This window comes from Sinohyriopsis cumingii, chromosome 5 (assembly GCF_028554795.1).
Source record: "Sinohyriopsis cumingii isolate HCF-2022 chromosome 5, ASM2855479v2, whole genome shotgun sequence".
In the NCBI taxonomy this organism is placed as follows: domain Eukaryota; kingdom Metazoa; phylum Mollusca; class Bivalvia; order Unionida; family Unionidae; genus Sinohyriopsis; species Sinohyriopsis cumingii.
Genome location: NC_142965.1, coordinates 127,419,592 through 127,552,178, shown reverse-complemented (window position 1 = coordinate 127,552,178; position 132,587 = coordinate 127,419,592). Strand labels below are relative to the sequence as shown.

The 132,587-nt window shown below is 38.4% G+C and overlaps 2 protein-coding genes across 6 annotated transcripts; both read left to right on the top strand.

Annotated features, from left to right (window-relative positions):
• Positions 1–25,889: 25,889 nt before the first annotated feature.
• LOC149800162 (uncharacterized) lies at positions 25,890–35,516 on the top strand. Of its 3 annotated transcripts, none has more exons than XM_089959763.1 (6): positions 25,890–26,308; positions 28,173–28,305; positions 29,451–29,602; positions 31,595–31,739; positions 33,442–33,569; positions 35,408–35,516. In XM_089959763.1, exons 1-6 carry the CDS (start codon positions 26,263–26,265, stop codon positions 35,491–35,493), a joined length of 690 nt encoding a protein of 229 aa, XP_089815889.1. In that variant the 5' UTR covers positions 25,890–26,262; the 3' UTR covers positions 35,494–35,516. The 3 variants fall into 3 exon arrangements, with proteins under 3 accessions (XP_089815889.1, XP_089815891.1, XP_089815890.1); XM_089959764.1 differs by lacking the exon at positions 31,595–31,739 and adding an exon at positions 30,054–30,177 and having other exon boundaries at positions 25,939–26,308; XM_089959765.1 differs by lacking the exons at positions 33,442–33,569; positions 35,408–35,516 and adding an exon at positions 30,054–30,177 and having other exon boundaries at positions 25,937–26,308; positions 31,595–31,737.
• Positions 35,517–44,330: 8,814 nt separating this feature from the next.
• LOC149800161 (uncharacterized) lies at positions 44,331–128,410 on the top strand. 3 transcript variants are annotated; one of them, XM_089959760.1, is made up of 19 exons: positions 44,331–44,490; positions 50,162–50,285; positions 55,671–55,807; positions 56,200–56,317; positions 56,523–56,665; positions 58,305–58,428; positions 59,484–59,629; positions 62,657–62,774; positions 63,814–63,956; positions 65,917–66,043; positions 79,668–79,813; positions 81,274–81,391; positions 81,736–81,878; positions 83,719–83,835; positions 88,508–88,622; positions 89,932–90,077; positions 120,189–120,306; positions 123,742–123,863; positions 127,415–128,410. In XM_089959760.1, exons 1-19 carry the CDS (start codon positions 44,451–44,453, stop codon positions 127,606–127,608), a joined length of 2,439 nt encoding a protein of 812 aa, XP_089815886.1. In that variant the 5' UTR covers positions 44,331–44,450; the 3' UTR covers positions 127,609–128,410. The 3 variants fall into 3 exon arrangements, with proteins under 3 accessions (XP_089815886.1, XP_089815885.1, XP_089815888.1); XM_089959759.1 differs by having other exon boundaries at positions 83,716–83,835; XM_089959762.1 differs by lacking the exon at positions 44,331–44,490 and adding an exon at positions 48,536–48,654 and having other exon boundaries at positions 83,716–83,835.
• Positions 128,411–132,587: the final 4,177 nt, after the last annotated feature.

Genomic DNA, 132,587 nt, shown 5'->3' with positions numbered 1-132,587 from the left:
CTGATTGTTGCGTGATTAAGTAGATGACCCCGTTGGCAGTTAGTGATTTCAAAATTATTCAACTTTGTATATGCCATCTTGTTTTTTCGCACTGAGATAGTTTTATATTCTGTGTATCAAATCTTTCAATCTGTGAATTTCAGTATCAACAATGTAAGGATGCAAATTTCTGTCGATCTATGAAGAACACATTCATTTGAGCAGAGAACAATTAATTCGATTTATGAGGACAGATGCTTGTTGAATCGCTCTATTCCAATGATTTATAATGTATGTATCGGAAGAGAACGTGATTCTTAATTAAGCCTTCGTTTTCTTAGCCGTTAGATGACTAGAAAGGGGACGGTTAACTTTGATTTTATATCGGAATTATCAGATTTGAAATTTTCCAGATCTGTTGTTTGGAATTATATAAGTCACGCTAAACGCAATGTTGGCGCCTAGTAATCAAAGACTTTAAGTATATTTAATCCTATATGGTTCTGCTAAATACGGGAATAAATTTCCCCGATCGAAAATCTACTCAGTCTGCAATTTTGCACGCAAGAGTGAAAATAAAAGGGACTCAGAGACTGAATTTGGAAGAACTTCTCTCGTACAACATTGGTCAAAGGGACCGGATGTCTGGAAAGTCGTTGGACACAATTTTGGCCGTAGAAGCGAACAAAGCTTGAAAGCACAAGGCATTTGCGTCAATTCCATGTAATTATTTGATAACAGTATAATGATTTGCTTGAATATAATTGTTTATATTTGCATAAATTTGTTTGCTAAAATTCGAAGATCAATTCTCTTAAAATGAGTGTAACTGTGTTTGAGTTAATCTATCTGTATCCGTACAATAATCTTCTTTATATAAGTTTGACGAATTTTTTAAATTTTTTGTCTTGTTTGTTATAAGAATCATTGAATTTCATGCATTACTTTAGTTGATATGAGTTACGGGAATCCGTTTGAATTCTCCGATCTTAGATGATCACACGTATGATAAAGATTTGAATATGGGTATTCGCTGAAAATAACGTAGTTAAGAATATAATGAATTTCATTCATTCATTTATGTAATTGAGACGAAAACGGAACCGTTATGTCTCGTGTAATGTTAATGGGAATCAGTAATGAAATAGCCATCAGGACGTACATTGATCTTATGAAACTAGGTTTGTTTATGGTCTGCCATCATTAGATTGACCAGATAACCTTTGGTCTGTTCGAATTCCGGTCGAACGATTTTTGACATAACGAGAGTGGAGTAATGATCTGTTCCCAGTAGGACAACTGACAGAATATTTAGGTTGCTCTCTGTCTATTTTGAAAGAGGAAATAGCTCCACGAACGTATCCACACTGAAGTATCCACGAACGTTTCCATTGAAGTATCCACGGGTGTATCCACGTACCTACTTATCCAAGTATCTACGTACTTACGTATCCACCTACCCACACAAAGTTTGATGGCCGAAAAAAGGCGAGACGGTAGGGAGGTTGAAAAAGGTAATAAGCGAAAGGATCAGGAGGAACCAACATAGTGAAGTTGGACTGGACCGGAATAAGCAGGTTATGAATTTATACTAGGCAATGACTTCGATCGTTCACTCGATTATATGATGATCTAATTATATAATTTAAAACAATCGGCTATTTGTATAAATATAGTTGTGTTTGAAATTCGACGAAACATTTATTTCAAAAAGAAGTTTATCTTCTTAATGTAATGTATTATCCCAGTTGTTTATGCAGTTGATTTGTTTTTCCATGTACGTGGCTCGTGTCATTCTGTTCTATATATATCTGCTCAGATCTCTAATTATTCCGTCTATAACTTCAAACTTTATTTTAATATTTATTCGATCCGGGCAACAACAATACCGAGGGCGATCACCCTCTAGATGACGACAGCCAAATTAAGCGGACACCTTGTAAGAAGGTACAAAAGTAGTGAAGGGGGGCACCCTACGGACAATGGGAATTAGCATTACAGGGACCCCTGGGTCACTCTACGGACAAGGGAAATTTAACATGGAGAAAAATCGTGGGTCACTCTACGGACAAGGGGAATTAACATGGAGAAAATCGTGGGTCACTCTACGGATAAGGGAAATTTAACATGGCAATAAATCGTGGGTCACTCTACGGACAAGGGGAATTTAACATGGGATTTTTTTCTTTAAAAAAATAAAAAAGGGGTAGGCAATTCAAAGACTATCTCTTTTCGAGAAATATGGCTGGCCCTGAAAAGGGCCTTTGGGTTTTCTTCTTCTTCTTCTAATTTCTCCTTTTCCTCCACCAACTTCTTATTTTATCTCCAACACTCTTTCTCTTCTTTTTTTTCTCCTTCTCTTCTTTCTTCTCTTCCTCCTCTTCTTTCTTCCTCTTCTCATTTTCCTCTTCTTTTTCAATTTTTTCATTCCATTCTCTCATCCTTATCCTTTCCTCTTCATCCTCCTTTTCCTCCTTTATTTCTTTCAACAGATCACTAATGATTACCTTCATTTTTCGTAAATTGTTTATCTCCATCTTCACTCTATGGGGACTATATGAGTAGTGATCCTCGTTTAGGTTAACCAACATTTGCTCAAACATTCCTAAATTGTCCATCACGTTTTGCAATTTTTCCATTTTGTTAAGGTGGTTTGATGCCATCTTCTTTTTATTCTTTGCAGAATGGTTTGAACAACTAATACTGTGGGTTCTTATACGAAAAGCGCGAACGTGAAGGAAAACATCCCCTAAAAACATAAAATGGATCTTACCTAGATCATGACCCAACAACGCGCGGACGTGAAGGAAAACATCCCCCTACTTTCTCATTTCATATAATATAACCCTAACTATACTCTCCACATTTGCTAAGAAACCCATAATCTACTATTCACACAAACTTACCTGAGCTCTTACTAACACACAAACACATACACTTCTACTATTAATAAAGAGTTAGTGTTTATTTTCACACTACTCTACCTACACACATTGGCAAATTAATAGTTATTTCTTTTCTAGAGTATTGGGTAGCCCTGAAAAGGGCTGTTTTTTTTAAAACTCCAGATGCACCTATCTAATGGTTGCACCTTCCTGGCCTTGCGCCGCACACGCATCTTCTTCCCCAGTCTTCTTTCACCTTTCTTCTGGGGAGCGCAGAGGGAGGATGGTTCGCTTCAGCACCCCAATCCTCTGTTTCAGGAATATTAAATGACATCCTCTCTTCTCTTTTCTTTTCCTCTTCTTCCCTCTGTCTTCTCTCCTCTTCTTCCTTCTTTATTCTTGCTTCTTCTACTATAGCCTCCGCTGATAGTTCGTTTACTATCCGCCTGGCATATTCCAGGTGCATCTGGAGTTCTAACAGTTTCACTATTCTGCTAGTCATTCTTCTGGCTGTGTTGATCAATCAACAAGGGTAGCTGGACTGCCCAACGAGTTTCAATTTATAGTGAAAGCGCGGACGTGAAGGAAAACATCCCCCTAAAAACATAAAATTTATCTTACCTAGATCATGACCTAAAAATCAACAACGCGCGGACCTAAAAGAAACACTCACTCACTTTTTTATGCTACCCATCACTATTTTAAAATTTTTTATAAATCACTTTAATAGACTATCCACATAAGCAAAGCAATCCAATCTAACCCCTAATATACACCTCAAACACCAAAAAAGACATAATTTTAATCTACTATCCTCACCAACTTACGTTAGCTCTTACTAACACACAAACACATGCCCTCACATTTTTTATAAAAGAGTTAGTGTTTATTTTCACACTACTCTACCTACACACATTGGCAAATCGATCGTTATTTCTTTTCTAGAGTATTGGGTAGCCCTGAAAAGGGCTGTTTTTTGTTTTGCTATGGCATTCTTTTTTCAGTTTCTAAGAATGCGATGTCCTCTGAGGATAGACTTTCTGGCGATTGGTCTGCTTCTTCGGAAAGAGAAGAAGAATTCTTTGGTGTCGATACGACAATCCACAAAGCCTCTGTCAGCTTCAGGTTGCTGCTGCTGTTGCTGTTGTTGCTGCTGCTGTTGCTGCTGTTGCTGCTGTTGCTGCTGTCTCTGAAGTCTGTACTTCTCTGTCCATTCTTCTTTCTCCCTGTTCATTTCTTCTCTGAAGAGCTCTTCTATCAGGTCTTCAGTAATTTTTAACATTCTCACATTCTCTATTTCTTCTGGCTTCGGTATCAGACTGTGTCTGACCCTATGCAAATTCACGTAGGCTTCGTTGAGCTTAGCTAGTTTGGAGCACATCTTCTTAGGAGGATGAGTCGACAATGGATGGCTAGACTGGGAACAACCCGGTTCTTAAAGTGAAAGCGCGGACGTGAAGGAAAACATCCCCCACACGGTTTTCGAGCCGCAACGTTCATGAGAGGGATAGTAAGAAATGAAAGAGCATCAATCCAACATTCTTCTAGCTAAACAAACCACAAAGGCATTTTTTTCAAAACACAACATTTTTTATTCAAAAATCACTTAACACTAACTAACAACAACATTTTTAACAATAAACCAACACTATAACATCAAACAATTTTTTTCAAATCACAAACAATTTTTTTTCTTTAAATGCAATCTACTTTAAACAAGGCTGACAACGTTGTGAATGAAATTGTGATTTCCACTGTTGGAAATCATTAGGCCATTGATGGACACTACGTTTCCTAGCTTGAGACAAAAGATAAGCATAATGGTCACAAAACCATCGATCTACTTTCACATCGTTTCTAGCAGAAGAACGAGGATCAAAATGAGTCACTAAATGTTCTAAGGAATAGCCCAGGCTGCGATGATGCAGAAAATACACACAGTACTGTCCACACACCAAGGAATCTGTGCCTTGTAATTTCACGTTATTGAATCGGGTGGTTTGAGCATTTCTTCTCATAAAGTCGATGATATCGTCTTCCAAAGGGGGCAATCCGTACGAATCGAAATATTCCACACATCCTTCTTGAGGAAAGTAGACGGCTACCCAGTGGGTTCCTGGGAGATGACTGTCGTCCGTGTTGATCACGTAAGCTTGATGGTCTTTAGGTTTGCGATGAGGGAGTTCATCTTTAGCACAGACGACGGGATTCCAAGAAGCTGTATAAGAACTGTGGTTCAAAAGGTAATAAAGTTCCCAGGTATCCATTGTTTTGTGTTTGTTTTCTTCACAGGTAATAATAAGTCGTCAATTCGATCCTGACTTTTTGCTTGAAAATGTCTGACGAATAAACGGTTATTCGTTCTGTTTCCTCACTCTGTTTCAGGAGAGCTTCGATGCGATGGATCTCTTGTGTGGTTAATGGTGGACAAGAATGTTCACGCAAGTCTTTATACCACTGGTGCAACACGACTTCGTCCGAGATGAGACTCCAAGCTTCGTCCAGATACTCGTCCAATTTTTCTTCTTGACTTAACATCAGGCATTTATCGTGTTGAATTTGACTGGGATGATCGTTTTGACATCCATAGCAATTTTTCTTGATCAATTCCGTCATTTTGTCGACCAAGTGTTTGGCAAAACAGGAGACTAAATGGGCTTCTTGTTCTGGCCATCTCGACTTCATTATGATATCTTCTTCGTCTTTGTCTTGAGATTCTTCTTTTTCCACGGTCTCCTTACATTCCATCTCCAAAGTTTCTCCACTAGGTAAAGAGGGATAACAGTCTTCCATGGCTTTCTAATAATCTAGAATGACTTCTCTCAAACTGTTGATTTCTATGGTATTATCGAATTCTGCATACAGGATGACGTTCACTGTCGTTGTTAGTTTATCTGCAAACTGAAGTTCCACACGAATCTGGCCAGATTTTATAGGGTGGAAATGTCCCTCGTCGCTGCCTTGGTCTGGAGTGAAATCGAAAGCCCACAAAGCATAGCCTTTGTCATAATCGTCGTACTCAATGCCGTGACTGGTGTTGGTTCCTAACTGGCCGGTGGCTTCGTACAGGGACAAGTACGATCTCAAGTAATTTTTGTTGGCAAAGTCAGTTTCGAAAGGTCGGGTACACAAGGTCTTGCCATCGCGACTGACTTCGACTTTCTTCACTAAAAAGTGTTGAAAGTTGAAAGGATTTTCTTTGAAGGCTCCGTTGAAGGCTGAATTCGTGACCATACCAAGGATCAAACGTTTGGGTAACTGTCCTTGGAACAGATGATCTTCGGTTATGGATTGCAGTCCACTGGGAATGGTGAACGTTTTCACTTCCACACGTCGTATGGGATACTTGGCAGTCGTTCTGCTCAACGTTTGACTGATCTCGTTTGCCACTTTGGGTAACACTTCTACGCGTCGTACGTACAGTTTGGCCTCTAAAATTTTGCTTTTAGGAATGCCACTCTTATCAGGATCAGCCAACAAATGGAAAGCGGTACTGTTGCGATTCAGTCTCAAGCGAACATTTACCCCGTTCAGCAAATATTTCTCTTGCAACCACATGTCCAAATGCAAACGATCCATCAGTTCTAAACTCCTCTTGCCTAAGATTTTCTCTTCTCTTGACTGAAAGCCGGAATTGCTTCCATCTAATGCTTCGAACTTGTTCGTTTCGTCAGGTTCCCACAGCACACAGGCATTGAGATGAGTATCCTTGGCATCTATTCCGTACGTCAAGAGATTTTCCAGGTAGGCGCGGTAAGGGTATGTATCCATGCTGCTGCTGACTAGTTTGTTATTCAAGTACAAGTCCACTGAGCTGAACAAGGAATGCATGAAATTGTTGACGGGAGCTATATTCTCAGTGTCTTCTACTCCATCACCATTCTTATCTAGAACTTGGACTTTCAAGTACAAGTAACTGCTATTCAAATCGATGTAATCTTCGGGCTGTCCTTTGATTTCAAACTCGATGGGAGCGGAATCGATTAGTGAGGAGACGGGATTAAATTCCACCCACTGGGATTCTTGCATGGTCATCATGGTGGGGGGCATGGCAAACAGATCCAGTTCCGTCTTGGAACAGGCGCAAGACTCTCGGTGCATCATTTTTTGTTGTTGCTGTGTCTCAATAATCGAAAACGTCTAAGTCTCGAACGGTTCTTCTTTTCTTGGCCTTTCTCGCTTGAAGTCTGGTGAAAGGGTGTTTTCTTCGTCGTCTCTTTCTGCCTTGTCCTTGCTGAATGCTTGACTCGGTAGCGTGCAGGGCATTTATAGGTGTGTCTCGTCGGCCTAAAATGTCTTTGCCCGTTTGCAGCAAGACATTTTTGCCAGCCCTCATGAAGGCTTCTTTAGGGTTTTGTTTGTCGATGATGACATTTTGGAGAAATTCTTTGCCTTGTGTCAGTGCCGCATCTTTCAAGGCGTGCAATCCGCGTGTCACCATCGGTTTCAACACTGGGGCCACCGAACGAAAGGCCGATTTTAACATGTCTCCTAAACCGTGTCCTCGCTGTCGAGCCACCCCTCGGTACACTGGATACATGACTTACGAGTCGTGAGAGAACCGTTTTCGAAAATGGAGTTTCACCGTGACTTTTCCTTTGGTGAATGGAATATCTTGTCCCAAATCTCCTTTTATAGTAATGTTGACCGTGTCCAAATACGACTTGCTGACGGGTAAATAGTGAGGATGGACAAATTCGCGGTGGACGTGATAAGTGTTTCCACCTTCCTCGTCAGCGTTCGTGGCAGAATCCACTTTGAAAGGAATGACACGCAGTAACGGTACGGAGGTGTGTCCCACCACGTTGTATTCCACCACATCGGAGTACACAAAGATCAAATTCAGTCCTTGGTTCAGTTCTACCGGGAAACGAAAATACTGGCCAAAAGTCACGTTGTCGTAAATGACTGGTAATTCGGGTGATGTTTTTTGTTCTCCTATCTTCCTCAGCTCCATGTCACCGCCCAACATGTCAAACAATTCGGGACAAAATATAATGGAGACGATTTTACTTCGCTCAAATTTCATCAAGAAGCGACGAGCTACTTTGTGGTACTCCAGGGTGACACTTTTGTTCTTGACATTGACATTGGTACTCTTAAAAGCTTCCCCAAACACACCATTAAACTTGGAGGCTATGGCGCTGACCAAATGATGACCACTGAAATAATAGCCTGGGTGAATCACAAAGTTGTAGGTCCACGTTTTAGTTTTCTCATCATAGGTTTTATTGGTATATGTGCTACTAGTCTTATCCAACTCATCTTGCAATGGTTTGTCATGAACTTCCACCTTAAAAGTATTTTGATTGTTAAGGACATTGAGGACTTGGGTCGGGTGAATCATTTCTACTAAAGCCACTTCCCAATGGGCTTCGTGATCTAAGGGGATGGCTTGAGGTAATTTGGCCGTGTAACAGCACAACGTGTTGTTGGGAAACACCTCCATGGAACTGTCACTGGGTAAAGTTAAGTAAAATTGGTTTTGGTGACTCATAATTCTAGAGTTCTGTGGCTGTCCGAGGGGTTAGTGGATGTCAGAGGCGTGTCTCCGCCCAAAATGGGGTTCTGGTTGTGGATGTTGGAGTGGTGACTGGCACTGGCACTGGACACAACGTTCCCGTTCGAGGAGAATTTCAGGGAGGGATTGGGAAGCAGGTAACCGATGCAACTGCTCAATAAAATGGTCCACAATTGTTTGTCTCCTTGTTGCAAACTCAAATTGGCGATGGCTGCCCCGATGACACAATACACCACGAAGATTTGGCAGAAAAAGACGATTTGCGTTTTAGGCACACGTTCTCCACACCACACCCACAAGGGTTGTTTTTGTAAATCTTGCACAGAAGAACTAGGGGAAGAAGGACTGGTCGACGTAGCTGCGTCTGCTGCTGTGTGAAAGGGCATGATGGTCACTTCTTCTTTTTATAGTCGATGACTTGCGAAGCGTCGATCCAAGAATCGAAACTGGGTGGATATCCTTTCCAACGTACTTTGACTTCTTTGACACGTCGTTTGCCCACTTTACGGGTTCTGCGTTCGAGAATGCTTTCGATGTCGTACACGTCGTCTTCTTTTTTGGTGACACGTTGTAACTCGGGCAAATAAAACGTTCCTTTGAGTACTTCTCCGTTCATGTCTTCCAATTTATAGACGGCAGGATGACGGCCATGTACTCGTCCAGTGACGCGAAACAATTCGGTCGTCCAGTTAGGTAAGTAACCTTTGTCGAAAGTGCGTTTGGTTTTGCCAATGCGCACCCAATCTCCTACGGTCAACTCTCCACTTTTCTTGGGGACAGCCCTCGTCGGGGACGTACCGAACAGGCGCTCAAACACCAGCACTTCGTTGTCGGGAGTCACGTCTTGCGGGGCACGTCCGATGCTTCGATGGTAAGATTGGTTGTACGCTTGCACCAGGTGCGGTAAGATGTCGATGTACTTCAGAGTGTGGTGATGCGTAAAATATTTCCACATGCGTTCTTTCAAAGTGCGTTGAAAACGTTCCACGATGCTGGCTTTGGTTTCGGGATTCTCGGTGGTAAAAAAATGAATGTCACGTTTCTTTAATTCTTTTTGGAAAGCTTGATTCAGAAATTCGGTGCCTTTGTCCGTTTGCCATCGAAGAGGGCGACGACCACTTTGTTTCAACACCCGTTGCAGGGCTCGCACTAACTCGCTGCTGGATTTGGAAGTCAAGGGCACGACCCAGGCAAATTTGGAAAAGACATCGATGACACAAAACAAATATTTGTAACCACGATTGTAGCTGGCCAAATGAGAGACATCGGCTAAATCGGCTTGCCATTGATGATCGATGCCTTCCACTCGGGTGCGACTTCTGGCAAACTTGCGTCGAATGGGTTTGTGTAAAGTGTAGGTAGCTTGTTCTTGTAACCATCGTTGCACTTGAGGTAAACGGAGACTTTTCAGTCGCGTTTTGGCAGCACGATACAATTTTTGAACTCCTGCGTAACCTGCAGGATGGGAGGGATCGTAGTAAATGCTGGCTAAGACTTTTTCCATTTTTTTGTGTTGGTTGGTGTTTTAATAAGTCACCCACTCTTCGGTGATGCTACTTTGGGTGGGTCGAAAGGGTGGTTTGGAAACGGATTTACGTGTCCGATGGGCTACGGGAGTAGAAGTCGAAGGTAGTGGTGGTGGAGGTGGCAATGGAATGGCTTTGGTTTTCTTTTCTTTTTTCGCTTCTGGTTTCTCTTCTTTCTTTTTCACTTCTGTCGAAGGAGGTGTGGACATCATCTTTTTAACCCAAGCTTTCATTTCTTCTCGTTGGGGTGTGGGGGACGGGGTCAATAAGGATGCTGCAATCTTACTCGAAATGGGAGCTGCTGACGGTGTTTGAAACACTTCGCGCATCTCTTCTTCCTCAGGTCTTTGTGGGGTAGCATCTCTGGTGACCCTTGGGGATGGTAGTGGTGGTAATGATGATGATGGTGCTGGACTTTTCATCAAGGTCTTAAAATCTTTTAGAGTGGGTAAAGCTGTTTCGTCTAAAGCTTTCTGGTGAAAGAGTTGCAGTCGTTGCAAGAGTTGACCGTACTTTTGCGATTTTTCTGTTTCGGACAAATCTTGGCGATCCATCAAGGACTGCAATTCGTGTTGTAACTGGGACATCTCGCTCAAATTGGGATTGGGAGGTAAATGCGGGGTGCGTTGTTCTTGCCACCGATGGTATTCCATCCATCGTTTGTAAGGCACTAAAGCTAGTTTTCGTCCTTCCATGGGGTTGTCAGGGGTCGATTCTGAGATCTTGGGACTTCCGAAGACCTTTTTATCTTGCTCCCATCAGGCCTCCCAACATGGTTCCCAAGACTCCTTTTAGTATGGGGCCTAACAAGAGAGGTAAAATGCCTCCACGTTGGACCAACATCTTCTTTTTTTGACGAATGGGAATTTTCTTTTGAACCATTTTCCGAAGAACGTGACGATGTTTGCCTAAGCATTGTTTCTGGTGTTTGGACAAAGGGATCGTGCCTTTCAAAACGTTCAAACAACATTCGCACACGGTATCGATGACCTCTTTGGAGGCTGTTTGAATGAGTTTTTTTCGTAGGGGTGGAGAAGCTTTGGACAGGACAGATAACATGTCCCCATGTTTGGCTAAACGTGGTGGCAGTCCTTTCCTTTTTTTTCCTTGGGGTTTTCTGGAGGGTGACATTTTTTTGCTTGTGGGTTCCGGGACATTCACCGAACAGACACTAACGTCGATGACTTAACGCACACCCTTTTATCTTTTTTTGGGACTATCGCTTTGTCATAAAGGTAACAATGTTTTTCCGAAAATCGCCAAGGAATCCTCCCCTTTGTTGGCGCCTCTTTTTCTTGGAACGACTGTGTCTTTTTTTAGGGTAACGTCGATGCTTGGCTAAGCGCTTTGTCGGATGACGCGTCTGCCTTTGTCTCTTTCTTTTGTGGCTTTTTGAAGGTGACATCTTTTACAAGTTCACTGATACCCCGACTTGGTCACAGGTCTTTTTATACTGGAACGCGTCGCCACTGATTGTCTTTACGTTTTATCAGTTTGAGGACAGGCATGACACGTCGTGCAGGGGTACGTAACGGACTAAATCGAGCCAGTTCTTGTTTGGACAAATCCAGTAAACTTTGTAACATGCCCGATCTTTCTTGGACTTTGATTTTGGGAGAAGGTACTTTGTGAGCAGCAGCCACTGCCGCTAAATTGGAAGGTCCTGCCACTGGGGAAGTTCTTTTGGGGGTCATCAACGGAGAAGTTCTTGGTGTAATCAACGTCTCCAAGTACTCTTCAGTTCCTGGTGACATCAACGGAGAAGTGGACAAACGTGAGGCTGCCGGAGACGCTGTGGCAGGTCGTGGCTTGCGAGTGTAAGGCTGCGTCCTGGCCGTAGTGCCTCTCTTGCGACTAGTTTTCTTCTTCTGTGGACTTTTCTTTTTCTGGGGACTTTTTCTCTGTTTCTTTTTCTGGGGGCTTCTTTTCTTTTTTCGGGGTGGTGTCTGGTAAGAGGAGGGTCCCGCCACTGGAGAAGTTCTTCTCTTTGGGGACCTGGTCTTTTTCTTCTTGGGGCTTCGTTGAACTTTTGTCTTAGGGATAACTTTGGGGGCATTAGGATCCCATCTTAAGAGTGAGCGAATGATGACCCCTCCTAGAGTACCGCTCCCTCCAGGTTTCAAAATGATTTGTTTTTTGGTTTGAGTGTCGATGCGGGGATCGGCCAGTTGGACCAAAGCGACTTTGTTTCGATCGAAAAAGCGTTGGGTTTGATGAGGAATCTGAATGATTCCTTGGAGTAATTGACGTGCCGTCACCGTGAACCATCGTAAGACTTCTTTGAGGCTAGCTTCTAAGACACGGGCTCGTGTTTGTGGATCTTTTTCTCGGCTGATGCCATACAAGGCACGAATCAATTTGACGGGAAGATGCGACTGAAGGGACGTCATGTTCACACTGTGTGAGACAGACGAAAAAGGGTCTGAGGTTTTTATAGATTTTTTTCATGGGAGGAGTGAAATGAAGTCGAGGACGGAGACGTGTACAGGACAGGCCCTCCGTCTTGGCACCAGTGGTGAAACAAGTGGGTACGAAATCGCAAATCCTCGGGGGTCGTAGGTTTCAAATCGACGAGTAAATAGGCGTGTGGCGTTTGAGTGGCATCGTCGTACGCCTGAGTCAGCCAAGGCGTTCCTAACTGTTTGGCTAAGACTTGCACTTGCGATTTATCTCGAGGGCTTTTAAACAAGACCACGTAATGCGCATTGAGACTGATGGTGCGATGGGCTTTACTTTGTTGAAACAAATTTTGGGTGATGTAAACGACACTGGCATTACGGTGATGCCCTTTGCGCGTGAACCACAGTTTAATTTCTTCTTCGTCTTCTCCTAACATGTCGTCGAAAATGACCAAATGGGTTAGACGGGAGTCAGAGACGATGCCATCGTCTTCTTTAGGAATGCCTTCCACAAACACGATGGAATCGCCTTGACTTTCTCGCAAGAGGCTGTACGCCGATTGCCACTCTTTGTAACACCACACGATCCGTTGAGGGGGTCGATCGATCAAATGATGTTTATGTTCGATCAAACGTTTGACGAATTCGGTTTTGCCTGAACCGCTAGGTCCAGCAATGAGCATGTTAAAGGGATGGCGAAGATACAAAGCCTCCCAACTGGCACGATCTAAGTGTTCGTCGATGACTTTGACAGTGGAGGAAGAGGGAGCAGAGACAGCAGAGGTAGCCATGGTATGAGAAATGTCACTTGTGACACGAAAAACAAACAAGACAAGAGTTTATATACTTTTTCAGAACACGTTTATTGAATGTTTTTTTTCAAACATGAATACGAAAGACAAAAATAAATACAACCCAAATAGTGATGTACAGGAATATAAAACACAGCAAAGCGATCAAAGTGAAATATAAACAAGTGTCTGTACAACATGTTTTGGTTAACCAAGATGTCCTAGGGACAGTGTGTAATGTTCTTACAGTTTCTACATGAGGTATTGTCACACAAGTGTCCTCCCGGAATGACCTTTCAGGCATGTCCATGACAGTTCTGTCCTGAAGCGAGTGGTTGTTCTCGGTGACGGGTTCTTCTGGCACCGTCACTAACACGGGTTGAAAAGTAACTTTTTTCCTTGAACAACTCTTGTGCATACTGAGCCACTTCTTGGGTCCAAACCTCAAAACCCCCCTTTTTCCAATCACGAACATCTGTCCAATGAGGGTGTAAGTCACAAGCTACACACACATCGTCATACACGTCTTGGGTCGCTAAAAGTTGACGAATCTTTTTTTCCTGTTGAGGTCGAGAAGTATCCAGATGAAAACGCAAGGCTTTGAACAAAAGGAGTTTTTCGTGACCATTTAAGGCCATGGAGGTGGTAAGTACTGATCGTAAAGAGTCCACAAAGAATCGGCTGGTAAACGAAATCCCAAAAAACAAGTCACTAAGACACACACCACTTGTCGTCCAAAATTGAATGGATATAGTTCTTGTAATAATTGATGGTAATGATCCACGGTTTGAATATGGTCATTGAGTTCCTTCCACGGAATCTGTTGGATGACATGTGACATAAACCGTGGCATGACAGCCTCTTTTTATATTCTCTTTTTTTCGGATGCAATACACGTACTTTCTAGCCAGAGATCTTCGTTCTCCAGTAGGGAATCTAAATCTTGCATACTGTAACCGAAACGTCAGAGTTCGTTTAGGTGTTTCCTCTTCCGCTAAGCAGATTCCATGTAACAAATGTTGGTAATCCTTTAACTCGTCTTCCTCAATGCGTTGCACTAGGTGAATCTCGAAGTAACCATAATCATGAACATGTCGATCATTAGCGACCTCAAAGTTTTGAACAATGTCTGACCATTGAAAGAATTTCTGACGAATCAGTTCTCTTATACCATTCAAGTACCAGTGGTTAAAGATCTGGTGACGTATCGGATGCAATTGTTCTTTACGTTTCACTTGTATTTTGACCAGCTCTCGGTAAATGCGTTCTCTCAACTCCACAGGCAAAGCACGAATGTTCTCTTGTAAAGTATCCATGAATAGGTCATACTAAATCCTCTTTGGTCTGACACAAGAAATGTACTCTTTGCACAAACATGGTTTCACTTCAGTGTCGAATTTAAATCGTTGAGTCACTAATCTACACATTACAATTCGTTCAGAAGTTTCCTCTTTCACCAAGTTGACATTGTGTGAAAGATGTTGGTAATTCGTTAACTCTTCCTCTGGAATTCGATGCAGTACGTTTACAATGTAGTAGATAGAATCGTCCATACCAAACCATTCCTTTTTATAACCAGGAGGTCGTTGATCAATGTCTGTCCAATGGAACACTTTCAATTGAATCAGTCCTTGTATAGCCTGAAGGTACCAGTGGTTCAAACACCGGTGACGTATCGGATGCAATTGTTCTTTACGTTTCACTTGTATTTTGACCAGTTCTCGATAAATGCGTTCTCTCAACTCCACAGGCAAAGCACGAATGTTCTCTTGTAAAGTATCCATGAACAGATGATTATGGTAAAAAGTTTCTTCAATGTCTCGGTCCCACTAAGGGTAAGTAATGACAATTCGGTGACCATCGAGCATGTTCAACGTAGGCCGAATCTTGCGGTTCCCAGTGGTGAAGTGACACACCGCAACTGAAGCACTTGACTTTATCTCCTTCGCCCAAGTAGAAAAATCCGGCTCTGGCTAATTCTTCGGGGGTCGGTCCTCCCAGATACTTTGGCCATTTTCCTTTGAACGATTGAAGACGATTTTCAAAGTCGCAGTATTCCGACAAACGCACAGGAAACGAATATTCGTCTTTCACAGGTTCGTTTCGATAAGGGTTGGGTGACATGAACAGGAGTTTGCTCAGGGCTGGATGACATCCGTAGGGGGGTAGACGTGAAGGTGAACATTCCCCTTTAAACCCGGTAAAATGTCTAAGAGGACGAGCGGCATCGCTTTCGCATCCCTCAGGTTTGACACGCACAGCATCACTTTCCATGACAGGGGCAGTGAAAACAAAGTTCCCATGATGCTTTACGGCATCACTCAGGTCACAACGTGCAGCATCGGTCCCATCGCAAGGCTCACAATCGCACTCGTCTGCAAACTCCGTTACGCAATTACAATGGTAACCACATGGACAATCGCAGTTTCCTTCCGGACATTTTCCGTCGCAATGCATGGGTCTTATCCATCCAGTATTAGTCACACTAGAGGAAGATACAACTTTTTTACAATCCCCAAACTGGAACGATGTCTTTTTCAAAGTATTCATCTTGTTCGCTCGGTCTTGGTAGTCACAATGAACTATCGATCTTGACCATAGCCCTTTTTTATACTAGTCTCAATGCAGTCTCCAACTTGTACATCTTTCCTTTTTTACGTTTTTTATGTCCTGTTCTGGAAGGTACCGTCTCTAAGGTACCGTCAACATTGTACCGTAGTGTGATGGATGGAAAGGCCATAGAAAGGTAAGGGCAATTCGGAGACCATCGAGTATGCTCCAGAATAGCTGAATCTTTATAGATACATAGATCCATTCGTAACTTCAGTCCGCAAGCGAAACACTGTACCTCGTATCCCAATCCTGACTCAGGTCCCAAGTAGACAAATCCTGTTCTAGCTAAAACATGCGAAGAAGGTAATCCTTCCCTATCCGTAGGCCATTTCTGAAACGTGTCCAATCGACGGGCACAATCACAATAGTCAGGTAAGAAGACTGGAAAATGGTAGGGTTTGAACTTGGAGTTCTCATCGGGTTTCTCACTCGATTCTTGCTGTGGCGAAGTCATCTTTCTGGTGGGTGGCTATCCTCTTACAACCAATGTTTTATACCAACGTGTCCATACGGTAAGGTGAAATGATTGGGAAGTCGAACTCGCTTCTGGTATACAATTTGATAGACTTTTTCCAAGGGTCGACTGACGATGTGGTGAGTGGGTAAACGTACAATCTTGTTAGGTTGATAGGTGGTCACTTTAAAGTTTCCATCCTCTCCCGATTGCAAGGCTTCTTTCATTACCCCAAAGTTGACCACTCGACTGGTACGATAATTCAGAGTCAGTCCTTTCACTTTGCACGTCGTGTGCACTTCTCCTTGTTTGTCCCGGTATTGGTAGCCGTAATTTTTGGGACCGCCACTGACAAAACTTAGAATCTTGTCGTCGGGATGCTCGTCTGTCCAGGCTCCTAAACGGTCTCCTTCGATGCTAGGGTGATGTTGAATCGGGTGATGGATGTAGATGCAACTGTCCGTGTCAAAGTACAGGACGCGTTCTTCTAACAGTTCTAAAGCTTCGTACAATTTTAAGCGAGCATGGGCTGTCACGTAAGCCGCAATGATGACATTTCCAAAAGGGTCGTCTTGTACAAAGTCCAGATCTTCTTCGTAATTGACCAAGATCAAATTCTCTCGAACGACGTCCACGTGTTTCATGTATTTGGTTTTGTCGTGAATCATCTGGAAGTAGCGGGAAGGTTCTGTCAAATATTCCGTCTTGGGTAAACACGGTCGTTGTGCCATTTTACCCCACAAGCAATTTAACATCACTTTGGCAAACGATCGCCTGCCTTCGTTTTTCTCGATGTGGTCTAAAGTGATACCTTCTTGTTCGTAATATTTCTCTTTGAATTTTATTTGGTCTTCGGGAGTGTGACACCAGGAAGGATAGCCGCTAGCTTCTTGCTTCAGTTTCAAAAAGGCATCCACGTAGTCAGCGAAAATGCCTTTCTGCGTGGGGTCACCCTTGCGATACTGTTGTGTCTTGGGAAAGTGGCAAATTTCGTACACTTCTAACAGTTGGTATCCCATGTCCAGAGCTTTGAACAATTCCACGCTGACCCAGGTTCCCGTCAAGGCCCGTTCTTCCTGGCTGTGCTGACAAGGCTGGTCTTGGTTGCACGTTTCGGCACAAGTACGGCACAAGGGAAACATCAGTTTGCCTTGACAATGGTGAGGTAAGACGGGATGGTATAGGTTCGTGGGAGGCAAAACTTTGCACTTGATCAAGCCTTCGTATTGTCGAATGTTTTTCAGGTCGATGTGTTCCGTCAGCAATTGCGGGTGCCCTACGGGAAAGCGACAATATTTGCACACGTAGGGATACAGCGAACACACGTCCAAGTATTTGATTTCTTCTCCTTTCTCTTCGTCGGCTTGGTACAGCAAACAGGTGGCATTGGTCCTTCCTCCGTACAAACTATCCCTCGGATTCAGCGGGTCCACGAACTGGTAACTTTCCACGGCACGTTTAAACTTGGGATCGGTTTTCATACGGTGATCGTACTCGTGTTCCCACATTTCCACCACTTGGTATCCTTGCTGTTCTAACTTTAGGCGTCGCTGACAAGTGTCCTGGTACAAGTCTTCCATGGTTCGTTGCAAAAACTGATTTTTAGTGCCACGGTCAGGGTAACAGACGGGACATCCGTGAAATAAGCAACCGTTAAACTCGTACACGATCTTGGGGTTTTCTAAGTCCCAGCCATCGACCGAATACGTTCCGATGGTCTTTTCACCCCCTCCGTTGCGGGCATGCTGAATCCACTTGTCTTCCTTGTCGCACAAGTAATGTAACCAACGTAGGGCTTTGACCGAGTATTGACGTTTGACAAAGTGGGTCGTTTGAGGACTGATGACAGCCACGGTCTTTTCAGGCATGAATCGTTGTCGATACACTAAGGAACACGCTTTGGCAATGGTGCAAGCTTCTTTCAAAGGATCGACCCCTCCGTGTTCCATGAACAGTTCTCGAAATTTTCCACAGCAACGTCGTAAAATGTCCACGTCGGAACGACAATACTTTAACATTTCTTCCTGAAAGTCGAAGGGGTCCGAGGCGTGAGCCTGGTACCAAGCGTAGAAAGCTTCTCGTTGTTCGGTACGCATGTTGTCGGGGTCGTAATAGTGAGCCTCAGGTAAATGGGGTAGAACGGCATGTTGATTGGCTTCCGTATTGAAAAAGTGTGGAAAGTACCCTTTAGCCATTTCTGTCATTCCAAACGTTTTAGGCATTCGACTCAAAGGCATGGCCAAATAGCTCATCGAATCTTTAAACTGTACTTGTCCCACTTGCATGAAAATGATTTTGGCTCCGTTCAAAGTCACTTTAGGACGCTCGGTGCCTTGTTCCGTATAGTACCTCAAAAGAAACTGTCCATCGTATCCGGAGAAATTGTGAGCCATCACCGTGGCATGACGATGACAATCTCCGTAACGTTCGATGTCCTCTTGGCTCCACGTCTTGTCGACGGGGTCTAAGACCCATTGGGCAAAATCGGCTAACGTGTTTGGTCCCCGAAAGATTTTTTCACGCCCTCCAGGAATCTTGCTGCAGTGAGGGCAATGACTGAAGATAGGTTCTTGAATGCACTTCTCGCACGCTCGATGAGCCACGCAGAAATTAGGAATGTGAATGCCAGTCTCTTGCATGCATTCGAAATCGAAAAAGATGAAATTGCCTTTCTTCTTGTGACCGTCCTCTTTCTCTGGTGGGGGTTGGTATTTTTGCACGTAACATTGGTGTTCCAAGTCCACGATGTGGTGACAAATGTGACATTTTTTCTTTCCTGAACATACGTGTGCCTTGGTATTATTGGTACGTATGACTTGTTCACACGTAGAGCACAATCTCAGCAGTTGACAAGCACATTTCTGCTGTGAACCTTGCGTCTTCAAATGTTGTTGGTAACATTTAGGGCTGACAAACGTGCGCAGACAAGTGGAACAAGGCACTGGTTCTTCGCTCAGACAGGGTGGAGAGGCCAAACATCCTGAGCATTTCCATCCACAATGTTTGTGTTGCTCTCGATTATTATAACCATGGTCACATTTCTCACAATAATAAACATATCTCAGGAATCCAGTGATACTGGTAATGGTATCGAAATGGTCATCGTGATGATAAAGGTGAATGTATTTTCCGTCCTTAAAGTCTTGGCCTCGAAACAACAGAGGTCCGCGCACTTCTTGAGGGTGCACTTTCAAGGTGTAGCGTGGAGCTAGGGCATCTTGCAATTTTTGCATCTCAGGAATGCCACAGGGTGTGTCTTTGGGCAGTCCGGCTTGTTGTAACAGGAGTTCTGCTTCGTTTCGTTGTTTGGCTCGGTCGGAACGTTGAATAGTGTCCCAGGTTCTTTTCCATTCTACCGTGTCGTTCTTGTTGGCATAGGTTCGTCCCACCACGATGGCACGGGCTAAACACATCTGGTCATGAGGGTTGTTAATTCGGACGAGACTCGTTTTGGTGTTGCGAAGGTCGTCCACCAATAACATCTTTTTGCGTCCTGTCCCTTGAGGAGGAGAGACGTGGGTCATGTCCAGTGTGGCTTTACCATCGGTGATGTCAAACTGATCGTTAGATTGTTGTACGTGTTGAATCTTGTCCATGACTTTGGAAGCAGTCAATTCTGCAGGGGTGCTAAACTCGATCCAAACAGGGGATTTCAAACCGTCGTGTTGTATGGAAAGTCTCAAGCGATCGTCTTCTTTGGGTTGACATTGCTGCTTGAGTGAAGTGAGCAAAGAATCCCACACCTCGGTGATGAACCCTTCTGCTTTCTCTAACGGCACTTCAGCCTTGAAATCTTTAAACTTCACCGTGTATTTGTAAGCCGTGGTTCTAAATTTTCTAGAGGAGCGCTTTTCCGTCTCTCGAATGGAATAGTACTTTTCAGGGTTGACTAAGGGTGGTGAACTTGGTTTAGAGGGTTCTGATTCTGGTTCACTCATGTCCTCTTCAAAATCACTGGCATGAATTTGTGCCAAGATTTCAGCCCTGGTACGAGGCGATAGATCACGTTTCTGCCTCTTACTTTCTTCTTCTTTCTTCTCGAATGAATGGGATCGTTTCATCTTGAAAGCAAAAAGTCAAATGACTCAAGTTCAAACACCATAAACTACTTTATAGTCATAGCAAACCAGCGTATATAAAAGGGTGTGTGTCTTGTCCTTTCACTATTCATTTCACTCTCAAACCAAGCACAACGATGGAAGAGACTGACCAGATGGAACGTTTCGTCAGAGCTTTGCGAGGGGTCATTAGAAAATTCTCTTCAGACCAGCCTACGGACTACTCTCCTTCCTTTAGAGATAAAAGTCAAGATACTTGCTATATCTGTCAGAAGAAAGGGCATTGGTCTTCAGAGTGTCCAGACCGTCAAAAAAGAAAAAAAACAGGGGATAAAAAAGACAAAAGTCAAGATACCTGTTATTATTGTAAAGAAAAAGGACATTGGTCTCCAGATTGCCCAAAAAAGAAACAAGAGGAGTCAGAAGAAAAGAGGAATTCTTCAGAGGAAGAGAGGGATTCTTCTGAGGAAGAAAGAAGACAGGTGAAGAAACAGGAGAAAAAAAGAAGAAGGGAAGAAAGCGAGGAGGAAGAAGAAGAGGAAAAGAGTGTGACGGTGAAGAAATTCAAAAAACAGAGAGACTAAACAAGGAGAAAAGAAGAAATTAATGAACTTTTCATTAAAGTGTTGTGTTATAAATTGTGAATTGGATTGTAAAAAATGGAGAAAAGAATAAATGAATGATATAAGGTAAGTGTCTTTGAGTTGTGATTTTAAAATAAGAAGCTACACTCACGCACTCATACACAGACACGTACTAAAAGGGTAACATGGGTGAGTTTTTTTAGTTATTGGCAAATTGAAATTGTATTTCTTTTCGAGAAATGTGGGTGGCCCTGAAAAGGGCCTTTTTTATTCATGGTGTAGGGGTGAGTTTAAGCAATCAATTTTAACTGCCTTAAGCCTTTGCCACGGCCAAGGCCTACTTCTGGACTGCGTAATGTTGATGATGATGATAATGATTGGGTTGAAATCACTAAGGGTGGTACGGTAGGCTTAGTCACAGGGTTGACGTGTTTAGCTCGGGAAGGTCGTATTCTCTTCGGTCGTGATAAAGAAGTCTGATACATTTGTTTCAGACTTCTTAACTCCGCTAAAATGTCCAACAGTACCGTGACCGTTTGATTTTCACCCTCTTGTTTCTTTGCTGCTACTTCTTCTTGCTGTTGTTGCTGTTGTTTTTTTCTTACCTCTTCTTCTTGTTGCTGTTGCTGTAGGAGAAAAGTCTGTTCCGCTTCCTTTTGTCGTTGTATAAATTTCTCCAATTCTTCTTTCTGTCTCTGTCTAAAATTCTCCACTTGCGGTAATGAAGAAAGTAACGAAGGTTCCGGAACAAATTCTTGCGAGGAGAGAAAATCCACAAAATCCCAATTCACCTCTTCTGAAAGTAAGTCCGGGTTCCCTTGGGCAGTCTCCCCTGCTGGTGCACCCCACTGGATCGTTTTCTGAGTTTCCGTCATGTTGAATCACTGTCGCATAGATTGACTGCACACAAGCGCTAGCGAATCTATATTGACTACGTGACGTCACAGACTGCTCTCTTCGGATTGGATGCGGCTGGCTGAATTTTGTAACGCGTGTTCGGATTGGTAAATGAACTCAATCCGTTTCAATCCTTCCTCCGCCTATAAATAAGCGCCGTTGACTGCATTGATTCACCTGTTCTCGTCGCTTCAAGATGTGGACTACAGTTGAGTCATCCACCCTTGTGTCTTCCATGATGTTTCGGACAGACTTGCTCATGTATGTCCGATCGAAGTGGACCGTTGTCCACAGGACCAACACCAGCCTGTGGATACGTAGGATCTACGTTGAAAGACAAGGATGCCTAAAAAGAGTGCTGATGTACGGACCAACAGTGAGACGTAGCCTAAGAACAAGAAGAAGACCAATGCGGTGCCATTTATGTTAATGAATACATTAACATAAAACCCAAAGGCCCTTTTCAGGGCCAGCCATATTTCTCGAAAAGAGATAGTCTTTGAATTGCCTACCCCTTTTTTATTTTTTTAAAGAAAAAAATCCCATGTTAAATTCCCCTTGTCCGTAGAGTGACCCACGATTTATTGCCATGTTAAATTTCCCTTGTCCGTAGAGTGACCCACGATTTTCTCCATGTTAATTCCCCTTGTCCGTAGAGTGACCCACGATTTTTCTCCATGTTAAATTTCCCTTGTCCGTAGAGTGACCCAGGGGTCCCTGTAATGCTAATTCCCATTGTCCGTAGGGTGCCCCCCTTCACTACTTACAAATTCATAATACCACACCACGAGTATCAGCGCGACAACCAAATATTACTTAATTATAATATCCTGAGTCAAAACTGATTTGCTTCGATTTTGCATTTCAATAATTTATTGTATGCAAAAGGGAATGTTTGCCTAAGCGGATGAGTGTTTTGCCTCAGTTGTCATTGCGATGCTTTATTTTATGAAAAAGGGAATGTTTGACGACATCGTAGCGATATGACTGAAATTTGTTTAAAGCTACGTTAAAAATCAAAATCACACACGCACACACATGTTTGTCGAAGCAGAGGAATGGATTTACAAAGGTTTTCCAGCCATGATTTCATGTCATCAAGTTCTGGTTGATGGTTATTTGTTTCTTCTTTTACGCACTTTCAACACCCGATATCATGCCAAATAAACTGGGGTGACATAATTTCACACGGACGCCCAAGTGACCTTTAAAGCAGACGTCTCAAATCATGCGGCCAGCAATAACGCCCAAAAGTTTAAAACAACTATTAAATCAAATTTGTTTTCTATCAGCCAGCCAGTTTTGATACAAATTCGATTGTTATATCGTTTATTTCTTCTTTGCAACATTTCAACTGGCTTTTATATGAGACGCTTTCACTGAATGAAAAGGTTTCGGTGATGCGGCCCTTCGGCTAGTGTAATAGTTTTTGTGTGGCCATGGTGGTGATTTAAGCTTGATGGCCCTTCGCTAAAGCATGCAACCTGACTGGCGCCTGGTCGTATATTGAACCCGCTACCATTTTAGTACGAGTCCGAAGTTCTTCCAGGTGAAATGCTGCACTTCCCATGACTGGATGATGTCAAGTTTTTGTATGAATGAATAACTTCGAGTGAATAGAAAACTAAAAGATTTTAACGTCTCAGCGGATGGGTCCTGAGCATCCAAATCTCCCTCATGGATGCACGGATGTTTTACCGTTTATATACTGCGTTTTATTTGTTAAATCTTACCAATATTATACTGGATGTCGCTAATTTGCTTTCATATATATGAATCTCAGTGACAAATATGTTTTAAGACGATTTACAACCAGTATCACAGTACGAGACGGTGTTTGAATCGCGCATAGATAAAACAATGGTACTTAGCCGGAGATGCAACGGGTGGGGTGGAGTGGCGGAACGTATTACCTACATTTGTAAAACGTAATAGCTGACCACTACATGTTTTCAACCTGACTCACCACCACCACAACCATCAGCAAAAAAGAAAATAAATTCTTTTGTCGCCATTGATTTGGAGTATAAACATGGCATACATGGGTGTCATTTTAAAAATGGGTGTCATGAGGCGGGTATATGATAATATGATACAATGATGCTTTTTAATTAATTACAATGATGGTATTTAATTAATTACAATAATGCTATTTAATTAATTACAATGATGCTATTTAATTAATTTGAATTCTTTAAAATAATTTCGGGATAATACTAATACTAGTCAATGTATTACGCTGTGTTTCATCGTTGCAGAAGAAGTTTCTGATTTGTAAACCATTTTTCTCTCCTAAGATAAAATTTTATATACTCTAGTTTCATGGCAGGAAAAAGTAATGACATTTTGAGTGAAATCTACAAGAAACAATTTCTTTAAAGGACTAATTTCATCATATAATATCGACAAATGAAACAATATCTCCGTAGCTAGACTTATCTGTTCAACCGTTTTAGATTCGAATCTCCCGTCACGTGACAGGTCTAACTAATTTATTAGCCGTACCACATTTATTCATTGATACAGCTCAAACTCACTTTTAATCATGATCACGCCGATGGGGCGAACTTATCATGTATTTAGGTCGCTCTCTGCTGCATGTATATTGACCTCTTCTTGACGTTAAGAAAAAAGACTAATGTGTCACATATATCATAATGGCAAATAGTATTCCTACAGATTTCAGCGATTTTATGTGATAATGTCATGACAGGTTACTGGATCATTTTGCATGTGATAGTTCGATGACAAGATACTGGATTTATTTTATCCCTACTGCGCGGGGCTCATCTGTAATCCTCTCTCTCTCTCTCTCTCTCTCTCCAACGTATTCCCAAGACTCAGAGATTGTTAACGTGTTTCAAGGATGACTAGAACCTAGTCTTTGAACTTAATTTAAACCAATCAATAAAACCTACAGCACAGATGTGTCATCTGAAAACAATCATATTGTCATTAACATTCGTCACAAATTCATTTCGTGTTATTATTGAAATGTTCTGGTTTATTCGACACTGGAAACGTTGTATGGAGAATGATCTTAATGGTCCATTTAAGAGTGTTTGGCATTTTCTCTAGCAGTGTTTTTTATGAATAAAATAATAGTTTGAATAAATATCCAAGTAACGATAATTTAAATAACCCAATAAATAATAAAAACTAAATTCTAAAAGTAAATGCATGCTTACTTTTTTCCTGTGAAGTATATAAATTGATGAACGTATCAAGTAGAGACTCGAAAGGTTATTCTCTGCTGAACAGGGTAACCTTTGTATCAAATGTGTGTGTGTGTGTGTGTGTGTGTTTGTGTGTGATTTTGATATTTAACGTAGCTTTAACAATTTTATCGCTACGATGTCTGCAATGTGGCATTTTATAGTAATGTCAAGCACTGGGGCATCATGTTGCAGACATGTAGCATTATGTCCCACCCAGTCACATTATCCTGACACCAGGCCGACCAGTCTTAACACTAACCTCTTAATACTGAGCGCCAAGCGAGGTAGTTGTTAGTACCATTTTTATAAGCCTTTTGTATAACTTGGCTGGGAATCGAACCCACAACCTCCCGCATCCGAGGCGGACGCTCTGACCACTAGGCCACCGGAACGGTCCTTTGTATCAAATAATGATTATATATATATATATATATATATATATAGAGAGAGAGAGAGAGAGAGAGAGAGAGAGAGAGTTATAAATATACACCAAACCGAACGGAAAGTGCTTGAAGGCAAAATCAATATATAATACTATCATGCAGGTTAGAGAACTTTTAGTTCGTACTCTAAGGAGATTCGAACCCAGGTCCGCGGGTAAACGGAACCATCGCCTTGCCTGCACACACGAGCTCATATTCCCTCACGACTAAGCGCACATCATCAAAATATGATGCTATTCAATCGGTGTTATATGTACTCGTGTGTAGCAGACACACTCGCATAACGATCTAGTAATATCGGTTTATAACCATGAGATATATATGGTGATTTCCAAATTACGTTAACCATATATTTGCTGGAATAGAATGTTTCATGATAACAATGATAATTTTACAAATCAGAAATGAAAGTCAATATTCTTCAATAAAAGTAATCCTGTTGAATGTTTTGACCATAACTTACTTATCCAAACTTTCTTTGTGTTCTGTGTTTAGCATAACGTCCTCTTGTGTTTATACATTTTTAGTACATATGTGCTTGCGCGTCTGCCTCATACACTCGAGGTTCGAGTTCCAAATATAAGCTGGTACGGCATCAGAAGGTTATCAGATACACAAATCCTGTATAAATGGGTCTGTGTATGCATGTATGTAGATCCAACATGTATGTAGATCCAGCACGATGACCCTGAACTTAACGTACTTTGTATACTGCTAGAAAGTCTACATGCGTGTATTATCTTTTCCCTCTGTTATAACAATGGAAACGAGTGCTGATTCAAGTGATTAAGTGTACAGTTCTCGACATATCATTTATAAACAAACATACCATTGAAATAGAAGCAAGAGGAAATTTGCATGCTGTGGAAAATCTGCTCTACTAGATTTAATTAGATGGCGATGATAAACTGCTACGGTTTTGGGATATTACTCGCAGTAGGTAAGTTCACATCAATCCATAATGTCGTTGGCATAAGTGGCCGTTATAACGACTCTTTATGCTGGTCTTTTTATCGTCGTTCACATCGTTATCTACGTCGTTATTTTTTTTTTGCCTGTGCAAGCATAGAGTGAAGCACATATATTTTGTTTTCCGGCATTTATTTTGATATTATGTACTGATAATTTGAATTGAGTGATTTATTGATTATTTGGTTAATTTTATGTGCTGATGATTTGAATTGAGTGATCTATTGATTATTTGGTTGATTTTTATGTGCTGATGATTTGAATTGAGTGATTTGTTGATTATTTGGTTGATTTTTATGTGCTGATGATTTGAATTGAGTGATTTATTGATTATTTGGTTGATTTTTACGGCACATCAGCACATGTAAAACAACTTATACAGAGGTAGTTGTAACATTAAAGGCTTGCTTAAAGACTTAAACATCCTATACATTTTGTAATGAGAGAACCCACGTAAATTTTTGTATACAGATAATCCAAGATCTCGATCGTGGATCTGTTACAGCACTTTGACCAATTTTGATTAATCCGGCAATTTATCATTTCAGTTTCTTTCTGACATGAAAACCAACTGCTTTATTTTACCCAGCTATTCAATCTGTCCAATTCCCCATCCCTACATTTGCTAGAAGATGAGCGTTTTGTTATTCATTTGTTCCAGATTAGAAGACGGCTGGCATGTCTTGGGAGGCTCACTTGACTCAATATTGCATCGAATGTTACAACCTCGATATACTGTTCAGTGAGCAGTGAATGTTTACGGAGGTGGGGGCGCGTTATTACATGTCCTTGATGCACAGAAAGTCGGTCCCTCCTACGTTAAATGTCATTACATAGTCTTCCTTACCCTATCCTAATTTCAGGCGTGGTCATAACTGTACTTTGCAGAAGAAATCGCAGCCGTTATTCGCTTGTTGGATCAATACGTCCACATCTTTGCTCAGTATACTACCACGTTCCCACCGATCTCTTACTAACGTTTGCACAATCAATACCGTATAAACGCTAATGAAATACCGTATAAACGCCAATGATATACATGCCATTGTCTTAACAATGAAAATATGTCCACGGTACCGATGACCGGGGCAAAAACAAGAAATGTTAGAAAAGCCGAAATATAGAGATATGCATTATTCTCTTTCATTTTCACGTTGTTTCTTGTTGCCATGACATTCCTTTTTGAAACTTATATACACTGTACTGTTATGTTTCTTCAAATTTGAACCATCAATGAGCTTTAAATCGATAGCATGATTTGCGCAATACAGCATAATTACAGTTAAATAATCATGGTTGTCTATTTGAATTATCACATGTTTATGGAATGCCAAACTAAATAAACGATTGTAAACATTTTGTATTAGAATTGTGCCATTGGAACACACATAAACGAATATCTGCGAATATCTAGAATGTACAAATATCCAAATTGTTTCTACTGAAAGTCATAATCAGCGTTTGTATTTAACGATCGAATATTTTGTAATGCCAAACCATCCGCTAAATAAATGTGTTTTATGCGTGTGTATGTGTCTTGTATTTGTGTGTCTGCGTGCGTGTGTATGTGTTTGAGTGTGTATGTGCTCGTGTGTGTGTGTGCGAGAGAGATATATATCTTATCATCGTTTACATAACTACTCATACAAGAACAGTATTGGATTTGTATTTATTTTGCATGAAATGCGAAATACCATTTTAACAATTCAGGAAGGAGGTAAAGCTATGAACCACCCGATCGACCTGTAAAAAAGAAAATGTTCATATTTATCACGTAGACAACACGAATATTTATATGGAAGTATTGTCCTCTCAAGTAAAAAATATTGTTTCAGTATGGTACCCGACAACTTCGATTGTTGCAGTGGCAGTATGCGAAAAGAGAACTCTCGATGGTTGCTTGCAGACAATTTCATTACTTATTGAGGACGACGATAATTTGATTTACAGGATCAGTGTTATGTGCAGGTAACATAGATTTGCCATGAGTGGTTACAAAAGATGCGGGGAACTGAAGACGATTGGTGTCAGTACAAACCAAGCATTCATATTAAATGTAATTTAACGATTTCATCTCTCTAGCCTTCTAAGCCAACAAAAGATTCTTGCAAATTTGTGAAAGCATTTGCCGTAGAGAAATTATAATTTCGGAAAAGCTGCATTTTAGCAAGCAGTCTCAGTTTAAGCGGTTTCTGAATTCCTGAACTGATATTTACAAGCATAATGAATTTCATTCATTTCTTTGCATTTAAAGTTGAATGGTTGTAGATCTAAGTCTAAAGCCTGATTTATTAGCTTTGAAAATATAATTGGGTTTTACTTTAAAATGTTTTGAGAGGCCTCAACTTCATACTAATAATAAACTTACGGAAACAAAAGCTAACTTGTATGAGGTGCTTTCATTTTAATGCTTTGCATTAGGTCATGTTACATAGATTTCCTGATTATTCGCAATACATTTATTTTGGTGGCCTACTATTTGATTAGGGGTCCCGAGTGGCCGAGTGGTCTAAAGCGCTCACCGTTTCGGATCACTGCCATCTCACCTCTGTCTGCGTGGGTTCGAGTCTCGGGTTCGGCCAACGTGGGGATGTGAGAAAGCTTGCCAGTAGCTTCTCGTAGGTCGGGTCGGTGGTTCATTCCGGGATTTTCCCCGGTTCTTCCTCCACCATTAATACTGGCCGCCATGTATAGCCTATCTTATGCTGAAAAATGACGTTAAACCCCACAACAACAACAACAATTTGATTATAAATTTTCTCAGAGTAAATGGAAAGTTTAATAAACTGCCTGAAAGCAAATCAAACAAAATAAATCCAGGTAAGTTGACATTTCATGAATTTGCCCATGGAGCACTAGAATGGTACCAACCACCCATATGACAAAACCGATACCAGGTCACGTGACGGGATAGGCATCATTAATTTCTATTATAAGATTGATGCCAAGAATTCCTATGACACCGTTATCACACGCGCAAAATGCAACACTCTTTATATATGTTTGAGACTCATATAGCTTTCTCATATATGTATTTTGAAAACACTTTACACCTTTTAGATGCCACAATAAACAGCATAAATAGCACATCTTCTTTCCTGTCTTCTTTCTAGCGACAGCGGACTGCAAGCAACTAGATGTGCCATACGTGAGCTGGTAAACTGTCCAGACTATCTGACTAAACCAACCGGTCATGACATGCAGCTTCACTTTTTAGAAGAGATTACGGTCCAAGACCAAACTGATGCATGCTCCGTATGGAATGGTAACATTTTCGCTCCTCCTCCGTTCTTCTTGTTTGCCTTAGACCAAACTGATACATATACCGCATGGAATAGGACACCATAATAATCCTCCTTCTCCTGCTCGTTCCCATCTTTCTTGGTATTTCTCCTTCTACTCTTCTACTTTTCCTTATACCAAATTGATAAATGTTCCGCTGGTCATGGTAAAAGTATTGCACCACATAGTCCTGGAGCCCATTGACCTGTCTCTCTCTCTCTCTATATATATATATATATGGTGGGGGTGTTATTGTTCTTCTTCTTTGTACTATAACTTTGATTCAGTTATTCGGTTACTGCTATATGCCTAAAGTTCGTAGTGTGATATCCTTTCATTCATACCTTGCCTGCCTGAATAGATGTCTGGCACTATCATGTTATACTTATAGTCATAGGACCTGAGTTTAGCGGAACCCTTGTTTCTCCACCCAGGCATACCTGATAATATTAAAGGTACCTTGAAGCAAGTGTACAACTCCAAAACGACGGAAATATGTGTAATGACGACGTCGTCTCAAATTACTCAGGAACCTGATGGATCATTTAACGCTTGTGGGTAAGAGTTCTGTTACGTACATATGATTTCCGTTGATGCAAATTAAATGATAACTGTTAACCTGCCTATTTATAAAGAAACATTTTTAGGAAAATAGCTCTAAGATGTCAAAATGATAATGATTTAATCGAGAACATTTCTATTCGGTACAATATATATATATATATATATATATATATATATATATATATATATATATATATATATATATATATATATATATATATATATATATATATATATATACTTTTCCCACAATAAGTCATATTTTACATGGTGTGAGAACCCGTTAGATACATTTATCCATAATCAAACGAAATGTTATTTATCGTCTTAAATAATACACTGATACATTGTATCAGGTAACTGATTTAGATGTTTATTTTGATTGTTTATGGGGGTAACAGATATTAAGAATCCCTCTGTCTCTGTCTGTCTGTCTGTCTGTCTGTCTGTCTGTCTGTCTGTCTGTCTCTCTCTCTCTCTCTCTCTCTCTCTCTATATATATATATATATATATATATATATATATATATATATATATATATATATATATATATATATATATATATATATATATTTGTGTGCCAAGTTAAGTTTTCTGCTTATAAATCACGGACATTTTAATGCACATAATCTAATTTACTATTAGTTGCACAATATTAATAATATGTAAACTCAGTATATCAAACCTGATACAAATTTTTTTGTCAATATAATACGTTTGTCTACATCCGGTGCTATTTCTGTGTTCTTTGTTTTGTTTTTTTCATAAAGAAGAAACTAACTATATTGGTTCTGAAAAGTATACGGCTTTATTGGGACACCATAAGAATAAACCTTAATGTGTAAATCTTCTACAGCAACTGGTATTTATTTATTCAGCAGTGTCGATTATTCTTCTACTAGTGATCACGTTTTCAAAGAAAACAGTTAAAATCCTGCATTTGGCATTAACTGATTGTGGTAAAGAAATCGAATCTTGCTGTGAAAGAAATGTTTTCTCGTTGATTGTCAGGACTTCCTCCATATATCACTTCTGAGTTCGTGTACGTGTTATGTTAAATCTGAAATCGTTTGAAATAGCAGAATGATAAAATTGACCATCATTTGTTCCACTCTGAAAGGCTAATATTATTGTTTATTCCATATACCGTAAAATGTATATCTTGAATGCCATTGTTTTGTATATTACCTTCACCTGATCGTAACGTGCGCAATTCATCTTCCATGATACCTGTTTAATCCTAATTTTCTAGCGAATATGGTTACCCAGAACGTTTGCAAATCAAGAAATTGCTGTAGTTATTCAAGTTGAAATGACCATCGCTTCACTAGTTTGCGGTAATATCTTTAGCCTGTATTTTATTTAAGCTTAATACCAATGCGTTTTTAGCATTTCTTTCTTCCTTCATAGCAAACGATACGAACGGGCTCAGTAGCTCAGATAGTAGAATGTCGGACTCTAATCCAAAGGTAGCGGGTTGGATATCTGACTACCCAGCTCCAGTCGCCTGCCTCACTTTGTCCTTTGGAAAGGCACTTAGCTCCAATTGCCACGGGTGATTTGACCGATTTAAGCGTGGAAGCTTGATCATTTTCAGATGATAGTCTTAAGATACGAAAAATCTGCATTTGATCTCAATTCTTTGATAACTGCGCTATTAAAATATAAAAAAAGACAATTTAAACTGTGCTGGAAGATTAGAATAGTAACACATGTGCATATTGCAAATGTTGAGTTGCATCAAATTTTTTTGTCTCCTTTGGTTACACATTTCGTAATGTTGTATATTTTATATTTTTCGTTGACTTGTTTCTCAGAATGTAAATGTAGTGGTGTTCCCAACGAACACCACAAATCTGGTTCTACCCTGGGAAGTGTTTATTTATTGGGCTAATATAGTATCTGGTCGTAAGCCAAAAGTGTTTATTTAATGGGCAAAATATGGTATCTGGTAGTAAACCATAAGCGATAAGGTAGTGAATTGTGAACAGGCTAAAAGAGACCGTAATAACGACCTTTAGAAAGAACTGCATCATTATCAATATGTGATGGCAGAGAAATTGCGAATATCAAGACCTCATACAAAAATAAGATCAAGACAGCAGTAATTGCAGATTTTAATAATTGTTTGGTTTCACTCAGTAGTCATATGTATGTACATTTGTGTGCCCCTTATTATTTGAAAGATATTTTAAATAGCTGGATTGGAGTTTTGAAGTTACTGTTTCTTTTCTTTAGTTTAATTTTTACTTTATTCTTTATTTATCTTCAAGCTATAATTAGTCACAGTTTAATTGTAAGTCATCATGCCGAAGATAATTTATTTTCATGTTCCTTTGAGTAGTAAAATAATAATTTTGAAGTCCAGTTAATTAAATAAATGAGATGAATTCCAAGTCCTCTGTACGCAGAAGTTAACAGTAAACTGACGGAGCGTTAGCCCTTTTATTCTCTAAAGAACTATTTTATCCACGCCTTTCACATATATAAACTCGTTATTTTTCAACAACTCAAAGTATTCGTACTTTTTAATGTTTCTATGTAATGTGCATCCTTGGTCTTCGATGGAGAGATGTGCTTCGGCAGATCGTTTATTTTCGCGGCATAATATTTTAAGCAGAGTCCCTACTGTTAAACGAGCCAGGATATCCGTTCCATTTACGAATACTGTTCATTCTATCAGGCTTTAAGATCTATTCAACATTGTATGCCATTTTGTTTCTCACATGTAAATAAAACGTTGAACTGCTGGGTGGTTGCTTGTTTTGGGTTGATTTGATACTGCTGGTTTTCGCGCTATTTACGGTAATTTATTTGGCTATAATTATTTCGGGTAAATTGGAACCAAGTGCTTTTCCCAACTACACACTTAAAACTCTGATCATGGTTGGCTTGGGCGGGTAATGAACCCACGACCACTCGATTATGAATCGAACGCTCTTCTAACTGAATTACCGCACTTCCCATGACTGGTTGATCTCAAGAGTATAGATGAATTGTTTTCAACGCGGATATACTTCCAACTGATAGTAAAATCAAAGAATCTGGCAGTGCAACAGATGGGCCTCGAGCAGTCAAATCTCCCTCCTGGATACCTCGACGTTTTTCTCTATTATCAGCCAAATATCCCTCCTGGATACCTCGACATATTTCTGTATTATCAGCCAAATCTCCCTCCTAGATACCTCGAGGTATTTCTGTAGTATTGCATGTGCTACATCTTAACAACATTTCACTGAATTTCTCTACCCTTTTAGATACATCAATCTAAGAGACAAATGTGTTATGCAGACGATTCACGAACAATACCCCCAGTACGAGAAGGAATCCATAGCGGTCATGAATGCGTCACTGGTATTTAGCTCGTGTGTGGAACACAAACATGGTCTGTTAATACGAGGACGAAATTATTTTTCTACCTTTTAACCAATGTATCCATATATACATATACATACATACATACATACATATATATATATATATATATATATATATATATATATATATATATATATATATATATATATATATATATATATATATATATATATATATATAGGTTGCTACATTTGTATGGGAAAATATGAACGAGTTTTTTGGATGGAATACTGCACGAACTTGTGAGTGCAGTATATCCTTCATACAAAACGAGTTCATATTTTCCCATACAAATGCAGTAACCTTTTTATTATATGCTCATTTTTTTATTCTACCTCAGGTTTAATTATATAAAATAAATACACTACAAGAAACAACGTAAATGAATGAATGCCTTATTCCAAACTAAATACACAAGCGCAGATTTGTCATTACACAATGACATCATTATTAATGTGCACATAACTCCGCCCAAATAAATGAGAACTTAGTCGCGCGCTCGACATAACTTTCGAAAGAAAATGGCGTGTTTAGTTAAAATTGAAAATTGCAGTCATATTGTGAATGAATGTGCATTGCAACAACTTTTCCATTTGATCTGGAATGAATATATTTTGGTATTTTGTTTCGATTCGACGAAAGTTTGTGATTTTGGACTGGATTCTTCTTTGCAAATTATACATGAAATACATCGGATTGAAGTGGCGCGGGAGAAGCGTGTCTACGTCTGCAAATGTGTCTGTTTCTGTCATTGAATGTTTGAAATCATAATGTGGGAAAATATGAAATCTTTCAATTGCAATTATCAAAATGACGCTATGGAATTTAATGCTTATTTCATTTTGAGTGCAATAAGGAGGATGCAATTGCACTTATCATCGAAATTACAGAACAATTTCGAAATGTGTAATCCAGATTGAAAACCGATGACATGGCTCATGTAATTCGGATTTGCAGAATTAAGAAAATACATTTTGAGGAAATTCAGGATGTAAAACTGTAAGTATATTTTATTTTGCCATTCTTATCACCAGCTAAAGAAAACAGTATATGCCTTGTCACTTGTATGTTATTTGTAAGGACCTAATCTTCCGTCATTTATATAATGTAGCTAGCCTAAATCCGAAACATTGTATCAACGCGGAATGTGCCAAAACAGCTAAGTTTGTTTGCAGTCCACGAAACATGTTTTAGTTCATTCAGAAACAAATTTAAACAATCACAACGTAAAGAGCCTCTTAGGCGAGTGTACATGATTTGTTTACAAATCAAAAGTGCTGGCGTCTGAGTCCATTGTTTGTTTACAAAAGAAAGTAGTTCCTTTATTCACGTGAATGCTATATGTGTATTGTCGCGCGCGTTCAGTATCGGGGAATATTGAACAATTCTGACAATGTAAAGTTAACGGGGAAAAAAATGAGCATATAATAATATAATATACTGCACATGTGGACTATCTACTAAACAGCATGATTTTTTGCGTACTCTGTTTTACATGAGTTCAATTATAGAAATAAAAAGTGACCGTCACAAATGCGGTAGGTAATGAAATGGAATGGTATTTTATTTAATAAATTAATTTATTATTATGATTTATTAATGAGTTCCTTGTAATATAATAAGCAAGATATGGCTTTTCCAGAGTTTCATCTCTTACAGCAGAATGTTCACATCCTTTCTTTGGTATGAAATGATTTTATATAGTGAGAAGAAAGTAGGGTGAATGTACTTTGCTAGGAGTCGCTGGAAAATTAAAAGGATGCTGTATTATTAGAATGAATTGCGTGATAAAGGAAATATTGTTTAAAAGGTGTGTTTCTAATCTTTTTTCCAATGTCTTTGCAGATAATAATGGATCAAGCGGAATGATATTGGTTATAGCACGTCACTACCACCTACTTGCAGTATTGTTATGTATATTGTTTAAATAAAAGCTGTACGAAAACAAGAACAACTTTCCTTTCTTATATCCACCAAAAAAAACCAAATCTATATTTTTAAAACAGTTTTGATTTTTCAAGATGGGAAATTAAATTAAAGATAACGATTTTTGGTTTAATTTTATAAGTTAATAAAAATGGAGCTATAGGAAAGTGCTTCATTCATTATAATTCTTTCAAATCGATGGTAATAAGTGGAGGTTCATAGTGAAGAAAAACAATTAAAAAGTACTGCCGAACACGTCATTTACTCTACAATGAATTAAGTGGAAAAACATTTAATGATTTACGAATTATTCGTATTCGTATCATTGAGGTGATTTTGATGAACAGCTTAAGAAACTTTCAACCACAAGAAAATAATACTGGTCAGTTAGAGCCGAGTAGAAACTTACAAGAAGAAGGTTGCATGGAGTTTTTAAGCGAGCCGATATTTACATGTCTGGATACTCCAATAACCGTGGATGAACTTAGATCAGCCTCTCCATTCCCCCACCCCCATTTAAACAACAACAAAATACTAAAATACCAGACCTTGTTACACTTATGAATCAATACATGATAGAGTCATTTCAACTTTTATGAAGCTGCATTTTAAGACGATATTTAACTACTGTAGCTATTCTTCAAGTCATTCAGTTGCATTCTTGAAGTCATTCAATTGCATTCTTCAAGTCATTCAATTGCATTATTCAAGTCATTCAGTTGCATTCAAGTCATTCAGTTGCATTCTTCAAGTCATTCAATTGCATTCTTCAAGTCATTCAATTGCATTCTTCGAGTCATTCAATTGCATTCTTCAAGTCATTCAGTTGCATTCTTGAAGTCATTTAATTGCATTCTTGAAGTCATTCAGTTGCATTCTTGAAGTCATTCAATTGCATTCTTGAAGTCATTCAATTGCATTCTTCGAGTCATTCAATTGCATTCTTCAAGTCATTCAATTGCATTCTTCAAGTCATTCAATTGCATTCTTCAAGTCATTCAGTTGCATTCTTGAAGTCATTCAATTGCATTCTTCAAGTCATTCAATTGCATTATTCAAGTCATTCAGTTGCATTCAAGTCATTCAATTGCATTCTTCAAGTCATTCAATTGCATTCTTCAAGTCATTCAATTGTATTCTTCAAGTCATTAAATTGCATTCTTCGAGTCATTCAATTGCAAATGGTTAATATATGTTAAAGTCTACAAACTCGATTTTATTTGGAGAGTTGCGCCGTTATCCATTTCATTCAAATTGATATGTGCCCATCATTATATACTGGTTCAAACTGCTAAAGAAACAATGGTATTCTTCGGAAAATATACCGTTAATTGGTTACCATTTATTGGTTACCGTTTATTGGTTAACGATTGCGAAAGAATGATTAATATAAAAACCGGGTTTCTAACTTAAGAAAGATACAACTCGTCTCAGACTTTGAAGAGGTATTATATTATGCTAATTCATTCTGATATTACCCTAATTCAGTATGATATTACTCTAATTATGTCTGGTATTACCCTAATTCAATCTGGTATTACCCTAATTCAGTCTGGTATTACCCTAATTCCGTCTGGTATTACCCTAATTCGGTCTGGCATTTCCCTAATTCAGTCTGGTATTACCCTGATTCAGTCTTGTATTACCCTAATTCAGTCTTGCATTACCCTAATTCGGTCTGTCATTTCCCTAATTCAAGCTGGTATTACCCTAATTCAGTCTTGTATTACCCTAATTCGGTCTGTCATTTCCCTAATTCAAGCTGGTATTACCCTAATTCAGTCTGGTATTACCCTAATTCAGTCTGGTATTACGCTAATTCAGTCTGATATTACCCTAATTCCGTCTGGCATTTCCCTAATTCAGTCTGATATTACCCTAATTCAGTCTTGTATTGCCCTAATTCAGTCTGGTATTACTAATTAGGTCTGGCATTACCCTAATTCGGTCTGGCATTTCCCTAATTCAGTCTGGTATTACCCTAATTCGGTCTGGCATTACCCTAATTCAGTCTATTATTATGTCTGGTATTACCCTAATTCAATCTGGCATTACCCTAATTCAGTCTGGTATTACCCTAATTCAGTCTTGTATTGCCCTAATTCAGTCTGGTATTACTAATTATGTCTGGCATTACCCTAATTCGGTCTGACATTTCCCTAATTCAGTCTGGTATTACCCTAATTCGGTCTGGCATTACCCTAATTCAGTCTATTATTATGTCTGGTATTACCCTAATTCAATCTGGTATTACCCTAATTCAGTCTGGTATTACCCTAATTCAGTCTGGTATTTCCCTAATTCAGTCTGGTATTACCCTAATTCAGTCTTGTATTACCCTAATTCAGTCTTGTATTACCCTAATTCAGTCTTGTATTACCCTAATTCGGTCTGGCATTTCCCTAATTCAAGCTGGTATTACCCTAATTCAGTCCTGTATTACCCTAATTCGGTCTGTCATTTCCCTAATTCAAGCTGGTATTACCCTAATTCAGTCTTGTATTACCCTAATTCGGTCTGCCATTTCCCTAATTCAAGCTGGTATTACCCTAATTCAGTCTGGTATTACCCTAACTCAGTCTGGTATTACGCTAATTCAGTCTGATATTACCCTAATTCAGTCTCGTATTACCCTAATTCAGTCTGGTATTACTAATTAGGTCTGGCATTACCCTAATTCGGTCTGGCGTTTCCCTAATTCAGTCTTGTATTACCCTAATTCGGTCTGGCATTACCCTAATTCAGTCTAGTATTACTCTAATTCAGTCTGTTATTACCCTAATTCAGTCTGGTATTACCATAATTCAGTCTGATATAACCTTAATTCAGTCTGGTATTACCCGAAATCGGTCTCGGATTACCCTAATTCGTTCTGGCATTGCCCTAATTCATTCTGGTATTAGCCTAATTTGGTTTGGCATTACCCTTATGCAGTCTTGCATTACCTTATTTCAGTCTGGCATCGGTCTGACATTACCCTAATTTATTCTGGTATTAATACCCTAATTCAGTCTGGTATTACTCTAATTCAGTCTGATATTACCGTAATTTAGTCTGGTAATATCCTAAGTCTGGTATTACATTAATGCCCTTTTTGATCGTATTACATTAATGCCCTTTTTGATCGCATTTTAACCAAAGACAACAAAAATATATTTTGTTCTTAATGGAGTTCAGCAGTTGCTTCGAACACTTCGAACACTTCAAATATGTATAAAGATATAAAAGATATTTTCGAAACCGCTTCCTATCTTAGAATAATTGGTAATGCCAGCTACATAAGGGCTTTACGAAGGTTTCATCAAACCCATTAAGAATCAGAACTGTTAAGACATGAAGGAAACAAATGGAATGAATGAATTTTGTGTAAATAATGATATAAAAAATGAATATCATTTTGTCTTAATCTGTCCTCTTTACCTCTCACAGAGAAAATCTTTTAATTGCCATTACCATTGGCAGAAAGCACGTATGTACAAATTACTACAAATACTTAAAAATGAAGATTTAGAAACTGTAAAATAACTAGGTAGATATTTGGATAATGCATTCCATCTTAGATCATTAGCTCTCTCTCTCTCTCTCTCTCTCTCCGCTGATTTATGTGCTCACATGTTTCTTTAGCCGTTATTTATTCATTCATTTATGCAACAACGTATTGTATATGAACTTATGTATTGTATTGTCTATGTGCTTCTTTGCATAAGTCAAATCAAAGATGTTCTGGTTTATATATTACATGCATTAACACTAAACTAACAGCAACAACTACATCTACTGCTCCTCTTCCTCCTTCTCCTCCTCTTCCTCCTCCTCCTCCTCCTTCTACTACATTTTAATTCAGCAACTCCTGTGACAATGTTGTGCAAGAGTTGAGCTACATATAGGGACATTTACTTATATTTGTATTCCCCCTATGGTGATTAACATAATGGGACTTGTGAAGTTTGTAGAGACACATGTACTTCCGGGTGGGTTCAACTTCCACTACTACGATAAGAATTAGTCAGTTCTTCTTAAATCATCTCGGAATTGTTTCAGCATGACTATATATCTGTGTTTTCTGACCAAAATTGGAAACTAAATCAGTCCTAGACCTTAAAAAGCTGATGACACTGTCACTTAAAGAGTTAATGAACACATTATTTCAGTATAGAATTATATGCAAGTATCTGCACTGGATAGACTCATTTGCATGTTTTGGCGGACATTGTGAAGTAGTTAATATTTCTAACAATATCTGTTGAAAGTAGCATCTGGAATGTTTCAGGGCACAGTATTTAAAGCAATGGTTTCTCATTGCACATCCGTGATATCACGATTGTGTGTGTGTGTGTGTGTGTGTGTGTGTGTGTGTGTGTGTGTGTGTGATTTGGATTTTTAACGTAACTTTAATAATTTTTCACGATCAACAGGAGACGAAGATGGTACTAAATGACAATACTAATCTAAGACGCGAAAATGGAACAAGATAGTCTAACAAAATGACAAGAAAGAAATGCCGTAAAACCAGCATGTCATATTCATAAAAATATAGTTCTTTAGAAACTGTCATTCGAATACGATATTTACAAATCATAGTTACATGAGATCTGAAATTGAAACATAAAATACATGACATATGAAACAAAGCAAAATCGTTCTTGTACCGTTTGATATGACCACTTACACGAAGAAATTAAAAGATATCCAAATGTTTGCAGCCAGGTTTGCTACATCCATTTATGACTATATCCAAAGACGTATAACCTCGATATTGAAAAAGCCGTCTTGCAAACTAATAGGCCCCATACACAGCAAAAATTGATAGCTATTTGGCTACAAAAGGTTTAATAAATAAGTATAAAATACCCTGATACACTTTGGTCAAGCCATAAAGGTAGCAAAAACACACATCCACACTTTGATCAAACCAAACGGAACCAGTTAAACTCGGCATATGTATGTGTATATATATATATATATATATATATATATATATATATATATATATATATATATATATATATATATATATATTACCACAAATATTAGCCACAACTACTGATATCTCAGAAAACTAAACTGTCGCCATTTCAAAATTACTACGAACACATTCTTTATCTAAAATAAGTCAACGTTTTGTGAAGGTAGACGTAGCGCGGTGTAAAATCAACGTTGTGATGTTGCACCTAACTAATAATCAAGCTCATCATCGCCTATGTTAATTAACAACAGATTTTCTTGAATTTTGTTAAGGATTTGTATTCTATGTGAAAATGAGAAGTAAAACATCGGCAGTAACATATGACTCGAGAAATTCATGAATTAATTGTAGTAAAGAATTAGTGTCTAAAATGAAATAAATACAAGGACCGTGTATTAATACAGTGGCGGAACGAATTGAGGCTCTCGACGTTATCGATCACTGCCATCTCGACTCTATGTGAAAAAGCTTGCTAGTAGCTTCCCGTTTGTCGGTTGCTCTTCCCAGAGTATTCCTCCACCAAATATACTGGTACACTTATTCATATGTTTGCAAGCAGGACTGGGAATTTTAGAACCAAATCTTTCCAAATGTCGATTTCTAACTTGACAGGGCACTGTTTACTATGAAAAATTCTCGATTTTATATCGACACTGGAAAATATAGATACTTTTGAATAAGTGTTTAAAAAGAATTTAAGAATTCAAAACTCAGCGGAAATTAAATGATCTGAAATATCATCAGCTTCGTTCAAACTAAGCACTGGAAATCAAATGTGGAAACTCGCGTGAAAGCGGTGTTCTGGACAAGCGGGAATACGACTATTTGATTTCGAATAATTCAAGACCAAGATACTTTAATCTACTTCCGAAAATTCATAAAACTTGTGGAACACTTGACTAACTAAATGGAAATTCCGCAATATAGGCATTTGAACGTATTGCCGAATGGATACATTTTTTTTTAAAATCTTTTTGCTGCAGAAATTTTTTCATATGTTAAAGAAAAAAGTACAGTTGTGGAACAGACGTTCGCTACATCGTATGCAACACTTCAAAGCTGAATGGGAGATGGTGATATTTGCAACTACCCAACAGACAATGTTTTTCAATGCAAGGTTTACATTTCATTTTGATCCCCTCGAAAGAAGAACTGATTGAGTTTCAAAACATGATGAATAACCACCATCATCACTAATATTAAATATCGTTTTAATGAAGCAAAATTAAATCTAAAATAAATATAGATTGTGTTACTAAGCTGACATGGTGCAAAAATTTTGTAAGCTAATCCGTCTGTAGCACATTGTAGCACAATATCAAAGCTTAAATGGTTCAACATTTTGTTAACTAATCCGACTGAAGCACAATGTAACACAATATCAAACTGCTTTCTTTCGTGGTAATTGTGTCAAAAGTATTAGGATTAATGTATTGGCTAGGATCACTGGTGTTTGGTGACTTGTAATAATTAATCTGATCTTTATGGGGAATGAACTGAGTCTTACTTATGATTCGCTTGTTTAGAGTTGCGAACCAGAGAATAGTATCAAGTAATCCAATGCCATATAGGTAAAGTGACAAAAGGAGAAAAACCAGGGAAGATATTTTTTGGAAGTTGTAGTCCATTTGAAACAGGTGTAAATGAAATAATATTTTCAGAATAATTATTAATAATTATTAATAAAGGCAGACTATACAGATTATACAGAATTATTCCGACTTCGTTAGGAGTGGTACAGATTTTGGCGAGTGAAGTAGTAATCCTGAATGGCTAAGTTCAACAATGTGTTCTGAGACGGAATTCAGGGGTTTTAAAATAGTTTCCCTTGTTGAGCTTATCAGTCCAAGTTTTTCAACGAAACGGAAAGTTTGGCTCCGGGGAATAGCAAGTATTTCTCGTTGTTAAATTGTCTAAAGGACAAGAGGTTCTGGAACTTTTACAGACCCGTACCTAGAGAAGGACAGGGAATTCTCTGATGATAAACAATCGAGAGCTGAGATAAAGCACAAGGTTACTCTCAACTGCATATTAAGTGTTCATTGATGTCGGTTTGTAATTTTTGTTGAATTTATTCATTTTAAATTCATACTTCAGTTCTTCTTGAGTTAAGAAATAATAAGTGCATGTTAATGATTCATGTTTGTTAGAGTGTCATATAATACAGATTTCGTTATATGAACGAGTTCAGGCTTATAGGCTCGGTATGTAATAGGAATCATGTATTATACTATTTCATGTATTTCTTCTGACCTAAAATTGGGTGAATATGTGAAATATGTCTTAAATTATTTGTATCATTTATGCTAAGTATTGATTTTTCTATGTTGGAAAATCTGTGTCAATGAATCACTGATTAGGAACGTTGCATAGTTATGACAAGGAGTGAAGTTCGTTAATTGATTAAGTTGTGAATTCTCTTCAACCGAGTATTGGGTTAACTTGTGGCATAGTTCAGCTTGTAAACTTATAACCACATACTAATGTGATGGTTTATTTAAAGAGGTTTAATTATGCCATGTAATTCAGTTAAGAATTTATTAACCATTAACCAGATATCTGTTTATGAAAATATGTTGGTTTCTTTTAATTTTTTTTTATTTTTATTAAGTGCGAATAAAATCTGCTGGTTCTTATGAATTCGATAGACAATATCTGACGAAAAAAGAGTGGGAATATTCCTTGATCCCAGGAGAAGGAAAACTCTGACGTCTCTCGTTTGGGTGTTATCTTTTGTATAAAAGAAATAGCTCTACACACACCAGACTAGACAGTAAGAGCGCAGCCCCAAACAATAATTTGATAACCCGTTGCGGATAGAGAGAGAAGGAAAAGAAACACGGAAACACCGACTGATCGCCAACATTGATTTGGGAAATACCAGGAGCACTAGGTGATGCTGTCCTGCCGACAGTCTGAGTTCGACCTATCACTCTATCTTATTATTAAATTTGTTGCATCAGTAATAGAATGGCTAAATGAATTTCACATAATTTTGTAACTCTGTTTCTGTTACTGATAAAACCGTTTTTTTAAAGTCTTTACCACCAAGCACTCTGTGGCTTTGAGTAATCAAATGATGGGCCGTTTTTATTTTTTCTTAGTCTGCCTATGGCCGTGTTTGAACTATTATTATTATCTGATTTATAGTACAAACGATCCGTTTTTTTTTTATTTACAGTAGCCAGGTACGCACCAATATAAGGGTATAATTAAGCATCAAGTAACATGTGGCGGGGGTATTTCAAACCATGGATTGAATCTTGACATGACCCTTTTTGTCTTTCCTACTGTGTCTAGAGTTTTCAAACTTTCAAGACACTTTTTCAGCGACAAAGAAGTTGGCTTCTCTATGTCATTTTTGTTGTCACATTGCACACCAGCTTCATCTTAAAACATTCTGTCCAAACTACTTTTGTCAACCTCAATGGTTTCTGGGAGGCAGACACTGTGAAATATCCGTAAACTCCTCGTCGCTACGTAAGTTGCAGAACATCTCCATTAACCAGTGCGCCGACATCGGTGAATCATTCCAATGTATATACATTTCATAGCTTTTAAAATGTCTGTTCACATTTTATTTTTTACAAACAATAGTTTTAATATGTATAATTATGAACCAATCCTTTTTATAAATAGAAAATTATTGAATATTTCAAGATGTAAAAATATTACCATGCTGGGTTTGCTAAATGGAAATGGAAACACAGATGGATCTAATGCCAAATCAGACACATAAGATTAAACCTAATAAATGTTGTTATCGGAGTTAGAAGCAAAGTCCATCACAACTGACCGATATGTACATGTTTATGAAATGATTACTCTTCGAGGAGAATGTATGAGATTAAGTCTGCGGTGATAGAATATTAACACTCACTGCATACACGGTTATCAGTAACCGATAATAACATGAATACTGCGAAGGTAATAAATGTATAGAGTGTTATACATCTACCACCAATACCGAATTTAGGAGCTGGGTGATTTGTAGAGATGACGACCAAGCTCTTTAGTTCTTTATTTGTCTGTTTAGGTAAGAATCAGTGCCTTTCCTAATTGCTAAAAATATATTTGTCCTTATATACATATTCATGAAATTTTTGTTGGCATTGTTTGCGCATGTCATGTAATTAATGTATTATTTTTTATATTGGCTGTATAGGTGAACAGTGTCTAAACTAAAAACTTTATTTACGACTTCAACCTATGCTTCATAAAGGACAAACTATTCGGTGTACATGCGTCTTATTATTCATGATGTTTTATAACTCTTAAGTGCTTTAAAAATAATGATTTTTTTTTACCAGGTATAATTTTGGTTGTTCAAAAATGTCATCGAAATATTAAAGACCCCGTTCACTGCATACAAAATTTTTGTTTATAATTGTGAAATCAGCCTGTCAGCAGCTCTTAACAGATAACCGGCTAGTAAAAGACGATTGATTCATATTGGCCTGTTACACATGCTGAGAGAGAGAGAGAGAGAGAGAGAGAGAGAGAGAACGGGGTGGGGTGGGGTGGTGTAGTATACACTGTCTATTGAAGTTGTACAAACATAACGGGGGTATTATACACTGTCTATTGAAGTTGTTCAAACATAGCTGGGGGTAGTATGCACTGTCTATTGAAGTTGTACAAGCACAACTGGGGTTAGTATGCAATGTATACTGAAGTTGTACAAAGATAGTTGTGGGTAGTATACACTGTCTATTGAAGTTGTACAAACAGCTGGCGGGTAATATACACTGTCTATTGCAGTTGTACAAGCATAGCTGGGGGGATTATACATTGTCTATTGAAATTGTTCAAACATAGCTGGGGGGTAGTATACACTGTCTATTGAAGTTGTACAAGCATAGCTGGGGGTAATATACAATGTTTATTGAAATTGTACATGCATAGTTGGGGGGGGGGGTAGTATACACTGTCTATTGAAGCTGTAAAACCATAGCTGGGGGTAGTACACACTGTCTATTGAAGTTGTACAAACATAGCTGGGGATAGTATACACTGTATATTGAAGTTTTACAAGCATATATAGTGGGTATTATACACTGTCATTTGAAGTTGTACAAGCATAGCTGTGGGGTAGTATACACTCTCTATTGAAGTTGTACAAACAAAGCTGGGGGTAGTATACAGTGTCTATTGAAGCTGCACAAACATAGCTGGGGGGGGGGTAGTGTACACTGTCTATTCTAGTATGAGGTATGAATAAACATATACAATATATTTCTGTAACTATCTAGAATGACTGTAAAAAATGATATGTCAAGAAATTTATCGTAATGTTATTAAAATGATTGAATAGAAGGTACATGCAGGGGCGGATTAAGGCTCACTGATGCCCTAAGCACTGACAAATCTTCGTGTCCCCCTCCTTTCCACGTACACCTGTGAAGATAACCCTAGGGTGCACCATGATCAAGAAACAGAACATTATGATCAATTTGCACTATTTTTATCATTTATTTTACAAATCTTCATTCGTTTTTTTCTTTTCACCCTTTTTTAAACTTTGTGGTGCCCCCTTTGGCCCTGGTGCCCTAAGCACGTGCTTAGTCTGCTTAATGGGTAATACGCCCTTGGGTACGTGGATTGTTTTTTCTAAAATATACTCGGGATAACCCGTTGGTATGAATTGTCAATATGCAGGTCGGAATGGAATAACCCGTTAGTTCCATGGAATCATCATTCAGTGGTCGAAATTACTTCATTTCATCTGATTCGGTAAAATCTTCTTTCTTGTGGGCGCTGTGGTTAGCCAAATGGTATATGGCGCTCGCCTTTATAGATTTTCGACATCTCATATGTGTCTGCGTGGGTTGAATTTTGGCAAGGCGAACGTGGGAAGACGAGAAAGCTTGCCAATAGCTTCCTGTGGGTAGGTGGTTCTTTCTGGCATTTCTCCCGGTTCCTACTCCACCAGATACGCTGACCACCATCTGCAACCCATCATCTGGTGAAAACTGGCATTAAATCCAAACAACAACTTACTTACTGTATCTGTACCTTGATATATGCCGTAATTTCAAAGCTGGTGTTTTGCAACAGTTGACTTTAGACCCATTCACGAGAGCAAAACACTCGGAAGTACTTATGTGTCTCAAAGCAGTCTTAATGTTATGAGAAGGTTTTTCACATAATTTGTTATGAAACTACTTTGGACCCCAGTTCTTGTTAAAACAATGTTTTGATTCATATGTGCCTGTCACATATGCTTAGAGAGAGAGAGAGAGAGAGACAGAGACAGACAGACAGACAGAGAGAGACCCTTTTCGGAGGTATCACACATAGCAGTTTAGGTATTGTCTACATTATTGGAGACATAGATATATGTACGGGATTACTGTGAGAAAGTTCAACTCTCGTCAAGTCTTCGAAACAGAACTTTATTGAAATTATTGATATAAGAAATCACATTCTATATTTATATAGAAATACATCTACATAAAAGTTAAATTTTAGATATATAAATGACATAAAGAAATGATCATATTCTTCGAAGTTTACCATTTTCATATAAATCTGGAAATGTATATCTACTAAATATCACATAAGTCAACGGCTGCTTAAAATTCAATAGTTGGGACAGACATTAAACTCATTTGAAGCAATTGTAAGTATTAAATGCTTGACTTAAAACACCTAAATATTATGTTATATGGCTGAAAAATTTTATTATTTCTAAATTAAGTATTACTACTCATAAAAATGTAGCGAAATAGTTTTTACAATAAATCGAAAGCACAATTAGAGATAAATATAATAATTTCCAACAAATGAACACACACACACACAAACACACGCACAGATACACACATACACACACACACACACACATATATATATATATATATATATATATATATATATATATATATATATATATATGTGTGTGTGTGTGTGTGTGTATATATATACATATACACACACAAACACACACACACACACACACACACATATATATATATATATATATATATATATATATATATATATATATATATATATATATATATATATATATATATATATATATATATATATATAATTTCTGTCGACATCTATGAAGAACGCATTAACTTGGGGCCAGAGAACAATTAATTAGATTTATCGGGACAGGCCTTGTTAAATCGCTATAATGCAATGATTGCTGATGTCTGTGTCGGGAGAGGAAGTGATTCTTAATTAAGCCTTCGTTTATTTAACCGTGAGACAGACTAGAGGATGGGAGGTAACTTCGATATTATATCGAAACTGTCAGAAATTGAAATTCTGCAGACCAGTTATTAGGAAAAGTAAAAGTAAAGTTGACCGCAATTTAGGGGTCTAGTTATAAAAGGCGGTAAATATATTTCATCCTAATTGGTTACGCTAAATAAGGGAGATGGGTGTTTCCACAACTAAATTTCCTAACTGTAAATAGTCCCCCCCCCCCGAAAAATCTAGTCAGTCTGCAATTTTCTTGAAAGAGAGAAAATATAAAGTACTCTGAGAGTAAATTTGGAGGAAATTCTCGTGTAAAACATTTATCAAAGGGGTCGGATATCTGGGAAGTTAACGGACAAAATTATGACGGTATAAGCGAACAAAGCTTGAAGCACTAGATGAAATAGCTCCACTGACGTATTAACTGACGTATCCACGTACCTACTGATACAAGTATTTACGTATCTACATGCCTACGTACCCACCTACCCACACATAAATTTGAGGGCCAGAAAGAGGCGAGACAGAAGGGATGTTGAAGGAGAAAGACAAAAGAGCGGAAGGACCGAGAAGAACAACCACCACAGTGACCTTGGAGTGAACCGGAATGCACAAGTTATGAAGTTGTACAAGGCAATGACTTCGATTGTTCACTCAATTATGTGATGAACCAATTCTATCATTTAAACAGATCAACTATTTATATACGTATATTTGTGTTTTAAATTCGGTGAAATGTTTATTTCAGAAAGAAGTGTATCTTCCTAATGTAATGTCTTATTACAGTTGTTTATGTAATTAATACATGTACATGGCTCGAGTCATTCTGTTCTATATATCTGGTCAGATCTCTGTTTATTCTACCTATAAGTCTACTCCATCCGGGCAATAACACCGAGGGCGATCATCTCCTAGATAACGAGAACCGAATAAAGCGGACTCCTTGTAAGATGGTACAATCCGCCAATAAACCCACCCCCACAAGGTGGGAATACACACACACACACACACACACACACACACACACACACACACACACACACATATATATATAAAGAAAAGTATATAAAAGAAAAGAATGCAAAATGTTTCGAACTAGAATGAAAACGTTACCAAATAACATCCAACCTAACGTATTGAAACATTCAAATCGTTGCATTTCTACCGTTCAGAAAATCTTACAAATACAGATCGTCGAAACATAGTGGCCATCCATTCTGTACGTAAGCAATATGCTTGCAAAGCTTGACCCCATCCGCACTCTCTGTACGCATGCGTACATTTTTCACCCCACCCCCCTCTCCAACCTGCGTATGTACGCTTGATGCTCCCTTCCTCCGGATTATATAGAACGGCCTATATTTAATCCACGTAGAAACGATCAAGGATTAATAATACTAACGTGTTTAATAAGACAGATAGTCCACCGACGTTGAATGTCTGACTGCATCGAAGGTGTTGTTGGAGTTGTGTGGTTTAACGGCATTTTTCAGCACACGATAGGCAATACATGGCGGCCAGTATTAATGGTGGAGGAAGAACCCGGGAAAACCCCAGAAAGAACCACCGACCAACGAGAAGCTACTTGCAAGCTTTCTCGCATACAAACACTGGCCGAATCCGAGACTCGAACCCACACAGAAAGAGGTGAGATGGCAATGACCTGTAACGGAGAGCGCTTTAGACCACTCGGTCACTCGGGGCTTTAGACTACTCGGTCACTCGGGGCTTTAGACCACTTAACCACTCGGGGCCCCTGCATCAAAGGAATGAGCTGCATAACTTTAAAACGTTTGTCTAGGGTCCGCTAAAATTCCAAAGCCGACTGAACCCAGTCGAACAGTTTACGTAGCAGACAAATTATTATCGAGGTCCCCCCCCCCTCCGCCGTTTCCTATACGTAAGTGCATTATCAATATACACCCCCCCCACACACACACACACACATGTGCAAACGTATGCTTTTGGGTTAACTCCCCCCTCCACGCGTACGTACAAAATGGACAACCCTTATCTGTAAGAAAGGTAAATCATCATCTGGAAGTAATATAAAGCTGCAACGCTAAGTACAAAAACGTTTATCTCTTTGGGGCTACGCTCATCTTATAATCGCATGACTCTGTACTTTTTTAGTTTCTGTCTGATTTCAGAGTTCACAACCTTTCTGATACCAATTCTCAGGGTTTTAGAAAGGAATGTGCTGAATAAGTAATCCCTGTATAAATGTTACTAAATACTTAATTTGCTGACTTAAAATATGGGACGAAATGTATCATACGCTTATCCAGTACAATGGATTTAGCAATTTGTACATAACAACACAACTTTTTTAAACAATAAATATGTAAATTACATGAATAAAATATTTGCTTCGGAAAATTCAACCATGATATAAATATTCCCCATTTACACTAATATAAATCTTTCATTTTAATTAATTAATGTATTATTTATGATTTCGTCAAGAAAAAAAAAATGCGTTTTCGTTACAGTGATGGTGTGGAGTGTCTCTGCAACATGCAATGGAACCGAAAATCTCAGTACGTGTTTGACGAACCTTTCTACGGTCTTGGATCACAACCTCAACAGTCTGTATCGACTAAAGCAGATGTGTATGTAAGTTTGTTTAACCGTTTCTTTCCATTAAGTTTGCTTTTAAGCGTTCTCTGCAATTTAATTCAATTGGATTCTTAATTCTCATTAGCTTGTGGAGTACATGTAACACATGTGCTTCTTCAAAGTAATAAAATAAATAAAAATTATGTTCACTTTCTGAGAGTCGTCATCAAACGAGAATATTAGGGAGTGGATATAAAACAGTATCAGAGATAAGATATCGTTTTAAACATTTTTCAAGTAAACAACTTGAATATGAAAGGTCTTCTCCTTGTCACGAAAAACACATAGCACACACAAGTCGCATATTTACAAGAAAATCCTAGATATTTGCTGAAAATATGAAAGTGAGACTTCAACTTGTATAAACTGTGCATGAAATTAAGTCATCAACTGGTATAAACTGTGCATGAAAATAAGTCATCAACTGGTCTAAACTGTGCATGAAAGCAAGTTTTCAATTGATATAAACTGTGCATGAAAGTAAGTCATCAACTGGTATAAACTGTGCATGAAAGTAAGTCACGAACTGATATGAACTGTGCATGAAAGTAAGTTTTCAACTGGTATAAACTGTGCATGAAAGTTAGTATTCAAGTGACCATCAACTGGTATAAGCTGTGCATGAATATAAGTCATCAACTGCTATAAACTGTGCATGAAAGTAAGTCATCAACTGGTATAAACTGTGCATGAAAGTAAGTCATCGACTGATATGAACTGGGCATGAAAGTAAGTTTTCAACTGGTATAAACTGTGCATGAAAGTAAGTCATCAACTGGTATAAACTGTGCATGAAAGTAAGTCATCAACTGGTATAAACTGTGCAGGAATGTAAGTTTTCAACTGGTACAAACTGTGCATGAAAGTAAGTCTTCAACTGGCATAAACTGTGCATGAAAGTAAGTCTTCAACTGGTATAAACTGTGCATGAAAGTAAGTCATCAACTGATATGAACTGGGCATGAAAGAAAGTTTTCAACTGGTATAAACTGTGCATGAAAGTAAGTCATCAACTGGTATAAACTGTGCATGAAAGCAAGTTTTCAATTGATATAAACTGTGCATGAAAGTAAGTCATCAACTGGTATAAACTGTGCATGAAAGTAAGTCACGAACTGATATGAACTGTGCATGAAAGTAAGTTTTCAACTGGTATAAACTGTGCATGAAAGTTAGTATTCAAGTGACCATCAACTGGTATAAGCTGTGCATGAATATAAGTCATCAACTGCTATAAACTGTGCATGAAAGTAAGTCATCAACTGGTATAAACTGTGCATGAAAGTAAGTCATCAACTGATATGAACTGGGCATGAAAGTAAGTTTTCAACTGGTATAAACTGTGCATGAAAGTAAGTCATCAACTGGTATAAACTGTGCATGAAAGTAAGTCATCAACTGGTATAAACTGTGCAGGAATGTAAGTTTTCAACTGGTACAAACTGTGCATGAAAGTAAGTCTTCAACTGGCATAAACTGTGCATGAAAGTAAGTCTTCAACTGGTATAAACTGTGCATGAAAGTAAGTCATCAACTGATATGAACTGGGCATGAAAGAAAGTTTTCAACTGGTATAAACTGTGCATGAAAGTAAGTCATCAACTGGTATAAACTGTGCATGAAAGCAAGTTTTCAATTGATATAAACTGTGCATGAAAGTAAGTCATCAACTGGTATAAACTGTGCATGAAAGTAAGTCACGAACTGATATGAACTGTGCATGAAAGTAAGTTTTCAACTGGTATAAACTGTGCATGAAAGTTAGTATTCAAGTGACCATCAACTGGTATAAGCTGTGCATGAATATAAGTCATCAACTGCTATAAACTGTGCATGAAAGTAAGTCATCAACTGGTATAAACTGTGCATGAAAGTAAGTCATCAACTGATATGAACTGGGCATGAAAGTAAGTTTTCAACTGGTATAAACTGTGCATGAAAGTAAGTCATCAACTCGTATAAACTGTGCATGAAAGTAAGTCATCAACTGGTATAAACTGTGCAGGAATGTAAGTTTTCAACTGGTACAAACTGTGCATGAAAGTAAGTCTTCAACTGGCATAAACTGTGCATGAAAGTAAGTCTTCAACTGGTATAAACTGTGCATGAAAGTAAGTCATCAACTGATATGAACTGGGCATGAAAGTAAGTTTTCAACTGGTATAAACTGTGCATGAAAGTAAGTCATCAACTGGTATAAACTGTGCATGAAAGTAAGTCATCAACTGATATGAACTGGGCATGAAAGTAAGTTTTCAACTGGTATAAACTGTGCATGAAAGTAATTCATCAACTGGTATAAACTGTGCATGAAAGTAAGTCATCAACTGGTATAAACTGTGCAAGAATGTAAGTTTTCAACTGGTACAAACTGTGCATGAAAGTAAGTCTTCAACTGGTATAAACTGTGCATGAATTTAAGTTTTCAACTAGTATAAACTGTGCATGAATGTACGTCTTCAACTGGTATAAACTGTGCATGAAAGTAAGCCGTCAACTGCCATGAACTGTGCATGAAAGTAAGTTTTCAACTGGTATAAACTGTGCGTAAATGTAAGTCTTCAACTGGAATAAACTGTGCATGAAAAAGAAAATTAAAGACCTTTAATTGCAATTCATTATTTATAAAATAAGATGAAGGGTTGAAGGTAGAGTGTCAGCTAGCTGTCATTTTCTTAATTTGTCCGGAAGAAAATGTCTTAAAGGAACTTTTCGTTTGCGCCATGAATGAATAGACCGTGTGAATGGAGATAAATGCCACAGTGTTATTTCGAAACGACTTAATTGTTTCAATGATATGGTCGATTAATTTCAAACATTCTCGTTGATAGTCTGTACTCCGGATGTAGCCATGCTGGGCATACTTTTGACATCACTTAGTAGCACCCTGCCTATCAGCATTATATTTGTCCACCGATTGGCCACTGCCAAAAGGTTCATTTTCAGGCTGATACAAGACACACAAAACGAGTTAAACTACAGAGTAAATAATGAAGATGAATTGAAATTATGGATATACATCAATGAACCACTTTATAAGGCTCGCGTTTGTGCAAACTAATCCCAGAATCCACGACTTTCAATACGACATTAAAACCAAACATTATTCGTCGCCTAAACTCAAAATGTTATGAGGATTCTTCATGATACAACTGAAACGTTCATTTTCCGTAACAATTCAAAGTATATCTATATTCATTCCAATATATATAATTACTATCAAATTATCGAGTCACTTTCAACTGATTGTAATCTTATAGCAGAACCGGAATGGACCAAACATTGTCATACAGTATGGACAATTACTGGTTTCACCGATAAATAGCTTAAGAATATCTCATCCAATGTGTGAGAAGAAATCGTCGATTGTTGAAAATCAATGAGAGAAAAAAAAAAACTTACAAAAGCAAAATAATTATTGTTGTAAATGATAAACTCGAGGTAAAGACTATTGTTTCTACACGGTTTACTTTCAGTTAAATCCATTCGTTACAAGCAGTTTGTTTTACTGAAAGGCCACCCTTAAGACAGCATTTGATCCGTCCAAAGTCAAAATATATTCCTCAAAACAAAGCGTACAATCATATTCGTATTTGAACGGGAATCTCGAGTTGATATACCATTCTGATGTTATGTATTGATCACACAACCATCATCGCTTGCGAAGGGTCCGATACGAGAACCCTATCTACACCTTGGCGTATCGAGCAGATATATATATGCATGGGTCTGTTACTTTCACTGGATTTTAAGTCAACTGCCTTCACTATTTCCAGTCGATGAACAATGCACTGCTGTTACACGCTAATGGTTAGTTGGCATTACATACTAAGGGTGGGAACTAATGAAATCCAATAGATGTCGCTAGGACAAAGCATTAAAATCTGTTCGGTTTATATTATGGGAACCTTGGTTAGCGAAGATATCATCCAATAAGTATGTTTGCTTCGTGTGATGCAGTGCTGTCCAACCCGATGTTCGCGGGCTAATTTTAAATGGCCCGCCAGAGTTCGAGCAGCTATATAGTCGTTGCTTTTCAGTTTTCTGCTGCGGCCCTCGGCTTCAAGAAAAACATTTTTCAATATCCCATGGTTTCAAAAAGGTTGGATAGCACTGGTTTGATGTATGCTTCAATCTTTAGACATTTTGGATTTTTCGATGTTGAGGCGTACGAGTCGCGTTATGTTACAGTGCAACAACAGTCGTTAACAACCAGGACTCAGCATGTAATAAAGTTGTATTCTTTTATCCTTGATAATAGTATCTACTGTTAATGAACCCCGTAAGACGCACACATTCCCGCGCGCGCGCAAACGGCAGCTATTTGTTTCACGTATCAGTTATGCGAACTGCAATGTCATAGTTACCAAGATAACCTTGACATTTTAGCGTATGTGGCATCCTTTTCCTTGACACCATTTGATAATTAACACATTCCCTCTCGTCACCGAAACCCGAACACGTGCCGTACCTTTGAACCGGCAACCAGCAATATCGCTGTCAAAAGTGTGAGCACCACGTGATGTACAGGCACACTCGACCTTTTATCGGATAATCATGTCAGTGTATTATTGTACATATTTACCACTTATTTACAAGTGGTGTGTGAGTGTGTGTGTGTGTGATTTGGATTTTTAACGTAGTTTTAAGAATTTTTCAGTCATATTGCTACGATGTCTTAAGCGTGACAGTTTATGATCTGGATTAAGTCACAGCATATATGGTACTCTGCCTAGTTATATGGCTTGGCTGCAGTGGATTCGCTTGTCAACCCCACCCAATCCCAACCCTCCTCCCTCTCCGCTCAGGTGGCCTAGTGGTTAGAGCGTCCGTCTCGGATGTGGGAGGTCGTGGGTTCGATCCCCGGCTGAGTCCTACCAAAGACTTATAAATAAATGGTACTAACAGCTGCCTCGCTTGGCGGTCAACATTAAGAGTTTATTGTTAGGACTGGTCGGCCTGGTGTCAGGAAAATGTAACTGAGTAGGACATCATGCTACATGTCTGCGGCATGATGCCCCAGTGCTAGACATCACTATAAACCGCCACACTGCAGACATCGTAGCGATATGACTGAAAAATAGTTAAATGCTACGCTACAAAAAAATTCCTCTCTCTCTCTCTCTCTCTCTCTCTCGATCGATCGATCGATTGATCGATAGTAGATGTCGAAAGTTCCTAAAATTAGTAAGATGCATGGATCTTTCATTGGCATGCTTACTAAAATGACAGTAAAACATGTTTAAAATAAGCGTGCCAACGCCATAATAAATTCGAACAATTTTTTTCCTCATATTATTGTTCATGAATTGAATACATGCAATATATTGTTTCTAAGTCACACGTTGGTTTATATCAAACTTTTACGTTTTGAAATCACAGGCAAGAAAACAGGAGAAACACAGTGTGCGTCATCGAAGGATTGCAGAATTGTCCTAAGCACCTTAACGAAACAGATCAAGTATTTCTACGAGAGATTACTGTGGACGATGTGAACAGAGCATGTGCTATTTGGGACGGTAATAGCAATAGAGAACGGTAGTTTAAATAAATATTATATTATGTCTATAAAAAAAAAATCTTTGTAAGTTATGAGTGTAAACAAGGACATTCTCGGTTTGTTTATTGTGCATGCATGCATGTACGTATGTATGTTGCCTATATTTCGATTTAAAGTAAGGTCTGGTATTTTGCGCCCAACCCCCACCTCCACAGCCAAATTTTGTATCATTGGATAATATTTGTGTCAGTTAGCACTCCAGTTTTGTAACTTTCGAACTACTTAGGAATCCGGCGCCAATCAAAACAGAGGTCGCTGGATATATATATATATATATATATATATATATATATATATATATATATATATATATATATATATATATATATATATATATGACGTTTGGTTCAGGAATTGATGCGGACGTCAGGTCGTCAATAGAGAGGGTGTACGTCTCTAAGATGGCAAGTGTCTGTGTCCAGATGGGGCCTAAACATCTCGAGTTAGACGGAAGGCGTAATGTTTGTAGGTACGTTTGATCATTTTCTTTCTACTTGATTATACATATATATCTTTAGATTACGAATTTATCCTTCATTGGTCTTTATGGATCAAAAGAAAAAAATTTAAATAGCGGCGATCTGTCAAAATCTAACAAATATTCCACATATCATTCATATATGATCTGTCAGCTTCAAATGGTTTAACAATATATATCTATATATATTAACTAGCTACCTGAATCAAAGGAACCGTTGCGCTCTTGAAAATCTCCAAAGGGATTCTCCTCAGTATGTTGAGACCTATAAATCCATGGAAGCGGCCGCCATGCTGTTTACCCAATGTGTAGACCACACCCAGTACAGCATTTCAGAAGGTAACTGATTTCTGATTTTGCCAGAGATAAAACATTGCAGGTCATAACTAACGTGTTTTGATGCCGTGGAAGCCAAATTAGTTGGAGATAACCAACAGTTATTGTTAGACGACCACCCTCTTCCTCATTTGTCCGGACAGCGTGTTAAACCCTGAATCGCAAAGATGCGAAGTGGGTTGGGGTTACTTTTTCTTACTTTATCATTATATTCCTTATAGAGCTAAAACATAAATGAACACTGCAACAGTAGGAGAAGGAATGAAAGAAAAGAGAAAGAAAAATAACTTACTCGCCTTTGAAATTATTATATTTAGTTTTAACACGGAGCAGAGATGGCGCTAAATGTGTTCGACACGAATGTTTAGTTCGCCATGCCTGTTATAGAAGATTTATACCATCTGGAGTTAATTACTAACTTGTGTTTCAGCCTATTTGAACATTATTCTTATTCTTATTATTATTATTATTATTAGTAGTAGTAGTAGTAGTAGTAGTATCAGAACATAATCGATTCAACATAACAAATTTCTATTTTCGGTTTACATATGATATTGTCTCCATTTTGACCGCTTCGAAAATATAACAAGAGAAGTTTCTCAACTAGATAAATAACTATGAATTTACGTTAGATCTAAAAATGAATAAAGAGAGTGTTAGCACCATTGAGTTGCCTCTTCCTATCTATCTGCTTATCTATAAATATTTTAGCTTCTGTCCATGTTTGAAAGTTCTAAACAGAATCTTTAAATATAATTTGAGTTCAGTGCCAGTCTTGTTTATAAAAAGACTATGATTTCCCTTTGGATTGCTTCATATTATTACCACATAGGTCAAGTGAGATTGTACATAAACATGATTTGATAAAGAAATAATTCATTCCTGTTACAGACCAGTCTGTGTGAATCCATTTGTGATCAGGTTTAGAGCTGTGCTATTGATATCAGATATGATTGGAGTTTTGACTGGAATTACTAAAGTGCTCATTGACGTTTTGATTAATGCATTACTCTGGATTATTGTCAACTCATTCACACACATTCTGGTTTGCTTATTTGTGTTATATCAGGACATTCAAGATTGTTGGAATTCATTCTGAACATTCTCTATTTTGGACTTATGGTTATGACATTTAAGGTTATTTGGAATATAATTCATGATCTTGTATGTGTATTTTTAATCGCACTCTCTCTCTCTCTCTCTCTCTCTCTCTCTCTCTCTCTCTCTCATATATATATATATATATATATATATATATATATATATATATATATATATATATATATATATATATTCTTATGTTTATTATTTTTAAAGGATACAAATGATGAGGCGATTATAGGAATTGCCTGTCGGCTGATCGGAATTATCCTACATTGGTCGGAATTATCCCCAATTGATATGATTGGATAAAATCTTGTTTTCTGAAGCTGTTCTTGTCTTGGACCGACACTTGCACCCTATTCTTAAAGCTGGTATTATAACGGTTTACTTTCGGCCGCTGACTAACTCTCGAATATGTTTGCCGGACGGTGTGTGTCCAAAAGCAGTCGGAATATGACCCATTTATATAAATCTATTAATTGTACTTAATTTTTGTATTATGTATAGTTTTGTCAAGTAATATGCGTTCTCGTTACAGTGAAGATTGGAAGTGTTAATGCAGCATGCACTGTAACAGAAAATCTCAATACTTGTTTGACAAGCATATCATCCCTCTTGGAACACAACCGCAACAGTGTGCATCGTCTAAAGAGGCTGTGTAGGTACGTTTGTTAAATTGTTTCTGACTTTTTATTACGAATTCATCTTTAATTTTTGTTTGCAATTTATTTCAGTTAGATTCTTAATTCTCACTACCACGCCTTTGCCTGTGGAATACCTTTAACAAAAGTGCTTGTTGAAGGTAATAAAATAAAAAAAAACAAATAAGTGCTGTCTCGGAGAGTCTACGAATCTACATCAACAGAGCTGGATATACAGCACTATTAAAGACACAGTTGCTTCCACACCTACCATCTTACCATGCAAAACAAATTGGTATAAAACATTATGGCATTGTTTTTAGCCAAGCTGACAGGACGTGACAATTAAAATGTGATCCTTGGATCATCAGTGGAATATCAGAATAAGACATTTTAAGCGTTACAAACAAGCGGATGGATAGACCGTGGTAATAAAATATTAAGATGTCTTGTTAATATCACATTCAGTCATCGTGGAACAAAACAAAGCTTAATGGAGATAATAGGCCTGAAAAGCGGTGTATGCTCAGTGCGAACCCTATGCGACAAAGCAGTTACAAAATTTTGTTTGTTTTTTGTGCGTTTAACGCTGTTTTTCATGGCACATCTTGGCCAGCATACCTATTAGAGGAAGAACCTCGGATAATTCCTGGAAGAACTACCGCCTTCGGGAAGTTAATGCCAAGCTTTCTAATTAGACTGAGATGAGACTCGAACACATGATGACATAAGTGAGATGTCAGAGATTTGCAGAGGCAGGCACCTCTGACCACTTCTCCACCAGGTGCCCCAGTTACAGAATAACTTACATCTTTGCCTTATTGGTCAAAAAATTATATATATATATATATATATATATATATATATATATATATATATATATATATATATATATATATATATATATATATATATATATATGTGTGTGTGTGTGTGTGTGTGTGTGTGTGTGTGTAACAAAATAAGCACCTGCAAATTATTTCCTAATAAGATTGTTTATAAACTTAATGCATGGAATATTTTTTTTAAAAATGACACGTTGGCTTGTATCTAACCTTTACGTTTTTAAATCACAGGCATGCAAATCAGAGACACATAGTGTGCGCCATTGAAGGATTGCAGAAATGCCCCAATCACCTAAATGAAAGTGGTGAAGGGTTTCTCACATTTCTACGAGAGATCACCGTGAAAGACCTGAAAAAAGCATGCGCTATTTGGGATGGTAATACTATTTTACGACTTTAAGTCTCAAAATATGTAAGAAAAAAGTTAAAGTTACATTTTAAGTAAAATCAACAAGTGATTTTATTTATATAAAACACAAAGTGAAAAATCAAGTGATGTGAATATATTTTGTTCTCACCTTTGGCGCGTAATTTTAGATTAAATATGAGCTACAAATAGGTACTGACAATGTTTAAAATGTATGGTAATAATGAACCGGTTTATAAATTTGGACTAATTTCCCATTGATTGGTTAAGTAGATGTGGTTCTTTTGCGAGTTGGTCACGTAGGAAGTATTGCGACTAAAGAGTTGTTGTACAGTCATAGTGTGTTTATGACGAGAGAGGTTTGATCAAATAATTTACTCTTATTTCATATGCTCTTGTTTTAATATCAGTCTGCAGAAGTGATTAATGTTGTGTTTAGAGATAATTGGAGAGGAAATCATTCAGTTTGGATTGTTTATTGGAATTGCAATGTGTTCTTCAGTCTGGACTAAAATATTATTCTTGGGAGTAATGTGAATTTATTCAAAGGAGTTCTGGACAATGCCACTGGGATACATTAAGAATGTTGGCACGTCAGCACATTCTATGACCTGGAATTAATTTGGAGCATTCGATACCTTTGGACTTCTGAAGAACGTTGTAGGAGTATTTTGAATTTAATTCATAATACTGTAGTAAAGTTTAATTTCATAACTTAGAAAATGAAATTGTTATGTTTTACAAAATTTGTTTCCTTTGCATCTTTCTGTTACTTACTTTAAAACCATAGATTAGTAACACAAGAGAAACATACAGGTTTGTGAAATAAATCTCAGATATTCCTAATTGTCATATCGACAATCCCAAAAATATAACACGTTCCGACTGAATTCCTATGGTCTTGGATGTCCTGATATAACCGAATAATCAAATCTAGAATGTCTTTCAATGAGTTCATAAATATCCAAAAGTCAATGAGACTTCTATTCATTCTAATGAATATTGTATGTAAATAATTCCACTCCGATTATATCTAATGTTGAAAACACCGCTGTAAAACTGCTATCTCTGATCATGGATTCGTGCAGTCTGATATACCAGAAATGAATTATTTATCAAATCCCTATTTATGTACATTTTTATTTGAATATATCCTAATATAATGTGCAGATTTCCAACGGAAACATCTGTTCTAACTGTAAATAAGACTGACCCTGACCTCTTGCTACGTAAACGCTTTGCTTATAACATATGATAATGGGCAAAAGTTACTTACGCAAACATTCTGTTTACAATTCACAATCAGGAACAAAAGTTAAGCACCATTATAAATCAAATATACATAATAACTAATAGAAAATGTATTTTAACGGCATATTCTTATAACGCAAGACGTTTACAATATATGCGTATAGGTATAAAGGTGAATACACTTATTATGAAATGAATATAAGCATAATGAAATTTTCTGAGTTTGGTTATTGGGGGAAAAAAGGGGGGAAAATGCCACTATGTGGATAGAGAAAAAAATGTAATCGCTGTCGCTATGGTAAACAAGAGGAATTTGGCATATTTGGTTTGATGTTATGTGTAATAATGTGTAATATGATTGTGCAAAGCGGTGTGTCGCCGAGAAGAAAGTCAGAAAAGAAGTGAAAGCAGTTAATCGGTTTGATAAAAATGAACTTATAAACATTCTTAATTAAGTTCCTTCTATCGCCATGCCTCACCCCATGTATCTGCTTCTTATATATAGCATATCCTTCATTATACAGCTACATATGATACGGGAATTTAGGGAACGTGTCTGTTACAGTGTGGTTCAGTCTAAAAATTAAATACTGGCAGTCTTGAAACTTGGGTACCAGCTTAATATGAGAGATGACTGCTTCAGGGAGGTTTTATATTTTATGGAAATTGAACAGTATTTTTTTTAAATAATTGGTGTTTAATAGCATATCAGCAGATGCAACTTCATTCCTGACAAGGCAATTTGAATATAGTGCCCAGAAACATACTAGGGAGAAGCTTCGTCTGGTCTGGTCGGGACCTAAACCCAGGCCTACCTTATAGCAAATCATGTAAGCCAATCTATGAGCCACCGCGACTCCGACATTTAAATGATAAATATAATATCAAAACCAGACTGTGTGACATAATGAACAAATTCTAATTTTGCAGGAGTTCATTCAGGTAACACAAACAAACTGAAGAATTCTATTATTCCTTAAAATTGATAAGGAAAAGTATGAGACAGACATTCAATATGTCATATTACCATATCACAAACAATATGATTGGTACTTTAAAAAAAAAAAAACTTGCCAGTAGCTTCTCGTGGGTCGGTTGTTCCCCCCGGAATATTCCCGAGTTCTTCCTCTGCCATTTATACTGGCCGCCATGTATAGCCTTTCCTGTCCTGACAAATGGCGGTCAACCTTACAACAACAACAATCATATTTATCGCAATGTCATGAAGAAGGTGGAGACGGATTTTCGTTCTCTTTTTCACTAACAGTCTTGACAGGATGGATTTTATTTTACGTGCCAAAATGTAAATATTGATTGTTCTATGTATGTATGTATGTATGTATGTATGTATGTATGTATGTATGTATGTATGTATGTATGTATGCATGGACGGATGGATGGACGGATGGACGCACGCACGCACGTGTACGTACGTACTTACGTATGTATGTATGTATGTATGTATGTATGTATGTATGTATGTATGTATGCATGTATGTATGTATGTATGTAATGTATGTATAACACTTTCCTTATGTTTCAATTTGAAGCAAGATGTTTTTCTGCAAGCAAAGCTCACATATGCAACAAAATTTCCAACATTTTAGTGAATATAATATATGTGTGGTTTCCTCTTGCACTTTTTCCGGTTTCAATCGAATTTAAAATCAGGCGCCTGCCAAAACCTTGTTCATCGGATATATATATATGTATATATATATATATATATATATATATATATATATATATATATATATATATATGACGATTTGCCCTTTTGCTTCAGGAATTGATGCGGACGTCAGGTCGTCAATAGAGAGGGTGTACGTCTCTAAGATGACAAATGTATGTGTCCAGATGGGACCTAAACATCTCGACGTAGACGGGAAACGTAATGTTTGTAGGCATGTTTGAGTGTTCCTCTACTTTCATCGTATATTGTTTAGATTAAAAATGTAACCTTCACTGATCCTTTTTGGGCCAAATGAAAAGAATAAGTAGTAAAATCTAAAAAGTATTTCACATATCATTCATACTTGATGTGGGCAGCTTCGATTGGTTTTGTTGTATAACGCGCCAACTGCATTGACAAGTGTTCTCTGCCCGATTAATCTATCTTTCTGGTGACGAATTCCAATTTTTTAATAGGCATTTGTCTCGGACCCTACACCCCAACATAAATATCTAAATATCACAAATGGGTTGGGAATGGTCAGATGACAATCACATTACTAAACCGTAAGAGATATCACTAGTCTAGCATAATTCCAGTAAAGTTAATAACCACCTTGCTTTCGAAGTCGACATTTTTACTCCTTGAATTTCACTATATTTACTAAGTACACTCAAATGAGACATTTAAACATGGATTCAGTTAATATACCTTTATATAAATAATGCTTTGCTCATCAAAACAACTAAATTTCATTTGCATAATTGGATCAATTACTGCTGACATGCTAAAGTGACGCCGGAAGGCAGGATAAAACCACTTAATGGTTAATAAATACGTTGCCTCTGATCGCGGATGACAGGTGGATGCCCATTACATGGCATTTATATGGAAAAGTTGCCGAGGGAAAATTCGAATGGCTGTTGCGACCAGGGACTGTTGGACTGTTAACTGTTGAACTCAGGTGACCTTTAGGGGTGGTTTGACTGTACATAGTTTGCGCACTGCAACCCGTGATTGCCACAAAGACTTAAAAGTCTCCCTTTTGTAGCTGTCATTTTCAAAACGAGAGGTGTAAAATGTATAATAATATTAAACATAATACTTATAAATAAGAATAATTAAATATTAACTGTTTCAAGTTTCTATGTTATTGCTGGGTCTATTTTTTGTTAATAAAATAGTTAAAGTATGTTCTATTATTCATTATCATGAACACCTAGTTTTAATTTAATTTCGTTCAGGGTATGTTTTCCATTAATATTTACCAGCTTCCTGAATCAAAGGAACCGCTGTGTTCTTGAAAATCTCCAAAAGGACTATCCTGAGTATGTTGAGACCTATACATCCATGGAGACGGCCGCCATGCTGTTCACCCACTGTGTAGACCACAGCAAGCACCGTATTTCAGAAGGTACTCGCCCTCCCGATTATCAAAACGCAAGAGATAAGATTTGCAATTTGTCAATAATGCATTATTGATGCTGAGGAACCAAAATATTTGAAGACAACCAGCAGTTATTGATTGACGAATACCGACCTCTTTATTTTTCCGGACCGTAAATTCATCCCGGGATCGCATTTATATCGCATTTATACGAAGTGGGTTGGTGGTATTCATCTCAATGTTATACTTTCTTACAGAGCTAAACACTGAAATGAAAACTACAGCATTATAAAATGGAACAAAATATGAGGGAAAGGATAGAAACATATACGCCTTTGTAAGTTATTACATCTTTTTACTTCGGTCAAGGCTATAGGTGTGTCCCACATAAATATATAGCCGTACATAATTCAGAGGATTAATGCGATTCCTAATTGATGACTTCCTTGTACTTTAGACTAATTGATCAGTACTTTATTATTATTATTATTATTATTACAAATCTGTATATCTATATTCCTTATCTGCCCTACAGTTGAATGGACATTACTTGCTCTTTATGCATAACTAAAATTGTCAATGGAACTCACTCGATTTGCGATGACGTGACCATCTGCCTATAGTCTAACCATTAAACATCATTCATCTTCAATTAATCCATTTAAGTCAAGGACCTTCAAATTTAAATTTTTCTAACTTCAGCGATCATAATTCTAAAGTGTGCTTTTTCATCAATTCGAATTACTGTGCCAGTGAAATGGAATATTTTGTTGAGAATACATAAAAGAAAGCTGATACCTATTTATACAACAATAGCCTGGTAATTACACTGTGTCCAATTCAGTCGTCTTAAAGCGATCCTTTTAACATCGTATGACATCACAAAGTGATATTTACAGGTCTTTTTTTCCGAATATACAAGGCGTACATTTTGAAAGGTCATTCTAAGTACGTGATAAAAGACGACCAAGCAAAGTCCATCATAAATGACCGAGAGGTACACGTGTGTGAAATGTGTACGCGTCGATGTGAATGTTTCCGTTGATAGTTCAATATTACTGTATACACGATTAAATGCCCATTACAACACGAATAGGGAGAAGAAGATGAACACAGTGTATCACTTTTGCGAACTTAGGGAGCTGCACAAATTGTTGAGATGACGACCATGCGCTTTATTCCTTTATTTTACTGTTTATGTAAGTAACAGTGCATCTTCTAATTGCTAAAATAAGTTTGTTACTCTATACATGTTCATGCCATTTGTTGTAAGCTTTGTTTGCATGAACATGATACAATGTTCTTGATATTCGTGGTATAGGTGAATAATGCTATACACGACTTCTACCGCATGTAATTTAAATGATATAATGTTCTTGACATTCGTGATATAGGTGTATAATGCTATACACGACTTCTACCGCATGTAATTTAAATGATATAATGTTCTTGACATTCGTGATGTATGTGTATAATGCTATACACGACTTCTACCGCATGTAATTTAAATGATATAATGTTCTTGACATTCGTCGTATAGGTATATAATGTTATATACGACTTCTACCGCATGTCATTTAAATTTGTGGAAAAGGTGTATATTATTATATACGACTTCTACCTATGCTTGCTGCAAGTGAAAATATTCCGTGTACACGAGTCTTATCTCTCATTCCTTATTAAAACTCTACTATGCTTTAAAAATATGTTTTTTAAAAAATCATATTAATCAAATAAACGTCTGATAAGAAATGGCGCCATGTCCCATTCATCCACGTACAAAAATGGCACCAAAGTATACTTGCGAAATCAGTGTTAATTGCTCTTACAGGATACCAGAACAGTCAAGAAGGGGTAACTTCAAATAACACACACACACACACACACACTTTAAAACAGGCAAGAATTGAATACAATAAGTCTATTACTTTTTAATAATTCATGCATTATTTATATTTTTCCACAAGTAAATGCATTTTTGTTACAGTGATTGTACCGCTGAGCGTCTCTGCAGCACGCACTGTAACCGAGAATCTCGATCATTGTTTGACGAACATTTCGTCCATCTTGAAGAACAACCTCAACAGTGTGTATAGAATAAAGCAGATGTGTAGGTAAGTACTACCTCAACAGTTTTTATTGGATAAAGCATATGTGTAGGTAGGTATAATCTCAACAGTGTGTATCGGATAAAGCAGATTTGTAGGTAGGTACAAACACAATAGTGTATATCGGATAAAACAGATATATAGGTAGGTACGAACTCAACAGTGTGTATCAGACAAAGCAGATATGTTGGCAGGTAAAAATTCAACAGTGTATATCGGATAAAACAGATATGTAGGTCGGTAAAAACTCAACAGTGTATATCGGGCAAAACATATGTAGGTAGGTACAAACTTAACAGTGTATATCGGACAAAACAGATCTGTAGATAGGTGCAAACTCAACAGTGTGTATCGGACAAAACAGATCTGTTGGCAGGTAAAAATTCAACAGTGTATATCGGTCAAAACAGATATGTAGGTAGGTACAAACTTAACAGTGTGTATCGGACAAAACAGATCTGTAGGTAGGTACAAACTCAACAGTGTGTATTGAACAAAATATATATGTAGGTAGGTACAAACTCAACAGTGTGTAGTCAACAGTGCGTTTCGGATAAAACAGATCTGTATGTAGGTACAAACTCAAGAGTGTGTATCGGACAAATCAGATATGTAGGTAGGTACAAACCCAACAGTGTATATCGGACAAAACATACGTGTAGATAATTACAAACTCAACAGTGTGTATCCGATAAAACAGATATGTAGGTAGGTACAAGCTCAACAGTGTATCTCGTATAAAACAGATATGTAGGTAGGTACAAACTCAACAGTGTGTATCGGATAAAATAGATATGTAGGTAGGTACAAACTCAACAGTGTGTATCGGACAAAACAGATATGTAAGTCGGTACAAACTCAACAGCGTATATCGGACAAAACATATATGTAGGTAGGTACACACTTAGCAGTGTGTATAGGACAAAACAGATCTGTAGATAGGTACAAATTCAACAGAGTGTATCGGACAAAATATATATGAAGGTAGGTACAAACTCAAGTGTGTACTCAACTGTGTGTATCGGATAAAATAGATATGTAGGTAGGTACAAAACCAACAGTGTATATCGGATACAACAGATATGTGGGTAGGTACAAACTCAGCAGTGTGTATCGGATAAAGCAGATGTGTAGGTAGGTACAAACTCAACAGTGTGTATTGGACAAAACAGATCTGTAGGTAGGTACAAACCCAACAGCATATAACGGATAAAACATACATTCAGGTAGTCAAACTCAACAGTGTGTATCGGACAAAACAGATCTGTAGGTAGGTACAAACTGAACAGTTTGTATCGGATAAAGCAGATCAGTTACATTTAACTAGGATACAATTTGCTTTGGTATGAAAGATATACACCTTAATTTTAAACATTCTCCTCGACTGTCTGTGTTGTTGTTGTTGTTGTTGTAGGGTTTAACGCCATTTTTTTAGCACACGATAGACTATATATGGCGGCCAGTATTAATGGTGGAGAAAGAACCCGGGAAAATCCCGGAAAGAACCATCGATCCACGAGAAGCTACTGGCAAGCTTTCTCACATACCAACATTGGCCGAATCCGAGACTCGAACCCACGCAGGCAGAGGTGAGATGGCAGTGATCCGTAACGGAGAGCGCTTTAGACCACTCGACCACTCGAGGCCCCGACTGTCTGTGATATGGACGTCACCATGCCGGGCATATTTGTGATATCACTTAGTTGCACCCTGTCTATGACCGCTGACCATGGTGATTCGCTACCGCCACGAGGTTCATTTTGAAGCCGATACAGGCCACACAAAACAAGCTAAACTACAGAATAAATAATGAAGATGAGATTCATCGATGAACCACTTTATAAGACTCTCACGTTTGTACAAACTAATCTCAAAATCCACCGCTTTTGACCGTGACATTATGCATATATATTTATAGGTTACTGCATTTGTATGGGAAAATATGAACGAGTTTTTCGGATGTAAATACTGCACGACCTTGGGAGTCCTTTGTTTGTTTACAATAGACAGTATTTCTTTTATGCACGTGAATGCAATATGATGGTGTGCAATATCGTATACTACTGAACGATTCTGATAATGTAAAGTTAACGGAGAAAAAAATGAGCGTAAAATAATATTCGTTACAAAACTCAAACTGTTATCGTTATTCTGTAAAATACTGCTAGTAAGTGTATTTTTCTTACCAAATCAAATTGTATCCAAATTAAATTCCAACCATCTAACAACTATCAAAACATCGAGTCACTTTCAACTGACTGTCATCTTGTCGTATAACCGATATAGACCAAACAACGTTACGAGTACGGACAACTACTGCTTCAAATGCAGAGCGTATAAGGAGACGTCCATTAATTATGTCAACTATGTTTAGTCAATTTTTACCCACCCCCCTTGTCAACAACTGTCAAACTTTCAGTGACCCCCCTAATAAAATTTACCCCCCACCCCCACTAACAATATTTTATACTGCTGGCTTTTATGCTAAAAATAGAATTATGGAAATTAAAAGGTCTACAAATAAATTTTAATACATTTCTTTTTACTTGTTTAACAGATTTCAAATTGACTATAACACTTTGAATTCATGAAAAAATCGAGACTTTATATTCTAGCTTTCGTATATAGGCTACAGCAATTTTACAGCACATGCAAATGGTGTGTGTGTGTGTATGTGTGTGCTATTCCTGAAATGAACAAGAGTATGTTATCAAAGTGTACAATATTTGTAAGACATTAAGGTTACTGAATCTGGTTGAAGAAGTTGTATGCTTGTGTAGGCTACATAATTTATTTTATGTATTATGTTAAAGATGACTGTATAATAGTCAAGCTCTCAAGTTTCCTAGGCTCAGCTATCCATCCTTGGAGGGATAGCTCATGGACTTCAATATATATAGCATCTATACATATAACATTGATGCTATTTAATAGAAGTCCATGGATAGCTATACTATTTAGATGTCTATGGCTCAGTGCAGTCTTTGAATTTAGTAACAGCTTCTCTTAAAAATCTGTCTACAGTCTACAATTTACATTGAATAAAAACAAATATGATGATGCAAGACTTTGACTTCCTTGGCAAGAGCTCAACCGGTTTAGGATTAAACTGGTGGGCTTATGAAGTGCGAGTGAGTGTGTGCCATACCAACGCACCGACTAATTTCCTATTTTTTGATTTATTAAATTTATTGTAAAAAAATAACCTTGTTTACGCCAGTTTATCTTGAACTCCCCCATGCCTACAATTGTCAAACTTCTTTAAATCCCCTCCCCCCTATTTTGTTGACATAATTAATGGAAGACCCCTAAATGCGTATGTCCGAAAACAATCGTCTATTGTTGAAATAGAGAAATTACCCTTTACAAAATGCAAGCTAATTATTTTTGTAAGGGAAAAACTTAGAATAAAGACTGATGGTTCTACATAATTCACAGTTAATAAAAGACTTTTGTTACACGCAGATCGGTTTCCTGAAACGTCACCCTACTCCAGCGATTAAGCCGTCAGAAGTGAAAATCTAAGCCTTAAAAGTAGTCAACAATCAATATCAAACCAACGGTGGTTCGTATTGGAAGGGATTTGGAAGATGACAAACCATTCTGCTAGTTTGCATTTGATCACGCATCGAGGTTGCTTGAATGTGTTGTTTTATACATTAAAGCACCAACATATTTGTCTATGCCGATATAACTATATCGATCATCCAGTCACGTGACGTTTTAATGCTCATGCAGTGACTGATAACCAACCTTCCATATGTAATGATGATTATTGTTTCCACTTTGATAAATTTATGAACTTTGGTTAATTCCGTCGAACAGTTTTTAATTCTGCACACGCATACACGCAGAGACACACGCGCGCGTTATTTTAGCATGCATCCGATTCTGTACGTGAGGAGAATCGTGAGTTACAAACATATGTAATACTGTTACGGAGATGACATTGACCTTTCGCATATGCGGCATGCTTATTTTTATAGGGATCTGTTGATGTGGTTGGGTCTTGATAATGTTTTCATAATTAATATATCGCCTTATGTCACCGCTGACTGCGTGCTATCGCAGGAAAACAAGCGAGCATCGCGTGATTTGCAGGACGCTTCCTGTGTATTTAATAATGGGCCCATCATAGATCATTGTTCATATACAAAGTCAAAAAGACTTTCCTTGAATTATTCTAAGCTAGTGTTAATGAAATTTACTATATACCATTCTTAAGATCCTATGTCCTAAAAAATGTAAAAGAAAGAAGTGAAACTAGCAAGTTTAGTAAAATCAATAAATAATTACTTCTCTAAGTTACAAAATAAAAATTTAACAGAAACGTACACACTGTTTCTCTTACTCACGCACTCTCTCTCTCACTCACACATGCACACACACAAACAAACACACGTATGAAATATAAAAAATAATGATACACTCCAGTATTTTGGCACTGAAAATTCTAAATACGATATAACAGTCAGTTTACATGCACACCAGTCGCAGCACTACGTCCAAAATCACGGCCGGACAAGCGCAACGATTATATAAATGCAATCAATAGACAAGGAAAATTAGAGTTGGTTTGATGTGAAAATATAATTAATGGTTAAAGACATTGCGAAAAGAAATGAAATCTTTATTTGGTCTGCCTTTTATAAAGTTGTTTAAATTTTGTTTTACATGGACTAATATTCAACATCTTCGTTGGCATTAAAGTATCATAAGAATAATCACCTTAATATATTTAAAGGAAGGTCTATCCGTCTACATGTTTTTGAGTCCTAAAAATGTCCGGTATTGTAAGCCCCATTCAGAATACAAAGCTCATCGCATGAGAGTCACATTCAGTTATCTTGGCTGGAGGGCTAAAACTGAGGATGGCAGGAGTTGATATGTCATAGAAGCCGTGTAGACTGTGGTCGGACCAAAAACAACCACATATTTATGTTGTTTTTGTTATGGCGAGTAAATGTGGTGGAGGAAGAATCCAGTATAACCCCGGGTAGAATCTCCAGACCTGCGGTAAGAAACTGGCAAGCTTTCTCGCATAATGACGCTGGCCGATCCGAGACAAAACCCCACGTGGACAAATATGAAATGTTAGTAATCAGAAAAGGCAAGCGCATTTGACCACTCGAATACCCCTGGATCTAATTACAGAATGACTTCCGTCCTTGTTTTGCTTTGTCAGTCAGAAACGACATACACGCAAATAAGGAGCCCTATGAAGAAAAAATATGATTTTTGTTCGTACATATATTTTTAGGTAAAAGCGAGATAGTATTGTACAATTTTGGCCAAACAACATTTTAATTTTGGAAGGGATGTAAACTTAGAAGGGTGGATGTGTTCATTTTCTGTGATGAATATATTGTTTCCAGAATATACAACCTTTCGTGCACATATTTATCAAGAAAAAAAAGAAAAAAATTGTTTTTTTTTTTCTTCAAGAAACAGCAGGGAGGGTGAACAGACCGCTGGCAGGCAGGTTCAGTTTCTGAAATCAACCCCACCCTGTTGCTGCTGTCTGTGGTACAAAACAAAGGTAGTGGTCAGGTGACAGGTATCTCCACTAAACATTTGGACTAGGGGAGGCAAATCCTCCAACCTTAGCCGAATATCCGACTTTATTTTAAATTTGATCCTTTTGGTCTCTTGCCGCGTTGTATGACGGGTATCTCAACCAAAAATTTGATATGATACCGTGATCTGGGGTCATGTAAATTTATCTTGATAAATCCATGAGGAATCGCTTGCGCATGTGGGAAGACTTTTTAAACTTGATCATATCGATGACTCCTGATCACCAAGTCTGGTGGATGTTCCTTAGTGTGTGGGTATCAACACCATTAAAACAACCAAAAGATTGTAGTTATCTTTGATCACTTTAGGTATTTGCGCAAATCGCTGAGTAACATACATAATATCGGTGTCTTTGTGTCTTTGTGCCTGGCTTGGGAAATTGCTCGGATTTGATTATATAGCTAGCATCACATCATTGTACACTACGTGATTGTTGATTTTCCGGTTGAGACTGGCTACCAACAGCGCATCGTTGATGTCGGTGATAAAATCAATAATAACATCTTTAAGCATGTCTTAGCATCATTGATCATCTGCAGATGGCACCACTATATACAAGTTATCACACTTGAGCCATCTCATTGTTAGGTTTGGTAGCAATTGAATTTTAACAGACCCAGATGAAGGTATGATAATTGATCTGATAGAATTTGAAAGCGCTGCATCATGGTTGACTTGATGGTGCTATCGTGACGCAGAGATTTCAATCACATTCATATTGTAGAACTATAAAAAGTCTTTGGATTTATATTGTGTTCGATGCAGGGAACACACTGATACTAGTGGATTAAAAACAATAACAACAAGGAATAAAAAGCGTGCAATTCCAGGCAAGTGTGTGAAATGTGGTACGAAAAAATACAAATTTGTCTCATCATTGCTAGCGATGGGAACAAAACGTTGCTGCGGAAAATGACTAGGGCACCATGGGCTAATTATCCTGGCGAGAAGCATCTTCCTCGTTATAAGTATTGTGGTCCTGGAACCCGACTTGTTATCCGACTTGACGAGAAAGATCAAACAAAACCAGGAGAGTATCCAATAAATGCGATTGATCAAGCGTGCCATGTTCATGACGTCGGATACAGAACAAATTCAGATTTGCAACAAAGACATATTGCAAACGTGAAGTTGATTCACACTCTAAAGGCTAAAAAATCTGAGAGAATCGCTTGCTAATTTTCTTTAAAGATCTGCTATGAAATTGAAACTTTTCCTAGGGGCTGGAAATTAATCATAGATTACTATTATATGGACTCAATTAATTATAGTCCAAGAGGATATTGGAGGGGCAGAGGCAAGGACCAAAGCCGTATTTGAAATGCAACAAGTGGGTCGGGGGGGGGGGGAACGTTGTGCGTAACGTTTGGAGGTAGAAAGTACAGAGCTTTGAAACGGTATTATGATAAAAATATGATGGCGTTGAATCTCCGATCAGAGATGCTGGAGACTATATCGCTATATTTTCGGGATCTACTAATGCTATCATCAATGCTCCTGAGTAGTCTGCGGATAGCATGTCACATATATTTATATTAATAACATTATAATTTAGACAAGGGTTATATACAACACAAATCGAGAAGGAAACAGCGTCGATTAATTTGAAACGCACCCCATCGTTAAGAATTATGATTCCTCGAATGCTGATATCATTAGACACTGTCGACTAAATGGACCGATCGGTTCTGTTAGTAATGCCAGTTAACTCGGATTTGTGTATGCATGTTTTAATGACCTGATCGAAGATGGTTTTGTAACTGATCACGTTGATTCAGATCCAAGGAATAATTCTCTGAATAATCTTCAGGCTATTACACAGAGTCTGAAATCTGCAGAGAGATATACTGGAAAAATCAATAAGCGCAAAAGACTATTTAGATCTGTAAATCTACAAACAGAAATAATACTTCCATCAATGACAGCAGCTGCCAAATATTTCGGTATTATCCCAGCTTCAGTACAGCATGCCACAGAAAGCATAACCAACTCAGCATTTTCAAAGAAATAAAAACAAAAAATAGTTCAATATCTCACTCTGAGTGTTATGCATTCTACTGCTGATATGTTCTAAACATTCCATAGGTGATGCCAGTTCAAAGGAATCAAAATAAACAACGCTGCATGGGTCGGCCATATATGCAACGCAGTGAGTGCCTTTTCAACCAGTGGTGGAAGGAACAGAACTTCCATCAAGATTAATTATACCGATGTTTTGGATATTTGGGTGTGCTGGTAATCAATCACGCACAAAAGCACCACTGCAGTTATTAATATTTAATTTCGTAGCATCGTGAAGTAAATCAAAATTGGACATTGGAAGCTCGAAACGTTTTGCGTTTAGCGAAGTCTCCCTGGCAGTCTCAGACCTCGTCCGTACCACGCTGTAGTTCCGGGAAATCTTAGACCCCTTCTCGTAGTTTTCTTTAATGCCATCCCAGCGGCAGTTCCAACTGCACCAAGTTCAGCTGCTTTTTCAACCGATGGGACTACGGCGGATATCAACGCTGGTATAGCTGCAAAACGTGGAAATATACAACCCGTCTTTGCTGTGTCTTTAATAGTATCCACAGGAAGATTAAGTTTAACACGGGTCTTTGATAGTTTGGCGTTATTGAAGTGCCTGAGTTGATGTTCTGTCGTTGATAGTTTATTGGACCCTGCAACGACGAGGATGTCAACGTTATTGTTATTTCATAAATTTTTCACCGACATCCTGAAGCAGAATTGTTTTTTTCTGACATTATATCAGCGATTGCTTTATAACCACCAGCGGGAAGTCGTGCTACACGAGCATGGAAGTGTATGTCAAAGACTGATTGTCTGAACAAATCCAAGTGTTGCATTAACAAATAATAGGTCAGATATAATGTTGTGAAATCCCGCTGAGATATCTGCAAATCTGATCACGCCCCATGAATGTCATCAACCGATGATAAGCACGTGCAACATGATTAAAATAAAAATTTAGCAACACTTCTTTAGATGGTTCATAGTGTCCGTTTATTCTCAGAGAAACTTCACTAACCCCAATCGTGTCAAACACCAATGGATTTTGTTCCTGTAAATTTGCCCAGGCGGTTTCCTGAAACGCTATGAATAAATGTCTTGTTTCAGAAACAACTTGTTGTGATGATATCTGCCATGTTAATAACTCAACAAGATTACTTTGAATACTGTCTTTGGCCATCGGCAACCATGACAACGTTGAATTACCATCTGAAAGAAAGCAGCCGTTGTTCTTCATTTAGCGATGTAGACATTGTTGGCATACACAGCGTAAGTTTTGTTAGTATTACTATACCTGCATAAACCCAAGTAGCACTCCATACTGCATCAATGACGGCTGTTTTTCTCACAATTACCACGGTGTGTTTAGCGCCAAATATATATTTTCTAACATGTCTGGAGAAGTCAAAGATATGTGATAGTGGAATTGCACATGAAAATTCTTCATCACCGTTTAACATAGATCGACGTGATGCAAATCCTAGGCTGAAATTTTCATTAGACGATACAACTTCAATTCCTGCTGAATTCAGTCTCACTGTGTTGCTGTCGGTCTGATCAGTGGTATCCTTCGCAAACATCATTGACAGACCAGTGACCTCGAGTAATAATCGCGGTATCTTGCAAGGCCAGGTATCGTCGTAGCAACATCAACAGTTTGATTCAATATGATTTCCGTCAATCATGTATGTGGCACTGTTAAATAACGGCATGAGGCCATTATTAACAAAACCAACTCGATTACCGATTCCTAATGCTGCATTATCTGTTTTTTAATGTCTAATTTCGATCTCAATGAACGCCTCAGAGGGCGAGAAATATCTACTTGTATCCTGAACTTGCAGCTCGATTCTTCCTCATGTGTCAGGTACACGTGCATTATGTTAATAATACTGATAATCCCGCACGGATTCATCTTTGAAGACTGTTTCGTCTATATCAAATGCGGGATCAGATACTCGCTTGATCATCTTATTATATTTGTTATCGTCTAACACGAAGACCACTTCCCGCTATTAGTTATATGTTTTCTTTTTCTGATCCTACCAGTGGCAGAGGTACACCAGACAAAACTACTACTCGTTGATTTGCTGCTTGGTTTATTATTTTAATGACACTTGTTGGCATGATTTCATTGCTGGGCAATTTTAATGGATGTGGTTTTCATCGTATTAATCGTGCCAACCTATCCTTGATTGCTGAAAATGCTTTACTAGCGACATCTCCAGCAGTACCAATAACTTTATCACGTATAACGTCAGTAGCTTTCATTCACAGTTGCTTTGAAATCGGTATCGCTTTTGGGGCTGTCCTTCTGACTAGACCCTGAACAATATCGTCAAGCCAATCTCCGTAGATACTTTTATATGTTGGTAATCGTGAATTCATTATCCGAACCATTACAGGTCTACGTTGAGCATTATGTATGTTCATATTATTTTCCTGTCACTGATCTAATTGCATCAGTTGCTGTGATAATGGTCGACAATTACATCAATGAATGACCGATATACATTAATGTCCATCATACTGCCTGTGAATAACCGCTAACGAATAGCTGCCTCATTGATGAATTATAGGGATGTATTGCCGGCTAAGATTATGTAGTCAGTCAACATCTGCGATGATATTATTGGGGCATGGGGCATTGTCACCACTTCCTCGAGCGACAAGACCACTTCCAGTTGTTTCTTCTTCCTCAGTTAAGGTGGTCTTGATTGCGATTTCTCTGGCGATAACATATCTCCAGGTAATAGCGATCTTTTAACTATTTCGACATGTCCCACAAAATTTGTAAATTCATTCTTATATTTATCTAGATATATTACGAGACTGTCGAAATAAAAAGGAACAGAATTTTGTTTTCTGAAGCACTGGCGGTGTATGGATCTAGCAATGTATCACGTTCTGAATATCAGGCTGCTGCAACCGCTGTAGTTCTCTCTCGAAATAGTTTACGACCTTCTTCGTTAAATCGGACAGGTGGTGTTTGGTTTTGGTCACGGTTTTGATGCAACAGTATCATTCGCATCGCCGATCTCCTCACGAACTTTGTTGATAACTTCAAAAGTACTTGTTGTATTTCTTCATGTAATTGTGGTTGAGCAGCAGCTATTTGAGTTGAAAGTTCTCATAGAATCTTTATTTTATTTTATTGTACTTTCTGCTATTTTCCCAGTTGCTTTAGCGGTTTGCTATAACATGGGAAGAAGACCTTTTGTAGTCTATGTTACTGGTTTTAATAATTCTGCTTAATCTTCTGCAAATTCCACTCTAGCTTCATGGTGCTGTTGTAGTTGCTGCTTGACAGAATCATGGACGGGGAGATATTTATTAATTGTCTTTATTTGCTCTCGAGCTAATTTAGCTGTACGAGATTATATGGTTAGCGCAGAATCGCTCTTCATTATTGATGTAATGATGATTTAATTATCCCACTTACACACAACGTGGCAAGGGACTGAATCCAAAATTCGGCCATTCGGCTAAGGTTCAAGGAATCACCTCCCCTTGTCTAGATTCTTGATTGAGATACATGTTACCTGGACAATACTTTTGTTTTTTTTACCACAGAAACAGCAGCAGGGAAGGCCCGACAAACAACGATGTCTCGGGGCGGTGAACGAGGACGCATATAAATTTGACACACAACGTCAAGAAAAAAATAACGAAAAACACGCTAACCCGGTTAGAGGCACCGGTTTAGTGTTATTAACGTTGGTGTCATTTTAGTTGCATTTCAGAAACCGGGCCTTCTTGATAGTGGTTTGTTCACTCTACCTGCTACTCAAAGATAAGGGTCGTCTGTTGCTTTCATCTGTATGAAATAGTTTAGAAAATTTAAATTTAACCAAATCGTAGGTATAGATTCTCTTATCAACAAATATATTGGCCATCTGATTCAGCAATTTTGTCGTTTTCTTCTTGACGTCTTCAATAATCGCAAAGAGATTTAGGCGTTCGATTGCTTTATAGTAATGATTCATTATTTCGACATAACAGCGTTACATTCACAGATTATTTTCCCTTGATATCTTTCTAATATGCAATTTTATCGCATACATTATTACCTACAGTGTTCCATGTCTAAATTTTACAAATCGATAAAACTCGTTTCCTCTGTTTACATCTATATTTTGCAATTTCACGTGTAGATGTTTTTTATATAGAATATGGATCAACGGGTTTGCTTATAAACGTAAAATATGGGATTTATGCTACTAGCATGGCTCGAAAGCTACTTAACAAATCGATGACAGGGAGTTTGCTAAAGAAAATAAGTATCAACACAATGTTAAATAACTGCTGGGGTTCCCCAAGGTTCCTTGTTATACCCTTTACTATTTCTTACTTAACAACAAAGCAGGCTATTTCCACTAGACTGCGAATGTTGTGCTGATGATACTTCTTTTGGAACCTTCTATACAGATCTTTTGCAATATTAATGATTAAAAACAATGATCGGGAGAAAACGACCGCATGGGCAAGCTACTGGCAAATTATTTGTAGTACTTTGATAACTGATATTTAATTAATTTCGAACACAAAACTGATTTTATGTTTCTAATATTGTCAGTTGATAATATGATCTCGCTCTCTATCGAAGATCACCGTTCCGGTGTCTGGTGGCCTAGTGGTTAGAGCATCCTCCTTGGAAACGGAAGGTCGTAGGTTCGATCCCCGGACGAGTCATACTATAGACTTACAATATTGGTACTAACAGCTGCCTCGCTTGTCGCTCAGCATTAAGGTGTTAGTGTTAGCACTGGTCGGCCTGGTGTCAGTATAATTTGTTTGGGTGGGACATCATGTTACACGTCTGCGGTATGATGCCCCAGTGCTAGACATCGCTGTAAACTGTCACATTGCAGACATCGTAGCAATATGACCGAACAATTATTAAAGCTACGTTAGCAATCCAAATCATATACTCAGACACCTATCGAAAATCACAGAACTAACATAATCTTCTGATGCAAATGAACTAATTATTATTATGGTTATCCAGAACTCTTCTAAACATTTATTTATGTTGCGCCTGATCAAACTATCATTTCACATAATGACTGTCGATGCGTCCAATTTTCGAATATGCTTCTGAACTTGAGGATAATTGCTCGATATACCCGTTTATTTCGTTTGAGAGTCGCATAATGCAAAAATTGGTTGGAAATCTCATGCGCAAGGAAGGAAAAATGAGAGATTATGCATAAAGTGATAAATTAAAAATAATCAAGTACCCAATACTCAAGCGACTTTCTACCAAAGAGATATGTGTTAGGTAATTAAAGTCTGTGCGACACTCAACGTATCACATCAATTCTAGCAGGCTTCAGATTCTTCAAACGTTCTGTTTCCCAAACACGGTCTTTCGTTGGTTCTTTCATCCCTTACGATACTGAAAATTGTTCGCCTACACAGATACATTTAGCCCCCCCCCCCCCCTTCAAATCCTACTTATTCGGACTGAATTTAGTTAACTTTCCGGTGTTTTCACGTGTTATGATGATAAAGCTTTCGACAAATAATTTTCCTTTTGTCCCTTATTTAATATTTAAAGATTCTAGTTCTTTCGCTCAACACTCTTCTTGTATAACTCTAGATTTATTAGTGATATGTGATACTGAACAAAATAAAAGAAAGAAACTTACAAATGTTCAAAACTATCACCATGCTAGAAGTCTAAAGTACTTAAAATTATATTCCAAGTTCTAAATCTGCAATATCAAAGAAATAAACAATTACAGTGGATGTAATCAACGCAATGTCTTCCTTCTCTAACTCTTTATATATATATATATATATATATATATATATATATATATATATATATATATATATATATATATATATGATGTTCTTCAACTTTTGTAAGATGACTGACATGCTTGGTTCATGTTTAATAACATGAAAATAAAATATGTGTTCAAAATAAAATTTATGTAGTACAAACATAATAGATATTTACATAATAATTATTCGTACTATTGCTAATGAGGTCACAATTTGGTTTACATCTAATTTTGAACTTTTTAAATAACAGTCCCGAAAACCAGAGACATACACGTTGCGCCATTGAAGGATTGCAGAAATATCCTACGCACCTAAATGACACAGCTGAAGGTTTTCTCAAATTTCTACGGGAGATCACTGTGGACGACCTGAACACAGCATGCACAATTTGGGACGGTAATACTTACAGAGAAACATAGCCTAACCAACTGTTCTTATATTGCAATGAGTTTACAAAAATATATCCTTATGGATATAGAAATGAATGTTAATACTAATCTCATAATCGATTTATACTAAGATATTCTCAGATTATGTATTGTCGTAAACAGCAAATTGACATGGGGTGAATCAAGAAAATAATTATTACAATATAGCGAAGGTAACCAAATGAACGCTGGCACATCTGTTGAGATGTTAGGCGTAATCTCTTGATACACAGCGGTATCAAAACGGGAAAGAAAAAAATAGCAAACAAAAAAGAAAGAAAGAAGTCAAAGCAGTAGACTGTTAAGAATATGATATCGTAGTTTTAAAGTAGGTCACATCACATCTATGCAACCATCCCCATGTGTCATCTTTGTTCCAGTCATCTAAGGTACGCGGTTTTCGAAGAGACCTTACGGTGTTCGAGTGGTTAAATCTAAATGAAGGAAAAGTAGCAGTCTGGAATAATATGCACTAAGATGATACGAAAGGTGGTTGTTTTAGTCAGGTGATTTTTAAATAAAATGAACATTTAACTTAATTGTTTATTAAGTTATTAGTTTCTAGCAATACATCATCATATATAATTGCATTCATGTCAAGGCAAATGAAATAAAGTATTTTGCAAAAAGTCACACTAAGAGGCCAGCTCTGTATGGTCTGGATAGGTATCGAACCAAGACCTAACCTGTGACTAGTCCTATAATCTAATCACTAAGTATCAGCGGTTTCCTAAAATATCAACCACAAAATGTGAAGCAAAACGATACGATAAATGAAAAATTAAATAACCCTCCTTCTTTGCAGAAACTTATTCAGGTCACAAAAGGCTGTATAACTAAGTAACTTCTTTCAAACTAAGCAAAAACGTACGAAAGATGTGTTGAATATTTCAGAGTATTATATGACAAACCATTATTCCCAGACGGATAAAAGGAAGGTGGACTTTTCTTTGCCCTTTGGTTTCTTTTTCAGGGGAGGTAGGTCTTACATAAATGAAAAACAAGCTAGAGTGTCATTTTCGATCACTTTTACATAACACCTTATATTTTCCAATGTTATCTAATTAATTAGTTCTTTAAATTATTTTTTGTTACGTTTGTGATTGCTAGACTTCCGATAAATTCATTTTCCACATTATATGCAGCAAAAGTTCATTTAATTGATGAAATAAATAAAACATATTTGAATTGTTTCTTTCTTTAAAAAAAGTATATTTTAGTGTATGCCTGTAATTTTGTGTGTTTATGTGTCCTTAATACTTTCCCAACGTTTTAACCTAGAGCAAATTCTGTTATTTTCTTCTCACACTAACTTCCACTGCCTATTTTCCAGCTTGTGTGTCACTGTATAATATTAATGTTCTTGCCTTGCACTTTACATTGTTTTTGTCTTTCAAATGAATAATGGCCATATCATATCCGCTTCAGGCACTGACGCGGAGGCAAAGTCGGTCATTGAGAAGGTGTACGTCTCTAAGATGACAATGGTCTGTATACAGACGGGACCTAAATACTTCGACTTAGACGGGAAACGTAATGTTTGTAGGTATGTTAAATGTTTCTTTCTAACTGAGTATACATGTATATATTTGCTTCAGCGGTCTTATTGGATTCAAACCTTGGATGATTCCGATCTTGAAAAGCCGGTAATCTCCTTTCCTATCGTCCATCTTTTAGAAAGTCAGTGAAAAATGAAAACAATCAAATTAAATTTGATACTTATATACAAGAATAATTAAACATTGCTTATTTTTCATGTCTCTGTGAAAGTTTCTGCGTCTTGTTTTAATTTTTAAAAATAATAAAATATTGTCTATTTTGCATTTTTCATGAAACCCTATTTTTTAATTTAATTTCATTCAGAATATGTTTTTCATTATTTTTCACTAGCTATCTGAATCAAAACAACCGTTGTGCTCTTGAAAATCTCCAAAGGACGTATCCTCAACATGTTGTGACCTATAAGTCCATAGAGAGGGCCGCCATGTTGTTCACTCATTGTGTAGATCACAGCAACTACAGTATTTCAGAAGGTACCCCGGTTGCGGTATTTAAAACATATTATCTAAAACCATTGTTGGTTCTACTCGGAGAAAACCAGCCTGTGCTGGACATTCAACCCAGGATATATGAAAATTACCCCCATTGATCCAGAGCTGGTTGGTGTGATTGTTTATAAAATAAATATTTGTAATTTCGTGTCTTAAAGAGTTAAATACGGAAATGAAAAATGTAGTAGAATACATTTAAATTAGGGAAAGGAAGCAAATAAAAGATATTAGAGATTGCCGTACTAGCCCTTTTAAATGATTAATTTCTTTCTTTTTTACACATTCGAAACGAACACATATCCCTGGGTACTTAAGAAGTTTTGTTGTTTCCTGAAACGATCAAATCATAATGTTTTATTGAATTATGTCACAAATGAAAAGGTGGACCAGGGTAGTCTTGTGGGATTTTAAATTTTACTTTTCTTCAGGGCGAAAGGTAAATCCCTCATTAGAATAGTTTTGAGGTATCTCAAATCAGCATAAAGTTATTAGATAAGATACGGCGCTGGATGTATCTATGTATCATTTGTATAGTACTTCAGAACCACAACATAATGAATATGACATTCGTTGGAGTAATTTCCCTTTACTATGCAAGATCCCATATCGAGTTTATGATGTATCTGAGGGCAACTGATCAGTAATTATTATTATTATTATTAGTAGTAGTAGTAGTAGTAGTAGCAGTATATGAGTATTAGCTATTTTATTTTGCTTTAATAATCGTAAAGTTTATAATTTATGATGGAAAATAAATAAAGATTGAACAATTGATATAGAGAATTGAGCAATGAACGTTTTTTGAGTTCTTTCCTCATTAACAATAATCTTTACTTTGATAATGTAACTATGGAGAGTAACAAAACTGCAAACAGTCAAACAATACCTAGCCATATTTTAATTTTTTGTTGCATACAATATTCTAAAAATATAAAATATTATCTCATAAGCATTTATGGCGGACAGTTGTTGTTGTTGTTGTTGGGTTTAACGCCATTTTTCAGCACACGATAGACTATGCATGGCGGCCAGTATTAATGGTGGAGGAAGAACCCTGGAAAACCCCGGGAAGAACCACCAACCCACGAGAAGATACTGGCAAGCTTTCTCACATGCCCACATTGGTCGAATCCTTGATTTGAACCCATATGGCAGACATATATTACTTTTACATACAATCTTCTATGACGGAATATGAACATTTTGGAGGGGGGCTGTGTGTTAGTAAAAGGCTTTGAACTTCAACTCAGATAGCATCCATCACGTATCAGGTTAGTTTGAAAATATACAAAGTGATTAAACGAATCTTTTCGCTGTCATTATGCATTTTTGGACATCCTTACAAATCTTCTAGTTGGTCTTAGTCAATTGCCTGATCTTACTCATTAATAACGAAGTTATGTCTTTATTACAGGACGTATTTCCTATTCTACCTGTCACATAATATGATAATAAGTACAGTCTTAAAGATTATATGTTTAGGCGTCTGATTCAATACACGTAAACGTATAGATAAATGACAGGTAGTTAATAAAGGTATAGTCATTTAAAAATGTACTACCTATTTAAAGTTTTGTGTCCCTAATTTGTGCTAAGCTCTCACCTCGACATATTCCTACTTCTAAGTACGATTTAAAAGAGTATAGTGAAGGGTTTTTCCTAAATTCCAAAAGAGGTTGTTCCAACGTTTCAAAGGGAGCTATTCCGAAGCTTCAAAAGGGCTGTTTTACAAATTTTCAAAGAAAGGAGACTACTACTACCATTGCGCTACATTGATACTGCGAAATTTTCTCGATGTGTGAATATAAGTTTTTGATAGCAGATGGAATCCTTGACGAAGCAGACATGCAGAGAGAGGACAATGATAACGAGATGAGAAAGGAAGAGGAAGGGTTAAAGGAGAAGATGCCAGAAACATCTGATATGGACCACTCTAAATGTAAGTACAAAATAATTTTAAACTGGTCTCCAATACATGCAGTTCAACCCACCTTAATCTAAATCCTGTACATTCAGGATTCCATCATCGGTTTCAAACCGTCTAAACCATCCGTACACAGTCAGAATCCCATCATCAATTTCAAACTGTCTAAACCATCCCTATGCAGTTAGGTTCCCATCATCGATTTCAAACTATCTACACCATCCGTATACAGTCAGAATCCCACCATCGATTTCAAACTGTCTATACGATCCATATGCAGTCAGAATCCCATCATTGATGTCAAAACTGTCTAAAGCATCCATATGAAGACAGAATCCCATTATAGATTTCAAACTGTCTAAACCATCCCTATGCAGTCAGAATTCCATCACTTATGTCAAAACTGTCTAAACCATCCATATGCAGCCAGGATCACATCATAGATTTCAAACTGTCTAAACCATCCCTATGCAGTCAGGATCCCATCATTGCTTTCAAACTGTCTAAACCATCCCTATGCAGTCAGGATCCCATCATTGCTTTCAAACTGTCTAAACCATCCATATGCAGTCAGGATCCCATCATTGCTTTCAAACTGTCTAAACCATCCATATGCAGTCAGGATCCCTTTATTGATTTCAAACTTTTCTAAACCATCAATATGCAGTCAGGATCCCTTTATTGATTTCAAACTGTCTAAACCATTCCGATGCAGCCAGGATAACTTTATAGATTTCAAACTGTCTAAACCATCAATATGCAGTCAGGATCCCTTTATTGATTTCAAACTGTCTAAACCATCCATATGCAGACAGAATCCCATTATAGATTTCAAACTGTCTAAACCATCCGTACGCAGTAAGGATCCCATCATTGCTTTCAAACTGTCTAAACCATCCATATGCAGACAGGATCCCTTTATTCATTTCAAGTTGTCTAAACCATTCATATGCAGCCAGGATCCCATTATAGATTTCATACTGTCTAAACCATCCCTATGCAATCAGGATCCCATCATTGCTTTCAAACTGTCTAAACCATCCATATTCAGCCAGGATAACTTTATAGATTTCATACTGTCTAAACCATTCCGATGCAGTCAGGATCCTATCATCGATTTCAAACCGTCTAAACCAACCATGTACAGTCATGATCCCATCAACGATATCAAACTGTCTAAGCCATCTCTATGCAGTCAGGATGCCAAAACGGATTTCAAACTGCCTACATCATCCAGATGCAGTGAGAATCCCATCAATGATGTCAAACTCTCTAAACCGTCCTTATGCAGTCACAATCACATAACCGTTTTCAAACTATCTAATCCATCCCTATTCAGTCATGATCCCATCATCGATTTCAAGGCGTCTAGACCATCTCTATACAGTCAGGATCCTATAACCAATTTCAAACTGTCTAAACCATTCCTATATAGCCAGGATACAATCATCGATTTCAAACTGTCTGAACTAAACATATGCAGTCAGGATCCCATCATCGATTTAAAACTGTATGAACTGTCCCTATGCATTCAGGATCCTATGCAGTCAGGATCCCATTGTCAGTTTCAATTTCGCTAAGCCATCCCTATGCAGTCATGATCCCATCATGGATTTGAAACTGTCTAGACCATCTCTATACAGTCAGGATCCTATGACCGATTACGAACTGTCTAAACCATTTATATATAGTCAGGATCCAATCATCGATTTCAAACTCTCTAAACCATCCCTATGCAGTAAAGATCCGATCATGGATTTGAAACTGTCTAAACCATCTCTATACAGTCAGGATCCTATAACCGATTACAAACTGTCTAAATCATTTATATATAATCAGGATCCAATCATTGAGTTCATAATGTCTAAACTATCCGTATGCAGTCAATATCCCTTCATTGATTTCAAACTGTCTCAACCATCCATATGCAGTCAGGATCCCATCATCGATTTCAAACTGTCTAAACTAACCCATTGCAGTCAGGATCCCATCATCGATTTCAAACATTCTAAACCATCCTTATGCAGTCATGATTCCATCATCTCTAAACTAACCCTTTGCAGTCATCGATTTCAAACTGTCTAAACTAACCCTTTGTAGTCAGGATCCCATCATTGATTTCAAACTGTCTAAACCATACAAATACAGTCAGGATCCCATCATCGATTTCAAACTCTCTAAACCATCCTTATGCAGTCATGATTCCATCATCTCTAAACTAACCCTATGCAGTCAGGATCCCTTGACCGATTTCAAACTCTCTAAGCTATCCCTATGCAGTCTGGATCCCGTCAAACTGTCTAAACCATACCTATGCAGTGATAATCTCATCATCGATTTCAAACTGTCTAGAACATCCCTATGCAGTCAGGATCCCGTCATCGGTTTCAAACTGTCTAAACCATACATATGCAGTCATAATCTCCTCATCGGTTTCAAACTGTCTTAACTATCCTTATGCAGTCTGGATCCCGTCATCGGTTTCAAACTCTCTTAACTATCCCTATTCAGTCTGGATCCCGTCATCGGTTTCAAACTCTCGTAACTATCCCTATTCAGTCTGGATCGCGTCATCGGTTTCAAACAGTCTAAACTAACCCTATGCAGTCAGTATCCCGTCATCAATATTTCAAACAGTCTAGAACATCCATAAGCAGTCAGGATCCCATTATCGATTTCAAACTGTCTATACCATTCATATGCAGTCAGGTCCCCATCATTGATTTCAAATTCTCTAAACCATCTCTATGCAGTAAAGATCACATCATTAATTTCAGCTGTCTATACCTTCCTTATGCAGTCAGGATCCAATCACTGATTTCAAACTTTCGAAACCATCCATATGCAGCCAGGTTCCTATCATCGATTTCAAACTTTCGAAACCATCCATATGCAGTCAGGATCATTTATAGATTTCAAACTGTCAAAACCATCCCTATGCAGTCAGGTTCCTATCATCGATTTCAAACTGTCAAAACCATCCCTTTACAGTCAGGATCACATCATCGATTTTAAACTGTCTCAAGCATCCCTATACAGTCAGGATCATATAATTGATTTAAATCTTTCTAAACCATCCCTATGCAGTCAGAAACCCATAACGGATTTCAAACTGCCTAAATCATCCCGATGCAGTCCGAATCCCATCACTGATGTCAAACTCTCTAAACCGTCCTTATACAGTCAGGATCCCACCATCGACTTTAAACTGTCTAAACCATCCCTATACAGTCATGCTCTCATCATCGATTTCAAACTGTCTAAACCATCCCAATGCAGTCGTGATCCCATCATCATTTCAAAGTGTCTAGACCATATCTGTACAGTCAGATCCTATAACCGATTTCAAACTGTCTAAACCATTCATATATAGTCAGGATCCAATCATCGATTTCAAACTGTCTGAATTATTCCTATGCAGTCAGGATTCTGTTATCGATATTTCAAACTGTCTAGAACATGCCTATGCAGTCCGGATCCCATAATTGATTTCAAACTGTCTAAACCATCCCCATGCGGTCAGGATCCCATTACCGATATCAAACCGTCTAATCTGTCCCTATACTGCATATTTCTGCCCGTCCGATCCGTACCCTGTACAGTCTGGACTTATAACTACAGTTTTAGGCCCTATCCATTCTTATCAGTGGATATTACACGCCGAATATTCTACTCACTTTGCAATTTTGCCTAGAGGTGCTCCCATATTTTTATATGCTCCAATATATATTTGATATTATTTTATTATTCCATGGACTGCATTTATGCGCGCTTCTACATTGTTATGTTCCTTTACCTAAAATGGATTAGCGTTTCCAGAAGAAAACGTTACTGTTTCCAACAGTATGCACAGATAGTATCGTAGCCGCAGAACTTAGTTTCACCTCTAATAAACCAGTCTCAGTTGTTGGTGTCTTCAAAAATGCAATAAGGATTGGTCACTAAGTCGACGGTATTTATTTATTCATTTATTGTTTGTTTGTTTGCTTGCTTGTTTGTTTGTTTATTTGTTTGTTTATGTGTTTGTCTGCTATTCAACTATTTCATGTTGTGCCTTGAATTAACTGCAATACTATCCAAACCATCTTTTACCCCTCCGCTACCCTGGCTGGATATTTTATATCCCTTGAAAATTACTTGTGTTATGTGCACACACATGTAACAATGTATCCGATCAATATTTAAGTGACCAAGGCCATACCAATAAAAGGCGGAAAACTTAACCGAAAGTCAGTCTTACTATAGCGAATAATGATGCTGCTTATCAGTACCTGATTGATCTAAAAACACTGACCTGCCTCACTGATTAAAAGGTAAAGCTTGACACTTGACTAAGTACCAAGAGTATCTACAATTGTACCTGACTTTAAGGTAACAAGTGCCTGAAACCCCCTCCCTCTTGTACCATGGGATCAACCCGTATTTATTAGCTTTTCATACACGTTTGACAAAGTTAGTTCAGAAAGTTATTCATCTGCGGAACCAATCAATAGTCATATGCAACGAATGGTACGTACCTGTTCTGACCAAGCTTGTAGGTTTCAGGACTTCGTCATTAGGCGTTTGATACATAATTAACTAATACATCATAAACAAAAGTTCAACGTTTCTTAATATACAGATCTGTTTAAGTGTCGACAACTATTATATTTATATTTCACCACAAAAGTACACCTCTTTATTTCAGTGAATGGTTCGGCGTGGTGTGCAACTAGTGAAAATCTCGATAATAGCTTGGTCAGCATCTCATCTGTCATACAATACAACTACAATATGGTGACACGCATCAGGGATATGTGTAGGTAGGTTAGCATCTCATCTGTTATACAATACAACTACAATATGGTGACCCACATCAGGGATATGTGTAGGTAGATCAGCATCTCGTCTGTCATACAGTACAACTACAATATGGTGACACACATCAGGGATATGTGTAGGTAGGTTAGCATCTCATCTGTCATACAATACAACTACAATATGGTGACCCACATCAGGGATATGTGTAGGTAGGTTAGCATCTCATCTGTTATACAATACAACTACAATATGGTGACACGCATCAGGGATATGTGTAGGTAGATCAGCATCTCGTCTGTCATACAGTACAACTACAATATGGTGACACACATCAGGGATATGTGTAGGTAGGTTAGCATCTCATCTGTCATACAATACAACTACAATATGGTGACCCACATCAGGGATATGTGTAGGTAGGTTAGCATCTCATCTGTTATACAATACAACTACAATATGGTGACACGCATCAGGGATATGTGTAGGTAGATCAGCATCTCGTCTGTCATACAGTACAACTACAATATGGTGACACGCGTCAGGGATATGTGTAGGTAGATCAGCATCTCATCTGTCAGACAATACAACTACAATATGGTGACCCACATCAGGGATATGTGTAGGTAGGTTAGCATCTCATCTGTTATACAATACAACTACAATATGGTGACCCACATCAGGGATATGTGTAGGTAGATCAGCATCTCGTCTGTCATACAGTACAACTACAATATGGTGACACGCGTCAGGGATATGTGTAGGTAGATCAGCATCTCATCTGTCATACAATACAACTACAATATGGTGACACGCATCAGGGATATGTGTAGGTAGGTTAGCATCTCATCTGTTATACAATACAACTACAATATGGTGACCCACATCAGGGATATGTGTAGGTAGATCAGCATCTCGTCTGTCATACAATACAACTACAATATGGTGACACGCGTCAGGGATATGTGTAGGTAGATTCATCTGTTTTGTTTGTGTCACAGTTGCTTTCATAGCCTGTCTAGAGAGAGAGGGGGGGGTATTAAAGAGTCATACTATTACCTAACTACAGAAGAGACGAAACAACACATTGTGTAAAAATTTCGAGGAAAGCTTCAATTTCTATGTTATCATTTTCTCGTGCGTCCAAGTCTAGAGTTGTAGGCTCCAACTTCAAATTATTTCACAATCTAGCGACTAACAAAAACAAATATATAGCCAACATCAGAAGTTGTAGGCTCCAACTTTAAATTATTTCACAATCTAGCGACTAACAAAAACAAATATATAGCCAACATCAGATTGTTTAAATCACAGACAGGAGAACCAGAGACACGCAGTTTGTGCCATTGAAGGGCTGCAGAAATATCCTGAGCGCTTGAATGATACGGCTCAAGTATTCCTCACATTTCTACGTGATATCTCAGTGGACGACGTGAACAGAGCATGCTCAGTTTGGGATGGTAAGATCGTAAAAATGTTGTTCTAATTAACGAAATTATCATTGTAACAAATTTCCAGTCGTAGTAATTTCGGCTAAACAATGTTTATGTGCTTCGTAGATTACTTACGATGTGACTGAATAATTGTTTGAGAATTAGTGCTAGGTAGTTACTTCTTGAGACCCTTGTTGGATTCCACGTGCCGTCATGTGCACGGTTAGTAAGTGTCATATTTGTCCTCCTGGTATATTATCTCACTTTTATTCGGTTGTAACTAATCAATGATAAGGTAATGGTAACTGTAACAACGTCAGCATCGAGTTATTTTGGCCGGAATTAGTAAAGGACGGAAAACTTCACAGAAAACCTTATTATTCGAGTTTTCCTGCTCGATGGAAATAGTTGAGATACTGCTCGTGTTTTGATCAGAATATATATTTGTTTGTCATAGCTGCAATACATTTCGTAAAGCGTTACAATTTACTTCCCTATGGCTATTATGACATATCTCCAACTACGGTACCCCAGTGAAAGTAGATATTTTTCTTTGTAGACAATTACCTTAATCTAGCTTTGTATTGCTTTTTTGAATTTGAAAAGATGAAATCATTTACTAAATTTGTGAAACATGGAATCCCTTACAAAGATTGTAGAAATTGCAGAGGATACTGTCCTCACTTGGAATCGAGGTTTAATGCACAAGGAAATTTATGATTATCATGATAAACTTTGGTGTACTTTGGATACAGTTTTTGATTTTATTGCATAAAGTAACTAAACATAGATGACGTTTTACTTGCACTTGCTGACAGAGTAGTGGGTTAGGGTTGAATTGTGATTGCGAGTGGCTAGATACAGCCATGGGTCCTCTCACTGTCTTCTCATAAACTAGTTCGAAAGGTAAAAATCGTAGACTAGCTTTGGGTACTTCGCGGTACGCGAAACGTATGGCGGGAAGGTATCGATCCCAGTCGTCGGGTCGACCTTCTCACAATTTCTTCAGAGCTTGCTTCAACGTCCCATTGAAACGTTCTACTAGACAATTACACTATGGGTGATACGGGGTAGTAGTCAAGTACAGAATGGAAAGTGGCCCGTTTACTTCTTCCATCACTTGGATAACAGACTGCTTTCCTTGGTCAGTTAGTATCTCTTCAGTTACACTAATGCTGGACCAAACCCCTAACAAAGCTTCAGCGACCGTAACTGAATCAATGTTTTTCAACGCAACGGCCTCCGGGTATCGGGTAGCGTAATCAACAATCGGTAACACATAACTATTAACACTTTCTGAATCAGGCTTTATCGGACCTATAAAGTCCATCGCCACCCTCGAGAAAGGTTCATCAGACGGGTGGTACCTATTGATACTGGGCGATGTGAGTTCTTAGGTGCCACCCGCTTATACTTGTCACACGAAAAACAAAACACCTTACATCCTCATACACATATGGCCAGTATAATTCCGTCACCAACATATCTCTCGTCTTTGCCACGCCCATGTGACTACCAAGTAGACTCTCATGTGCTAGTCTAAGAACTTCTTCTCTGTTATATCGAGGTACAATCAATTGCTTATACCTCTAGGATCATTTTCGGGCATATCGATACAAGATACGCCGCTTCAGCACTAAATATACGTCACCGTCTGGCAAATTCCGCACGGACTCCTCTTTTGCATACGCGCGTATCCTGTTACGGGTAGAATCTTCCTCTTGAAGTCTCCTTAATTGATCAGGTAGCAAATTGTCTATGGGCGAAGTCGAGGGGTCCAGCGTCCTCGACCCTGACCTTCGCTTCATAGACCTCGTCTCTATGGACCCCACGTGTAAAGGTGTACACGTCATAAGATTAGGATGTGGCAACAAATACCTACATCCTAAAATTACATCGTGCGACAACCCTGACAAGCAGGCTGCTTCAGTTCGTCCTTTCACATACGGCGAATCAAGGGCGATATAGACAACCGGGAGAGAACCTTTAGTCCTATTATCAAATTGGACTTTCACCGTCTCATCTGTATAATCAGCAGATTTTGACAAATTTGCTATCCACCAAGGCTGGATAACTACAGTCCATGTCATAAAACACGGTAGCCTTCTCTCCATTTACCGTAGTTTTTGCTGTATTGGACCATTCTACTGGTTTACACATTCTACCAGTGCCTGATGTCACTTCATTTATCGTGTGACTATATTTCCTGGAGTCGTTGAGAATATGGCCAGATTTGTTGCAGCAGTAGCATACAACTTCAGCTTTCATACCATGGGTACCCTTATCTACCCCTTGGAGTTTTCCTGGGCAACGGAACTGATCACTGCTGAGATTATCATCCCCTAGCTTCCCACCATATTGAACATTCCGCCTGTGATGTGCCCAACCGTTAGCTCTTCTAACGTCCGTGGCGCTGGGTCGATCCCTGCCACCCCAGGTGGTTGGACGAAAGTGTGCACTCTCATAACGCACAGCCATCACACTGATATCTTCTAAGGTCGAGAAATCACGCTCCGCTAAAATACAATCAGGTCTTTACGATACATACTGAGGACATGTTCTTTCAAGATCTCCTCCCGTATGTCTTCATAAGTGTGCGTTGTGTCTGTCATGTTAATCCATTTATCGAAAAGCACGCGTATGGGAGTGGGAAATGGCGTGTGTGTCTCCGTTATTCGCTTAGACGACTCTCTTAAAAGTTTGCGAATATTTTCAGCCGACAGCTCGTAGTGCCATAACAGCGCTTTCTTGAGAGCGTTGTAATCATCAACTTCAGTCGGTGCCATATTATGATAGACGTCCTTGGTAGGTCCTTGCAAAACTGAAGAGATATTATTGGCCCACTGGTCTTTTCAAACTGAGCTAAAATGATATCGGTGATTTCGTTTTTGTCGTTACACGTCGGCATTGTTATCTAGACGCTACGTCTATCGTCTGATCTTTTGACTGTGGGTTCTGAATGTTCATTCAGTTATTTGCCCCTCATAGACTCCGCTTCAATCTTTAATTTCTCCATGACTAACGTATGTTCTCTCTTCCTGGCTCTTTCTTCGGCCTGCGATCTTGCTAAAAGGATTTCTCTATCTCTTTGTTTTTCCTCGGCTTGTCTAATTCTTTCTTTCTTCCTCGGTTTGTCTAACTCTTTCTTTTCCTGCTGCCTGCTGTTCTCTGTATTCCCTGAGACTGTTCTCTACAAATTCCACTGAGTGGGTTCCTTCATAACGTAATTCGTCAATAGACTTAAACTCTTTGACCAACTGCATATCGTTTGCCATTCTAGTTTGCTCGACAGTATCACCAACCAATTTGCTTATCTTAAATATTTACTCTTACTTCCTTACAGGAAACAGCTTCCTAAGAATAATTACCCGTATTTTATTGCAATCAAGTCTTAACCTACGGACCTACACAAATACTTCTAATGCAACCTAATAGCATCTGGCAGAACAAAATTCTGAATTTGTCCAAATTTACCTTGCGTACACCAACAATGTTCAGTTACTCCCTCGGGACTTTCTTAATTATCTCTTCTCGCAATAGTAAATAAAGGAAATATTTATTTCTGAATTACTTTAATTCAGACAACGACCACGCTATATAAGCAGTTCAGGTACGGAATCTTTAAATTTCTTACAATGTCATAACATACATTAAAGAAATATCAAACAATGGCATGCACTAACTACAGGATGCATATATATTGACTCGATTCACTCTCCTAATTCCTTGCTTAAACAATAACCAAATGTATCACTGCTATGGTACACTACTTTATATTATATATCCTACTCAGCCTCTGTCACCCACACCGTTCAAAATAATCCCTGACAAAAGACCCCACTTTGTAACGTCGCCCTCTTAGTAAGAAAGGTAGTTAATTCGATTTGGCTGGCGTTATCTAGAGGATGACCGCCCTCGATGCTATAGCCCGGTGGGAGTGAAAAAAGATTATAATTTCAACAGAGAACTGAGCAAGAATGAAGCGGAGAAATAATGCAATACGAACCCCCTTAGACAAGAAAAATACCAAATTTAATCAAAACAAATTAAATGTGTAAATTCCAATTCAATCTAAATTATGTCAACATAATTTAATAGCAGTGTCCTAATTGGATTTATTCCACCATAATAACGAATGGTGAAAAGAACTCAACATCCACGACCGATTTGCATCACTTTCCTTTCTTCACCGTGCGTGTATCAACGTCTTCCTATTCCCTCGACTTTCTAATCTCTACGCTGTGTTCTTTCCTGGATTTCCTAGTCCTTTATTCTGACCTCGTCCTTCTTTTTTTTCTCGGACTTCCATCTTCGTACTGTCCCATCTCTCTCTCTCTCAGAAAGATGTTCCTTAATGCTGTTTTCTTTCAGAACTTTTGCGTCCTAGCACTAAACCCTGCATTTTCTCACAAGACAGCCACCTGGTACTTTGTTGTTTAACGAGGAAATCACTATACTCTATAGGCTTCCCCCGGGGCCAAAATTACTCCTGTCTCAGGAAATTAGGACTAAAGAATTCCTACTAAGGTCGTCACTTTAAATTCACATTGCTTCTAAAGTGTAGGACTTAATTTATTCTGCCCAATCGTAGGCAGCGGTTCCTAAATTTTCCCCAAGATAATAATTTATTCGGTCAGATTTAGACAGCATAGAATCTGTGAACTACGGTAAACTCAGAATAGCATCATCGGGATGTTCGTCGTTCAGCGCTCCTGAAGGATTTTTTATAGCTCCATGGCGATATATATGCACCAAGATTACATGCTCGCACATTTACATGTATTTGACCAGGTCTTCTATTTCATCGATGAGCTGAAATTATTAACTTCGATTCATCCAGCATTCGGTCTCTAACAATACTGGACATTCAGCCAGTTTTACACATAAATAATTTAGCGTGACATTAGCTAACATTCCTCTTCCCTCCGCTGGCTTCTGCAATTAGGTTCATAAAGTCGTTAATGTAGTCTGAACAAAAAGCCCTTGGACTCGCGTTGTCGTGCTGTTAGTATTGTTCTGTGGTTGGAAATTTCGTTCACTTTTAATAATCGATATTCACCTTAGACTGAAAGCACGAAAGAATTAGATATTTACCCACGCTTTTGTCATGACAAGTTATGATCAGCTTAGCGACACAATTGGTGTTGATTGCACGTTTCGGTTAATATTGATGAGGCAGCACTTGATGGTACAAGTTCGTGGGAGGAAGAATTTTACATTTGATCCAATCTTTGTAATGGTGATCATGTTCCGCGTCGATGCGTTCTATGAAAATGCCAGGATAACCCGTAGAAAATCGAGCATATTTTCACACTCAAGGGTTCAACAATCGTGTTCTGGAAAATTCATCGGCTTCGAATAGCAGTGGCTCGTCATCCGAACAAACTGTCATGTGAATTTATAAGGTTGAATCTTATCCCCCACATAGTAACCTTTAACGATGCGTCTGGTTCATTTTCGAAACGACGATCGTAGTCTCGTGTTCCAATATTTCTACGACTTCTTATCCCTCACTTCCCCTGATGTTGAAAGCTATGACAAAAGTTTGAATGTTTTGTAGTTCAACTCATCAATGATAAAACATGTCAACTGGTTGTTCACGTTTTATTGAGTATCACAGGTGGAGCATCCACGTAAAAAACAATTTGTACAAAAAATGTGGTTTTCTAAAACCTATTCATCCACAGAATAAGACCCTTTTCTCGACCGTTTCTACCATGCAGTTCCAACTTGTTTTGAGTTTCAAATAAGTAATGTAACCAAAGCGATGTTTGTATCTGAATATCGATGACTGACAGATAAGTACCACTCAGGCTAATTAGCACTAGGACATGAACTTCTTTGGGGAAACTAATCCACATGATTTGGCGATGGTGAAAACGGCCTTTAAGGGATCGATACTTTCGTGATCCAGAAACAAATATCCAAGGTTTCCCTAAAAAAGGACGTAAAATATCCCCATCGCGCCCGACAATATTTTAACATTTATTTCTGAAAATCAAGTTTCCAGAGAGCGGGCTTGGTACATGGCGTAAAACGCTTCTCGCCGTTCTGGTCGCATAACGTGAAGGGTCATAATAGGTGGCGCTCACCAGATAATATGTACTTTTGAGAGATTGACGTATGTAAGGTGAAGTAGTTTGCATTTAAAGTATGCACAGTGGAGAGAATGTTTGCATACCTCTATGCTACATTAATGTAATGTGGATGATATTTCTTTTGGATATTGTACTTTTGGAAATTTTACATGATTTAAGCACACTGCTAACTAAAATGACTGCTCCCTTGTGTTAAAAAATCAGTCTGAATTAGTCTAAAGTACACTATACATAGCAGCTATTAAAATAGGGAAAATGAATTTTGCCAGACTAGACAATACCAGCTTCTGAAAGACCAATGAATGAATTACCAAATATATAAAATGTAAAAAAAAGTTATCGGCTCTTTTTTATACAATTTACCTCTGAAGTTCAGGAAGTGAAAATGACCAAGTAGAGCTAGCACTGTTTTGAAAGGTGCACATTTGAAGTAAGGCCACGCTGTATACTCTATAACCCATAGTACACCCATCAATCATACACCAAAATAAAGGGAATTAAAGGTTCTTTGCATTATACCTAAGATATGCAAGGTCTTTTTTAAATAGCCAGTAATAACCAGTGAGGAAAGCTGGGGAAATTCTTTTTCTTTAAAATCCTAACCCTATGCAAAATACGAAACTGTAGAGCGCCACCATAATGGGTTTCAGGCAAATGTTGATTTGCTTCGGTATTCCAAAGGTGTTAAAAATAGCCTTCAGCCATGTTTGTCGTTCCAAAGTTGAATTCTTCTAAAGGGCACACTAATCTTCAACTTAGTAATGTAAAGAGGCCAAACCGGTATCGTTACGATTCTATGATCCTAAACGAAATATCCTAAAGAAGAGAAACCAGCATGTTAAGAAAAATAAACAAATAATTTGATTCGCTAAGATAAAGAGAATTATTTAAAAGGAACTTACAGTATTGTGAATTAAATCCGAAATAATTCTAAATGTTATGTCGCAAGACAAAATGTATAGTCTGTTCAGAATGAATACAAATCATCTTGAATTTGATGACTTACCAATAGTCTTGAAGTATCACAATGATATAATTTAGGATGTCTTTAGATGAGTCCTCAATAATCCTAAGGTAGATTTTTGGCCGAAATGCCAAGGATCACATTGTAATTCTAGTAAAAAAATTAATAAATGATTCCTTCAAATTATATCTGAATAAAACTAAAAGTGAGATTCCATACTGATATTAAAACAAGACTGCCACCCGACCTATGACACAACAAAGTTCCCAAGGTGTAAGTCACTTTCCTGTCAAACTCGTAAACAAATTCGCTTTTATAAAATAACAAACCAGTAGACAATGTGAGGCTTTGAACTCCAATTTCAGTACACAGCAAGACAAAACATTGTTTCATAACATCAATTTTGAGGGAAAACAACGGTCCTGAACTAAAATCCAAATAAACATCTATAACAAAAATGACGTTAGTCAGGCAGATTCTAATTACAAAACTATTTTACCTACACTTTGTTTATAACTTTGTCTTTCGGGTCTTAAACCCACTCAGTGAAATCAGAAAACCTATAAGTAGTGAAGTGGGCCACCCTAGGGACAATGGGAATTACCATTAAAAACACCCCTGGGCCACTCTGGGGACTATGTAAATTTAACATGGGGAAAATTGCTTGGCCACTCTAGGGACAATGGGAATTTAACATGGGGAATAGGGTTTGGGCTTGTCTAGGGACAATGGGAATTTAACATGGGGAATAGAGTTTGGGCTTGTCTAGGGAAAAGGGGAATTTAACATGGGAGAAAAAAAAACTACTTTCGGGGCAAGCGGAATTTAACATGGGATTTTTTTTTAAATTTAAAAAATGTGCTAGGCAATTGAAAGTCATTCTCTTTTCGAGAAATATGGGTGGCTCTGAAAAGGGCCTTTGGTTTTTTTCTTCTTCTTCTGCTTCTAATTTCTTCTTTTTCTCAACCAACTTCTTATTTTCTCTCCTACACTCTTTCTGTTCTTTTCTTTCTTTTTTTTCTCCTCCTCTTCTTTCTTCTTCTCTTCCTCCTCTTCTTTCTTCCTCTTCTCATTTTCTTCTTCTTTTTCAATTTTTTCATTCCATTCTCTTATCCTTATCCTTTCCTCTTCATCCTCCTTCTCCTCCTTTATCTCTTTCATGACACCACTTATTATGTCCTTTACTTTTCTTAAGTTATTAATCTCCATCTTTACTCGATGGGGACTATAGGAATAGTGGTCTTCATTGAGTCTCACTAACATCTGCTCCATTATTCCTAAATTGTCCAAAACGTCTTGTAATTTTTGCATTTTGTCAAGGTGGTTCGAAGCCATCTTCTTTTTTATTCTTTGTAGAATGGTTTGAACGACGAATACTGTGGGTTCTTATACGAAAAGCGCGGACGTGAAGGAAAACATCCCCCTAAAACATATCACCAAACAACGCGCGTACGTGAAGGAAAACATCCCCCTACTTTTCTCATTTCATATGATCTACTATCCACATACGTGAACCATCAATGAACAATCCCCAAATCTACTATTTACACACGCAAATCATTAAAACCTAATCCATAATCTACTATCCACACAATCCTACTTTAGCTTTTACAAAACCCAAACTATACTCTCTACATACGCTAAGAAACAATAAACCAACCCATAATCTACTATTCACACAAACTTACGTGAGCGCTTACAAACACAAACACACAAACACATACACTCACACTATTAAAAAAGAGTTAGTGTTTATATTCACACTACTCTACCTACACAAATTGGCAAATTGACGGTTATTTCTTTTCTAGAGTATTGGGTAGCCCTGAAAAGGGCTGTTGGTTTTTTTTGAACTCCAGATGCACCTATCTAATGATGGCACCTTCCTGGCCTGGCGCCACACACGCATCTTCTTCCCCAGTCTCCTTTCACCTTTCTTCTTGGGAGTGCAGAGGCGGGATATGTGGCTTCAGAATCCCAATTTTCTGTCTCTGGGATTCTGAAATTTCCTCTCCCCTCTTCTTTGTTTCTTCTCTCCTCCTCTTCTTTTCTTCTTCTTTCCTCCTCCTCCTCTTTCATTCTTGCTTCTTCTACAATGGCCTCCGCGGCCAGTTCATTTAGTATGCGCCTGGCATATTCCAGGTGCATCTGGAGTTCTAGCAGTTTCACAATTCTGGTATTCATTGTTTTGTCAACGAATGAACAGGGTAGCTAGACTGTTCAGCGAGTTTCAATTTATAGTGAAAGCGCGGACGTGAAGGAAAACATCCCCCTAAAAACATAAAATTGGTCTTACCTAGATCATGACCAAAACAACGCGCGGAACTAAAAGAAACACTCACTCACTTTTTTTACACTACCCTTCACTATTCTAAATTTTTTTTTCATTAACCACTTCAATATACTATCCACATACGCAAAGCAATCCAATCCAACCCCAAATCATCTCTCCCCACACCTCAAACACCAAACAAAAATCATCTTAATCTACTATCCACACCAACGTACGTGAGCGGTTACAAACACAAACACACAAACACATACACTCCCACTATTAAAAAAAGAGTTAGTGTTTATATTCACACTACTCTACCGACACACATTGGCAAATTGATGGTTATTTCTTTTCTAGAGTATTGGGGTAGCCCTGAAAAGGGCTGTTTTTTTTTGTTGTTTTTTTTTTTTTTGTTTGCTATGGCAATCTTTTAGTTTCTAAGAATGCGATGTTCTCTGAGGATAGACTTTCTGGCGATAGGTCTGCTTCTTCGGAAAGAGAAGAAGAACTCTTTGGTGTCGATACGACAATCGACAAAGCCTCTGTCAGCTTCAGGTTGCTGTTGTTGTTGTTGTTGTTGTTGTTGTTGCTGTTGCTGCTGTCTCTGAAGTCTGTACTTCTCTGTCCATTCTTCTTTCTCCCTGTTCACTTCTTCTCTGAAGAGCTCTTCTATCAGGTCTTCAGTGACTTTTAACATTCTCACATTCTCTATCTCTTCTGGCTTCGGTATCAGACTGTGTCTGACCCTATGCAAATTTACGTAGGCTTCGTTTAGCTTAGCTAGTTTGGAGCACATCTTCGTAGGAGGATGAGTCAACAATGGATGGTTAGACTGGAAACAACCCGGTTCTTAAAGTCAAAGCGCGGACGTGAGGGAAAACATCCCTCCACGGTTTTCGAGCCGCAACGTTCAATGAGTGACATGAGAGGGATAGTAAAAATTTAAAGAGCATGAATCAGACATTCTTATAGCCAAACAAAAGACAAAGGCATTTTTTTCAAAACACAACATTTTTTTTTTCAAAAATCACTTAACACTAACCAATAACAACTCTAACATTTTTTTTAAACAATAATCCAACACTATAACTTCAAACATTTTCTTAAAAAATGACAAACATTTTTTTTTCAATTCACACTCTACTTTAAACAGGGCTGACAACGTTGTGAATGAAATTGTGATTTCCACTGTTGGAAATCATTAGGCCATTGATGGACACTACGTTTCCTAGCTTGAGACAAAAGATAAGCATAATGGTCACAAAACCATCGATCTACTTTCACATCGTTTCTTGAAGAAGAACGAGAATCAAAATGAGTTACTAAATGTTCTAAGGAATAGCCCAGGCTCCGATGATGCAGAAAATACACGCAATATTGTCCACACACCAAGGAATCTGTGCCTTGTAATTTCACATTATTGAATCGAGTGGTCTGAGCATTTCTTCTCATAAAGTCAATGATATCGTCTTCCAAAGGGGGCAATTCGTACGAATCAAAATATTCCACACATCCTTCTTGAGGAAAGTAGACGGCTACCCAGTGGGTTCCTGGGAGATGACTGTCGTCCGTGTTGATCACATAAGCTTGATGGTCTTGAGGTTTGCGATGAGGGAGTTCATCTTTAGCACAGACGACAGGATTCCAAGAAGACGTATACGAACTGTGGTTCAAAAGGTAATAAAGTTCCCAGGTATCCATGTATTGTGTGCTTTTTTTCTTCTTCACAGGTAATAATATGTCATCAATTCGATCCTGACCTTTTGCTTGAAAATGTCTGACAAATAACCGTTTCTTCGTTTCGTCTCCTCACTCTGATTCAGGGGAGCTTCGATACGATTGATCTCTTGAGTGGCTAATGGTGGACAAGAATGTTCACGCAAGCCTTTATACTACTGATGCAACACGTCTTCGTCCGAGATGAGACTCCCAGCATCGTCCAGATACTCGTCCAATTTTTCTTCTTGACTCAACATCAGGCATTTATCGTGTTGAATTTGACTGGGGTGATCGTTTTGACATCCATAGCACTCTTTTTTGATCAATTCTGTCATTTTTTCCACGAAGTGTTTCGCAAAACAGGAGACTAAATGGGCTTCTTGTTCTGGCCATCTTGACTTCATCATGATATCTTCTTCGTCTTTGTCTTGGGATTCTCCTTCCACGGTCTCCTTACATTCCATCTCCAAAGTTTCTCCACTAGGTAAAGAGGGATAACAGTCTTCCATGGCTTCTAGTAATCTAGAATAACTTCTCTCAAACTGTTGATTTCTACGGTATTATCGAATTCTGCATACAGGATGACGTTCACCGTCTCTGGTAGAGCATTAGTAAATTGAAGTTCCACACGAATTTGGCCGGATTTTATAGGGTGGAAATGTCCTTTGTCGCTGCCTTGGTCTGGAGTGAAATCGAAAGCCCATAAAGCATAGCCTCCTTTGTAATCGTCGTACGTAATGCCGTGACTGGTGTTGGTTCCTAACTGGCCGGTGGCTTCGTACAGGGACAAGTACGATCTCAAGTAATTCATCTTGGTAAAGTCAGGTTCGAAAGGTCGGGTACACAAGGTTTTGCCATCGCGACTGACTTCGATCTTGGATACGTCAAAGTGTCGAAAGTTGAAAGGATTTTTAGCCAAAACTCCGTTGAAGGCTTCATTCTCGACGATACCAAGGATTAAACGTTTGGGTAACTGTCCTTGGAACAGATGATCTTCGATCATGGATCGCTGTCCCTTGGGAATGGTGAACGTTTTCACTTCCACGCGTCGTATCGGATACTTGGCGGTCGTTCTGCTCAACGTCTGACTGATGTCGTTTCCCACTTTAGGTAACACTTCTACGCGTCGTACGTAGAGCCTGGCTTCCTCGATGACAGTTTTGCAAGCATTAGTACCTATCAAATGGAAAGTGGCACTGCTACGATTCAGTCTCAGGCGAACATTCACCCCGTTTAGCAAATATTTCTCTTGCAACCACATGTCCAAATGCAAACGATCCATCAGTTCTAAACTCTTTCCATTTAATATTTTTCTTCTTCGTTCTACAAATCCATCATTGTTGTCTTTGGTTGTACTAGTTTCCAATGTTTCAAACTTTTTAGCTTCGTCAGCTTCCCATAGCACACAGGCATTGAGATCAGTGTTCTTGGCATCTATTCCGTACGTCAGAAGATTTTCCAGGTAGGCACGATAAGGGTAAGTATCCATGCTGCTACTGACTAGTTTGTTATTCAAGTACAAGTCCACTCCACTGAACAAGGAATGCATGAAATTGTTGACGGGAGCTATTACCTCATCGCCATCTAGGGACGAATTGTCCTCATTGACAACTTTGACTTTCAAGTACAAGTAACTGCTATTCAGATCGATGTAATCATCGGGCTGTCCTTTGATTTCAAACTCGATGGGAGCTGAGGCTGTCAATGAGGAGACGGGGTGAAATTCCACCCACTGGGATTCTTGCATCGTCATCATGGTGGGGGGCATGGCAACCAGATCCAGTTCCGACTTGGAACAAGCGCAAGATTCTCGGTGCATCATTTTTTCTGTGTTTCAGTAATCGAAAACGTCTAAGTCTCGAACGGTTCTTCTTTTCTTGGCCTTTCTAGCTTGAAGTCTGGTGAAAGGGTGTTTTCTTCGTCGTCTCTTTCTGCCTTGTCCTTGCTGAATGCTTGACTCGGTAGCGTGCAGGGTATTTATAGGTGTGTCTCGTCGGCCTAAAATGTCTTTGCCCGTTTGTAGCAAGACATTTTTGCCTGCCCTCATGAAGGCTTCTTTAGGGTTTTGTTTGTCGATGATGACATTTTGGAGAAATTCTTTGCCTTGCGTCAGTGCCGCATCTTTCAAGGCGTGCAATCCGCGTGTCACCATCGGTTTCAACACCGGGGCCACCGAACGAAAGGCTGATTTTAACATAGCTCCTAAACCGTGTCCTCGCTGTCGAGCAACCCCTCGGTACACTGGATACATGACTTACGAGTCGTGAGAGAACCTTTTTCGACAATGGAGTTTCAACGTGACTTTTCCTTTGGTGAATGGAATATTTTGTCACAAATCTCCTTTTATAGTAATGTTGACCGTGTCCAAATACGACTTGCTGACAGGCAAATAGTGAGGATGTACAAATTCGCGGTGGACGTGGTAAGTGTTTCCACCTTCCTCGTCAGCGTTCGTGGCAGAATCCACTTTGAAAGGAATGACACGCAGTAACGGTACGGGGGTGTGTCCAACCACGTTGTACTCCACCACATCGGAATACACGAACATCAAATTCAGTCCTTGGTTCAGTTTTACTGGGGTACGAAATAACTTGGTAAAAGACTCGTTGTCATAAACGATGGGTAATTCGTTTTTCTTCATCATGGTCATTCTCATGTTCATGTCTCCGCCCAACATGTCAAACAATTCTGGACAAAATAAGAAAGACATGATTTTACCCCCCTCAGGAAATTTCATCAGGAAGCGACGAGCTGTTTTGTGGTATTCCAGGGTGACGACACCTTTTTGGCATCCTCCAAAGCTTTCAGAAACACGCCATTAAACCTGGTGGCTATGGTGTTGACCAAATGTTGACCACTAAAATAATAGCCTGGGGGAATGAACAAGTGATAGGTGGTGTACTTTTGATTTTGCAAACGGGTTTTCTTGTCATATTTGCCATAGGTATCCAAGTACTGTTGCACTCGCTCGTCATAAACTTCCACATCAAATTTATTTTGATTGGGAAGGACATTGAGGACTTGGGTCGGGTGAATGATTTCTACTAAAGCCACTTCCCAATGGGCTTCGTGATCTAAGGGGATAGCCTGAGGTAATTTGGCCGTGTAACAGCACAACGTGTTGTTGGAAAACACCTCCATGGAACTGTCACTGGGTAAGGTTAAGTAAAATTGGTTTTGGTGACTCATAATTCCAGAGTTCTGTGGCTGTCCGAGGGGTTATTACTGGACGTCAGAGGCGTGTCTCCGCCCAAAATGGGGTTCTGGTTGTGGTTGTTGTTGGAGTGGTGACTGACACTGGCACAGGACACAAGGTTCCCGTGGTTCCCGTTCGAGGAGAATTTCAGGGAGGGATTGGGAAGCAGGTAACCGATGCAACTGCTCAATAAAATGGTCCACAATTGTTTGTCTCCTTGTTGCAAACTCAAATTGGCAATGGCTGCCCCGATGACACAATACACCACGAAGATTTGGCAGAGAAAGACAATTTGCGTTTTAGGCACACGTTCTCCACACCACACCCACAAGGGTTGTTTTTGTAAATCTTGCACAGAAGAACTGGGTGAAGGAGGAGTGGTCGACGTAGCTGCGTCTGTGTGAAAAGGCATGATGGTCACTTCTTTTTATAGTCGATGACTTGCGAAGCGTCGATCCAAGAATCAAAACTGGGTGGATATCCTTTCCAACGTACTTTGACTTCTTTGACACGTCGTTTGCCCACTTTACGGGTTCTGCGTTCGAGAATGCTTTCGATGTCATACACGTCGTCTTCTTCTTTGGTGACACGTTGTAACTCGGGCAAATAAAACGTTCCTTTGAGCACTTCTCCGTTCATGTCTTCCAATTTATAGACGGTAGGATGACGACCATGCACTCGTCCAGTGACGCGAAACAATTCGGTCGTCCAGTTAGGTAAGTAACCTTTGTCGAAAGTGCGTTTGGTTTTACTAATGCGCACCCAATCTCCTACGGCCAACATTCCACTTTTCTTGGGGACAGCCCTCGTCGGGGACGTACCAAACAGGCGCTCAAACACCAACACTTCGTTCTCGGGAGTCACTTCTTGCGGGGCACGTCCGATGCTTCGATGGTAAGATTGGTTGTACGCTTGCACCAGGTACGGTAAGATGTTGATGTACTTCAGAGTGTGGTGATGCGTAAAATATTTCCACATGCGTTCTTTCAAAGTGCGTTGAAAACGTTCCACGATGCTGGCTTTGGTTTCGGGATTCTCGGTGGTAAAAAAATGAATGTCACGTTTCTTTAATTCTTTTTGGAAAGCTTGGTTCAGAAATTCGGTGCCTTTGTCCGTTTGCCATCGAAGAGGGTGACGACCGCTTTGTTTCAACACCCGTTGCAGGGCTTGCACTAACTCGCTGGTCGATTTGGAAGTCAAGGGCACGACCCAGGCAAATTTGGAAAAGACGTCGATGACACAAAACAAATATTTGTAGCCACGATTGTAGCTGGCCAAATGAGAGACATCGGCTAAATCGGCTTGCCATTGATGATCGATGCCTTCCACTCGGGTGCGACTTCTGGCAAACTTGCGTCGAATGGGTTTGAGTAAAGTGTAGGTAGCTTGTTCTTGTAACCATCGTTGCACTTGAGGTAAACGGAGACTTTTCAGTCGAGTTTTGGCAGCACGATACGATTTTTGAACTCCTGCGTAACCTGCAGGATGGGAGGGATCGTAGTAAATGCTGGCTAAGACTTTTTCCATTTTTTATTTTTTGTGTTGGTTGGTGTGTTAATAAGGCACCCACTCTTGGAGGATGCTACTCTTTTTCTCTTGGGGTATTTTCTTGGATTGCAATGCTTCGCGTGTGCGACCGGCAATAGGTGTTGAAGAGGAGGATGTCTGAGCGGGGGATATCGGTTCTTGTTTCACTTCTGTCTTCACTTCTGTCTTCACTTTCTTTTTCTCTTGTGATGAAGAAGGGGTGGCCATCATCTTTTAAATCCTTCCAATTCTGGAGGTAGGTGGTGTTGTTAACTTGCGTACTTTTTCTGGTGGAGTTGGAAACCCTTCTTCTTCTTCTTCTCCTTTTTCTGTCTTGGTCACTGGTAGTGGTGGTACTGGTACTGGTACTGGTACTGGTGATGGTGCTGGACTTTTCATCAAGGTCTTAAAATCTTTCAGAGTGGGTAGAGGTCTTTCGTCTAAAGCTTTCTGGTGAAAGAGTTGCAGTCGTTGCAAGAGTTGACCGTACTTTTGCGATTTTTCTGTTTCGGACAAATCTTGGCGATCCATCAAGGACTGCAATTCGTGTTGTAACTGGGACATCTCGCTCAAATGGGGATTGGGAGGTAAATGCGGGGTGCGTTGTTCTTGCCACCGATGGTATTCCATCCATCGTTTGTAAGGCACTAAAGCCAGTTTTCGTCCTTCCATGGGGTTCTCAGGGGTCGATTCTGAGATCTTGGGACTTCCGAGGGTCTTTTTATCTTGCTCCCACCAGTCCTCCCAACATGGTTCCCAAGACTCCTTTCAGTATGGGACCTAACAAATGCCTCCACGTTGGACCAACATCTTCTTTTGACGAATGGGAATTTTCTTTTGAACCATTTGGCGAAGAACGTGACGATGTTTGCCTAAGCATTGTTTCTGGTGTTTGGACAAAGGGATCGTGCCTTTCAAGACGTTCAAACAACATTCGCACACGGTATCGATGACCTCTTTGGAGGTCGATTGAATGAGTTTTTTTCGTAGAGGTGGAGAAGCTTTGGACAGGACAGATAACATGCCCCCATGTTTGACTAGACGTGGTGGCAGTCCTTTCCTTTTCTTTCCTTGGGGTTTTCTGGAGGGTGACATCTTTGAGTCTTCAGGAGCACCAAACACACTGATACCCCGAGTTGGTCGCAGGCCTTTTTTATACTAGAACGCGTCGCCACTGATTGTCTTTACGTCGTATTAGTTTGAGGACAGGCATGACACGTCGTCAGGGGAACGTAACGGACTAAATCGAGCCAGTTCTTGCTTGGACAAATCCAGTAAACTTTGTAACATGCCCGATCTTTCTTGGACTTTGATTTTGGGAGAAGGTACTTTGTGAGCAGCAGCCACTGCCGCTAAATTGGAGGGTCCTGACACTGGGGAAGTTCTTTTTGGGGTCATCAACGGAGAAGTTCTTGGTGCAATCAACGTCACCAAGTACTCTTCAGTTCTTGGTGTCATCAACGGAGAAGTGGATGAACGTGAGGATGCCGGAGACGCAGACACTGGTTTGCGAGTGTAAAGTTGCGTCCTGGCCGAAGTGCCTCTCCTGCGACCAGTTTTCTTCTGTGGACTTTTCTTTTTCTGGGGACTTTTTCTCTGTTTCTTTTTCTGGGTGCTTCTTTTCTTTTTCCGGGGTGGTGTCTGGTAAGAGGAGGGTCCCGCCACTGGAGAAGTTCTCCTTGGGGACCTGGTCTTTTTCTTTTTCTTCTTGGGGCTTCGTTGGACTTTTTTCTTGGGTATAACTTTGGGGGCATTAGGATCCCATCTTAAGAGAGAGCGAATGATGACCTCTCCTAGAGTACCACTCCCTCCAGGTTTCAAAATGATTTGTTTTTTGGTTTGAGTGTCGATGCGGGGATCGGCCAGTTGGACCAAAGCGACTTTGTTTCGATCGAAAAAGCGTTTGGTTTGATGAGGAATCTGAATGATTCCTTGGAGTATTTGACGTGCCGTCACCGTGAACCATCGTAAGACTTCTTTGAGACTAGCTTCTAAGACACGAGCTCGTATTTGTGGATCTTTTTCTCTACTGATGCCATGCAAGGCACGAATCAATTTGACGGGAAGATGCGACTGAAGGGACGTCATGTTGACGTTGTGTGAGACAGACGAAAAAGGGTCTGAGGTTTTTATAGATTTTTTATGTGGAGTGAAATTAAGTCGAGGACGGAGACGTGTACAGGACAGGCCCTCCGTCTTGGCACCAGTGGTGAAACAAGTGGGTACGAAATCGCAAATCCTCGGGGGTCGTAGGTTTCAAATCAACGAGTAAATAGGCGTGTGGCGTTTGAGTGGCATCGTCGTACGCCTGAGTCAGCCAAGGCGTACCTAACTGTTTGGCTAAGACTTGCACTTGCCATTTATCTCGAGGGCTTTTAAACAAGACCACGTAATGCGCATTGAGACTGATGGTGCGATGGGCTTTACTTTGTTGAAACAAATTTTGGGTGATGTAAACGACACTGGCATTACGGTGATGCCCTTTGCGCGTGAACCACAGTTTAATTTCTTCTTCGTCTTCTCCTAACATGTCGTCGAAAATGACCAAATGGGTTTGACGGGAGTCAGAGACGATACCGTCGTCTTCTTTAGGAATGCCTTCCACAAACACGATGGAATCGCCTTGACTTTCTCGCAAGAGGCTGTACGCCGATTGCCACTCTTTGTAACACCACACGATTCGTTGAGGTGGCCGATCGATCAAATGATGTTTATGTTCGATCAAACGTTTGACGAATTCGGTTTTGCCTGAACCGCTAGGTCCAGCAATGAGCATGTTAAAGGGATGAAGACGATACAAAGCCTCCCAACTGGCACGATCTAAGTGTTCGTCGATGACTTTGACAGTAGAGGAAGAGGGAGCAGAGACAGCAGAGGTAGCCATAGTGTGAGAAATGTCACTTGAACACGAAAACAAACAAGACAAGAGTTTATATACTTTTTTTCAGAACACGTTTATTGAATGTTTCAAACATGAATACGAAATACAAAAATACATAAAAGCCAAAGGCTTAAGTACAAGGATAAAAGGCACATGATAACCATTAACGTGGAATAAACACAAGTGTCTGTACAACCTGTTTTGGGTAATGTTTTAACCAGTTCTATAATAGGGGGTAAGGTCACACAAGTGTCCTCCCGAAAGGGTCTTTCAGGCCTGTCCACGACAGTCCCGTCCTGGGTGACGGGTTCTTCTGGCACCGTCACTAACACAGGTTGAAAAGTAACTTTTTTCCTTGAACAACTCTCGTGCATACTGGGTCACTTCTTGGGTCCAAGCCTCAAAATCCCATTCTTTGCAGGCACGGACATCTGTCCAATGGGGATGTAAGTCACAAGCTACACACACATTGTCATACACGTCTTGGGTAGCTAAAAGTTGACGAATCTTTTTTTCCTGTTGAGGTCGAGAAGTATCCAGATGAAAACGCAAGGCTTTGAGCAAAAGGAGTTTTTCGTGACCATTTAAGGCCATGGGGGTATGGTAAGTACTGATCGTAAAGAGTCCACAAAGAATCGGCTGGTAAACGAAATCCCAGAAAACAAGTCACTAAGACACACACCACTTGTCGACCCAAATTGAATGGATACAGTTCTTGTAATAATCGATGGTAATGATCCACGGTTTGAATATGGTCATTGAGTTCCTTCCACGGAATCTGTTCAATCACTTGTGACATAAGCCGTGGCATGGATTCCTGTGTTTGTACTCTCTTTTTTTCGGAAGCAATACACGTACATTCTACCCAGACATCTTCGTTCTCCAGAAGGAAATCTAAAATACTGTAACCTACAGTTCAAACTTCGATTAGAAGTTTTCTCTTCCACTAAGTAGATTCCATGTAACATATGTTGGTAATCCTTTAACTCGTCTTCCTCAATGCGTTGCTCTAGGTGAATCTCGAAGTAACCAAAATGATGAACATTTCGTTCATTCACTAACTCACTAACAAGGTCTGACCACTGAAACAATTTCTGACGAATCAGTCCTCTTATACCATTCAGGTACCAGTGGTTAAAGATCTGGTGACGTAACGGATGCAATTGTTCTTTACGTTTGACTTGTATTTTGACCAGCTCTCGATAAATCCTTTCTCTCAACTCCTCAGGCAAGCCCAAAATGTTCTTTTGTAAAGTATCCATAAGTATATACACTGTTTTTGGAATCCTTGGGTGGTGGCCAATAGCCTCGTTTACCTTTGTGCCTGATGTAATATCCACTCATAATCAGTCTTCTTATACTTTGGAACAGAGCATAATTTAAAAACGGTTCAATAACTTTGCGTTTGCGTTTCACTTGTATTTTGATCAGTTCTCGGTAAATGCGTTCTCTCAACTCCACAGGCAAAGCACGAATGTTCTCTAGCAAAGTATCCATGAATAGGTCATACTAAATCCTCTTTGGTCTGACACAAGAAATGTACTCTTTGCACAGACATGGTTTTACTTCAGTGTCGAATTTAAATCGTTTAGTCACTAATTTACACATTACAATTCGTTCAGAAGTTTCCTCTTTCACTAAGTTGACATTGTGTTCAAGATGTTGGTAATTCGTTAACTCTTCCTCTCGAATTCGATGCAGTAAGTTTACAATGATGTAGTAGATAGAATCGTCCATAACAAACCAATCCTTTTTAAAACTAGGGGATCGTTGTTCAATGGAACACTTTCAATTGAATCAGTCCTTGTATAGCCTTCAGGTACCAGTGGTTCAAACACCGGTGACGTAACGGATGCAATTGTTCTTTACGTTTGACTTGTATTTTAACCAGCTCTCGGTAAATGCGTTCTCTCAACTCCACAGGCAAGCACGAATGTTCTCTTGTAAAGTATCCACGAACAGATTATGGTGAGTTACTTCAATGTCTCGGTCCCACTAAGGGTAAGTAATGACAATTCGGTGACCATCGAGCACGTTCTACGTAGGCCGAATCTTGCGGTTCCCAGTGGTGAAGTGACATACCGCAACTGAAGCACTTGACTTAATCTCCTTCGCCCAAGTAGAAAATCCGGCTCTGGCTAATTCTTCGGGGGTCGGGCCTCCCAGATACTTAGGCCATTTTCCTTTGAACGATTGAAGACGATTTTCAAAGTCGCAGTATTCCGACAAACGCACAGGGAACGAATATTCGTCTTTCACAGGTTCGTTTCGATGAGGGTTGAGTGACATGGGCAGCAGTTCGCTCAGGGCTGCATGACATCCGTAGGGGGGTAGACGTGAAGGTGAACATCCCCCTTTAAAACGAAACCCAGTAAAATGTCCAAGAGGACGAGTGGCATCGCTTTCGCATCCCTCAGGTTTGACACGCACAGCATCACTTTCCATGATAGTAGTAGTGAGAACAAAGTTCCCATGATGCTTTACGGCATCGCTAAGGTCACAGCGTACAACATCGTTCCCATCGCAAGGCTCACAATCGCACTCGTCTGCAAACTCCGTTACGCAATTACAATAGTAACCACATGGACAATCGCAGTTTCCCTCCGGACATTTTCCGTCGCAATGCATGGGTCTTATCCATCCAATATTAGTCACACTAGAGGAAGATACAACTTTTTTACAATCCCCAAACTGGAACGATGTCTCTTTCAAAGTATTCATCTTGTTCGCTTGGTCTTGGTAGTTACAATGAACTATCGATCTTGCCTAGGGTTCCTTTTTATATACAGACCAATACCGACGTGTCCATACGGTAAGGTGAAATGATTGGGAAGTCGAACTCGCTTCTGGTACACGATTTGATAGACTTTTTCCAAGGGCCGACTGACGATGTGGTGAGTGGGTAAACGTACAATCTTGTTCGGTTGATAGGTGGCCACTTTAAAGTTTGCATCCTCTCCCGATTGCAAGGCTTCTTTCAATACCCCAAAGTTCACCACACGACTGGTACGATAATTCAGAGTCAGTCCTTTCACTTTGCACGTCGTGTGCACTTCTCCTTGTGGGTCACAGTATTCGTAACCGTAATTTTTGGGACCGCCACTGACGAAACTTAGAATCTTGTCGTCGGGATGCTCGTCTGTCCAGGCTCCTAAACGGTCTCGTTCGATGTCAGGGTCCTGTTGACTCGGGTGATGGATGTAAATGCAACTGTCCGTGTCAAAGTATAGGACGCGTTCCCCTAACAGTTCTAAAGCTTCGTACAATTTTAAGCGAGCATGAGCTGTCACGTAAGCTGCAATGATGACATTTCCAAAACGGGTCGTCTTGTACAAAGTCCAGATCTTCTTCGTAATTGACCAAGATCAAATCCTCGCGAACGACGTCCACGTGTTTCATGTATTTGGTTTTGTCGTGAATCATCTGAAAGTAGCGGGAAGGTTCTGTCAGATATTCCGTCTTGGGTAAACACGGTCGTTGTGCCATTTTACCCCACAAGCAATTTAACATCACTTTGGCAAACGATCGCCTGCCTTCGTTTTTCTCGATGTGGTCTAAAGAGATGCCTTCTTGTTCATAGTATTTCTCTTTGAATTGTATTTGGTAATCGGGAGTGTGACACCAGGAAGGATAGCCGCTGGCTTCTTGTTTCAGTTTCAAAAAGGCATCCACGTAGTCAGCGAAAATGCCTTTCTGACTGGGATCACCCTTGTGGTATTGATGTGTCTTGGGAAAGTGGCAAATTTCGTACACTTCTAACAGTTGGTATCCCATGTCCAGAGCTTTGAACAATTCTACGCTGACCCAGGTTCTCGTCAAGGCACGTTCTTCCTAGATGTGCTGACAAGGTTGGTCTTGGTTGCACGTTTTGGCACAAGTACTGCACAAGGGAAACATCAGTTTGCCTTGACAATGGTGAGGTAAGACGGGATGGTATAGGTTCGTGGGAGGCAAAACTTTACACTTGATCAAGCCTTCGTATTGTCGAATGTTTTTCATGTCGATGTGTTCCGTCAGCAATTGTGGGTGCCCTACAGGAAAGCGACAATATTTGCACACGTAGGGATACAGCGAACACACGTCCAAGTATTTGATTTCTTCTCCTTTCTCTTCGTCGGCTTGGTACAGCAAACAGGTGGCATTGGTCCTTCCTCCGTACAAACTATCCCTCGGGTTCAGCGGGTCCATGAACTGGTAACTTTCCACGAGGCGTTTAAACTCGGGATCGGTTTTCATGCGGTGATCGTACTCGTGTTCCCACATTTCCACCACTTGGTATCCTTGCTGTTCCAACTTTAGGCGCCGCTGGCAAGTGTCCTGGTACAAGTCTTCCATGGTTCGTTGTAAAAACTGATTTTTAGTGCTACGATCAGGGTAACAGACGGGACATCCGTGAAATAAGCAACCGTTAAACTCGTACACGATCTTGGGGTTTTCTAAGTCCCAGCCATCGACAGAATACGTTCCGATGGTCTTTTCACCCCCTCCGTTGCGGGCATGCTGAATCCATTTGTCTTCCTTGTCGCACAAGTAATGTAACCAGCGTAGGGCTTTGACCGAGTATTGACGTTTGACATAGTGGGTCGTTTGGGGACTAATGACAGCTACGGTGTTTTCAGGCATGAATTGTTGTCGGTACACTAAGGAACACGCTTTGGCAATGGTGCAAGCTTCTTTCAAAGGATCGACCCCTCCGTGTTCCATGAACAGTTCTCGAAATTTTCCACAGCAACGCCGTAAAATGTCCACGTCGGAACGACAATACTTTAGCATTTCTTCCTGAAAGTCGAAAGGGTCCGAGGCGTGAGCCTGGTACCAAGCGTAGAAAGCTTCTCGTTGTTCGGTACGCATGTTGTCAGGGTCGTAATAGTGAGCCTCAGGTAAATGGGGTAGAACGGCGTGTTGATTGGCTTCCGTATTGAAAAAGTGTGGAAAGTACCCTTTAGCCATTTCTGTCATTCCAAACGTTTTAGGCATTCGACTCAAAGGCATGGCCAAATAGCTCATCGAATCTTTAAACTGTACTTGTCCCACTTGCATGAAAATGATTTTGGCTCCGTTCAAAGTCACTTTAGGACGTTCGATGCCTTGTTCCGTATAATACCTCAAAAGAAACTGTCCATCGTATCCGGAGAAATTGTGAGCCATCACCGTGGCATGACGATGACAATCTCCGTAACGTTCGATGTCCTCTTGGCTCCACGTCTTGTCGATGGGGTCTAAGACCCATCGAGCAAAATCGGCTAGCGTGTTCGGTCCCCGAAAGATTTTTTCACGTCCTCCAGGAATCTTGCTGCAGTGAGGGCAATGACTGAAGATAGGTTCTTGAATGCACTTCTCGCACGCTCGATGAGCCACGCAGAAATTAGGAATGTGAATGCCGGTCTCTTGCATGCATTTGAAATCGAAAAAGATGAAATTGCCTTTCTTCTTGTGACCATCCTCTTTCTCTGGTGGGGGTTGGTATTTTTGCACGTAGCATTGGCGTTCCAAGTCCACGATGTGGTGACAAATGTGACATTTTTTCTTTCCTCGACATATGTGTGCCTTGGCATTATTGGTAAGTATGCCTTGTCCACACGTAGGGCACAATCTCAGCAGTTGACAAGCACATTTCTTCTGTGAACCTTGCGTCTTCAAATGTTGTTGGTGACAGGTAGGGCTGACAAACGTGCGCAGACAAGTTGAACAAGGCACTGGTTCTTCGCTCAGACAAGGTGGAGAGGCCAAACATCCTGAGCATTTCCATCCACAATGCTTGTATTGCTCTCGATTATTAAAACCATAATCACATTTCTCACAGTAATATCTGTATCCCAGGAATACAGTGATACTGGTAATGGTATCGAAATGGTCATCGTGATAATAAAGGTGAATGTATATAATCCGTCCTTAAAATCTTGGCCTCGAAACAACAGAGACCCACGCATTTCTTGAGGGTGCACTTTCAAGGTGTATCGTGGAGCTAGGGCATCTTGCAATTTTTGCATCTCAGGAATGCCACAGGGTATGTCTTTGGACAGTCCGGCTTGTTGTAACAGCAGTTTTGCTTCGTTTCGTTGTTTGGCTCGGTTCGATTTTCGAATGTTCTCCCAGGTTCTTTTCCATTCTACCATGTCGTTCTTGTTGGCATAGGTTCGTCCCACCACGATGGCACGGGCTAAACACATCTGGTCTTGAGGGTTGTTAATTCGGACGAGACTTGTTTTGATGTTGCGAAGGTCGTCCACCAATAACATCTTTTTGCGTCCAGTCCCTTGAGGAGGAGAGACGTGGGTCATGTCCAGTGTGGCTTTTCCATCGGTGATGTCAAACTGGTCATTAGATTGTTGTACGTGTTGAATCTTGTCCATGACTTTGGAAGCGGTCAATTCTGCAGGGGTGCTAAACTCGATCCAAACAGGGGATTTCAAACCGTCGTGTTGTATGGAAAGTCTCAAGCGATCGTCTTCTTTGGGTTGACATTGTCGCTTGAGTGTGGTGAGCAAAGAATCCCACACCCCAGTGATAAACACTTCTGCTTTCTCTAACGGCACTTCAGCCTTGAAATCTTTAAACTTCACTGTGTATTTGTAAGCCTTGGTTCTAAATTTTCTAGAGGAGCGCTTTTCCGTCTCTCGAATGGAATAGTATTTTTCAGGGTTGACTAAGGGTGGTGAACTTGGTTTAGAGGGTTCGGATTCTGGTTCACTCATGTCCTCTTCAAAATCACTGGCATGAATGTGTGCCAAGATTTCAGCCCTGATACGAGGCGATAGATCACGTTTCTGCCTCTTACTTTCTTCTTCTTTCTTCTCGAATGAATAGGATCGTTTCATCTTGAGTGAAAAACGTCAAATGACTCAAGTTTAAACACCATAGACTAATTTATAGTCATGGCAGACCAGCATATATTAAAGGGTGTGTGTCTTGTCCTTTCACTATTCATTTCACTCTCAAGCCGAGCACAACGATGGAAGAGACTAGCTAAATCGAACGTTTCGTCAGAGCTTTGCGAGGGGTCATTAGAAAATTCTCTTCAGACCAGCCCACGGACTACTCTCCTTCCTTTCGAGACAAAAGTCAAGATACTTGCTATATCTGTCAGAAGAAAGGGCATTGGTCTTCAGAGTGTCCAGACCGTCAAAAAAGAAAAAAAGGGGCTAAAAAAGACAAAAGTAAAGATACCTGTTATTATTGTCAAGAAAAAGGACATTGGTCTCCAGATTGGCCAAAAAAGAAACAAGAGGAGTCAGAAGAAAAGAGGAATTCTTCAGAAGAAGAGAGGGATTCTTCAGAGGAAGAGAGGGATTCTTCAGAGGAAGAAGAGGAAGAAAGAAGACAATTCTATTTACAAGAGGCAAAGAAACAGGAGAAGAAAAGAAGAAAGGAAGAAAATGAGGAGAAAGATTAGGAAAAGACGGTGAAGAAATTCAAAAAACAGAGAGACTAAACAAGCAGAAAGAAGAAGTAAATGAAATTTATATTAAAGTGTTCTGTTGTGAATTGTGAATTGGATTGTAAGAGTGGATAAAAGAATAAATTAATTATATAAGGTAAGTGTCTTTGAGTTTTGATTTTAAAATAAGAACGTACACTCACGCACTCATACAAAGACACGTACTAAAGGGGGTAAAATTGGGTTTTTTTTAGTTATTGGCAAATTGAAAGGCTATCTCTTTTCGAGAAATGTGGATGGCCCTTTAAAGGGCCTTTTTTGGTGTAGGGGTGAGTTTAAGCAATCAACTTTAACTGCCTTAAGCCTTTGCCACGGCCAAGGCCTACGTCTGGACTGCGTAATGTTGATGATGATTGAGTTGAAATCACTAAGGGTGGTACGGTAGGCTTAGTCACAGGGTTAACCTGTTTAGCTCGGGAAGGTCGTATTCTCTTCGGTCGTAATAAAGAAGTCTGATACATTTGTTTCAGACTTCTTAACTACGCTAAAATGTCCAACAGTACCGTGACCGTTTGATTTTCACCCTCTTGTTTCTTTGCTGCTACTTCTTCTTGCTGTTGTTGCTGTTGTTTTTTTCTTACCTCTTCTTCTTGCTGCTGCTGCTGCTGTAGGAGAAAAGCTTGTTCCGCTTCCCTTTGTTGTTGTATAAATTTCTCCAATTCTTCTTTCTGTCTCTGTCTAAAATTCTCCACTTGCGGTAATGAAGAAGGTAACGAAGGTTCCGGAACAAATTCTTGCGAGGTAAGAAAATCCACAAAATCCCAATGTACCTCTTCTGAAAGTAAGTCCGGGTTCCCTTGGGCAGTCTTCCCTGCTGGTGCACCCCAATGAATCGTTTTCTGAGTTTCCGTCATGTTGAATCACTGTCGCATAGATTGACTGTACACAAGCGCTAGCGAATCTATATAGACCACGTGACGTCACAGACTGCTCTCTTCGGATTGGATGCGGGCTGACTGAATTTTGTAACGCGTGTTCGGATTGGTGAATGAACTCAATCCGTTTCAATCCTTCCTCTACCTATAAATAAGCGCAGTTCACTGCATTGATTCACCTGTTCTCGTCGCTTCAAGATGTGGAGCACAGTCGAATCATCCACCCTTGTGTCTTCAATGATGTTTAGGACGGACATGCTCATTGATGTCCGGTCCAAGTGGACCGTTGTCGACAAGTCAGAAACCAGTCTGTGGATACGAAGAGTGTACGTAGAAAGACAAGGTTGCCTCAAGAGGACACTGATTTATGGCCCTCGAGTAAGACGCAGCTTGAGGACAAGAAGATGCCGCAGATGCCCTTTATGTTAATGGATACATTAACATAAACCCAAAGGCCCTTTTCAGGGCCACCCATATTTCTCGAAATGAGAATGACTTTCAATTGCCTAGCACATTTTTTTTTAAATTTAAAAAAAAATCCCATGTTAAATTCCGCTTGTCCCTAAAGTAGTTTTTTTTCTCCCATGTTAAATTCCCCTTGTCCCTAGACAAGCCCAAACTCTATTCCCCATGTTAAATTCCCATTGTCCCTAGACAATCCCAAACCCTATCCCCATGTTAAATTCCCATTGTCCCTAGAGTGGCCCAGCAATTTTCCCCATGTTAAATTTACATAGTCCCCAGAGTGGCCCAGGGGTGTTTTTAATGGTAATTCCCATTGTCCCTAGGGTGGCCCACTTCACTACTCCTATAGGAGCTACAAAATATTTTGACTGGAATCACGCTATAATTCTGACAGTGATGACATTAAGGTTCCGAATTCAGTCCTGGCAAACACTATGAGCCACACAAAATGTATTAATATGAATTCCAATATATTGAGAAAATCAAAGTAAAGAAAGGAATAAAACAAACACAATAGTCTTATTCTGGGTATTAAATAACTGCTCGGATTCGTTGGCATATCTTTCAACAAAGCATTCGTGACAGAGCACAATGTCTTGGGTAAAAAATACGACATCGTTTCGACATCGTATTGTTCCTCGACAAATCCATGCATCTCTAGCCACAACGATGCTCCATATAGCTAAATTATTGCCAACACTTGTTCAATAGAAATTGCATCCAAGAAATCCTATAATGGCTTGGAAATAATTTTGTATTTTCGGTCTGTAATATTTGACATTAGATTATCGAGGTATGACATGCCGGTATTCTATCTGAGGCTACACTTTCGATACCAACAGGCGAGGTCTTGAAGTGATTGTATTTCAGGAACACCACGCAGTTTCGTTTGATATGCCTTTCATGTTAGAAAGGGATTTCAGCTTCTCTTCTTTATTTATCTGTCAGATTTGAATATGCATGCCCATAATCTATTCCATTCTACTGTATCAGTTTTCGATGTAGTCAAGGCAGGGTATGAATTCTTGTATTATGAAGGTATATTTCGCTTTAGGCTTCACCAAAAATGATTCTTATATTTCTCACACTTGTTTTAGCTCCGTCAACATGATCGATCTGGATAGTATTGTTTATACTGCTTTACTTCTGTTCACAGTTGAAACTTCTCCTTTTGTTGCTTTATCTTTTCCTGCTCCTGCTATTGCTTTTGAACAATGCATGTTTTTACTGGCGTTGTAAAAAAGACCATAATTCTCCTTTCTGTTTATTTGCAAAATATGCATATACTAGAAGGAAGTGAGGGTTATATCGGACATAAATCTTGCTATGATAAGAACTCACTCCCGGTATAACAAGAATCCACTGCAGGCGTACCCCAACACAATACCTTCCTTAAAGACTTGTGCTATTGTACTGATTGTATTCCATTTGTAATTCGTGTGTGTGTGTGTGTGTGTGTGTGTATGTGTGTCAAAAGTGACGGCACACGTCACCTGCAATAAGATGATTGGCAGGTAGAAAATACCCGCTGACTGAAATATGAAACATGCGTTATGATTAGTGATATCCCCAAATCATTACTGGCAATATACAGAGGTACGTTTGCCTTTAGTATCGCATATTCTCAAGATAAATCAAGATATGACCAACGTGGAATCATCGCCTGTTATTTTACGCAAGCTGCTTGATCATGACTACATTATGGTCAAAGTTGTCTGGAAGAGAAGAGTGTACACCGAAAAGCAAGGACGCCTCAAGAAATATATATCGATCAGCAGTACAAAAAAACTTGCGACGAAGAACAGTGAAGAGGCGCTGCATGTGTTAGCCATATTTGGTTAGCCTCCCCGACGGCCCGTTTCTTTAACAGCCAGTTCTCCCAAAAACAGAGACATATTACTTTATCATTGCTAAAAATTGCCTTGTGTGTGTGTCTGTCTTTGTCTATTTTTATGTCTTTCATAACGAAAACTTAAACCCATCACATTTGTTTTGTGGTAGTATATACGGATGATTTTGGGTATTGTGTGTGAATATTTCTACCCTGTTCTCGCCACACAATTCACTGCTAGGGTTGTAGGAATTGTAAGTGGTTTTAGTGGTGATAGTTTTTTTCTTACGTGGATGATAGTTTTGTTCTTAGGTGGATGATGGGGAGGTTACCGAGGGCGGTTGGGGAAGTTTGATTATTTTGTAATGGGTTTCATGTTTGTTTCGCCCTCCTTCTTTTCAATCCTACCCATGGTGTCAGTAATTTTATGGTGTTGGTCAGCAGACGACTGGGTTTTGGCGAATCAAATGACGTGTAGAGTCCAACAGCGAATAGGTTAATCGGTGTAGTTTTTACATTACATTTTCCCCATATGTGTTAAATCTTTCCGCGTGGCGATATCATACTAAATTACCCTTGTCCGTACAGAGCAACTTTAATGTAAAACTAGTGGAAACATTTTACTTGTTGGAAACGTCATATGAAATTCCCCTTGTCCGAATAGAACCATTTTAATGTTAAGATCCACTTATTTGTAAGAGTTAGTTTGTCCATATAGAGCCCTGTGTCCATCATAGCTAATGTAAAGGTATCTCCATTCATTCTTATCGAACGATGTTTCTCCGTGTATGGTCACACTATGTTACGGATATGTATTTGTACAGTCTATCAACTTACATATTAATTTCGCTGTGAAATTAAATATACAGGTATCGATGAAGAGGCCAAGTCGGTCATAGGGAAAATATACGTTGCCAAGATAACCAATATATGCGTACAGATGGGACGTATACCTATTAATCCAAACGGGGGACTTAACATGTGTGGGTAAGTTACCTTGTTAAACTGAACTTAACAGTACCAGATCCAAAACATTTCAAAGCTATTTTAAAACAACATCTATAAATGTATTTGTCTTTATATGACACTGAAAAAAATCTAATACACATTTTTGCAAACAGTTCTTTTACATTTCAAGCTTAGGAAGCTAGTACATCACTGTCTAATCTAAGCTAATCAAGGGTATTTGCAATATATATAATCTGCCATTTCCTTGTTATGTAATGGCCATTAATGGGTTATGAATATTCTGATAGTACTGAAAATGTTTATGACCATTGTGTTGTACGTTCTTAAACATTGCTTAGAATACATTCCATTCATTGCTAAGGAGTGACTGATGTAGCTATTATTTATATGTTGATTACTATTGCAGAATTATTACATACTAAAACAAGCTTACACATATAACACATCATATGAACTAAGTAAAGTTTCATAGTGTTAAGAAAATTTGGATGAAGTCGATCGGATAACATGGCCAAGTTAGGGAATTACTGTCTAGACCTAGATCTGTATATTTACTGTACAATGATAATGTTCATGGTGTACAAATTTATGTAAATAATTAAACAGCGTTTTTTCTGTTATCTTAAACAAGAGCGATGTGCAAAACTAGACCACTGCATTATATAGTGTCTTAATTTAGGACGGATTCATGTATCAGTTATTATATTCTTTTAAATAACATAATTATTCTGTCCAGAATAAAGTATAGATTCTTTGTTTGAAGAAACTAGTACACATATTAATATTCCTTATAAGTCCAGAATCTGCATGAGACATGTTGCATTCCATATTGTAATGATTTGGTATATAAATATATTGATTCACTTTAAATGAATCCACATTAACAAGGGATCAGTTTTACGAAATACTAAATAGTAATTAGTTGTATGAAATACTACACAGCAATCAATTTTTCAAATTACTATACATTTTTTGGCTATGCGTGCCACTTTGTCCAGATTAATTACAAAATGAACGCGCGAGAGCCACCAGTAATAGAGTAATACTGTTAATGTCGAGATTTTTGGCTGCCCTTCGCGTGCCAGACAAAATGCTCTTGACGTGCCACCTGTGGCACGCGTGCCGTAGATTGCCGTCCCCTGATGTAGCTTATCGTATGCTGAACAATGTATTAAACACACAGGACCACCACCATACCGCACGTCAGAAAAATAGCAAAATTGAATTATATACCATACGATATAATGTTATTATGCTGACTATTATTGTTACGTGTTTAGGCTGTCATAAACAGTAACAAGAAAAAAGTGAAGACTAGCTTTGTAAAATTTAACAAATTATTTATTTCTCTAGAAAAACAAGGTAAAAAAAATGAGAAAAAGAACTTACGGTTTTAAGAACCAAATCAAAAAATAAAAAATAATCCAAGAGTAATCCAAGAATTAAAAGTTGGAAGTCCTAGTAATAAAATGTTCTAATGAATTTAAGTTCGAGTCCCGACGACAATACAAAATGGAAGGCGATGGCGTATACTGTAGTCAGTATAATACTGAAGTGCGAACAGCTCTTTGTTGAACCACAGAAAAAATAAAGCGGTGTTTGAATTCTGTAAATTTCAATAAATATCTTTGTTCAAGACTTAAATCTGAGTACAAGTGTTTCCATGGGAATATAATTTCTTAGAATCCAAATAATTTGAGAAAAAAAAATTCAACTTCATCAGGTCACAACAAAAGAGACACCTTGACGACTAAGTGTTTAAAGACCAACTGATATTATTTCTCAACACATCTCTATTAAATCTGGGTTCTAAGCAAATACTTCCGTAAAAACCAGAATTTCGAAATAACTACGTAGAAGTTATTTACATGTATAAAGTCATGTACCCCAAGAACAGCCTCGATTTCACTATATGAATCCCACACTAAGAAAGAATATTTATAAAAAGAAAAAAGTTGTTTACTTTATATCATGAAATAAGGTCAGAAACTAGGTCAGCTTTATATACAAAAGTTCTAATATTAGGTTTTCGAAAAGTTGAACTGAATTTCTGGAAAATATCAAATCATGTAAATAAAATTTCATTACAACAGCATGCAATGGAATAAAAAATTAAAAACAATTTAAAACTAACAAACAAACAATTAAATCAAATCAAATACAAATTAAATCAAATATATATAACAATTACATAAAACGTATAGTAAAAGAGTGTATGTATGATATCAATATACATAATATACAACTAAGCCACATCGGTTATAATATATATATATATATATATATATATATATATATATATATATATATATATATATATATATATATATATATATATATATATATATATATATATATATAACCCCTGTTCCCACATGAAAATTGTTTCTGTAAGACATTTAAGTATTTTAACAGAACTATTGTACGAGATCAGTATTATATTAAAAAAATCAGGGTCGCGCATGAATCTGGGTCCGAAAATAATACTCTCATTGGATTATCAAAGCTTAATCAATATTCATCATTTAATGCGTGCAAAATATAATTGAATTCAGATCGACTGTACAAGATTGCATTTTACAAATGACCACAAACTGACATAACGTACAATAAATAGCTCGTTCGGCGAAAATCCCACGCTTTGTGTGGTACCTGTGTGTGTGTGTGTGTGTGTGTGTGTGTGTGTGATTTGGATTTTTAACGTAGCTTTAACAATGTTTCAGTCATGTGTGGTACCTAGCAGGAACGCGTCGAAATATCGGTCTCAATCTCGCGGTCTATACGCAAACATCCGACCTGTAACTGTTTTTAACGTCCAGTTACATCTATAGATAAAGCCCTTACACACGTGGTAATACAGTACTGTTCACTACCTTTTAATTGATAAGATTAATCAAGTTTTGCCCACCCACCCCCAAGAAAGAAGTTGAAATGACGTCCCTGATTCTTTTTTGGCGTATATGTATATATTTTACAAGAACTCATTTTCTCAGTTCTAAATTAATTGTTACTCGCAGTAGTACGGAACGTGAATACACAATTACTGATGACGTTCTTCTGAATTCCTTTCCGGTCTAGAAAAATTGCACATCTAACATGGATATGTTAAACTGTCTTTAAAATATATATTTAAACACCTGACAAATCAGGACTTAAACATCTCGCTATTAGAACGATCATATGTTAGAAGGGGACTTGGACAGGCCTCACTTTACATCTCTGTTGTCCTCAGTTCGAACAATGCTTGGGTTGGTTGTCAGTCGAAATCTATATAATGCCTGTAGTTTCCATTTACATTATACTTCAAAGCGTTCAAAGCATACATTCTGTCATCGTAAAACGGAAGCATTAATCAAGTTTAAAAACTTGCGATACATATTAGTAATTCTAAGCAGACTTAGGTAATTTTATTGACAATAATGTGTATTTCTTTTTATATTTTTCATTCACAAGATATTTGAATTTAAACAACCGCTGTGCTCAAGAGAAGCTCGAATCCAGTCATCCTCAATATTTAGAAAGCTACAAAGCCATGGAAGAAGTTGCAATGAAGTTTAGCCATTGTGTAGAGCATAGTAAGTGAACATTTTGGGCATTTCTATTGCAAATAACCCTAAAAATGCTCAGCTGCGGAGATATGTTGTACATGGGTAAGTGGGAGTTGGGGACATCACAACAAAAGGAAGAAGGACTCATTCTTGTATATAATATCATAAGGGTAGTTCTTTATTAAACAGTAAAGGCTTCGTCAGAATGACTTGAACAATTTACTTCAGAAAATAATGTGAAGAAAATTGAACTTTTGAAAGTGACATATAAAAAGTCAACATTTATCAAACAGCACTCTGTGTAGACAGATGCGCAAACCGCTCCATTTGCTGCCGTGCCGACAAAAGATTTCCAACGATGGCTATATTATACGGAGCATTCCCGACTTTCATGGTCATTTCAGAAAAAAAAAGCGTACGATTTCACATCATTCAGTCAAACTTTATATAAGAGTTTTATATTACTTTCACAAGCAAAACAGCCATACTGTCCACGAGCATCATATATAATGAGTGGATTAAATACTTATCGTTGAATTTCTCCATTTTAAAACCCCACTCACCACTGCTATCTCTCCACCTCCACCCCCACCCCCACAAACTATTCATGTCCTAATGAAGAAAAAAAAGTCCCCAAAATAAATCAAAACACAAAACCAATGTATGATTATTAACTTGGACTCTAATAAGTACCAGCCCAATGTAACTTAAGTGTACTGCCAATCAAGTTTAGAAATTATTTTGTCAAGAGAGAACAACCGTCATTAAACATAATTGGGTCCACCGTATAAGTTGTCTCCCGTGATATATATATATATATATATATATATATATATATATATATATATATATATATATATATATATATATATATAACGGGAGACAACTTATATATATATCTATAACGGGAGACAACTTATATATATATATATATATATATATATATATATATATATATATATATATATATATATATCACGGGAGACAACTTATATATATATATATATATATATATATATATATATATATATATATATATATATATATATATATATATATATATATATAACGGGAGACAACTTATATATATATATATATATATATATATATATATATAACGGGAGACAACTTATATATATATATATATATATATATATATATATATATATATATATATATATATATATATATATATATATATATATATATATATATATATATATATATCGCTGATAACGTAAATATCTTGAATTGTTGTCAAGGCAAATTTTAGATAGTAAATTGAGTTGTGCTTTGGATATGTTCTGACCAAGAGCACGTTTCACTTTGTCATTGGTAGGTCGGCCTCATTGTGGTTTCAAGATTCCATTGTTCCGACCAAAATATAATTTCTTACGTTTAAGAAAGGCACATTTTGGCGCTCTGACGATCCAGTAAGTTGTGGTTTGACAGGCTACTTGCGTCATTAACAATCGTCAATGTATAGTTCATTTCTGAGAAAGTTATAGCTGTGTGCTGATTGACAGATTACTTGCGCCATGACAATTCATGTGTGTGAAGTTCGTTTCAGATAAAGGTACAGTTGTGTAAATGCACTGAACACGCTGCATATAAACAAAAATGTTTGTCTGCATCAGTAAGATTGACGCTTTTCAGAACTTACCTACTTTTCAAGTTGACTAATAAGTATTCCAGTAAAAGTGTGACATCTGGGTTACTGAGATTGTGCACAAAATTGCAAGATGCTTTCAATTTTATGAGTGGTTTTCGTTAGAAATTCTAAGGAAAGAGTCCATTTTTAGTTTTGTATCAAACTGTGCAAACCGTGCCACTGTGATAAAAAAGGTCGAGAGTCACCTGTCCGAAGCAATTATCTGTGCAGATGTTTACCAGACTCTCGGACTGCGTAGATCTCTCATAATCACGCAAGAGTCTGGTTGATCGAGTAAATAGTGTAATCCAGATATGCATTGAGTTTCATAAAATCAAGATGGTGGACATAGACTGTCGCATATATAATAGTAATACATGAAATAAAAGTACGACGACAGGCAGATGGACGCCACCTTTGTTCGCTATCTATGGTTTTAGCTGGTGAGCAAGACTGTGCTTTTTAATAATGTTTGGTCGAAATAGATATATTTACTCAATATTACAACACATATACAACACGTTATGTCTCTTGCATCTCAGAATTTGCATCAAGAAAAGAAAAGTGGTAGGTTTACATGACAAGGAGACAAAACCAAATGCGCGAAAGGGATGTGTACATGACAAGGAGACAAAACCGATTGTGTGGAAGGGATGTGTTAATGACAAGGAGACAAAACCAATTGTGTGGAAGGGATGTGTACAAGACAAGGAGACAAAACCAATTGTGTGGTAGGTATGTGTACATGACAGGGAGACAAAACCAAATGTGTGGAAGGTATGTGTACGAGACAAGGAGACAAAACCAAATGTGTGGAAGGGATGTTTACTTGACAATGAGACAAAACCAAATGTGGGGAAGGGAAGTGAACAAGACAAGGAGACAAAACCAAATGTGGGGAAGGTATGTGCACAGGACAAGGAGGCTAAACCAAATGTGTGGGAGGTATCTGTACATGACAAGGAGACAAAACCAAATGTGTGGCATGGATGTGTACATGACAAGGAGGCTAAACCAAATGTGTGGGAGGTATCTGTACATGACAAGGAGACAAAACCAAATGTGGGGAAGGGAAGTGAACATGACAAGGAGACAAAACCAAATGTGGGGGGAAGTGAACATGACAAGTAGACAAAACCAAATGTGGGGAAGGGATGTATCAGGACAAGGAGACAAAAACTGTCAAACGTCAGGTATTATGGTCTAAATTAAAGACTTGAATGCACTACTACTTTTCTCAACAATAACTGACATTACCACTACTACCACAACCTATACTACTAATACTGCTGCTGTTTAAAGCCCTCTCATTATTTTCTCTATCTCCTGACATCACTTGGTTACATTAGCTGCTGCCATCACCGCGACGGTACATACTTTGAAATTTGATTATCCGACTACAATCAGACATTATTCAATTGCAATCAGACATTATTCGACTACGATCAGACATTATTCGACTGTAATCAGACATTATTTGACTGCAATCAGACAGCAACCAACCACAATCAGTTGGCTTGGGTAACGGCTGAACAAAAAGGAATCTTCCTTGTTATTTGAGGTGTGCAGAGTTTGTTTCACTTGAATCGAAGCAATATCACATATAAAACGTTTCAACAACTATTCAGAATATAAGAAAACATACGCCTGATTAACAAGGTGATCAGGCAGCCCCTCGATTAAGCGCAGATCATTATTTTCAACGTCAGTACTACCTGAACACCGACAGAAAAACTGAAATGGACACATTATATTCAACAAAACAACAATATAATATGGGTGCGCATGTTAATTTAGCAGAACGCTTTCACACGATCTTATCCGCTTCATCGTTTGTCTTGTTCTCCATTTGCACGAAATAGCCATGGATTTTCTAAATAACAATTGAATGCAATTTTATGTGGGTTTCTTTTTATATATCTGATAGAAAGAGCAGAGGTTGACGTGGTGCCATCAGAGGTCAGTCCGAATGAGGCAGATGAAGGTTTAGGAGGCGAAGGAGACAAAGATAGTCAAGAGGAAAAAGAAGACATATCAGCAACATTTATATCTCTGTTAATGTCAGGGGCAACGGCTGTGGCGTCATTAATGGGCTGGCCTATAGAGAAAGACATTGGTTGATACACTAATATTCTATAATTCATCCTTTTTCCAAAGATTTTAAGATAATTTAAAGAAATGCAATGCACGACATAAAGGAACGACGATAGGCAATTTAGTATTTATAAAACGAGAGTTAGTAAAATTATAAATAAATTAATACCATTACTAGCAATGACACGTGCTTTCAAAATACACGTCATATGTATGTATTGGGCACATAATTATTCACAATATTTTTCAACTTCGGTGCATATAACATTTCTATATTGCACAAAAAAGATATAGATAATATACTACTCGCTTTGCATTTCATTACGGTAATTTCTTGCATTTCATTACGGTAATTTCTTGCATTTCATTACGGTAATTTCTTGCATTTCATTACGGTAATTTCTTGCATTTCATTACGGTAATTTCTTGCATTATCTTCTGTGGCAGTTCTCTAATCAGATTATACAAACAATAATGCAGCGTGTAATGCAAATCTGTGCAATATGTGTTGGGACACTGCTCGAGTATTTTATTCAAAATTTTAATTATCAAGTTTATTTGAAAACACAAACTCACAAACAAAACGTAGACATTTATGTATATATAAGTTTCGGAATGTATTGTTGTCCTTAATTAATTAACTTCACCTTTGTGATGGGAAGATCGAATTGGAAGTCAACCAAAACGTATGAAGTACTCGTGTTATTAACCAAATAGGTATTATTTAGCAATTAAAAGAATGATAAGTCTCGGTAACTTTGATCTTTTTATTCCTTCGATAACTCAGGTGAGAACCCGAATGTTAATCAATAAACTTAATTCTCATTTAGTTATTTTAGTGTCTCTCTTTTCCATCAAGTATAGTAAGGTGTTCGTCAAAACACGTATTTATCGCGGGGGTGGTGGTGGAAAGGGGTGCTTGGATGGGGTAGAGGTGGAGGAGTAGAGATGGTGTATATCCAAATAAACTTTTCACTGACATCACACACCTACCCCAATGTTGTTAAAGAATATCATATACTATTTAAAGATGTTTACATTACGCTATTGCTTTTGAATAAGGCAACACTATCCTGTGGCTGGGTAATTCCACGAACATTTTTAACATCTCCTTTAAGCGAGATAATATTCGTTTAAACAAGATACAAAAAAAACTTAGTTGCACTATCAAGCCACCGTAAAAATCATACCATCTTACAATTACACCGCCAGCACCCCATTCCCGGTAAACATGGACCACACTCTGACAAATGTGTGCTACAAAGATGAAAGTTATTGTACATATCTGACCTTTTGGTCATTGAACCCCCACATCTTGAGATCCATCGAGGGTTTTGTACCTTCTCTGTTATGCATTCGTATGTCTTAAATATCATGCCGATATATAGTGTACGAAGTAGAATCTTGGGGTGGAGGCTGGGGTCAGGGTTAAGTAGACGCATTCGTGTCTGTATTTGTTTTAATATATGTTTGTAGGTATGCGTATGTGTCATCTTGAGGAATCTTTTTCACTACCAGCTAAGGTAGATGTCAATGACCTACTTTTCATGCGCCATTGATTAAGTATCCCATGGAAGAATTTTAGCTATCACTTGTGTAGAACTTAATTTTGGCAGTAAAGAGTTTTGTGTTGGCTGAAATCGAGGTTTTATCAAAGTGCACTTTTGCCGTTTCTTTCACACCTTCGTTGTATATATGATGATGAAATTTGTTAGTATATTAACCTCTTAGTAGTACAACGTACAATGTTAGAAGATTTAGAATTCTAACTAGCAACACATTATTAGTGACATAAAAGGGGTAATTTACAGATTTGTCAATTATAATATGGTGTATTGCTCAGTAAAATAAATTTGAAAAACATCAATAAAGTTAAGGTGTTCACACGCAAGTACACAAGCACATAACTGCTATAAAACAAACTTTGCAGGACAACAAATCCCCACGTTAAACACACACACACACACACACACACACACACACACACACACACACATATATATATATATATATATTTTTTTTTTTTTTTTTTTGATCAGTCGAAACCTCTGTGTTTGTTTTATCATCTGGCATTGGCAGGTCACAGTTTGGACAAAGAACGGTTTTATAACCGCTGAAAGAAGAAAGTATATACTTGGGTCGATAACCTGTATTTGGGTCTGAAGCTGTTTGGGGTTTTCAGGTTGAAAGGTGAAACCAGTGGAGAAAGGCTAGTGTAGCCTGGAAGTGTAATGACTGGGGTTTTCAGGTTGAAAGGTGAAACCAGTGGTGAAAGGCTAGTGTAGCCTGGATTTGGTAATGGCTTGGGTTTTTATGTTGAAAGGTGAAACCTGTGGAGAAAGGCTAGTGTAGCCTGGAAGTGTAATGACTGGGGTTCTCAGGTTGAAAGGTGAAACCAGTGGTGAAAGGCTAATGTAGCCTGGATATAGTAATGCCTATGCTTTTGGGAGGGAAATTATGAATGAAACTGTGCCTACTGATTCAGGATTTGTTATCACCATCTGGTCAAATAAATTACACAGTATTGTTAATCTAAACATTATTCTGTACCAGTTATGTAATATACTTCCGGTGTTAGGCCTGGATATACATATTTTGAATAGCATGGTTGTTTGGTTCATTCGCATTTGAAGTGTGTGTGTGTGTGTGTGTGTGTTTCATGTTTTGCATGAATGTTTCAGTCATATCGCTATGATGTCTGCAGTGTAACAGTTTATAGTCATGTCTAGCACTGGGGCATCTTGCCGCAGACATGTAGCAGTGTGTCCCATCCTGTCGCATTATCCTGACACAATGATTCCCAGTCTTTGCATGCCCTGTCCGGAGCAGTGAAGTGTATTTGTAGTAACAAAAGAAAAGAATATGTACAGATATATACACACTGATGTCTGAAGCAGAAGAAACATAAATTTGCACAACGTTATTAATTCGTATTGGATAGCATTGTAATACTGGCAATTCATTCTATATTATTGTTATTTTCTGTTTACTTTTTACAGTGCTTGATTGTATGTGTTTGATGAAGTTAGAAAGTGTTTAGGTTATCAAACAAACACTACGCTTGAGGCTTTGTTGTTACTTTGATAAGTCACATGAATAGCTGTTACACATTTGTTTTTTTTCTATCAGCTGAACTTGTATCGTTCTTTGTCGGGTTAGGATGAATATCATATCACAAGTTAACATTTATAAAGCAATTAAATTCACACTAGTCACGAGACACCATATATATAATACACGAGACACCATATATATATATATATATATATATATATATATATATATATATATATATATATATATATATATAATACACGAGACACCATATATATATATAATACAGTTAATTAGGCAATCATTATGACGCACATCATACATTTCAGTCAAGTTGAATTTCACGGCGTTAAGATCAGTTGCAAAATATATATGACCAAAACCAATACCCCTTTCTCTCTGTCTCTCTTTATATATATATATATATATATATATATATATATATATATATATATATATATATATATATATATATATATATATATCGTCACATTATTATTTTGTAACGTCGCCCTCTAAGTAAGAGGGATGGTTAATTGGGTTTGGCTGGTCTTATCTAGCGTATGACCTCCCTGGATTTTATAACCAGGAGGGAGTGGATAGATATAATATCATCAAGGAACTGATCAAGAATATTGGGAAGGAATAATGCAACACGTGTCCCCTTAGACAAGAAAAATAACAAAATTGAATCGATAACAATTAATAGCGGCAACTCCAATTCAATCTAAGTTATGTCAAAAGAATTCAAGAGCAGTGACTAATTTGGATTTATTTCATCATAACAACGAGTGGTAAAAAGAGCGCAATGTCCACGACTGATTGCTTCACCCTCCTCTCGTGACCGGTGTATCACGTCTTGTTATTCTCTAGCCTCCCTATTCTGAACCCTTCATCTGTTCCTGGACTTCCTAATATTTTATTCTGAACACGTCATCTATTTCCGGACTTCCTACTTCCGTCTTCATACTCTATTATCTCTCCCAGAAAGCTGTTACCTAAAAGGACAAATCTCTATACGTATTACTTTCAAACGTACATAAAATTTCCTCACTTACGTTACTCAGAACATAACTAGCTATCCAAACACTGAATACATTCTGACCTAACTGGATAGATTATCACTCTCGCTTCACATCGACCGACCATAAATTTACACGTGAGCGGTGTATCTAACAATACCGTTTCTCTTTACCTACGCTACCACGTGCTCAATTACTATTGCATAAAATTCACAAAATTCTAGCTTACATCAACCCCTAACCTACAAGATTATTTAACCATTACAAAGTCAGATACAAAAATCCGATTATCGATAACTCAAGATAATCAGCATCATCCTAACAAAGGAAATTATTTCATATAACACTATGAAATCCTACATATTTGACAATTTGGATGGCATGAAATCGTCTATTCTATCAATGAAGAGGTAACTTTAAAATTAAAGAGATAAATTGCATAACAACTCTAACATCAACAGGTTTTCATGAAACTGAATAACGATACATAATATGGATCCTAGTCATATCAAACACATTTGCATAAAAAAACAATAAAAAATAGAAAACTACGTCCTAGCACTCAAACCTATCTTTTCTTACAAGACAGACACCTGGTCACCTTTTCTTGTTTAAGGAAGAAAACATTATTCCTTTTAGGCTTCCTCGGAGCCAAACTTCTCCTCTCAGGATTTTCGGACTAAAGAATTGCGACCAAGGTCGTCATTTTAAATTCATATTACTTCCCAGGTGTACGCCTTAATTTACTCCGACCAATCGTATGCAGTAGTTCCTACATTTTTATCAATATAGTCATTTCTTCCGTCAGATTTTGGATAGCCTAGAATCTCTGACCTACGTTGCATATCAATTTCCTTTTTTGCAAATGATCATTTGACATGAGTTCCAATCAAACGGTTATGGTTGGTAACTCAGATGTTTACTTTCTCA

Excerpts from the sequence above, each read along its gene's own strand:
- LOC149800161 (XM_089959759.1), top strand. The coding sequence starts at position 44,451 with ATGACGACCAAGCTCTTTAGTTCTTTATTTGTCTGTTTAG. Across the intron at positions 55,808-56,199 it reads AGCATGTGCTATTTGGGACG|GAATTGATGCGGACGTCAGG; the intron begins GTAATAGCAATA and ends CGTTTGGTTCAG. Across the intron at positions 81,392-81,735 it reads GGGAAACGTAATGTTTGTAG|CTATCTGAATCAAAACAACC; the intron begins GTATGTTAAATG and ends ATTTTTCACTAG.
- LOC149800162 (XM_089959763.1), top strand. The coding sequence starts at position 26,263 with ATGGCGATGATAAACTGCTACGGTTTTGGGATATTACTCGCAGTAG. Across the intron at positions 26,309-28,172 it reads TGGGATATTACTCGCAGTAG|TATGGTACCCGACAACTTCG; the intron begins GTAAGTTCACAT and ends ATATTGTTTCAG. Across the intron at positions 29,603-31,594 it reads TGCATGCTCCGTATGGAATG|CAAACGATACGAACGGGCTC; the intron begins GTAACATTTTCG and ends CTTCCTTCATAG.